This window comes from Eschrichtius robustus, chromosome X (assembly GCF_028021215.1).
Source record: "Eschrichtius robustus isolate mEscRob2 chromosome X, mEscRob2.pri, whole genome shotgun sequence".
Classification (NCBI taxonomy): Eukaryota; Metazoa; Chordata; class Mammalia; order Artiodactyla; family Eschrichtiidae; genus Eschrichtius; species Eschrichtius robustus.
The window spans coordinates 28826754-28970932 of NC_090845.1; the positions used below are offsets into that span (position 1 = coordinate 28826754).

At 39.1% G+C, this 144179-nt stretch overlaps 1 protein-coding gene and 2 pseudogenes across 1 annotated transcript; 1 reads left to right on the plus strand and 2 right to left on the minus strand.

The window, feature by feature from the left end:
- Positions 1 to 117: 117 nt before the first annotated feature.
- On the minus strand, positions 118 to 2392 carry LOC137757369 (myoneurin pseudogene; annotated as a pseudogene).
- A 5901-nt stretch (positions 2393 to 8293) lies between these two features.
- TAB3 (TGF-beta activated kinase 1 (MAP3K7) binding protein 3) lies at positions 8294 to 113677 on the minus strand. The gene is made up of 10 exons (XM_068533702.1): positions 113388 to 113677; positions 77977 to 78082; positions 74378 to 74500; positions 37682 to 37873; positions 31476 to 32937; positions 30435 to 30595; positions 24609 to 24702; positions 21123 to 21206; positions 11849 to 11950; positions 8294 to 8957 (listed from the first exon to the last, which is right to left on the minus strand). The coding sequence occupies exons 4-10, from the start codon at positions 37781 to 37783 to the stop codon at positions 8809 to 8811; spliced, it is 2154 nt and encodes a 717-aa protein (XP_068389803.1). The 5' UTR covers positions 37784 to 37873; positions 74378 to 74500; positions 77977 to 78082; positions 113388 to 113677; the 3' UTR covers positions 8294 to 8808.
- Positions 113678 to 126907: 13230 nt separating this feature from the next.
- On the plus strand, positions 126908 to 127693 carry LOC137757206 (tRNA 2'-phosphotransferase 1 pseudogene; annotated as a pseudogene).
- The last annotated feature ends 16486 nt before the right edge of the window (positions 127694 to 144179 follow it).

A 144179-nucleotide genomic window follows, 5' to 3' on the forward strand; every position in this document is an offset into this window, starting at 1 on the left:
TTTTACCAGAGATGTTTTTGTTTACTAACAGAGACATATAAGCAACGTTCTGTTCCTCACAGTCAGTTAACTGTTCTCCCCAGCCCCCAGTACCCAGCAAATCAACTCTAGTCCCAGCTAACCACAGCAAGCATCTGATGGGGGACACTGATTATCATCTGGTAAAGTCATTTCAGAAAGCCTCAAATCCATAGCTTCCAATATAGGACGTTTCCACATGGAATCTAGCACTGGAATCTCGAGTTTTGCCTAGACTGGACTTGCATTTTATGATTCTTTACATTTTTAATAGCTTTGTAAGTACTTCTACATAATAAATGACCTTTCTTATCGATGAGATCGGAAGTTTTCGAGCTGAAGTTTTCCCACAGACAACCACCTTTGTATGGTTTCCCCCTGCGTGTGTGAGATAAGAGAACTAGAGACAGCACATGCCTCCTTGTGGGTATGACACCTGTAAGGGTTTCCTTCAGTAAACCTGCGACTGTGAGAGGTCAACGTGCTGGGACGGGCAAATCTTTGTCCACTCCTATCTTAGACATATGACTTCTCTCCACTATCTGTCCATGTTGTGAATCTTGAAATTGTGGAAGTTGTAAGTGGTCAGTTACATACATCACACTTAAAGGGTTTTTTCTCACCACAGTGAATGCGACTGCGGATGAGTACTTGGCGTTTTTGAGCAAAAAGCCTCTATCACATAATTCATTTATGTGGCTTTCTTACGTGAGTTTTCAGCTGGTTATACTGGGTGAACACCTTTCCACACGTGTGGCGGAGGTAGAGTTTGACTCCCTTGTATGTATACTCACGTGCCTTCTCAAGCTGCTGGCTTGTAAAACCACTTTTCCATACATGTTACCCATCAGCTTGCCCTTGGAAGACCTCTGATCCAGCTCTTTCCTGGAGCTTTCCAGCTCGTAAGGATTCTTGACACTGGCTATATTAAATACAGTGTGTTTTCTCTCAGAGTATAGTTGAACTGTGATTTTTCACATTTTCGTTTCACTGTTAAGAGTTTGCACAAAGACATCTAGTACTGGAAATGTATTTCATCAACTCAAGTTCTGAATTATTTCTTTGTGCAACTTGTTCTGTTACAAGTGTGGACAATTTATTTGCATCTAGAAATATTTCAACAGATGCATTCTCTAAAACATCACTGAGATATCATACTCTTTTATTCTGCCCTGTTTTCTGGGAGTTGAAAGCTTTCCTTTGAGTTTGAGATAACATCTTTGCTAAAGCCTCCTGTTGAGGATTTGCCTGAACTAAATCTGACTTTGTTTTTAATTCCAGTTTTTAATCAAGAGCTTTAGAAGTTTTTCTTCTTCCCCTTTTAGGTGGCTTGATTTGATTCAGTAATTTTTAAAGATTTAATGTCTTGCAATTAGAAAAATGTGGCCTGTATAATTGTTTTAAAAATTGAGGTTTTCTGGATATCTTTTTTTTTTTTTTGTTAATGTTTGGTGGACATTTGAAAAAACATTTAGTTCACATGAGATACAAAATTTTATTATATGGAGATTTAACTGCCGATTATATTATTTCCTATTTTGTCTGTTTTGCATGTCAAAATTAGACAGATGTGTTCAAGTTTTACACACAAAATTTAGGAGAATTCTGATGTCACCTTTGTTTATTATCTTGATAGGTGATATTTTTAAACCCTCTCATCCCCATGTTTCTTTTTTCTATATTTCTTGCTTCTTCCCTATCTACTGTGTTCGTTCCTTGTGGTATGCCTTATTGCATCTCCTGGATCTAGAATTCACATTTCTTATGTGTTAGCTCTTCATCTCTATCCCTTTCCTCTGAATTCTAGAATAGTTTCTCTATTGACTCAGTTTTGTGAAATCTCACTACCTATATTTTTAGTTTACAATTCCATAAAAATTTTCATTTGAAAGCAACCATCCCTGATCTGATTAATCCTTTTTGAGAGATATGACATAGCTGTAAATTTTTGTTTGGCATTAAAATTAGAAATCAAAGTTTGCTCTTCTGCTCTGATTCTGTAGAATGAAGTCCTTTTTTCAGGAGGCTTAACGTTTCCATACGGACACTGATTTTTAAGGAATTTTTAAAAAGGTTATGTGGGTCAGGCTGCTTTAATCTTTTAATCCTTAACGAAAAAGCAAGCATAAAGCTTTCTACTTTTTTCTGTAGCTTCTTCTCAGTTAGAAAAATACTTGATTACAGAGTATAGGAAAGACAGGGAGGTTGAATGTTTTGCTAAGCATTTGTTTCTAGCCAGTCAATAAGCAAACAGCAGTGGCTGCTGCTTTTAGGTATTTACAGCAGGGTTGAAAATTGCTCCCTGGAGTCTTGAGCTAGGCTAAGGAAGTGTTTCCTCCATGCTCGTATGGCAGCTTCAAGTTACTGGGTGCATCACGCTCCTTATCAATGTGGCCAAACCAGTTGTATTAAGTACCTTTCTTATTTAGTCATCTGTGGTGCAAGTGAGAGAGAGCGCAGTTGCCGCAGTCTCCCTGCTTTCTGACCGTCACAGATCCTTCTATTTGCCTGCTGCTCAGAATTTGGGGGTCTTCATGGCCTCCGTTGGGGAGCCCAATAGACTTGATTTATAGGTTAACCTTCACTGGCAGCTAGAACTGTGGGTTTGTGATATTGGTTGCTACCGCCCTCAGTACACACCCCCCCCCCCATCTGCATCCTGTCATTTCCTACCCCGAGAGCACCCTTCCCTGTTCTCCAACCCTTAAAAATGTTTTCATTAGTTATTTCAGTAGAATTTGGGAAAACTCAAATTCTAATCTTGAAATAGCAGTACCCCTGCCAGCTGTGACCATTTCATTCGTTGTGAAAGTGTAGGAAAGTGTAGAGGGAATGCAAGCTATTTCAATACACTAATCCAATTTTCTCCTCCCCCAACCCCAAATGCCTTTCAAATAAAGACCTTTTTTTTGAATCACGTACACCCAAAGCAGACTATTTTTAGTGACTGAAAAGAAGTCATAATTGGGGGATGGGATTTAGAAATGGCTATGTTAGTGGTTCTTGATCAAGGGAATAGAACTACCTCAAAACAGATTCAGTCCCCAAGAGAATAAATGCATAAACAAGTCAAAAGGAAGCAGAGTAATATAATATATAGTAAGTAGCATTTTGCTCCCGAATCACAGTGCAAAACCGAAGGAAGCTAGGCTGCATCACCTGATTTTCCTGCATTCTCTTTTTCTTACCACTAGAACATCATGAGAGGCTGGTCAAAAGCACACCCACCACTTTTCCAAAGGCAGGACTAGTGAGATGATTTGACAGCTCTAAGAGTATGGAACTGGTGAACCAGAATCTCACCCACATATTATATACCCTATTAAAACCTTTGAAACCTCCGTCACGAAACACCACCTGGATAGTGTCCTAGAAAAAGGCCAATAGGCCAAAGTCAAGTCAGGAAGTCTTTGGAGGAATTGGGGTAGGAGACAAACCACACCCATCACACTTCCGTGTGGGCAACTGCGCGGTCAGTACCTGAAGAGAAATCATTATATGGGTAGTGGGATTACAGACAGATGATGCAGTTCTCACAGATGCCTAATTAACAAAATGAGCAGCACAACGAATCACCATTGTGGTAACCAGATTTGAAGTAATTTTCTATTTCAAAACAGATTGTTTAAAAGGGACGACACAGGATGTGAGAAGTGATGAGAAGGGAAGGAAGACAATAAAAAAATACTTCACATACTATTTTTAAAGTTATCTTTGATGTTCTTTCTATGTGTTACTTTACACTAAGATGTGGTGGAGGGTAACCAAGTACTTGATGAGGTGAAGTTTCCTTGTAACTTCTGAGAGGGAAAGAGGGAAAGTATATATGCAGGTTAAATATGTAAGAAACATAACAATCAATGTCAAGTATTCTATTTAGACCCTAATTTAGACATGCTTATAAAAAAAACTGTGAGACCAGTTGGGAAACTTAACACTGGATATTTGATATTATCTTGTAAGGTGTGATAGATGGTGCTTTGATATTATCTTGTAAGGTGTGATAGATGGTGCTTTTTAATAAACGTAAAAAAGTTTATTTACAGATGAGTTGCTAGGATGTCTGGGGGTTTGTTTCAAAATAATGGTGGGGGTGGTGGATGAGAATATAGATGAAATAAGTCTGCTTATATCTGGATAATTTTGGAAGCCGGGTAATGAGTGAGTGGGGGATTACAGGATTCTTCTGTACTTCTGTATGTTTGCAAATTTTCTTATATTTAAAAAATGTAGTGGGAGTGATTTTGACTTTAAATATGCCTAATCATTGAAAATACTATCTACCATAATTCATCTGCAGTATTTTCTGTGCACAAGTTGGGAAGGGTGACTACAGACCCTAGCAAGAGGAAGGTGATTATTTCCCTTTGAAAACCTAACTACAGATGACATAAAGATATAAGAAAATCACTCATTCTTTGGTAAGTGACATATATTAAAGTGGGATGAAAAATGTAAATTTTTAACATATCCCACTTTTATATAAAATTTGCTTGCTTATACTTTCACCCAATTTTTAAGTTAGAGTAATGTACTAATACTTAATAACCCAAATCTAACATTACTACATGTTCTAATAGAAGAACAGAAAAGATTAGGTTTCTAAGACAGCATATTTCAGTCCAGAAATATATGAGTATTGGAACTAGGACTGGTTTGATATTGTAAATCATTTCTAATTACACAGAAAGGATGCAGAATGTAGTGTTTGCTTTTAGTTTATTAATTTATTTCTCAGGAATCTTTGACTTTCCGAATATGTTCTGTTTGGAGGTACGATGCATGCATAGCCTTTTAAAACGCCTTTGTACAATTTCGCCTCAAAATAATTAAATTCACAGCACACACACAAATCTAAGAGAGACATGGTATTTACAAGATTTAATAAGTTCTTGCTGTTTTAGGGAAGAAATTGAGCAAATCTTTTACAGTGGGGAAACATGGACAACTGGGTGTCATTATAAACAAAAATTCAGAATTGTTCAGTGTCAAAGCCACTTTTCATGGCTTTAGAAATTAAAATTGAGTCGTCATTCTATTAATCTCTGAATGCTCAAGCCATGCAGAATCTACTTGTATTAAATAATATTTGGGGACGCAAATAACAGAAAAAAATACGCACATCTGGTGAATGAAATCATCATCAGAATTACCTTTTACAATAAGAAAATACTGTTAATAATTCTTTCAGAAAGATACAGTAGTGGTGCAACAGACAGTGCCAAATTTATTTTGATTTTAAAGTAACATTTCAATTGTCATTTTTCTCTACGGATATACAGACACACAACTGTAACAACTCGTTCAAAGTCTGGACAATGACTACAATATTAAAATAAATCAATTTAAACTATAAGGGGACATCTTCACATTCCAGGGTACATCACTGATATTTTCAAAGGACAATTTTTCTATGCCTTATATTCTTGCTTTTTGTTTATACTGTCAAAGACATTACAATTACCTTTTAAAATACTATATAAAATCGAGTTGCCACAGAAAGTTGGAATATGAACCCCCTAGATAACTGGGACAAAGCAATGTCAAAACTGAAGGAAACATTGATCTCTTATAGTAAGTACTGAAACTGAGACCAGCTCCTTAAAAGTTATTAAACTGCTCATCACACTCCCATTTCTTCAGGGAAATAAACAAATTAGCAACACTTTCCCCACCATCATTAATCTGCTCTAAAACTACCTTTTCTACAACACATTTCTTTTGTTTATTTAAATTGCCGTGCCTCTGTACTCTCTCAAACAAGGTCATTATTTGACACATTTTACAATGCTTAGAAAGTTTCTGACTCCTCTTTTACCACTTTAAACTTTTAAGAACTACTTCAAAATGTAAGGGGCAATGTACTTTAACAAAATGACAAAGGTGCTTTCTAAAAACCCAGTTTACAAAACAGTGAAATAATGTAAAATGTACAGTCAGCTCTGTGTGTTCCCAGATACATCAAACTGGTTGTATTTTAAGAAAAAAACTTTTTTTTTTTTTTTTTTTTTTACTAGAAACAAGAAGTGCACCAACTGATCCTAAAAGCATAGGCACCTCAGCAGCCAGATCCTTTTGAAAAGGCATCTTGAAAGTTGACTGAATTCTTGTTCAAACTTGTCATAGGCAAGAAGTAGTCTATATATGGGACACAGTTAAATATATCAAATTTATCAGTGTCAAATAATTTTGCTTATTTTGAAAACTGAATACAGCCTATGTTGGCGTATGAAACTTGAGCACAACCAGAAATGAACATATACAAAACTTCCTTAAAAATCAATCTCTGATGTCTCAGACCCCACCCTCTACACCTATCAAATAGACTGATTTCTCATTTTTCCTGGCAGGTGAAAACAATGATTTACTAGATCTATCAATCACCAAAGGACTGGAACCATGCATCTACTGTGTGATAGCAGTTCAGTAATCTGGATGTATGTTCATGCAATAGTTTTAAAGTCATCTACATGGTTTTAATAAAGCATCAAACTGTTTTCATACATGCTACTTTCATTCTCAACTGACAACTGCCAAATTAGTTGCTGCCACTTCAGCATATCACTAAGAATACTGGGTAAACCTTTAGCTAGAACATCAAGCAATATATGTATTTTTCCCCTAAATTGTTACTTAATACCAAGTGGGGTTGACCATCACTAAAGAGATACGAAACCATACAAAGGCAAAAGCATCGGCATATTACAGAACAGGAGGACTGACAGACTTATTGGAGACTGACAGACACCAGTGCTACTACGAAAGCCTTTAAAGAATGAATGCTGTTTTCGGGTCAATGCTTTTAAGCCCATCTGCTTTCTCACCTTTATTTTCACAGTTTTGCCACAGTTGTTATATGAGAGATGTTTTATCAGTGTAATTACATAGCCACGCTGACTTTGTGAAACAAGTAGATATTCTTCAGGACATTTTCCACATATGAAAAAATGTTTTCAAAGCTGCAGGTACAGTGTGAAATTATGATTTTGATGATAAGCTATGATAAGTTATTATGCCTTTGGTTTCATTATGCTATTAAGTGCAGCTTGTTTTTCCAGGTCTGCCAGAGATTACTGCTAAATTAGCATACAATGACAGCTTGAAGCGTGTGTGTGTGTGTGTGTGTGTGTGTGTGTGTGTGTGGTAGAGAGAGGGAGAGAGGAGGAGAGAAAGGAGAGAAGAGAGAGAAGGGGGACAGCTGGTATGGGAGAGTATATACTCCTCAGGTTATAACCTGAGGTAAAATCCTTCAGGATTAGGAAACCTACCAATTTTATTGCTGTTTCTATTTACCCAAATAGGGGGAAGATTCCAAAATCCAATTCTGAGCTTGGAAGAAAATTCAACGATGGTAAAGACCTTAATTCAGTGTCCTATTAATAATTTTCTAGTGGTGCACTTTAGTAAGCGATTTTATATGTCTTCAGTTATTTACACCCTAAAGTTCTAGTTTCATAAATAAGGAGTGCTTTAGTATCACCTGAACTGTCTGAACAAACTCAATATCATCTCTGAATACAGTATTGTTACATTTTAAAAGTTCTTAGTTTCAAAGTCCGTTGTATTCACCTTTCTCTCAGTCGTATTTCTTGACTAGCCTTCTCTTCCTCCCCAAATAATGCAGTGTGCAACTTTATATTGGCCAACTATAATTTTCCTCACACTATTTTGTTAACATATGTGCAAATATATCTTTATTGAACAACTAATATTAATTTTTTTCAGCTAAGTTAGGGTTATGGCACAAAGTATCATCTGTGCTGTAAACATCGTGGACTCATCGCAAATTGGAAGGAGGGGGCAAAAGGCTCTAGGGACTGCAAACATTTCTTATAGAACCACAGCTGAGCTCAAGATTCCAAGTGGATTTTGGAATGGATTTACATTCAGCATACATTCACTGTGCCATTGGCAAAGCGCAGTTTTACCAGAAGGTCACTCATAAAATCATAATTTGTAAGGACTTGTTCGTTATTTTAAAAACCAGTGGCCTAATAAAAGCATGCAGTAACTTAAAAAATATATCTATTATGCGGCGTAATTAGGTCTTAGTTACCAGTGTTGGTATAGCTTGATGAATCACTGTACAAGCAAAAAGGATCTTATTATCCTCCGATTGTACTTTCGAACAAAGGGCACGATATGCCTAATTCCTGACTGCTACAAATCACATTTTAAAACATTCTGTTTGTGTGTTTGAAATTACCCCTGAAAAAAGCAGCAATTACAAATACCCTTGTTATTTTGCCCCCCCCCCCCCCCCCAGAAAAACATCCTCTGGTTGCTTTTCCCTGTCCTTCTCTTCTTTCGGAAGCAACAGGAAGAAGCCTGGGGAGCCTGGGTTTTCCAGAGAGCTGTGACCAGGTAAGTCTGCTCTGGCAATTCACAGTTTGTCTGCATAAACTGTAACATGTCACATCATGAATCAAAGTTCTAGTTTATAAAATAAGGGTAACTTATTTTATAAGTAACTTTAACAGCAGTAACTTTAACAATTGGGGTTGCACAGAAGAGCTCTTGACTTCTCTGTGTACATTCTTTCAGGAGTGAATCCTTTCCCCATTTCAAGTATCCCTTTCTATCTCTAACTCTGCACTGAGTTAAGAAAGGGGGAAAAAACCCTCCCCATTCTTCCTTTATTGAGCACAAGCGGCTGCCTTGTCACCCCCTCCCCCCCACCATGTTATCTGAAATGAAAAGGCTGGGCAGATGTACAGATTCCCCAGGTCTCCTTTGCTTCTAATGGGTGCTCAAAGTTTCACTCTCAACCTAGTGCAGACTCTTGGGAATTCAAGTGTACCGTGGCATCTCACACTGCTCACAGCGATTTAGTGCGGGGTGGTTCAGAAAGGTGCAGCTATCACAATTCCATGGAGCCCCTTCATAGTCTTCATCTCGGGGTTGTGTCCGAGGACTCTGTTTGGAGCTACTTGGATGCTCTGAGAGCAGTTAGGAATAAAAGAGAGAAAACAGAAAATACAGTGAATTTTTTTCTAAGTATAATCCAAACGGAAATTAAAAATTACCCCCCAAAAGCAAGGAAAGTGGTATTGTGAAATGAGAAAGCCAAGTAGTATACGTAGCTACTAGAAATGTAGAACTAAATAGTAAGTTTATGATATATTTTCTACTTTGTTCTCAACAATTTACTTTTTTCCTACAAGAAGTAGACAGAAGTCCAGCACAGACTACCTTCCAAGTTCGTTATCTCTAGATAGTGGAAAGTTATGCTATATTCCAGCCAAGTGAAAAAAATGAGAAATGTTATATAGCATGTTAAATTAGTTCTACCTCCTAAGTCTTCCCTCACAAGTTCAGCCCGCCCATGACTCCCACCCCCCGTAGTACTAGCCATACTATATCAAACATTGATTAAATGTGTGCCTTCTTCCACGAGCCTTTCAGCTCCACAATATGCATGTTTTTAATCGTAATGACTTATAAGTGGTGTGACAGTTCATAAAAAAACATTCTATCAATCATAGGGTGGATGGGTATGTCGATCCTTTGATATCATTAGGGTGGCCACGCCATTCTTTGAGAAATTAAAAACAGCTGTCCCTGTTTTACAAATCAGGTTTTTCCAGGACCAGAGGTGTAGCTCCAGGAACAATCCAAAGCCCACAAATCCTTTACCATTCCCAAATCCCTCCCCTATTTATCTTAAGAGGCTTGTAGAATAGTGGCGGGGGCGGGGTGGATCTGGCCTTAAGGAACAAAGTCCACCTAGGAGAAGCTTGCATTTCTCCTCCTATGCCTTTGAGATGCCAAAGTTCTAGCTGGTCTACTCCAGGAATGCTTATCTAGGCCATTTTTAAAATGCAAATTTCAAAGGTAACTAACTCTTATCAATAAGAAAAAATAAAGGGGGGGCTAGGTAACTTGGAATTTGGCTTGTCAAGGACAAATACAAATCTTAAGTGTCTTCTCTATAAATATTAGTAAAAAAGGTTTAACCATCTAAATAGGTGACCTTGATTTGTTCAATCTGCCAGAAACCCAGTCTGAATCCAAACTCTTTTGTAAGTGGTGGGTTTCATATTATCGTACCTGGTTCCTGGCTGAAATTTTGGCATGGGAAGTACTGGGTCGCTGTGTCTGTTTGGATGTATGTATATATGTACTGATTTTGGTAACACCACATACCTACAATCTATAAAAGAGCTCTATTTAATTGGCTTCAATGAAATTAAGTGCTTATATAAATACTCAAATATAAAAGAAAACAAACCAAATGAATTTCAGGACCATGATCTAGGATTCATTTCAATGAATGAAAACAAGTTTAAGTTTGTTGGTTTAATGAATACAGACCATACAGTCATCAACATGAACTTTTATTGTACCTAGGTTGACTAGAAGTCAAATAAGATGTTACTATTCCTGTTACAAAATTTGTCAGCAAGAAAATAAGTTGATATGATGAAACTTTAAAGGTAAATGAGATGAGAGTTTTTAGGTGAACTCTTTAGGAATAATGTTTTAGGTTAGGACTGCCTACACGGAACAGTTTCTCCAGATTTTTGGTAACTTGAAACTGCTAAATTAAGCGATGGGAATTCGCTGAATATTCAGATCATTTCCAAATAAGATACTAGAACATTAGCTGCTAAATAAACAAGTCTGTTTGAGTTCACTGGACATGTCTTGGGACCCACTAAAGAAAGAAATTAATTAGGTTATTAAAGAAAGAAAGAGATTAGGATATGTTCATAGTTCATCATACCAGCATTTCCTGATTGGCAAACAAACAGTTCATAATTACTTCTTAGCTTTTGCTAGAAACTAAGGCTTTAAGGTTAAGAATTCTAATTAAAATATGTAAGTACTAAAAACTAGTAAGGAAAAACATCCTTGTATGCAAGGAAAAAGAAGGTGCATAAAGAATGAAAATGTGTTTTCTGAAGGGAATAGAAAGTAATTTTGTCATAAAGCTGGTTATTTCTAAATGGGAAAGAAAATAAGGGAGAAATTAATACGAATATAGAAAGTTGTAGAAGGTTTGTGAGAAAAAAATCTTTAGAAAGGAATTCTATGGGTGGTCAGGACTAAGATTAAATTCAATTGAGTGTGGGAGGGAGACGCAAGAGGGAGGAGACATGGGGATATATGTATATGTATAGCTGATTTGCTTTGTTATAAAGCAGAAACTAACATACCATTGTAAAGCAGTTATGCTCCAATAAAGATGTTAAAAAAAAAAAAAGTACACTAAGAGGAAATCTTAAAAAAAAAAAAAAAAAGAAAAAATTTAATTGAGTACATAAACTTTAATGTATGTTAAAGGGAAAGTGGTGCAAAACCTGAACTTGGTTATCTCTCTGTTAGGAGTACAGACTTCTTTTCTTATAATATTAATCTGCGTTTGATAACATATTGTAAAGTCCAGAACTCTCAAGTTCAAGTTGTTTTTTATTTATTTACTTGGCCTTGTTTTCTAGATACTGTTAGAGGAATCTGTCCCATATGGTGGCCACTAGAAATGCAGCCACTCTGAATTGAGATGTGCTCTAAGTGTAAAATATACACCATATTTGGAAGATTTAGTATGAAATAAATAAAGAATGTAAAATAAAATACCTCACTAATTTTATATTGATTTCATAGTGAAATGTTATTTCACTTTTCTCTTCTACTTTGGCTAATAGAAAATTTAAAATTATGTACGTGGCTTCAACTGTATTTCTGTTGGACAGCACAGCCTTAGAAACTCAGTAGAGAGTAACTTCTTAAGGGAAAAAAAAGGTTGGCCTTTACTTATGAGAACTCTACATGGGTTAACATGTGTGTTTGGACATTTTGCACAAACTCCAGACACACAAGTACAAACCATCTGCAGCTGCTGCCTGGGTGTCATGGATGTCCTCCTGTACTTTGGAGGTCACGCTAATTCTTCGGGCTTTCCTCTCAACTGTGCAGGTGTCTGATGAGTCTGCATGAGAAGAAGCAGAGCCAGGAAGAAGGGATCAAGCTGTTCATTAGAAGAGCGGACAGGCTCACAAGGACCTTTCACAGAACACACACAGTTGAGTATTTACTCTATTACCTCATGCTACCTTTCATTCTCCCATGAAGGCAAGTGCCATATTTAATACTGCTTTTACAACCTATCCAGAGCAGTGGATAAGGTTGTATCCACTTTTTCCATCCTCTCTAATTACTTGGAATAAATGACTTATTTCACCAGTTTCCCACTTTCTAGTGAGTTAGGGGTGCAAACTCAGTATAATTAAATGTCAATATGAACCCAAAATTTGGGAGATTATACTTTAGCAATTCCCTGATTAAGCAGTAGTTACTAGAAAATTATGGGTTTCAAGTACACTACCCATATAAGGCTAACCAAAGAACACATTGCATTAATAAGGTTAACAGTAAACCATAGCATTTTATAAAGAACAAAAATAGCAGTAATTGAAAAATCAGAACCAACTCAAAGTAATACTATATACTGATAATACATACTCCCCAATCTTTTCATAAATTCCAGTTACCTGTGTGTGCAAAAGCCCAGTAGACACTTCACAACATGGACTGCAGGCACACCAATTTCTTGCTAGAATACTGTTTCTCTTAATTTATAGGTAGTTAGTAAGTAGTGTTTTGTATTAAGTAAAAACAAAAAAATGGCAGACTTCATATGATTTACCCTTAAGAACCAAAGAAAGATCTTATATTTCGTAATCAGTTCTGAGCCCATAAGCAGTCCTCTAGTACAACCTACCTCTGGAAATCAGTGCTCCACAATCCTAAGCATGGGGCTTAGGCATTTAAACACTGTTATCAGAGTAAAACAAAAGCAGAGTGAACATCTTAGGCTCCAGAGAATAGAATAAGGTAAAGTTCTACTTCTTAGATCTGTTAACCACTTTTATAGCATCACATACCTCCTCCTCACTGACTCTTACAACAACCCTGTACAGAAGCACCTCTCTGGATCTGAACAAGGTCAGGTGGCCAAGACAACCAGGACCAGTGCTCAAGTTGTACCACACCAAGGTCAGTGCTCTCGCCACTATGAGTTACCAATGTCAAGGTTGGGGGCCGGGGGAACGACGACTTTCCGAATCAGCTGAGGGAGCTTATTACACACACACACTTGCATTGCTTAACTACAAAGTCTAGTCCAAAAAGATTTCTCAGTCTCCCTTTCTGTCTTTCCTTCTTTCTCTCACTCTAATTATCACACTTATTATTCAGATAAACATCTATATTCCACTTGGATATTCTAGGTCTTCTGCATTTCCATATGACTTTCAGAATCAGCTTATTAATTTCTACCAAAAAAAGAAAAAAACAGTTAAATCTGGTATTGCATCAATATGAAAAGAATAGGTACCTTAATAAAATTGATTTATTAACAGACATGGTTTATTACTATTTATTTAGGTCTTCTTTGGGCAGTGTTTTATAATATTCAATGTACATATCTGGTTAAATTTATTAATAAGTGTCATTTTTTGGATGGTATTGTAATTATCCTTTTAGCTCCACTTTCCAATTGTTGGCTAATATGGTTTTTGGATCCTGACCTTATATCCCAAAACCTTGTTAAATTCACTTATTAGTTCTAACAGTTGTTTTTTGGTATCCTTAGATTTTCTTTGCAAATAATCATGTCATCTGAATTTTATCAGATGTTTTTCAGTTATCTAATGAAATGATCATATGCTTTTTCTCCTTTACTTTCTTAATAATTGCATTCCTGAGGCTAAACCCAGTTTGGTCATGATGTATTATCTATCTATCTATCTATCTTTTTTTATATAGTGAGTACTTTATTAAGTTTTTTTATGTTATGAGGGTTATTGATCTGTAACTAACTTTGTTCTCGTTCGGGGAGGTAGGTAATGTCTATTGGGTTTTAGAATCAGGGTCCTGCTGGCTACATAAAGAAAATCGGAAGCTTTCCTTCCTCCTCTATTTTCTCAGAGTTTGTATGATTGATTGGCATTATCTCTTCCTTAAATATTTGATAGACTTCACCCACTGGTGCAACCATCTGGGTCTAAAGTTTTCTTTCTGGGAAAACTTTTGATAATGGATTCAATTCCTTTAATTACATATATAACTAGTTATATTTTCCCTTTTCATCTTGTTCTCAGTAGTGGTAGGATACATTTTTCAAGGAATGTGTCCATTTCATCTACAGTGTTGAGTTTATTGGCATAAAGATGTTCACTGCATTCCCTTAACAGAGAGATAATCTTTCATTGCTGATTTTGGTAATCTGTTCTTCTTCTTCTAGATCAGTCAACCTGAGAGTTTACTGATTTTCTGTTTGTTTGTATTTTCTGTCTCATTGATGTTTCTTATGTTTTCTTTTTCACTTACCTTGTTCTTTCTTTTCTATATTCTTAGGGTAGAATTTTATGTCACTGCCATTAGATCTCCTTGTCTTATATGAGCATTTAAGGCTATAAATTTCCTTCTAAGCACTACTTTAACTGTTGTAAAGAAAAGAATTTGGCCTTGCTCAAAGAAAGCTCTAGCTTTGTCCCCAGCTCCTGGAAGATAACCTCTAAAATCTTGCAATTTCTCAAGAGACAGGAGTGTCCTTGTTAATTACGGTGGGCCCTTCAGACCACAGAGTTTATGCTAATAAGGTGGCTCACAGTGGACATATCCCTTAAACAGGGTGATTCCTCCCACAGCCCTTGAATCAATTAACTGGATTACCACTAGGTAATGCTTCCTTAGTAGATACAAATCTGGTACTTGGTAGTCATCCACTAAGATTCTTCTTTGTACCATTTTTAGACAGCAGTAGGCTATTTTAAATGCAGAGCAGTCAAAACATCCATAGTATTGGCTTGGCCGAACAGTTGGTTCGGGTTTTTCTGTAACATCTTATAGAAAAGCCTGAACGAACTGTTTGGCCAACCCAACAGTATTACACAATAAAAAGAACACGTACTGCATTGCCACCTATAAATGAAATACTTAAAACACTCTGTACCGAGTGTTGAACACAAAGCTGTTCAACCAAACTAAGTAATTTAGGTTAGGTAACATTATTTGTGTAGAATTTTAAATTCTCTGATTAATCAGTTTGATGTGATTTTAAAATGTTACACCCTTAGGTAACTTTTTTTTAAGTAAGGCCTTCTCCAATATTGTATGTCCTCATGATCAACCTACCTTGAGTTCTTTAAACCAAAGAGGATTAAGATATGAAATGCATACTTCATCTCAGTCTTGAGAATTATAAGAATGGAGAACTCCGAAAAAGATTAAATTTTTTAAGATACTGAAATGCCAGTTATACATTTGGTACATAAAACTCAAAAGAAAAGATTTGATATCTTTCATACTACACAGAAATGATTTAATAACAACTATGCAAAAGTGACTCCTCCAAATCTTGGTTATGTAGGATTTACTTTGTCCTTGATGAGAAAACACCTAGTCCCAATCTAATTGTTATGCCTGCCTGTTGAGTACACAAGGATTCTTTTGTGGCCTGTCAGTCAATTAAATAATCGTAGAGCTACTGCAGATCAAACTTCCCATTCTAAAAGAAGACCTTTAAAATTCCCATTACACTGTAAGAATTATCTTTTAGGACTATAGTTTTTATAATGCTGAGTACATTTATAATGTTAACTATATTATATACAGTTTCAACTTATTCTGGGGGAAGGGAGACAACATAGCAGAGTAGAAGGACTTGAGCTCACCTGCTCTCACCAAGACACCAAAATCACAACAAACTGCTGAACAACAATCAACAAAAAACAAACACTGGAACCTACCGAAAAAGATATTCTACATCCAATGGCAAAGAAGAAGCCACAAAGAGATGGTAGGAGGGGCACTTTCACCATATAATCAAATCCCATACCCACCAGGTGGGAGACCCACAAACTGAAAAATAGTTATATGGTAGAGGTTCTCCCAAAGGAATGAGGGAATGTAAATTGGTATAGCCACTGTGGAAAACAGTAAGAAAGAAAGATTTCTCAAAAAAAACTAAAAATAGAGCTACCCTATGATCCAGCAATCCCACTCCTGGGCATATATCTGGAGAAGACCATACTTCAAAAAGATACATGTACCCCAATGTGCATTGCAGCACTATTTACAATAGCCAGGACATGGAAGCAACCTAAACGTCCATCGACAGAGGAATGGATAAAGAAGATGTGGCACATATATACAATGGAATATTGCTCAGCCATTAAAAAGAATGAAGTAATGCCATTTGCAGCAACATGGGATGGACCCAGAGATGATCATACTAAGCAAAGTAAGTCTGAGAAAGACAAATAGCACTTATATGTGGATTCTCAAAAAAGGGTACAAGTTCACTTATCTACAGAATAGAAATAGAGTTATAGATAGATGTAGAAAACAAACTTACGGTTACCAGGGGTAAGGGGGGGGAGGGATAAATTGGGAGGTTGACATAGACACACTACTGTATATAAAATAGATTAAGGACCTACTATATAGCACAGGGAACTCTACTCAATATTCTGCAATGGCCTATATGGGAAAGTGGCAAAGAATCTAAAAACGAGTGGCTATATGTATGTATAACTGATTCACTCCGCTCTACACCTGAAACTAACACAACATTGTAAATCAATCAACCATACTCCAATAAAAATTAAAAAACAAAAACAAAACTCATGGGGATCGGAAACCAAAAATCTACAACAGATACACAAAAGAGGAAGAAAAAAGACGTACAAAAAAAATCCAAAACAATTAGTAAAATGGCAATAAGCACATACATATATCTATAATTACCTTAAACGTAAAAGGACTGAATGCTCCAACAAGGAGACATTGAATGGATACGAAAACAAGTCCCATGTATATGCATAAGAGACCCAATTCAGATCTAGGAACACAAACAGACTGAAAGTGACAGGATGGGAAAAGGTATTCCATGCAAATGGAAATCAATCAAAAGAGAGCTGGAGTGGCAATTCTCATATCAGACAAAATAGCCTTTACAATAAAGACTGTTAACAGAGACAAAGAAAGACACTACATAATGATCAAGGGATCAATCCCAGAAGAAAATCTAACAATTGTAAATATCTATGCACCCAACACAGGAGCACCTCAATAAGGCAAATGCTAACAGCCTTCAAAGGAGAAATTAACAGTAACACAATGATAGTGGCAGACTTCAACACCCCACCTACATCAATGGACAGATCATCCACACAGAAAATCAATAAGAAAACACAGGCCTTAAAATGACATATTAGACCAGATGCACTTAACTGATACTTATAGAGCATTCCATCCAAAAGCAGCAGAATACACATTCTTCTCAAGTGCGCATGGAACATTCTCCAGGATTGATCACATGCTGGGCACAAAGTGAACCTCAGTAAATTTAAGAACGTTGAAATGATATCAGCATCTTTTCCAACCACAACACTATGAGATTAGAAATCAACTACAAGAAAAAAACAGCAAAAACCAGAAACACGTGGAGGCTAAACAACATGGTACTAAACCACCAGTGGATCACTGAAGAAATCCCAAAATGCCTAGGGACAAATGAAAAAAAAAAGCACGACAATCTAAAACACATGGACGCAGCAAAAGCAGTTCTAAGAGGGAAGTTTATAGCAATACAATCTTACCTCAGGAAACAAGAAAAATCTCAAATAAACAACCTAACCTTACACCTAAATTAACTTGGAAGAGAACAAACAAAACCTAAAATTAGTAGAGAAAGAAATAATAAAGATCAGAGCAAAAATAAATGAAATAGAGACAAAGAAAAAAATAGAAAAGATCAATGAAACTGAAAGCTGGTTCTTGGAAAAGATAAGCAAAATTGATAAACCTTTAGCCAGACTCATCAAGATAAAGAGGGAGAGGGCTCAAGTCAATAAAACTAGAAATGAAAAAGGAGAAGTTACAATGGACACCACAGAAATACAAAGGATCATAAGAGACCACTACAAGCAAGTCTATGCCAAAAATATGGACATCCTGGAAGAAAGGGACAAATTCTTAGAAAGGTACAATCTCCTAAGACTGAACCAGGAAGAATTAGAAAATATGAACAGACCAATCACAAACACTGAGATCGAAACTGTGATTTTAAAACTCCCAGCAAACAGTCCAGGAGCACATGACTTCACAGGCAAATTCTACCAAACATTTAGAGAAGAGCTAACACCCATCCTTCTCAAACTGTTCCAAAAAATTGCTGAGGAAGGAACACTCCCAAACTCATTCTATGAGGCCACCATCACCGTGATACCAAAACCAGACAAAGATGTCACAAAGAAAGAAAATTACAGGCCAATATCACTGATGAACATAGATGCAAAAGTTCTCAACAAACTACTAGCAAACAGAATCCCAACAACACATTAAAAGGATCATACACCACGATCCACTGGGATTTATCCCAGGGATGCAAGGATTCTTCAATATACGCAAATCAATCAGTGTGATACACCATATTAACAAATTGAAGAATAAAAACCATATGATCATCTCAATAGATGCAGAAAAAAGCTTTTGACAAAATTCAACACCCATCTATGATAAAAACTCTGCAGCAAGTGGGCATAGAGGGAACCTACCTCAACATAATAAAGGCCATATACGACAAACCCACAGCAACCATCATTCTCAATGGTGAAAAACTGAAAGCATTTCCTCTAAGATCAGGAACAAGACAAGGATGACCACTCTCGCCACTATTATTCAACATAGTTTTGGGAGTCCTAGCCACAGCAACCAATCAGAGAAGAAAAATAAATAAAAGGAATACAAATTGGAAAAGAACAAGTAAAACTGTCACTGTTTAGAGACAACATCATACTATACGTAGAAAATCCTAAAGATGCCACAAAACTATTAAGAGCTCATCAATGAATTTGGTGGAGTTGCAGGGTACAAAATTAATACACAGAAATCTGTTGCATTCCTATACATGAACAATGAAAGATCAGAAAGAGAAATTAAGGAAACAATCTCATTTACCATCGCATCAAAAAGAAGAAAATACCTAGGAATAAACCTACCAAAGGAGGCCAAAGACCTTATACTCTGAAAACCATAGGACACTAGTGAATGAAATCGGAGATGACACAGAAAGATGGAAAGACAGACCGTGTTCTTGGATTTGAAGATTCAATACTGTTATAAATGACCACACTACCCAAGGCAATCTACAGATTCAATGCAATCCCTATCAAATTACCAATGACACTTTTCACAGAATTAGAACAACAAATTTTGAAATTTGTATGGAGACACAAAAGACCCCGAATAACCAAAGCAATCCTGAGAAAGAAAAACGGAGCTGGAGGAATCAGGCTCCCTGACTTCAGACTATACTACAAAGCTACAGTAATCAAGACAGTCTGGTACTGGCACAAAAACAGAAATATAGATCAGTGGAACAGAATAGAAAGCCCAGAGAAACTCACACACCTATGGTCACCTAATCTATGACAAAGGAAGTAAGAATATACAGTGGAGGAAAGACAGTCTCTTCAATAAGTGGTGCTGGGAAAACTGGACAGCTACATGTACAAGAATGAAATTAGAACATTCTCTAACACCATACAGAAAAAGAAACTCAAAACGGATCAAAGACCTAAATGTAAGACCAGATACTATAAAACTCTTAGAAGAAAAACATAGGCAAAATACTCTCTGACATAAATCACAGCAGTATGTTTTTGGATCCACCTCCCAGAGTAATGAAAATAAAAACAAACAAACAAAAAAACTCCCAATGGAATCGAATTCAACTTAAAAGCATTTGCACAGCAAAGGAAACCATAAACAAAACAAAAAGTCAACCCCCAGAATGGGAGAAAATATTTGCAAATGATGCAATCGACAAGGGATTAGTCTTCAAAATATACAAACAGCTCATGCAGCTCAATATCAAAAAACAAACAATCCAATCATAAAATGGGCAGAAGACCTAAATAGACATTTCTCCAAAGAAGACATACAGATGGCCAAGAGGCACATGAAAAGATGCTCAACATCAGTGATTATTAGAGAAATGCAAGTCAAAACTACAATGAGATATCATCTCACACCAGTCAGAATGGCCATCATGAAAAAGCCTACAAACAATAAATGCTGGAGAGGATGTGGAGAAAAGGGAACCCCTCCTACACTGTTGGTGGGAATGTCAATTGGTACAACCACTGTGGAGAATAGTATGAGGTTCCTTTAAAATCTAAAAATAGAACTACCATATGTTCCAGCAATCCCACTCCTGGGCATATATCTGGAGAAAACCATACTTTGAAAAGGTACATGCACCCCAATGTTCATCGCAGCACTATTTACAATAGCCAAGACATGGAAGCAACGTAAGTGCCCATCGACAGAGGAATGGATAAAGAAGGTATGGAAGATGTGGCACATATATATATACAATGGAATATTACTCAGCCATAAAAAAGAATGAAACAACCCCATTTGCAGCAACATGGATGGACCCAGAGATTATCATACTAAGTGAAGTAAGTCAGACAGAAAAAGACAAATATATGGTATCACTTACATGTGGAATCTAAAAAAATAATACAAATGAACTTATTCACAAAATAGAAACAGACTCACAGACTTCAAAAACAAACTTACAGTTAGTTACCAAAGGGGAAAGATGGTGGGGGAGGAATAAATTAGGAGTTTGGGATTAACATATACACGACTATATATAAAACAGATACTCAACAAGGACCTACTTATAGCACAGGGAACTCTACTCAATATTCTGTAATAACCTACATGGGAAAAGAATCTGAAAAAAGAATGGGTATATGTATATCATAACAGAACCAAATTCACTGTACACCTGAAACTAACATAACAGTGTAAATCACCTATACAAAATAACAAGTTTTCCAAGTTATTTTTTAAAAAATAAACTGTATATTGTATTTTAGTTACCTTTGACCTCTAGGAGTTATTAATTTTAGTACTTTTTAGAAATTAATGTTTCGGGCCATTTTATTATTGCCACAGTAACATCAATAGGGTAACTTTTAAAATGCTATCTCTAATGGAAATTTCTCCAGCTTTTTAGGTGAACTGCCAAGGAATTTTCATATTCATTTCTATGACGTCTGTGACATTTCCCTACTTACCTTTTTTAGGTGGCTTGGGTGGTACAACTGGACCAGGCTCTATGTTGTCATAAAAATTATTCATAGCTTTTGGATCAAAGTTACCTATAAAGAAAATAAAATCAGCAGGCATTTAGGACTCTCTCTCCTGTTATTTGAATTTTTTGTTGAAAATATGGAAATAAAACATGTAAAAAGGGGAACTGTTTTTCCAGGGTTTCAAAACTCATTATACTATCCTACCCTTCTCCCACTGAAATTGTTTTACCATTTTGAGAAAATACCCAAGCAAACTACCACTTCAGTTTCTTTCTACAATGTATCACCTAAAGGAACATTTTTCTAACTATAAAGCTCATCTCTTTACACAGGATTAAGTATGTGGCGCACATAGGGAGGTAAATGAAGAAGAGAAATGAAAGGATGACTGAACTGTTTTCTCTGTTTGTTTTGATTTTAATGAACAAAACCATGAGAAAGCTCACGTTTATGTCTTTCATATTAACCTTAAAATTTTATCCATTATAAATTCAAGTATGGAAGAAGCTAAACATAGATTTACAAAGATTAATCAAGTTGTTATGATATCAGCAGCTCAGGGATTCCTATCTTCAAGAAAAGGAGTATCTTAAATGTTGCCTACAGACTTATCAATAATAAAAGATGATATGCTGCCAATTTCAGCATAACAGAACAATCTCACCTCTCTCAAAATGTTCACTCCCTGATACAGTGTCTGTTTCAGCCCCTTCTCCTGAGATGACTCCTGCAAGGTCAGTTTTGATCCAATGCCAACTTTGGGTCCTACCTTCACATCTGTGAACCCATCATTGCAATCTGCCAGTTCTGCATAATTCCAGTTAAGCTTTTAAACTGTATACATGTTTATTTACAGAGGATGATATGTGGTACTGATAGTGCAAATATATTGGATCTCTTGATTTCTAGAACTAATTTTCTCCCCCAACAAAAGTTTTCCTCACCAAAACCAACAACGAAGCTGCTTTTCATCAACTCACGCACTGATCTGTATCTAATCTAAATGCCCTGCCCCCCAAAATGTCTAGATTCCTTCTCTGGCTTAAAAATTTAGGCTGAAAACTCAGTATAAAATTCTTCCAGAGGATGGAGGAGTAGAATTTAGTATAAAATGGATGTATTTGGACCCCTTATGAAGGGAGATTTAGAACTGCTTAAGCACCAAACAGAGCTCTTTATTGCCCAACAGAGACCAAAAACACAGGTCTTCGTTTATAAAACCTCAATAACGAACAGTTTTCCTTGCAGGTACTATACACAAATGTTTTAATCCATTTAGATGTGCTATTTTTAAATAATTTTCTGAAAATAATTCCTATGATGGCTCATGAAAGCCACAATGCTATTTAATTTATTAATTAGATCTTTTTATGCTTTAAGATGCTGCATATGTATTTCTTCAGTTACTTAAGTTACAGCTGATGATGATCTAATTTCTAGATCCCATAAGGCTTACTAAAAATATCCTAACTAAATGTTTTAGTGTTTCTTGTTTAGCTTCAAAGAACACATTAAGCAAAAAAACTGATGCAACCTTCTAATATCCTAGCAATAGTTTGTCTAACCCCCACACAGTAGTTCTTTCATTGCTTAAAGCTACTAGGCTGTAGAGTCCCCTAGGCTTCTGAAAATAAAACTTCAAGGGTACCCAACCAGATTGCTCAACTTTCACATGGAAATGTGCTTCTGTCTATTGTTCACAGAGTTCCGTATCTTTTTGGTTCCCCCACTTCTACTGTATAATCTTGCCTTAAAATGGCAACGGGGTACTTTACAGTAGAAGCTCTCTTAGCTGCCATAATTAAGAACAGTAAGTGGCGGTGGGGGAGGGGTGGCTGACTAAAACGGAATTCTTAAGAAAAATTACACGCCAACTTTATTATTTATTTATTTAATTTATTTTTGGCTGCGTTGGGTCAGTTGCTGTGCGCGGGCTTTTTTCTACGTGCGGCGAGCGGGGGCTACCCTTCCTTGCAGTGCGCGGGCTTCTCATTGCGGGGGCTTCTCTTGTTGTGGAGCATGGGCTCTAGAGTGCAGGCTCAGTAGTTGTGGCGCACGGGCTTAGTTGCTCCGTGGCATGTCGGATCTTCCCGGACCAGGGCTCGAACCCGTGTCCCCTGCATTGGCAGGCGGATTCTTAACCACTGTGCCACCAGGGAAGCCCAGGCCAACTTTAATGTAACGAAACATATAAACATAGCAATATTTTAATGTTGGACCAAGACCTTTTCTTTATGTATCTGTTGACCAGACTTCTATATTGTCTTTCTTAAATTAACTACACCCATCATGATGATCTAAAGTGGGGATGGGCAAACTTTTTCTGTAAAGGGCCAGATAATAAAAGTTTTAGGCTTTGTGGACCTGTAATACGGTTGTAAGCCCTCAACTGCTGTTGAAACACAAAAGCAGCCCCAGACAATATGCAGACAAATAGGTCTGGCTATGTTCCACTAAAACTATTTACAGAAACAGAGAGCAGGCTAGTTTGCTGCACCCTGATCTATAATTCCCTGTTTTGATTTTAGAATGGAGCAAAAAAGACACTTTAAGAACATTTAACTTGAGAATACAATCCTCTTAGATTTTTGATTTACCTCTGCAACCCTTTTCAGTTGTTTTCACCCATATCTAATTCACAGTCCCTATATATATTTTTTAAGTGTTTGCCTTTGAGTCTTTAAAAAGCAGTTGCCTATGGCTTTTATAGAAAGAGCAGCTTCTCCTGCATTCATGTCAGTTTTGAAAACATTATGCCAGTTACAATACTTCTGTAATTTAAACGGGTTTAAAAACAGGCACAACTGACTCTTGGTAAGCAGACAATTCAGCTGATGCGAGCAATAGTACAGAGACATGCCAGAATGCAGCCTCCTGGCTGTGTATTTTACAGAGGGAAATGAAGAATATCTCTAACCTGGTGAGTTGGGTAAATCAAAGTCAATTAAGAGAGCTTCTACTGTAGTACACTTCTATAAGAGAGCCAAAAAAAACCCAAAAACAAAATATCTAAGATAGAGTTGAATGTTTTCATGTAACAGATAACACAAAAAACCGCATATGAAATTTATTTTTAAAATGAGAAATCTGATGTTCTGATTTGGGATCCCTATTTTTACAGATATCTTAGATGACTATCACATAATATAAATCTACTAAGTGTTAGAATTAAACCCCAGCAATTTATAAGATATTCACAGTAAATGACTAAAAGAGGATAAATACAGAGTAACAGCATAAAACAGTCTAAATGGTAAGAACTTAATGATGAAGTTGCCAAAGTAACACTATTTTTTGATCACCCAAATCTGATCTATGACCGTGGAGTAAGGGATCTCTTTACCAGGACTGTGATCTTTTAAGAGAGAGTTTTTATCCATTATTTCTGTAAAACCAAAATGATTGCTGTTTAAGCAGCTTAAAACACCACACTATTACTTATGGTTTACCAAATAATCAAGTCTATACCTCTAGATTGAAGGAGGTCAACTTCTTTCAGTGTACAGTCAACATTTATCTGGAGTTGTCTGTTCATGCTTCTCAATCTTGTCATTTCCTCAGGCTAGTAAGAAAGGACCCAAAATAGCAATTGTGGGAAAGTCATTATCAAGCCCAACATTTAAGAACTGCTATTCACGTTAATCGTTCTGACTGGTTATTACCAAGAAAATGGCCCTAATCCATTAGAGGGCATGTTTAAGAAGTCCTGTATGTTTTTCAAGGAATAGTCAGGTAAAGTGGTGACATCAGTATGGCCACATATAAACAAAATCTGCATATAATGTGGGGGGGCCATAATACTACACTATGTTCTCTCATACAAATACTACCATATTTTAATCACAAAGCATTGAGAATATTTTATTTCTACGTTTTCATGGTAAGGGAAACTAAGAACCTTTTAAACAAGCAATGTCCACGATTTTAGTCTCGTCAAGGCTGGTAAAAATTACAACAGTACTAATTTTAATTAATGCTTATTAATTGTCGGCACTATGTTCACCAGAATTCTCTCATTCTTTCCTCAAAACAATCTTCCCAGGTAAGTACTGATATCACCCCCAATTTATACATGAGAAAGCTGAGGCACAAAGAAGTTATATAATTTTCCCAAGGTTATAAGAAACATAATTGATAAAGCCAGGATTTATATAGAGGTCTTCTATATAAACTTATATAGAAATCTTTTTGTCTTTTTTTCTAGATCAAAGGAAGCTATTAACCTAGTACATGAAAATTTCAGAAACAAATGGATTCCATTCTTCCTCCAACTCTGTTTCCTTCTGCCTCGACCTTTCCAGCCCAGCCTACTCCCTAGGTCTTTCAGGGGCATACATGAGACTCTGAAATGTGAAGAGAGCCCTATTTTTCAGTTAAATAAAGCTTTTTGGAAGCCGCTACTTCCCTTGAGATTCTGAATTTCCTTACTATTTACATATATGTACAGTAAAAAATAGAGTTTAGACTCCAGAGGCATGGGTACTGAATCTTTCAGCACAGCACAGCTATTAACCCAGTTACTCAGGTGATTTCAACTACATGAAGTAAAAGATAAATATCTGCTATGATAGGAAGACAATAAAATCCTATTCTGATAAAAACATGTTGTTTTGCTGAAAACTAAATACAAAAGTGATGAAAAATAAGCAAAATGGGTTATTTTAATTACCAATAATGCAAGATATTATGCTGTTAGGACATGTTATCAGAATAACTGGGAATGCCCATTAAATTAGCAGGTGTCAAAAGTTTTTAAAATGATATTAACAGGCAGAATATAATAAGAGCTACAATCCCTTAGAATGCTAGGGGAACAAAAAAGTCATTGAGAAATATTTATATTAGGGATTGCTTTTCTTTTCTCCTTCCTAGGGGCAAACCATGTGATGTCAACATGCAAAATGTTTACACCTTGTAATTAAATATTAAAAGTTTAAAACACATCTGAGCATTTATATTAAAGATAAAGCACTTGGTCAAGGGTTTCAAAGAGTGATGCTGTCCTCCTAGGAATATGTGAAAGAACCTATTCTTTTCTTTGTAGAATCACTGGGAAAGTCAAGTACCTAAAGGAGCAAATCCTTCCTATGTATTTGTGGGGGGAAGGGAATGTTTCAGCCATAGCGGTCCTGAATAGTGAAGCTCTGTAACTAAGTATGGAAATATTATAATACACTTTATACTCAAGAGGCTATTATACATGTGCTTATAACAACAAAAAAACTCCCGCCAACACGCTCATTTCCAAAGACAGTAGAACCACTGGAACTCACTAAAACTAAGAGTTTATCTGTAAGATTCCTATGTCCATCTTCATAGCTTCTGATTGAGGGGAAAAAAGCTGTTTCTGAAACATTACTACCATTTGTCCAAAAGTATACTGTATTTTCATGGGGGAGGGGGTTTCAAGATTGGTTGTGTATAATTTAGACTTGTTTGTAAAGTACCAAGATGTTTTATATCTGACATTTCCAAGTAAAAAATTCTAAGCTTTTTTCCAAAAGGTGGCAGAAATACCTTGAGTCACCTGTTCCATCAGTTTAAGAAGTTGTCTCAGAGAGACCAAGGTTGAACACCACTAATGTTCTTTCATAGTTTGGCCCCAATTACGCATCTGGGATTGTGGGTTGGTCCAAAAACCCAATTAATCAGGACAAGATGAATGAAGGGGAAAAACTTGTGGGAGGGAGTAATTGGAAGCTCTCCGATTATTAAAATCTTATTTTTCCTTCAAGGTATAACTTAAATTTCCCCCTTCTCCGTGAAAGTGTCCCATCTTTGAACACTACTAGCAAAAACTAACATTTCTATCTCAGAACTCTGAAAGTACTTAATATCACTACCATTTAGTTGGCCAGCACTTCTGATTTACTGTCTTACATTATCTTTTCTCTCTCTCTCTCTCTCTCTCTCTCACACACACACACACACACACACACACACACGTACAGGTTCACAGACAGATATATGTATGTCTTTTCACATACAGATGTTGTTAAGAGATGACATCTCCCACAGCATTTAATACAATGCTTTGCAAATAGGAGACTGAGAAAAATGACGGCCGTTAGGCAATCCTTCACTTCTGCCCTCCTTGGAAAGGTTATTTCACTGCTCCTCTAAGCATCTGCAACTGCACATATAGCTGGTCACAAACCTGCATTTCAGTTTCATGAGGCACACAGGTTTCTAACCAATTTTTTAATACACTACTTGGTAAGAAATTAGTTTGAAACGTAAAGGAGGCAATATGTGCTTAGCAGCAAAAAAGTTAATTCTCTTGTATAATCCTACACGAGGGGGACAATGATAGTGATACCCATTTATTGAGCACCCACTTCACACCAGGCACTTTACATATACTGCCTCTTTATCGTGACAGTAATATTAAAATATACCTCTTATGATTCCCTTTTATAGATAGGGAAAATCAGATACAGAGAAGTTAGAACCAGTGAGTAAGGAGTTACTCTGGCTCCAGAGCCTGTGTAGGCACCCTTTCAACTACATCATGGTGCCACGAATGAGCCTCGATGAACAAAAAGGGAATTATGACTAAACGCTTTATTTCTTAATTAATTTTCTACATAATATATACCCTTGTTATACATGTTCCTAAAGTTAAAAGGAAATCAAATTTTCTCAGAATATTTCAGATTTGTGTTATGTATATACATACCTAAAGCAGATCTCTCCAGTATCTTGTAAACAACATTTACTGTTGGGCATTGTATAAATTGTTTAATACATTGTTTAATGTATATTATCTTACTTAATTCTAACAAAAATCCCATGAGATGGGTACTCCCCAGAAAACAAGCATAAAGGAAGTTGCTTATCCAAGGATATATGAGTGACACAGAAGGAGCAGAAAGAAGTAGGATTCAAATTCACACCTGCATTGAGAGCCCAGATCCTAACCACCACGTATAACTGTTCTTCAGCCACGCATTCCTATTAGTCTTCTATTTTACTCTAGGTCTGGCAGTGGAAACACATGGGAATCACACACTCAAATTTCTCACCTCTCAGATATTATCACCCACATGAGCCACTAATCTCTGAAGCTGGGTGATGGCTACACAGGAGTTCACTATACTATTCTGCTTATTTTATGTATGTTTGAAATTCTCTATAACAAAAAGTTAAAAATAAATTATAGCGTAGGGCAGCAGTTTGACTAACTTCCCTCTTTTTCTAAAGAAGTCTCATCAATAAAAGCTCTCGTGTAAAATCTGTTTGTTTTTTTTTAAGCACTGATCTATGCTACATTAGACAATTCTCTACTTCCAACAACAACAAAGAAATCAATAGGGCTTTAGCAGGGATTATTATACAGCAAGAAGTTGCTAAACAAAGTTTATATGGTTATTTTAGAGAAATGACTTCTATGCTAAGAAAATTTGTTTATACTCTACAAGTACCTAAAGGACTCCGAAGTGCCCACCCACCACTGGTGGATTCCCATTTGGGTTATGTTCTTCAATATCTCCCCCAGTCAGAGGATATAATTAAGATTTCGAGTGGGGAAAAAAATGAGGCACAGATGTGATTTACATTAGTATCATCTTTCAGTTAAAGATAGCTTTGTAATTTTCCATGTGTCTTAAGTAATTAAAACCCTTCCTTCTCACTTCTGATATTGACTATACTTAGGTATTTAGTCAATATTAGAAAAAATTTCATTACATTATTAAATAGGCCTTTTTCTCAACAGTTAACTTCTCAAAAACTTCCACTGGTTCCCCATTACCAGCAGAATACAGTTCAAACACCTCCACTATTCTACCTATGCACATTAACCTGTTAAGACATCAGAAATCTCAGCTTAAGTGAGGGAACTGTAAAGACTCCTTAAAGTCTGTCTTGACTTCAAGCCTTCATTACCTCATGCTCTTTTTCCCTTCTAAAATGCCTTCCCCTTTCCTCTATGCCTACATAGCAATACTGTACTGTTTAATATTTTTAGGTTATGCTGTAATACTGATTTTCATACAGTTATTAAGGGAAAAAGGTGAGTTCTAATAACCTTATGAAAATCAGATGAAAGTTATATAGACCTGCTTCCCATATAAACACACATATGAAACTCTGCATATAATTTCAGGGACTCACGGATCTCCTTTGAAGCCACGAACTTCAGTTAAAAACTTCTCTATGAGGGCATAGCTGCAGACATCCTGTCTGCAAGAGGCCTGACATATACACTAACTTCTCTAAACTTGTGCACTCTGAGAAAGAGATTACCCTTAGTTAAGAGATGGTAAGAACATGAGGAATGGCTCCATGAAAAAGTAGAGATTAAGTTGAGCCCTGAAGAACAGACAGCATTTATACACACAGAGCTTCAGAAGACCACTCCAGCAGGAGCATAATGTGAGAGAGCAAAGTGTATTGAGTATACACGGATAAACTAGCTGATGTATGAGTTCTCTCATTACCTGTGAGCAGACACAGCACTTACTATACTGTATTACAGTTATCTATTGATGGGTCTATTTCTCCCACTAGCAGGTATACACTAAGCTCCTAGCATAGGACCACATTCATAAACTGTAAAAAAAAAAAAAAAGCTTGTTGAACGAATGAATGTTGAAAGATGAAATGATAGGTTGGATCACAGAAAGCTTGTGATGTCACAGGATTTTAGGACACTTGTTTCAAATTTTTCGGAATTTTTAAAGAACTTTAGAACTCACAAATATTAACCAACATGTTAAAAATATATTACCGAATCTTTTCATGAGAGCAGTTCCTGTTAGGACCGCTGTTAATACTATTATCTTAGTTTCTACAATTATTTACACTAACAAAATTGCTCTGCTTTAAAATATTCTATAGTCAACACTTTCCCAAAATGCATATTCATCTTGATCTAACTCATGTGCATTAATGTACTTAGAAAAATAACTTTTAAATGTTTGAAAAATATATATACAATATGCTTAAAGGAATAAATGAATACAGGAGAACAATGTATAAGATATTTGGTCAAGGTGTACTTTTCATTTCTATTCGGACAGAAAGCAATTTACAGTGAATGAGGTGCTTTACCTTGATTATAACTGTCAGTGTTTGAAAATAGTGATGAGTCTATGGAATTCACACGAGAAAAAAAAATAAAGCATCAAATTATTTTGATGAGAACAGAAGGCAGAAGTCCTGCATCCACTGTTTAAAAAACAGAAACAAAACCAAAACTGTGCCAGGAACAGAACCTAAAAGAAAAACAAACAGCCTGGACAGCCAACATGTCCACCTTCCTATCCATGCATCCTAATAGATCGTACTTACCCTTGGGATCGCAGTGGTGCAGCTGACCCTTCTGAGCCGTCTCTGCATCAGGTCATGCTCCATACTGTTAACTTCAGCCTTCAATTGCTCTAGCTCCTCTTTCTCAAGTTTCAATTGCTTTGCTAACCTCTCCATCCTTGCTCGCTGATGTAACAGCAAGGCTATAGCATTACAGATAAAGTCATTGCAGAAAGTAACATTGAACAAGTGACTGGGAAATTTCTATATGCATTGCTAATGTATGAAATACCTGTAAAGAACCCTGTCATTCAACTTCAGGTGACATTTACTCTCATGTCTTTCTAATGCTATTCTGCCTTCAAATCTGCTTTAATTTAGCTCTTGTAGCTTCTGCCAAAATGACACCATCTACACATTCCTCTTGTTCTATTGTCCTTCATTTCCCCAAGATTCTCTTTAACTATACCTGTGTGCGTTTTAAACAGGCTCAAAACCAGGCATATTGAATTACAATCATAATTACTTCCCTTCTTATATACTGAAAGAATACTAAATTATCACATATCTTGAAACAAACTTTTAAAATACTCTATTCTCCTTATATTTAGTTAGGTCCACTGTGAACTAATCCAATAATGTTCTTCATTACCAATCCCACTTTTTGTAAATATATTACTTATAAATATTACACCCTTCAGGCCATCCTCTTAGAAAATATTCAAATTTTTCACCTTGGTAAACTTTACTCCACCCTCTATGAATCTTTTTTTCCCACTCTGTAGTTTGTATTTTTGACAGTATTGATTTCACTTGTCTATATTTTTCTCCCAATGAATGTTCTTCCTAAAAAAGAAGTCTTTTAGGTCACTATTATCATGCCTATATTTTTATATTTTAAAGCAAAGTCTGTAGATGATTCTGAAGCACTAACCCTATTCTTAATAGCAATGCTAGTGCCCAATATTTAATAAATACTAAATATTTAATTAAAATTAAACAGCTAATATAAATTATTTTAGTTTGAATAGGAGATTGCCACCTCACCACAAAGATTAAATTTCAAAAAAGGGGTAAAATTACCTTGTGTATAGGCATAGTCATCTGATCCAGAACTAGAACTTCTCTGATATTTATGGCTTCCCTTTTCTCCCCCAGAGCCTGGTATCACTGAAATGGGCTGAATAGGTTCTGGGGCTGCAGAACGTTCTTCTTGATCCACTAAATTTAAAAGATTTTCAGTTGTTGCTCGGCCTACAGTAATTTTAAAAACTGTAGTTGGGTTTGGTATCATCCGAGGAGACGGTGATGGAGCGCAAGAAGGTCCAGTTGGCTGTGTATATGTAATATACACAGGATTGACACTAAATGGAGGTTTTGGTTGACTGGATATCCCTCTTGAAGGAGAACTTGAAGGTGGCGTGCTGGCTGTGTACAATGAGTGCTGATTCCGTGGAGACGGCTGATTACTGATAGGTGAAGGACTCCTATTAATTGCTGTCCCAGATCTCTGAGAGGGTTCGACTGTAATTTCTATCTTCTTCATGGATCCTTTGGGTAAGCTAGATGGTGTATATGGGAGATAGGCTACTGAATGACTTCCCTGTTTCTGATAGCTAGGAGGTCCTTGTTGATATGGATGGGGTGGAGTAGTTGAAGGACTCGGTGGCATGAAGACATGGGAACTAGGGTGGCCCAGCTGGGATGGTTGTACTTGATGCTGTGGAGAGCTGAAGGGTGAAGGACATTGAGAAGGTGGTGGTGAATGGTAAGCAGGTTGAGGGATCTGCTGTTGTTTGGGAGAATACTGAGAAGGTTGATAGTTCTGTTGATGTGGATAAACAGGTAAAGGACGCTGGCTATAATGAGGCACTGGGCCCTGTGGTGAGGACTGCCATGGCGTACTCTGAGGAGTTTGTCTTCCTGATGAACTCTGAGATGTCTGTCTAATATAGATAGAACCAGGAGACCCATAAAGATTGCTTGGAATTTGTGGAAGAATTTGTAAAGCTCTTGGTACAGTCTGTCCAGAAGGGAGGTTCTGGGATACTGTAACAGTAATTGGATTTGTACTATACCGAGGTATGTGCATGTATGAAGGAGGTGGCGGTGGTGGTGGTGAAGGCCCTTGCATAGCAGATGGAGTCATTCCTGTTTGAATGGAAGATGGCTGTTGAGGTGGCTGTGAAGGAGGAGTAGCTGCACTTCTGTTCTGTTCATTCATAAAAAATGGATTGTAGTTGGGAGTAGCAGCGACAACAGCTGGAGCTGAGTGTGGTTCCTGAACTAAACATATCAGCTGTTTGCCTGCTGCATGCTGTGGATCAATATGTCCATCACTTGAGCTATGTACCAGTGTTCGACCACCGTTAAGTTGCACTCCATCTCCTGGGTGGTAGCTACTAGGAGAATGAATACCCAGGTTAATATGCAAAAGGCGATTTCTATTCATCCTGTTGTCATCTGGACTGTGGTATTCCATATATAAGTATTTGCTACTCTCCTGGGAAAGTGCTCGGCAACAGGCTTCAAGATTGTTGTTGTTCTAGGGGGAAGAAATGGTAAAAATAACATTGGCAAAATGGACAAATCCTAATAGTGGGAAGTCAAGCTTTGCCACAGAATTATGTAAATATAATTGCCATAGAATAAGTAGAGAACAGTATTTTAAACACAAAAAGCTTTATGGTCATCGACCCTGAAAAGGAGATCCCAAACAATCCATATTATTTTACAGACATTTAGCTCACATAACTAGTACTACCGCTACTGCTACTGCTACAGAAATGTAAAGTACCTACTAATGAACACTGTGACTCAACCCCAACTTTTCTGACTCCAAATCCAGGACTCATCTTACACTTGTTGCATCTCAACAAATTAAAATGCTGGGCTAATCTTGGATTCACCACACTTGCTGTAATATATAAGTAATATCCATCATTAATATTTAAACTGATAAACATGAAAATAACCATGCGTTAGTTTTCAAAAGGTAATGAAACCCCAAACAGAAAGAAGTTATAATAAAATTCCTAAACACTCAAAACAACAAAAATTCTAAAGCAGCCTTTACTTTTCGTTTAACCAAAGTTAACCCTATCTAACTTCAACTGTCTGTTTCATTATGAAAGATTAAGTTAAAAAAAGATATCAGTATAAAAACAAAACCACTTTTTGAATTATGCTCCCATGACTTTGCCAAGTTATGGTAATTTAACACAAAACCAGGTCTTGACTGCCTTAATGAAATTCATTCACACTCCCACAGTCTCAAAAGTTTTTACCTGCTCAAACGTAGCTTGGTACACTTCCAAAATCTTTTAAAGATTTCAATTTTTTGAATTATATACACACACAAAGATGGTAAACAGCAAACTGACATTTTAGATGTTCCAACTGACAGTAATCAAACTAATAAAAGGTTTCCTCTTTTGAAAATTTTAAGGTACTATAAGATAGTTTTCCATTAAAATACAGAATTCAGAACTATTTTATTGGCCTAAAACACAATTATTCATTGCCTTTGAGATAATCTATTGAAGTTTCTCAATTATCATGACCTTCTCCGTATTTCATAAATATATATACCGATATGCACATATACACATATAACTATATTCTAGGGAAAAGTACATTTTATATAAAAATGAAAGCAAACACTTCACTTCTGCTGAGAACCAAATAAAGCTAAATGTAAAACAGGACATCAAATGTTTTAATTTTAGAGCTGAGAGAACTCTTAGGGTTCCCATCTACTCCAACTCAACTCATTTACAGATGAGCAAAGAGACGCCTGGGAAGTTACATGACTTGACAACAAGCGCTTAACTAGTTAACTGGAGAGCCAGTTCTAGATTCTTGGTCTTCTGACTCCCAGTGCTCTTTCTACTATAACACAGTGATTTCAAGGGACAGGATGTTAGGCCAAAAGTACATTATACTATACTGAAACTTTAGGAAGTAAAAGAAAATTCAGTCAAGCAAACCTTTGTAAAATGAATTCTCAGAAATTCAAAGAATTGGCTTTATCAAAAACTCCACAATAACTTTTATCCTTCTCCTTATATAAAACTTTTTTTTTTTTAAAGGTGTAGGCTTATTTATTTATTTATTTTTGGTTGTGTTGGGTCTTCGTTTCTGTGCGAGGGCCTTCTCCAGTCGCGGGGAGCGGGGGCCACTCTTCATCGCGGTGCGCGGGCCTCTCACTTGTCGCGGCCTCTCTTGTTGCGGAGCACAGGCTCCAGACGCGCAGGCTCAGTAGTTGTGGCTCACGGGCCTAGTTGCTCCGCGGCATGTGGGATCCTCCCAAACCAGGGCTCGAACCCGTGTCCCCTGCATTGGCAGGCAGACTCCCAACCACTGTGCCACCAGGGAAGCCCTCCTTATATAAAACTTTTGATACAAAAATTCAAATACTTTTTAAAATACTTTCTGAGCCAAAGAAAAAAGTAATTGTTGAAATATAAGAAAACAAGTCAAGTTTGGGCTTTTTCTTATCCTGCTTGAAACCATGCTGATGAAGGGAAGGAAGATAGATATTAAGATAGAAGACAGATATTGCTAGATACTAAGCAAATTTGGAGCCAAAGGATTCAAATTGATTGCCAACAAGACAGTGTCACTGACAGATATCTGAAGGGGAAAAAAAAAAAGATTATTAGCTCCTTCAAGTTTTTTAATAAACCTATGGATTAAAAGGAGAACAAAAACTAGAGTTTTATTTGAAACCTAAGCAGTAACACTTTACTATTTGACATTTTTATTAATTATACTAAAATTTCATGTTTTCTACATTGAATTAGGTTGCCTAATTCAGTACTGCCACAAAAAAGATACAAATTTAAATGATGCAAAGTTGGAGTTGTCAGCCTATTCAAATGTATGTCTACAGTGACAAGCTGAGTACATTTTCTTAGGAAGAAAAATCTAAAGACACAAATACAAGATATTTAAGTATTATCTTTATGGAAGTATTTTAAAAATACCACCACAGTAGATTCAAGTGTCATATCTGACCTGCTAAATGTCTTAAAAAGAAAAAAAAAAGGATAAAAAATTTATCAAACAGTAAATATGAAGAATAAAGAAATAAAAATTGTTTAGCTGGATAAAGAGGTCAGAAGTTTTAAGAAGACATATGTGAACACTCATGAAAGGACTGAGCCAATAAAGCATCATATCCCTAAAAACTGGTCCTAAACTGGGGGATGATAACCTAGAGAGAGGCTTTAAAGCTTGTGTATTAAATGCAAACTACTGGAGAGGGAGGGAGGGATAAATAAAGAGTTTGGGATAAATAGATAAACAAGGACCTACTGTATAGCACAGGGAACTATACTGTATTCAAAATCTTGTAATAACCTATAATGGAAAAGAATCTGAAAAAGAATGGATATATGTCTATGTATAACTGAATCACTTTGCTGTACACCTGAAACTAACACAACATTGTAAATCAACTATACTTCAATTAAAAGGAAAAAAAGGGGCTTCCCTGGTGGTGCAGTGGTTGAGAATCTGCCTGCCAATGCAGGGGACACGGGTTCGAGCCCTGGTCTGGGAGGATCCCACATGCCGCAGAGCAACTAGGCCCGTGAGCCACAATTACTGAGCCTGCGCGTCTGGAGCCTGTGCTCTGCAACAAGAGAGGCCGCGATAGTGAGAGCGATAGTGAGCGATAGTGAGACCGCGCACCGCGATGAAGAGTGGCCCCCACTCGCCGCAACTAGAGAAAGCCCTCGCACAGAAACGAAGACCCAACACAGCCATACATACATACATACATACATACAAATAAATAAATAAATAAATAAATAAATTTTTTTTAAAAAAGGGGAAAAAAGGCAAACTACTGAGTCTTATATATTTTAATGCAAAAAGAGAAACTTTCCAGAGCCAGCAGGTGATAAGTGTCCATACTGATAAACAATACTAATCCCAAAGGAACAAAAAAGTAAAAGACTTAGGACAATGTAAGTTATCAACAAATGTTCACTGAGTTGAATTTAAAGTTCCATTCTCTCAATTTAGTAAAACGAAGACAATAAGCCTTGAAAAAATAAAGGGCTAAATAAAATTAAGTTAAAAAAACAAGGTGGGGCCCTAGAATAAGTTAGGAAGGTAACTGCTAGGAAGTTGGTTTAAACTAGAAGGGTTTCACTCCAGTGGGAAGTACCTTTGCTCTACCAGAGACCAAAATGGGGCTAAAGTAAAGAGTGAGATTCAGACTGGAAATGTTATGTTAGAAAAAATAAAGACAAGCTATAACACAAAAACGAGACCTAGTAGAAGGGCTTGCAAACAAAGGAAGCACCTCTGTTACCACCACTGATCTATGAGTCTCTATTTGCAATTAACCTCAACTATATATAGGTTTACATTATATCCTGAGCAGCTCACACTGTAAGGGAGAGCTTGCATATTATGCAGTAACATAGAGTTTGAACTGATCGTGTAAGGAAGTCCAGTGGGCAGGATAGAAATACTGCTCCCAAAAGTCAACCAACTAGGGAAGTGCTGTAACCCAAACCACACTGCGATTCTGTGAAGGATGATGCAAAACTCAACAGGGGGAGTGTTAGGCCTATTTCTCTGTGGCCCCTTAAGTGGGAAGACACGTTCTATCAGAGATGAAAGATTTATTTCAATAGAAGACAACAAGACAAAAGTAATGTGATTAAACTAAAGAAAGTAGCCTTCCACTTAAAATTAGATATTAGTAAGCATTTACTAACTAGAAAAACAGTAAGAAAGGGAGGGAACTTTCTAAAAACTTTAAAAAATAGGCTAAAAAAGTATATAGTTTAAGAAATTATAATGATAAATTTGAAATTCAGAATTCAATTCTAAGGATTTGGGGACTGATGACACAACCCCCAAAATTTAAGAAGTGAAATGCATGAAGAATCTTTCTTTTTGCTACATGCCTTTATTCTTTTCTCTAAATCACTGGTTCTCAATGGGGGAGACTGTGCCTCCCATGGAACATGGAGATTTTGTCTCCCATGGAGACATTTTTGGTTGTCGCAACTGCAGGGATACTAACGGCATTTAGTGGGTGGAAGCCAGGGATGCTACTAAACATCCTACAATGCACAAGGCAGACCCCACAACAAACAATACATCCAGCCCAAAATGTCGACAGTGCCAAGGTTGAGAAATCCTGCTCTAAATGTTCCCCCAACATAAACAAGAAAACTTAACTGAGTTCTAGTCACTACAACACAAAGTCACCTCTAATAAGGAAAACTGGAACTTAATATCACTATCATTGGTGGGTAATCTACCTGTAACATGCACTGAGACACCACACCCTCTGGAATCTCAGGGAAACGTTGTCGGAGGTCATGGAGAACCTGCATATCAAGCTGTGGACTGTTTTGCGCCATGCCAGAGCAAATGGTGGTCAAGCTTCTCTTATGAAATGGATGCTAATCGGTCTTCCAATAGTAATGATCTTCCAATACTGCAGTCATTTTCTATTAAAAGAAATTAAAGTATGGTTAAATTTAATTACATATTTCACTTTATTCAAATAGAAACCATCAATACATTAAAATGAGCAATCTAAAATAAGTATACCAAATTCTAAAGTTGGAAAATGGACAAATTCTACTTAGCCAAAGATTTTTCTGATGTAATATATAGCTTAATCACTGGCTTAAAAACAACAACAACAAAATTCCCAAACCTTCAGTTCCATTTTAATGCTTCAAAAATGAAAAAAGCAGCAGCCAGATTAAAAATACAGAGTATTATTATTTGGCAACCATATTTTTCTAAGTCTTGAGAAATCCTACTTATGTATAATCACTCATGTTTTCCTAAGGGCCATCACATCACTCCTCTAAAGTGGGATAATCATTTTGATGTCTGAAGTAATAAAATCAGGCAACAGGAATTGATAATAACACCACAAACCACACATGTCCTGTTTGCCTTACATTCTCCCTCTACTCTGAAGCCAAAAGGCTTGAATTTGAAGTCTGAGTAAAGCAAACCCAATGTCTAAATGAAACTACTGGGCAAACAAAAATGGAAATGCAGAATCCTTTGTTTTCAAAGATGATGCTGGTGGTCCATCAGTAGCCAGACTTGCCTAGCTAAGGTTTCACCTAGTTCTGGTGCAACTGGCACAGGTGCAAAGATGTCAGGATTTGGGGGCACAGTTTGAGTAGAGGCAAGTGACCCCCAATCTCACTGGTATTAGTCAAGTTAAGCACCCATGTAAATAAAGGCAGCTAGTGAAGTAATAATGAAATCATAAATCAAGTGGCACCATCAAGGATCAATTAACTGACCCATTTTTTAATCTATCGCTCCCATTTTTATAAGGGGAAAAAATGTACAGTGTATATATACCATATAATCTCATAATATTTCTGCTGTGATCACTCATGAGATGGTAAAATATTTTTAAGACTGAGAAGTAAACACCTGCATCTTCATAAGATGCACAGAAATCATGATTTTAAGATGCAAGTCTAAACCACACACAATAAGGGAGGGTCATCCCACACCAAATCCGTTTCTTGCAAACAGGCCCTGAAACTTTAAATAATACCATTACCTGGGGCAATGTACAGAACTACAGAGAATATTTTAAAACCTTAAAATGCTGCAGGAAAATACTGAATTACTTTCGCTGCTTTATAATTAGGTATATAATTAAAAAATAAATACCATGTAATCTCAAATTTGACTTTCATTATAAGCAGGGAATTTCATTTTGCATGCCATCTCTTGACTTTTACTGGGCATCGAGCTCTCTCTTTTCTTCCTTCTAAGCCAAGACTGTCAAGAGTAATTACACTCTTTGTGTCTACAAGGTGGCAACAAAGCCCCTATGGATAAGACTCTGCCTAACCACAGGTAAAAATAGCTATTAGGGACTGCTTTAGTGACTTCCAACATCAACATGGAGGATTATCTAGTGAATCTAAAGAAAAATCAAAATATGGGAAAAGAATAAAGATAACTTGCAATACGCACATACATATATAGGCTTTCTGGCCTCCGTAGACAATTCTGCTCCCTGCAATGCATTCCTTAGTCTGCTCTAATCTGGCTCAAATCACTGTTCCCACTGACATACTCTCTTCATCATCTCTCTGCTGCTAAATTCAGAGGATTTATCTTCTGGTTCCTATGCCCCTTGACCTTTGCAGCATCTGACACTACAGATCATTCCTTCCTTTTTTCAGCCTCTATGACATCACACTAGCCTGGTTTCTTCCCACCTCTCTTGTCACATTAATGTTTGCCTGGTTTGGGCCCTAAGCCGCCTCCTCTTCTCATTCTACATCCTTGTGCCCAGTGATGACGTCCACTACTAAGGTTTCAAAAACATTTAAAGGCTGATGATTCCCAAATTACTATTAAGCACCATGCATGCTCTCTCTTAAGACTCCAGACACATAGAGTCTACTGCCTACACACAGCACCATCTGGATAAACCCAAAGACATTAGTCAATATGTACAAAAGGGAACTCCTTGCCACAATCCTTCCCCAAACACTGTGTTCTCTCTATGAATGTTACTACTATTCACTCAGTTAACAAAACCAGAAACCAGAGTGTGCTCCTTGACTTCCCATTCTTGCACAACCAACTAAACAAGAATATTAAAACAAATGGGTGATGGTGTGCACCCTGGTTCTGCCATTTAGTAGCATCTAGGAAAGATACTCAACGTTTAAGCCTTTGAAGCTTCATATTTAAAATGGAAGTAATTGCAGGGTTGTAGTAAAATTTAAAAGGCAAACAGTAATAAGTCAGGAAGCATTAGTTACTATTATTCAAGGCATGTCTGAATGTTGTTCTCATCAACATTATACCAGCAACTTCCTGCTGCTCTTCCCACCTCAGGTCTTGCCTTCCCCCACATCACAGCCAGAGTATCTGTTTTCTAATCTCAACCAAACAGAGCTATGTGTGATCCTGTGCATGGATGTCCCACACTGCCTCCTCTCAGGGCATTAGCCCATGATCATCCATCTGCCTGAGATACTTTTCTATCTTCCTCCCTCCCACTGCTTCTCCGAGCCATATTGATACCGTACATGTCAGTATTGGTGGCACGTCCTCCTCTAAGGAGGCTTCCACTGGACAGTCACCACCACCCCCCAACTTAGTCCGGCTGCCGTAACTCTCCTCCACCTACTCTGGGCTAAAGGACCCTCCACTATGCTTCCACAGCAGGCTGTGCTTATCCTCACAGGAGCACCAAACACACTATACTGGAGCCACCTGTGTATCTGAAGGTCTCACATGTAGAACTGTAGCTCCACCTAGAATGTGTTATGCCAGAGAGTGGGGACGTACTCAAAGAATGATGGGAGCTTGTTACAAGGACCTGAAAGTCAGCTTGAAGAGGCTCCCACTGACCAAATCTGTGACAATTTGAGCACCAAAACAATTAAAGACAGTAATGAATTATAGGCCTGTAGAAAAGCGGAACCCATGAGTCCTTAGCCCAATAATAAATAGTTAAATACACACATACACAAATAAAGGCGAAGGGAGGGCTTTTGCTTAGTGGAATCCAACTGGTAAATGTGTGCAGGAAGTGCTGCAGCTGGAAAAATCATCATTTTGCAGCCATCACAGTACAGACTACTTCAGTAAAGAATCATCAATGGATGCTAAATCTAGGGGGAAATTTGGATGAAGTTAGGCTATATTAATGGTCTTAAAGTGTCTCCCCAGAGAACTGCTCATTAGCTGCAAGGGAAAATTTAACTATGTAGTGGATAAATCAAACAACATCTTGGATAATCAAAATTAACATCACCAATGAGGGACAGATGGACAGCGCACACCTCCAGATGTGATACCATGAGAAGAATATATCACTTTATAATATTCCAGTTAGGAATACGTAATCTGAAACTATTCATGAAAAAAGACAAAACCAAAATGAGAAATGTTCTATTAAAAATAAAAAGCAGGGAGTGGGAAGGTGAAAATGTCATCTTAAAAAAATGCCAATGTCATAAAAGACAAAGCCTAGAAAAATCAAAGATTAAAGGAGATACTAGAACCATGACAACTAAATCTAATGACTGATCTCAGACTGGATTCTATACTAAATGCAGAAAATGTTATAAAGAAATGAATGGATCAATTGACAAAACTGAAATGTGGACGGTACATTAGGAAAAGTATTCTACCAATGTTAAATTTATTGAATTTAATAAATTTACTGACTTGGTAATTGTGCTGTGGTTATATACGAGAATATTCCTATTTTTAGGAATTAGGCAATGAAGCATTTAGGAGTAAAGGGCAACTTTACTTTCAAATGGTTCAGGAAAAAAAATCAAATGTATGTATATATGTGCATATATACAAACATGCACACACACACATGCGCACAGAGAGAGGGAGCAAGTTACAAAAGCACAAAGGGAAAGGACTTACAACAAGATGGCAGAGTAGGAAGGCCCTGAGCTCACCTCCTCTCATGGGCACACCAAAATTACAACTATTTACAGAGCAACTATTGATAAGAAAGTCACGAATCTACCAGAAAAGATCTACAACTAAAGATATAAAGAAAGAACCACAACAAGATGAGTGGAAGAAGTAGAGTTGCAGTATACTCAAGACCCAGACCCCCAGGTGGGCAACCCACATATAGGAGGAGAATTACAACTGCAGAGATTCTCCCCAAGGAGCAAGGGGTCTGAACTCCACATGGGGCTCCCCAGCCCTGGCATCCTGCACTGGGAAGACGAGCCACCAGAACACTTGGCTTTGAAGGCCAGCAGGGCTTTCCTTCCGGAGAACCAAGGGCAGTGGGAAACAGAGACTCCACTCTTAAGGGCACACACAAAATCTCACACGCTCCAGAAACCAGGGCAGAAACAGTAATTTGAAAGGAGCCTGGGTCAGACCCACCTGCTGACCTTGAAGAGTCTCCCAGAGAGGCAGGAGGCAATTGGCACTCACCCTGGGGACACAGACACTGGTGGCAGTCATTTTGGGGAGCTTGTTCTATCTTATAGACACTGTTGTTGGCAAGCATCACTTTGGAATTCTCCATCTAGCTTATGAGCCACAGGATCCCACACAATCCCTGCACCAGTACTGGGATGCCTCAGGCCAAGCAACTAACCAGGTGGGGATGCAGCCCCACCTACCAACAGAGCAGCAGTAGCCACAGGACCCACTAGGCCCCTTCCCCACCCACCAGCAGGTCAACAACAGCTCTGAGACAACTTGAGCCCCTCAGCCAGCCCCACTGGGATCCAGCCCCACTCACCAGTGGGCCAGCACCAGCTTTGGACACCACAGAACCCGCAGCCAGTCGAGTCAAGAACCGGCCCTACTTACCAGCAGGCTGACACTAGATCTGGGAACCCCGGCCCCACAACTACCCACCCCTGAACATGGGTCTGCCCACCAGTAAGCCAGCACTAGCCCTAGGACACCTGGGATTCTGTAGCCAGTTGCCTCATGACCCGGCCCACCCAACCAGCAGCTGGCAACCACTGCACAAAGCAGGACCTGGTGCCCAACCAGACCAGGAGCCAGCCACACCTAGCAAAATGACATAGTCAGCCTGTCACAACAGAAGGACCCACACAGCCCACACCCCTAGAGAATAATAACTCTGGTAACCAGAGGGGAGTGCACTGCTGGAACACTTAGGATGTCTCCTACAAAAGGCCACTTCTCCAAGGTTGGGAAACATAACCAACCTACCAGATACATAGAAATAAAAATGGCAGTCAACAGAGCAACATGTTCCAATCAAAGGAACAAGATAAAACCCCAGAAGAAAAACTAAATGAAGTGGAAATAAACCATCTACCTGATAAAGAGTTCAAGGTACTGACCATAAAGTTAATCAAAGAATCGGGAGAAGAATGGATGAACACAGTGAGAAGTTTAACAAAGAGTTAGAATACATAAAGAACCACCAACAGAAATGAAGACTACAGTAACTGAAATGAAAAATACACTAGAAGAAATCAATAGTAGACTAAATGATACAGAGGAATGGATCAGCGAGCCAGAAGACAGAGCAGTGGAAATCACTGAGCTGAACAGATTAAAAAAAAAAAAAAGAATAAAACGAAATGACAACAGTTTAAGGGACTTCTAAGATATCATGAAGCATACTAACCATTCGTATTATAAAGGTCCCAGAAGGATAAGACAGAGGGAAAGGGGCAGAGAACATGTTTGAAGACACAACAGCTGAAAACTTCCCTAACCTGGGAAAGGAAATAGATATCCAGATCCAGGAAGCAAAGAGTCCCAAACTGGATGAACCCACAGAGGTCACACCAAGACACAATGTAATTAAACTGGCAAAAATCAAAGACAAGGATAGAATATTAAAAGCAGCATGGAAAAAGCAAGAAGTTACATTCAAGGGAACTCCAATAAAGCTATTAGCTGTTTTTTCAGCAGAAACTCTGCAGGCCAAAAGCAAGTGGCATGATGTATTTAAAGTGACGAAAGGGAAAAACCTACAACCAAGAATACTCTACTCGGCAAGCCTCTCATTCACGTTTGATGGAGAGATCAAAAGTTTTACAGACAAGCAAAAGCTAAAAAAGAGTTCAGTACTACCAAACCAGCTTTACAAGAAACATTAAAGGGCCTTCTCTAAGAGAAAAAGAAAAGGCCACATCTAGAAACGTGAAAATTATGAAAAGATGGGATCAGATCAAGATGGGCGGAGGAGTAGGACGTGGATCTCACCTTCTCCCAAAAATACATCAAAAATACATCTACGTGCAGAACGATTATCACAGAACACCTACTGAACTCTGGCAGAAGACCTCAGACTTCCAAAAGGACAAGAAAATCTCCATGTAACTGAGTAGGACAAAACTAAAAAAGAAAAAAAACAAAAGAGAGAGAGAAAGGAATCAGGAGGGATCCTGAGCCCCTGGGAGGGAGCTGTGAAAGAGGAAATGTTTCCAAACATTGGGAAGTCCCCTCACTGGCGGGAAGATCATCTGGGACAGAGGCGGAGCTTTGGAGCCTCAGAAGAGAGCGGAGAAACCAGTTTGCAGAAGGCAAAGCGGAGTGAGACCTGCAAAGACGGTCAGTGCCAACACCCAGCACTCCCCAGCCTGAGATGCTCGTACACTGGGGCAGGCGGGGGCTGGGTGCTGAGGCTCGCACTTCAGAGGTCAGACCTGGGGAGAGCACTCAGGTCGGCTGTGTGGAGACAGCCTGAGAGGGCTAGGGTGTGATATGCCACAACCAAGGGAGTATGGGAAGAAGACTGGGCCTGCCACAGAGGCAAGGTGCTATTGTTGGGGGGCACGCAAGGAAAGGGGCAGGACCACCATAGGAGCTTCTTTCTCCGTGTGTACTCTCAGGCAATAGGGCACTGCCTGCACAAGCTTTGGGGTGGGCACGAGCCACCGCTGCCACATCAGACTCCAGAGGTGGGTGCTGATTGCTGCCACTACCGAAACTTCCGTGAGCAGACACCAACCACTGTCCCCGCATTCCTGGGAGCATGCGCAGGCCACTCACCTTCACACCCCCATCAAGGGAATAACAGCTAGCACATACTGAGGAAAGAGACAGCAAGCATCCAAAGCAAAAGCAGCCCTCAGGCCAAAAAGATACTAAACCCACACAAGCTTCACGGGGATACTGCCACATATAAGACCCTCCAAAACTACAGGAGCTAATTGTCCTCCTAAACTCATAGAGTAAGAGAAATATAAGCAAAAGGAAGAAGCAGAGGAACTACTCCCAGTTAAAAGACCAAGAGAATTCCCCTGAAAGAACAAACAATGAAACAGTCCTCTTCAGTCTAATAGACACTGAGTCCAAAAAAACAGGTAAGAAAAATACCAAAGGAATTAAGAAAGGCTATCAACAGAAATGCAGATTACTGTAAAAAGGACCTGGAAACTATAAGAAGGAGCCAAGAAAAATGAGAAAACTCATCTGCCAAGACAAAAGCTGAACTAAAAGCAACGAATAGCAGAATGAATAATGCAGGAGAAAGAATAAGCGATCTAGAAGATAGAAGAATGGAAATTAATCAAAACAGCACACAGAAAGCCAAATGAAAAAAAAGAAAACAACAGAAGAGACCTATGGGATAACATAAACATGCCAATCTAAGCATAATAGGGATTCCAAAAGGAGAAGAAAGAGAAAAGGGGATTGAAAATGTATGTGAAGAAATTATGGCTGAAAACTTCCCAAACCTAAAGAAGGAACCAGATATCCAGCTATAGGAAGCACAGAGGTTCTCAAACAAGATGAACCCAAACCAACCTACACCAAGACATATCGTAATAAAGATGGCCAAGGTTCAAGAGAGGATTCGAAAGGCAGCAAGAGAAAAACAAAGAGTCAATTACAAGGGAACCCCCATAAGGCTATCAGCTGATTTCTCTACAGAAACAATGCAGGCCAGAAGGGAGTGGCAAAATATATTCAAAGTCTTGAAAGAGAAAAATCTGCAACCTAGAATACTCTACCCACCAAGATTATCATTTAGAATAGGAGGTGAGATAAAGAATTTCTCAGACAAGCAAAAACCAAAAGAATACAGCAATACTAAACCTATCCTAAAAGAAATAATGAAAGGTCTTCTCTGAATAGAAAAGAAGCAAGAAGATATTAGGAAGGAGTAAATCACAATTGGAAACTAAATTACTTAAATAAGCCAGTATACAGATCAAAAAGGGGGAAAAAAACCTATTTGTGAAAGTGTTGATAAACAGAAGGAACGGCAAAAGGGTAAACATGAAGATGTAAAAAAGGACATCAGAATCATAAAATGTGGGGAAAGAGAGTTAAAAAATGTAGATTCTTTTTTTTTTCTTAGAATGTGTTTGAGCTTATATGACTATCAGTTGAAAAGAAGCAGATATAGGAAGGGATTAACATACCTGAAAAACAGGGCAACCACAAATCAAAAACATACCGTAGATTCACAAAAACCAAAAAGAAGAGAACACAAGCAAAAAATCAAACCACAAAAAGAAAAACAGAAAGAAAAAGAAAGGAACAAAGAAGAAACGTAGAATCCACTGGAAAACAAGGGTTAAAATGGCAATAAACACATATGTATCAATAATTACCTTAAATGTCAAAGGACTGAATGCTCCAATCAAAAGACATAGGGTGGCAGACTGGATAAAAAAAACAGCAGCCTACAATATGTTGCCTATAAGAGATCCACCTTAGGGCAAACGACACAGAGATTGAAAGTGAGCGGATGAAGAAAAATATTTCATGCAAACGGAAATGACAAGAAAGCAGGAGTCGCAATACTCATATCAGACAAAATAAACTTGAAAACAAAGGCCATAAAGAAAGATAAAGAAGGATACTACATAATGATAAAAGGATCAACAAAAGAAGAGGATCTTACACTCGTGAACATATATGCACCTAATATAGGAGCACCCAAACACATAAAACAAATACTAACAAACATAAATGGAGAAATTGAAGGGAATACAATAATAGTAGGAGACTTTAACACCCCACTCATTATCAATGGACACGTCTTCTAGACAGAAAAATCAATAAGGCGACAGAGGTCCTAAATGATACAACGGTTAGACTTAATTGATATTTTCAGGACATTACATCCAAAAAAACAGAATACACATTCTTTTCAAGTGCACATGGAACATTCTCTAGGACTGGGCACATACCAGGGCACAAAACTAACCTCAACAAAGTTAAGAGTATAGAAATTACTTCAAGCATCTTCTCTGACCGCAATGGCATGAAACTAGAAAAAAACCGCAAGAGAAGAAATGACCAAACAAAGACCACATGGAGACTAAACAACATGCTACTAAAAAAACCAATGAGTCGGGACTTCCCTGATGGTGCAGTGGTTAAGAATCTGCCTGCCAATGCAGGGGACACGGATTTGATCCCTGGTCTGGGAAGATTCCACATGCTGCAGAGCAACTAAGCCCGTGCACCACAACTACTGAGCCTGCGCTCTAAAGCCCGCGAGCCACAACTACTGAGCCCACACACCGCAACTACTGAAGCCACACGCCTAGAGCCCGTGCTCTGCAACAAAGAGAAGCCACCGCAATGAGAAGCCTGCACACCGCAACAAAGAGTAGCCCCCACTTGCTGCAACTAGAGAAAGCCTGCGCACAGCAACGAAGACCCAACACAGCCAAAAATAAATTAATTAATTAATTAAAAAATACCAAAAACAAAAACCAGTGAGTCAATGACGAAATGAAAAACAAAATTAAAAAATACCTTGAGACAAATGACAATAAAAACACAATCATACAAAATCTTTGGGATACAGCAAAAGCAGTTCCTAAGGGAAGTTCATAGGGATACAGGCCTTCCTCAAAAAACAAGAAAAATCTCAAATAAACAACCTAACCTACCACCTAAAAGAATTAGAAATAGAAGAACAAACAAAACCTGGGGGGATTGGTTCAAGATGGCGGAGTAGAAGGACGTGCTCTCACTCCCTCTTGCGAGAGCACCGGAATCACAACTAACTGCTGAACAATCATTGACAGGAAGACACTGGCACTCACCAGAAAAGATACCCCACATCCAAAGACAAAGGAGAAGCCACAGTGAGATGGTAGGAGGTGTGCAATCACAATAAAATCAAATCCCATAACTGCTGGGTGGGTGACTCACAAACTAGAGAACACTTATACCACAGAACTCTACCCACTGGAGTGAAGGTTCTGAGCTCCACATCAGGCTTCCCAACCTGGAGGTCCGGCAACAGGAGGAGGAATTCCTACAGAATCAGCCTTTGAAGGCTAGTGGGATTTGACTGCAGGACTTCAACAAGACTGGGGGAAACAGAGACTCCACTCTTGGATGGCACACATAAAGCAGTGTGTGCATCGGGACCCAGGGGAAGGAGCAGTGACCCCGGGGGAGACTGAACCAGACATACCTGCTAGTGTCAGAGGGTCTCCCGCAGAGGCGGGGGGTGGCTGTGTCTCACCGTGAGGACAAGGATACTGGCAGAAGTTCTGGGAAGTACTCCTTGGCATGAACCCTCCCAGAGTCTGTTATTAGCCCCACCAAAGAGCCCAGTAGGCTCCAGTGTTGGGTCGCCTCAGGCCAAACAACCAACAGGGAGGGAACCCAGCCCCACCCATCAGCAGACAAGTGAATTAAAGATTTACTGAGCTCTACCTACCACCAGTCCCTCCCATCAGGAAACTTGCACAAGCCTTTTAGATAGCCTCACCCACCAGAGGGCAGACAGCAGAAGCAAGAAGAACTACAATCCTGCAGCCTGTGGAACAAAAACCACATTCACAGCAAGATAGACAAGATGAAAAGGCAGAGGGCTATGTACCAGATGAAGGAACAAGATAAAACCCCAGAAAAACAACTAAATGAGGTGGAGATAGGCAACCTTCCAGAAAAAGAATTCACAATAAAGATAGTAAAGATGATCCAGGACCTCGGAAAAAGAATGGAGGCAAGAAACGTTGCAAGATGCAAGAAATGTTTAACAAAGACCGAGAAGAATTAAAGAACAAACAAACAGAGATGAACCATACAATACCTGAAATAAAAAATACACTAGAAGGAATCAATAGCAGAATAACTGAGGCAGAAGAACGGGTAAGTGACCTGGAAAACAGAATGGTGGAATTCACTGCCAAGGAACAGAATAAAGAAAAAAGAATGAAAAGAAATGAAGACAGCCTAAGAGACCTCTGGGACAACATTAAACGCAACAACACTCACATTATAGGGGTCCCAGAAGGAGAAGTGAGAGAAAAAGGACCCGAGAAAATATCTGAAGAGATTATAGTCGAATACTTCCCTAACATGGGAAAGGAAATAGCCACCCAAGTCCAGGAAGTGCAGAGAGTCCCATACAGGATAAACCCGAGGAGAAACATGCCGAGACACATAGTAATCAAATGGGCAAAAATTAAAGACAAAGAAAATTTACTGAAAGCAAAAAGGGAAAACCGACAAATAACATACAGGGGAATTCCCATAAGGGTAACAGCTGATTTCTCAGCAGAAACTCTGCAAGCCAGAAGAGAGTGGCATGACATATTTAAAGTGATGAAAGGGAAGAACCTACAACCAAGATTACTATACCCGGCAAGGATCTCATACACATTCGATGGAGAAATCAAAAGTTTAAAGACAAGCAAAAGCTAAGAGAATTCAGCACCACAGCAAATGCTAAAGGAACTTCTCTAAGTGGGAGACACAAGAGAAGAAAAGGACCTAAAGCACAAACCCATAACAATTAAGAAAATGGTCATAGGAACATACATATCGATAATTACCTTAAACGTGAATGGATTAAATGCTCCAACCAAAAGACACAGACTGGCTGAATGGATACAAAAACAAGACCCATATATATGCTGTCTACAAGAGACCCACTTCAGACCTAGAGACACATACAGACTGAAGGTGAGGGGATGGAAAAAGATATTCCATGCAAATGGAAATCAAAAGAGAGCTGGAGTAGCAATACTCATATCAGATAAAATAAACCTTAAAATAAAGAATGTTACAAGGACAAGGAAGGACACTACATAATGATCAAGGGCTCAATCCAAGAAGAAGATATAACAATTATAAATATATATGCACCCAACATAGGAGCACCTCAATACATAAGGCAACTGCTAACAGCTATAAAAGAGGAAATCGACAGTAACACAATAATAGTGGGGGACTTTAACACCTCACTTACACCAACGGACAGATCATCCAAACAGAAAATTAATAAGGGAACACAAGCTTTAAATGACACAACAGACCAGATAGATCTAATTGATATTTATAGGACATTCCACTCCAAAACAGCAGATTATGCTTTCTTTTCAAGTGTGCACGGAACATTCTCCAGGATAGATCACGTCTTGGGTCACAAATCAAGCCTCAGTAAATTTAAGAAAACTGAAATCATATCAAAAATATTTTCTGACCACACGCAGTGAGATTAGAAATCAATTACACGGAATAAAATGTAAGAAACACAAACATATGGAGGCTAAACAATACGTTACTAAAAAACCAAGAGATCACTGAACAAATCAAAGAGGAAATCAAAAATTACCTGGAGAAAAATGACAATGAAAACACGACGATCCAAAACCTATGGGATGCAGCAAAAACAGTTCTAAGAGGGAAGTTTATAGCAATACAATCCTACCTCAAGAAACAAGGAACATCTCAAATAAACAATCTAACCTTACACCAAAAGGAACTAGAGAAAGAAGAACAAAACCCAAAGTTAGTAGAAGGAAAGAAATCATAAAGATCAGAGCAGAAATAAATGAAACAGAAACAAAGAAAACAACAGCAAAGATCAATAAAACTAAAAGCTGGTTCTTTGAGAAGATAAACAAAATTGATAAACCATTAGCCAGACTCATCAAGAAAAAGAGGGAGAGGACTCAAATCAATAAAATCAGAAATGAAAAAGGAGAAGTTACAACAGACACCGCAGAAATACAAAGCATCCTAAGAGACTACTACAAGTAACTCTATGCCAATAAAATGGACAACCTGGAAGAAATGGACAAATTCTTAGAAAGGTATAACCTTCCAAGACTGAACCAGGAAGAAATAGAAAATATGAACAGACCAATCAAGTAATGAAATTGAAAGTGTGATTAAAAAACTTCCAACAAACAAAAGTCCAGGACAAGATGGCTTCACAGGTGAATTCTATCAAACATTTAGAGAAGAGCTAACATCCATCCTTCTCAAACTCTTCCAAAAAACTGCAGAGGAAGGAACACTCCCAAACTCATTCTATGAGGCCACCATCACCCTGATACCAAAACCAGACAAAGATACTACAAAAAAAGAAAATTACAGCCCAATATCACTGATGAATATAGACACAAAAATCCACAACAAAATACTAGCAAACAGAATCCAACAACACATTAAAAGGATCACACACCATGATTAAGTGGGATTTATCCCAGGGATGCAAGGATTCTTCAATATACACAAATCAATCAATGTGATATACCATATTAACAAAATGAAGAATAAAACCATATGATCATCTCAATAGATGCAGTAAAAGCTTTTGACAAAATTCAACACCCATCTATGATAAAAACTCTGCAGAAAGTGGGCATAGAGGGAACCTACCTCAACATAATAAAGGCCATATACGACAAACCCACAGCAAACATCATTCTCAATGGTGAAAAACTGAAAGCATTTCCTCTAAGATCAGGAACAAGACAAGGATGTCCACTCTCACCAGTATTATTCAACACAGTTTTGGAAGTCCTAGCCACGGCAATCAGAGAAGAAGAAGAAATAAAAGGAATCCAAATCGGAAAAGAAGTAAAACTGTCACTGTTTGCAGATGACATGATACTATACATAGAGAATCCCAAAGATGCTACCAGAAAGCTACTAGAGCTAATCAATGAATTTGGTAAAGTAGCAGGATACAAAATTAATGCACAGAAATCTCTTGCATTCCTATACACTAATGATGAAAATTCTGAAAAAGAAATTAAGGAAACACTCCCATTTACCATTGCAACAAAAAGAATAAAATACCTAGGAATAAACCTACCTAGGGAGACAAAAGACCTGTATGCAGAAAACTATAAGACACTGATGAAAGAAATTAAAGATGATACCAACAGATGGAGAGATATGCCATGTTCTCAGATTGGAAGAATCAATATTGTGAAAATGAGTACACTACCCAAAGCAATCTACAGGTTCGATGTAATCCCCATCAAATTACCAATGGCATTTTTTACAGAACTAGAACAAAAAATCTTAAAATTTGTATGGAGACACAAAAGACCCCAAATAGCCAAAGCAGTCTTGAGGGAAAAAAAATGGAGCTGGAGGAATCAGACTCCCTGACTTCAGACTATACTACAAAGCTACAGTAATCAAAACAATATGGTACTGGCACAAAAACAGAAACACAGATCAATGGAACAGGATAGAAAGCCCAGAGATAAACCCACGCACCTATGGTCAACTAATCTATGACAAAGGAGGCAAGGATATACCATGGAGAAATGACAGACTCTTCAATAAGTGGTGCTGGGAAAACTGGACAGCTACATGTAAAGAAATGAAATTAGAACACTCCCCAACACCATACAGAAAAATAAACTCAAAAAGGATTAGAGACCTAAATGTAGGACCAGACACTATAAAACTCTTAGAGGAAAACATAGGAAGAACACTCTTTGACATAAATCGCAGCAAGATCTTTTTGATCCACCTCCTAGAGTAATGGAAATAAAAGCAAAAATAAACAAATGGGGCCTAATGAAACTTCAAAGCTTTTGCAAAGCAAAGGAAACTACAAACAAGCCAAAAGGCAACCCTCAGAATGGGAGAAAATATTTGCAAACGAAGCAACTGACAAAGAATTAATCTCCAAAATATACAGGCAGCTCATGCAGCTCAATGTCAAAAAAACAAACAACCCAATCCAAAAATGGGCAGAAGACCTAAATAGACGTTTCTCCAAAGAAGACATACAGATGGCCAAGAAGCACATGAAAAGCTGCTCAATATCACTAATTATTAGAGAAATGCAAATCAAAACTACAATGAGGTATCACCTCACACCAGTGAGAATGGGCATCATCGGTAAATCTAGAAACATAAATGCTGGAGAGGGTGTGGAGAAAGGGGAACCCTTTTGCACTGTTGGTAGGAATGTAAATTGATATAGCCACTGTGGAGAACAGTATGGAGATTCCTTAAAAAACTAAAAATAGAATTACCATATGACCCAGCAATCTCACTACTGGACATATACCCAGAGAAAACCATAATTCAAAAAGAGACATGCACCCCAATGTTCACTGCAGCACTATTTACAATAGCCAGGTCATGGAAGCAACGTAAATGCCCACTGACAGACGAATGGATAAACAAGATGTGGTACATATATACAATGGAATATTACTTAGCCACAAAAAGGAACGAAATTGGGTCATTTGTACAGACGTGGATGGATCTAGAGACTGTCCTACAGAGTGAAGTAAGTCAGAAAGATGAAAACAAATATCGTATATTAACACATATATGTGAAACCTAGAAAAATGGTACAGATGAACTGGTTTACAGGGCAGAAATTGAGACACAGATGTAGAGAACAAACGTATGGACACCAAGGGGGGAAAGTGGCAGGTGGTGGTGGTGGTGTGATGAATTGTGAGATTGGGATTGACATATATACACTAATATGTATAAAATGGATAACTGATAAGAACCTGCTGTATAAAAAAATAAATAAAATTCAAAAATTCAAGAAAAACCAAAAAACAGAACCTTAAGTCAGCGGAAGGAAGGAAATAATAAAGATCAAAGAGGAAATAAATAAAATAGAGATTAAAAAAACAATAGAAAAAAAAAAATCAAGAAAACCAAGAGCTGGTTCTTTGAAAGGGTAAACAAAATTGAGAAACCTCTGGCCACGCTCACCAAAAAGAAAAGAGAGAGAATGCAAATAAAATAAGAAATGAAAAAGAAGGAATCTCATCTGATACCACAGAAATACAAAAAACCATAAGAGAATACCAAGAACAATTATATGTCAACAAATTTGACAACCTAGAAGAAATGGACAACTTTCTTCAAACATACAGCACACCAAAATTGAATCAAGGAGAAACAGATAATTTGAACAGACCAATCACTAGAAGTGAAATAGAATCTGTAATTTTAAAAAACTCCCTACAAACTAAAGTCCTGGACCAGTTGGCTGGACTGGGGAATTCTTCCAAACATACCAAGAAGAACTTATACCAATCCTCAAACTCTTCCATAAGACTGAAGAGGAGGGAACACTCCCAAAGACATTCTATGAAGCCACCATCACGCTGATAACAAAACCAGACAAAGATATCACCAAAAAACAAAATTACAGGCCAATAACTTTGATGAATATAGATGCAAAAAATCTCAACAAAATATTAGCAAACCGAATCCAAAAATACATTAAAAAGATCATACACCACCACCAAGTGGGATTCACCCCAAGTTCACAAGGATGGTTCAACATATGCAAATCAATGTAATACACCACATTAACAAAAGAAAAGTCAACAACCACATCATCTCAATAGATGCAGAAAAAGCATTTGACAAAATTCAACATCCATTCATGACAAAAACTCTTAACAAAGTGGGTACAGAGGGAACATATCTCAACATAATAAAAACCATTTATGAAAAACCCACAGCCAATATAATACTCAACAGTGAAAAGCTGAAAGCCTTCCCGCTAAAATCTGGAACAAGATAAGGATGCCCACTCTCATCTCTTCTATTCAACATAGTATTGGAAGTCCTAGCCACAGGAATCAGACAAGAAAAAGAAATAAAAGGTATCCAAATTGGAAAGAAAGAGGTAAAACTGTAACTATATGCAGATGATATGATACTATATATAGAAAACCCTAAGGACACCACAGAAAAACTACTAGATCTGATAAATGAATTCAGCAAAGTAGCAGGATACAAGATTAACATTCAGAAATCAGTTGCATTTCTTTACACTAACAATGAAATATCAGAAAAGGAATGTAAAAAACAGTATCTTTCAAAAATCACACTAAAAACAAAAACAAAAAAGAAACCTAGGAATAAACCTGACCAAGGAGGTGAAAGACTTATACACTGAGAACTATAAAACATTAATAAAGGAAGTTAAAGAGGATTCAAAGAAATGGAAAGATATCCCATGCCCTTGGACTGGAAGAATTAATATTGTTAAAATGGCAATACTACCCAAAGCAATCTACAGACTAAACACAATCCCTATCAAATTACCCATGACATTTTTCACACAACTAGAACAAATAATCCAAAAATTCATATGGAAACATAAAGACCCAGAATTGAAAAAGCAATCCTGACAGAAAAAAACGAAGCAGGAGGCATAACCCTCCCAGACTTCAGACAATACTACAAAGCTACAGTAATCAAAACAGTATGGTATTGGTACCAAAAAAACACATACGTATCAATGGGACTGAACAGAGAGCCCAGAAATAAAGCCACACACCTATGGTCAATTAATCTTTGACAAAGGAGGCAAGACTATACAGTGGAGAAAAGAGTTTGTTCAGCAAGTGGTGTTGGGAGAGTTGGACAGCTGCATGTAAATCAATCACGTTAGAACACACCCTCACACCATGCACAAAAATAAACTCAAAATGGCTTGAAGACTTAGATATAAGACATGACACCATAAAACTCCTGGAAGAGAGCATAGGCAAAACATTCTCTGACATAAATCGAATCAGTGTTTTCTTAGGTCAGTCTCCCAAGGCAATAGAAATAAAAACAAAAATAAACAAATGGGGCCGAATCAAATTTACAAGCTTTTGCACAGCAAAGGAAACCATATAAAAATGAAAAGACAACCTACGGAACAGTAGAAAATATTTGCAAATGATGCAACTGACAAGGGCTTAACTTCCAAAATATACAAACAGCTCATATAACTCAACAACAACAAAAACAAACAACCCAATTGAAAAATGGGCAGAAGACCTTAATAGACATTTCTCCAAAGAAGACATACAAGGACTTCCCTTGTGGTCCAGTGGCTAAGACTCCACACTCCCAATGCAGGGGGCCCACGTTTGATCCCTGGTCAGGGAACTAGACCCACATGCTGCAACTAAGAGTTCGCATGCCGCCACTAAAAAGATCCCGCACACTACAACGAAGATCCCGCAGGCGGTAACAAAGATCTCGCATGCCGCAACTAAGACCTGATGCAGCCAAATAAATTAGTTAATTAAATAAAATAAAATAAAAAAGAAGACGTAGAGATGACCAGTAGGCACATGAAAAAATGCTCAATGTCATTATCAGAGAAATGAAAATCAAAATTACAATGTGGTACCACCTCACACTGGTCAGAATGGCCATCATTAAAAATGTTACAAATAACAAATGCTGGAAAGGGTGTGAAGAAAAAGGAACCCTCCTACAATGTTGGTAGGCATGTAAGTTGGTGTAGCCACTATGGAAAACAGTATGGAGGTTCCTTAGAAAACTAAAAATAGAATTACCATATGATCCAGCAATCCCACTCCTAGGCATATACCCAGACAAAACTATAATTCAAAAAGATACATGCACCCCTATGTTCACAGCAGCACTATTCACAATAGCCAAGACATGGCAACAACCTTAATGTCCACTGACAGATGAATGGATAAAGAAGATGTGGTACATATATACAATGGAATACTACTCAGCCATAAAAAAGAATGAAACAATGCCATTTGCAGTGACATGGATGCAACTAGATATTATCATACTAAGTGAAATATGTCAGAAAGAGAAAGACAAATACCATATGATATCACTTATATGAGGAATCTAAAATATGGCACAGATGAACCTATCTACAAAACAGAAACAGACTCAGACATAGAGAATAGACCAGTGGTTGCCAAGGGGGAATGGGGGAGGGAGAGGGATGGACAGGGAGTTTGGGGTTAGTAGATGCAAACTATTACATTTAGAATGGATAAACAACAAGGTCCTACTGTATAGCACAGGGAACTATATCCAATCTCCAGGGATAAAGCATAATGGAAAAGAATATAAAAAAGAATGTATATATGTTTATAACTGAGTCACTTTGCTGTACAGCAGATATTAGCACATTGTAAATTAACTATACTTCAATAAAAAAAAGAAAATTATGAAAATAAAAAGCTCATTGGTAAAGGCAAATATACAGTAAAGGTAGTAAATCAACCAAGTACAAAACTAGTAGGAAGTTCAAAAGGCAAAAGTAGTAAAATCATCTATATCCTCAATAAGGGATACAAAAACAAAAAGATGTAAAATAATATGTCAAAAACAGTAATTATGGGGGGAGATGAGTAAAAATAAAGGGTTGTTAAAATGCATTTGAAATTAAGAGATCAGCAACTTGAAACAATCATGTATATATATAGATAGCTATATATAAACTTCATGGTAACCGCAAACCAAAAAATCTATAACAGATAGAACACAAAAAGGAGAAAGGAATCCAAACATAACACTAAAGGTAGTCATCAAATCAAAGGGTAGGAGAAAACAAGAAGGAACAAAAAATAACCACAAAAATAACCCCAAAACAACTTACAAAATGGCAGTAAGTATATACCTATCAATAATTACTTTATTTCATTTTATTTATTTATTTATATTTTTGGCTGCATTGGGTCTTCATTGCTGCGTGCCGGCTTTCTCTAGTTGTGGCAAGCGGGGGCTACTCTTCGTTGTGGTGCATGGGTTTCTCATTGTGGTGGCTTCTCTTGTGGCGTGTGGATCACGGGCTCTAGGCATGCGGGCTTCAGTAATCATGGTGCATGGCCTCTAGAGCACAGGTTCAGTAGTTGTGGCATACAGGCTTAGCTGCTCCGCAGCATGAGGGATCTTCCTGGATCAGGGCTCGAACCCGTGTCCCCTGCATTGGCAGGCGGATTCTTAACCACTGCACCACCAGGGAAGCCCCTCAATAATTACTTTAAATGTAAATGGACTAAATTCTCCAATCAAAAGACACAGAATGGCCGAACAGATACAAAAACAAGAACCATATATATGCTGCCTATAAGAGACTCACTTCAGATTTCAAGACACACAGACTGAAAGAGAGAGAATGGAAAAAAGTGTTCCATGCAAATGGAAATCAAGAGAAAGCCAGGGAAGCAACAGACACATAGATCAACAGAACCGAAGAGAGAGCCCAGAAATAAACCCACACACACATGGTCAATTAATCTATGACAAAGGAGAAAACACAGTTTCTTCAATAAGTGGTATTGGGAAAATGGGACAGCTACATATAAAGGAATGAAATTAGAACATTTTCTCACACCATATATAAAAACAAACTCAAAATAGATTAAAGACCTAAATATAAGACCGGAAACCATAAAACTCCTGGAGGAAAACATAAGCGGAACACTCCTTGACATAAATCATAGCAACATTTTTCTGGATCTGTCTCCTAAAGCAAAAAAACAAAAACAAAAATAAATAAATGGGACATAATTAAACTTAAAAGCTTTTACACAGCAAAGAAAACCATCGACAAAAGAAAAAGACAACCTACTGAATGGGAGAAAATATTTGCAAATGATACGACCGATAAGGAGTTAATATCCAACATATACAAAGAGCTCATACAACCCGATATCCAAAGAAACAAATAACCCAATTAAAAAATGGGCAGAAGACCTGAATAGACAATTTTCCAAAGAAGACATGCAGATGGTCAACAGGCACATGAAAAGATGCTCAACACTGCTAATCGTCAAAGAAATGCAAATCAAAACCACAATGAGATATCACCTCACACCTGTCAGAATGTCCATCATCAAAAAGACAACAAATAACGAGTGCCAGCAAGGATGTAGAGAAAAGGGAACCCTTGTACACTGTTAGTGGGAATGTATATTGGCACAGCCACTGGAGAAAACAGTATGGAGGTTCCTTAGAAAGCTGAAAATAGAGTTACCATGTGATCCAGTAACTGCACTCCTGGATATATATCCAAAGAAAACAAAAACACTAATTTGAAAAGATACGTGCACCCCAATGTTCACAGCAGCATTACTTACAATAGCCTAAGTGTCCATCAAAAGATGAATGGATAAAAATGATGTGAGATATAAATTATATTTATATCTATATATAGATAGATACATAATGGAATACTACTCAACCATAAAAAAAGAAAGAAAATTTGCAATTTGCAACAACATAGATGGACCTGAAGGGTATTATGCTTAGTGAAATGAGTCAGACAGAGAAAGAGAAATATGTATGTTATCACTTATATGCGGAATCTAAAAAATAAAACAAACTAGTGAATATAACAAAACAGAAACAGACTCACAGATATAGAGAACGAAGCAGTAGTTACCAATGGGGAGAGGAAAGGGGAGAGGGGCAAAATAGGGGTAGGGGATAAGAAGTACAACAAACTACTATGTATAAAATAAATAAGCTACAAGAATATATTGTACAGCACAGGGAATATAGCCAATATTTTATAATAACTATAAATGGAGTATAATCTATAAAAATTTGAATCACTATGTCATACACCTGAAACTAATATAATATTGTGAATCAACTATAACTCAATTTTTTAAAAAAGCACACAGGAAAAAATGTTAACAGTACATGAATCTGGATAAAGGGTATACAGTGTTCTTTGTACTATACTTATTATTACAACTTCTTTAAGTTTAGAATTATTTTCCAAATACAAAGCCAAAACAAGACAAAAACCAAACAGAAAGCCTGTAGTTCTATTCAGGGATTATCCCTTGTTCACCACTGCATTTCCAGAACCTGACCTAGTACCTGCTCAAATGTTTGTTAAATAATGAAGAATCGATTTAATGATACTGAACCAGTCTAGCTAGTAAGACAGAAAAATATATAGATGGACCTTGCCCCCTACCTTCTGCACACCCCACCCCCCAATAAAATATTGGGGGATCAGAGATCAACTATATAATGACCTGTGAATGCTTAGAGAAATGAGAAATAGGTTTGGGTTACTGAATCAGTGGGTATATTCTTCTAGTTTGCCCCTTTTATTTTTTATTTTTATTTTTTATTATTATTTATTTTATTTATTTATTTTTCGCTGCGTTGGGTCTGTGTTGCTGTGCGCGGGCTTCTCATTGCGGTGGCTTCTCTTGTTGCAGAGCACGGACTCCAGGCGCCCAGGCTTTAGGAGTTGTGGCTCACGGACTCTGGAGCGCAGGCTCAGTAGTTGTGGCGCACGGGCTTAGTGGCTCCGCAGCATGTGGGATCTTCCTGGACCAGGGCTCGAGCCTGTGTCCCCTGTATTGGCAGGCAGATTCTTAACCACTGCGCCACTAGGGAAGCCCCTAGTTTGCCCCTTTTAAAGCACCCCAAATCTGAAATGCGAAGCGATTCTACCAGTTTAACAATCTAGGCTTTAATTTAAAATGTAAACTGTTTAAAGTCCTTAGTGTTTAACTTTTTTTCTGAAACAAGGTTTGAATTTTCCACCTTTTTGATCAAAACAAACACTACCTGCCATTTTCACAGTAAGGCGATCTATAGTTTGCACTAGCCACAGGAGTCCTAACTGGACGAGTAACCTTGCCAAGTCACTGAAGCACTGCCTTACAGTGCAGTCCAATAAAAACATAATGTGATTCATTTTAAATGTTCCAGTAGCTACACTAAGAAAGTAAAAAGAAACAGGTGAAATTAATTCTAATATATTTTACTTAATCCAAGATAGCAAAAATACTTTTGTTTTTAACATGAATTCAATATAAACATCGATATGATATTTTACATATTTTTTTTTCAAACTAAGTCCTTGGAGTGCAGTGTGTGTTTTATATTTACAGCACATCTCAATTCAGACTGGCCACGTTTCAAGTGCTCAGCAGCCACCTGTAGTTAGTCATGACTACCTTACTGGTCAGGGCAGCTCTAAGGCTTAGGATTTTCATTTAAATTAGAGGCTAAGAGCTACAACTTTTAGATTCCCTAATTCAGTACCTCCTTTGACGGTATACAATTGACTGGGTATAGGGCCTAGCACAGACTAGGTGTTCAATGAGTATTTGCTAGGTGACATGAACAAAATGCAATTCATTGAATTTAATGATAGGAATGACCTTAGGTGATCAAATCTGCTTGTATTTATTTATAGAAACAATAACACCTTTCCTACCAGGAAACAATTCCTCAATATTTGAGGGACTAACCACATTCAGAACACTTGATGGCTATTTAATCATTGTCAATAAAGAGCTTCTGAAGCATTCAAAGTCTTAACTCAAGCTTTCCTAGTGGCTTCAAAGAACAGTTTTTATTCATTTCTCAACCCTAATTTCAAGTCTTTAAAATATAAGGGCAATACAGTTGCCTTCTTATGAGAAAGAAGAAAAAGCGACAAGGGTCAATAAGAACAAAGATGTTTCAGATGTCAAGAGCCTAGGATCCACAGGTTACTGCAGAGCTTTTGGGAGTTCCTAGCTCTCGGCTAGCTTTATTAGCCTTCAGAACCTCGGGCGCTACTAAGACCAAAGTTACTATTAATTTTATCACTATTGTTATCAGCTACCATTTACTGAACAACTATGCCCTGAAAGGTAGCTATAATTACCTCCATTTTACAAAGAAGAAATTAAACTCAGAGAATGGGCATATGGCAGAATCGTGACTCAAATCCAAGCCTGCCTTCTCCGAAGTCTTTTCTTTCCACTATGTCACTGGTAGGTATCAAGGACATTCCCAGCAGAGTGATGATAAGCACCCTGCTTTCACTAGCTGGGGGGAAAAAAGACAGGAAACCCTCATCAGTTTATCATCCAAACAGAGGGTTACAGGTGTGTGAGATTTGGAGGGCTGAGAGGGGAGGAAAGAATCCTTTTACAAATAAGCTGTTTTTGGACATACAAGAAACAGAGCTGAAGGGGAAAAGTTGCCATTTTCTTTTTTAGTGGTTACAAATACTTGCCTTTGGAAAAACATTAAAAAGCATCTTTAAAATTGAAGCCAACAACTTACACACCCACAAAGATGGCTACCATCTGAAAAGATGATTAATAGTAGACCTACTTTTCACAACAAGTAGGAATCTAAACTGATAAAAACTTATTCTCCTCAAGGGATTATGACAGCGATCTTAAAAGTGATTAGCACTCTGCTCTGTACAAACATTCACTCACATAAGCACTAAGTGATGTGGATAATCATTAAGTATTGTAAGTATTTCACAATATACAATACACTCAAGTAAATTTAACTTTTTGAGGATTATAAAATACTAAAATACTTTTTAAAAAAGTTATTTCCTAGGGGGTCTGGGCAAGATGGCAGAAGAGTAAGACGCGGAGATCACCTTCCTTCCCACAGATACAGTAGAAATACATCTACACGTGGAACTGCTCCTACAGAACACTCACTGAACGCTGGCAGAAGACGTCAGACCTCCCAAAAGGCAAGAAACTCCCCACGTACTTGGGTAGGGCAAAAGAAAAAAGAAATAACAGAGACAAAAGAATAGGGACGGGACCTGCACCAGTGGGAGGGAGCTGTGAAGGAGGAAAGGTTTCCACACACTAGGAAGCCCCTTCGCGGGCGGAGACTGCGGGTGGCACAGCGGGGAAGCTTCGGAGCCACGGAGGAGAGCACAGCCACAGGGGTGCGGAGGGCAAAGCAGAGTGATTCCCGCACAGAGGAGCGGTGCCGACCAGCACTCACCAGAGAGGCTTGTCTGCTCCCCAGCCGGGGCGGGCGGGGGCTGGGAGGTGAGGCTCGGGCTTCGGAGGTCGGATCCCAGGGAGAGGACTGGGGTTGGCTGCGTGAACACAGCCTGAAGGGGTTAGCGCACCACAGCTAGCTGGGAGGAAGTCCGGGAAAAAGTCTGCAGCTGCCGAAGAGGCAAGAGACTTTTTCTTGCCTCTTTGTTTCACGGCGCGCAAGGAGAGGGGATTCAGAGCGCCACCTAAACGAGCTCCAGAGACGGGCGTGAGCTGCGGCTATCAGCGCGGACCCCAGAGACGGGCATGAGACGCTAAGGCTGCTGCTGCCGCCACCAAGAAGCCTGTGTGCGAGCACAGGTCACTATCCACACCGCCCCTCCCGGGAGCCTGTGCAGCCCGCCACTGCCAGGGTCCCGTGATCCAGGGACAACTTCCCCGGGAGAACACACGGCGCGCCTCAGGCTGCTGCAACGTCACGCCAGCCTCTGCCGCCACAGGCTCGCCCCGCCTCCTCTGTACCCCTCCCTCCCCGCGGCCTGGGTGAGCCAGAGCCCCCGAAGCAGCTGCTCCTTTAACCCCGTCCTGTCTGGGTGAAGAACAGATGCCCTCAGGCGACCTACATGCAGAGGCGGGTCCAAATCCAAAGCTGAATCCCAGGAGCTGTGCGAACAAAGAAGAGAAGGGGAAATCTCTCCCAGCAGCCTCAGAAGCAGCGGATTAAAACTCCACAAACAACTTGATGTGCCTGCATCTGTTGAATACCTGAATAGACAACGAATCATCCCAAATTCAGGAGGTGGACTTTGGGAGCAGGATGTATTAATTTTTCCCCTTTTCCTTTTTTTGTGAGTGTATATGTGTATGCTTCTGGGTGAGATTTTGTCTGTATAGCTTTGCTTTCACCATTTGTCCTAGGATTCGGTCTGTCCGTTTTTTTTTTTTACCTTAAAAAATTTTTTTTCTTAATAAATTTTTTCTTAATAATTTTTCCCTTATTTTCTATTTTAAAAAATTAAAAAAATTTTTTTCTTTTTTTTTTTAATCATTTGTATTTTTTTTTAACAAGGAGACATTATGAACAACTTTTTGCTTTTTTTTTTTATAGCTACTTTATTTATTATTTTTTTATTTTTGGCTGTGTTGGGTCTTCAGTTCGTGCGAGGGCTTTCTCTAGTTGCGGCAAGCGGGGGCCACTCTTCATCGCGGTGCGGGGACCACTCTTCATCGCGGTGCGCTGGCCTTTCACTATCGCGGCCCCTCCCGTTGCGGGGCACAGGCTCCAGACGCACAGGCTCAGTAGTTGTGGCTCACGGGCCCAGCTGCTCCGTGGCATGTGGGATCTTCCCAGACCAGGGCTCGAACCCATGTCCCCTGAATTAGCAGGGGGATTCTCAACCACTGCGCCACCAGGGAAGCCCTTTTTTCTTATTTTTTATTTAAAAAAATTTTTCCTTAATAATTTTTTTCTTATTTTGTATTATAAAAAATTAATAAATTTATTTTTAAAAATTAAAAAAAATTTTTATTAATAAATTTTTTCTTAATAATATTTTTTCTTATTTTTCAATATAATAGCTTTATTTTATTTTATTTTATTTTATTTTATCCTCTTTCTTTCTCTCTTTCTATTTTTTCTCCCTTTTATTCTGAGCTGTGTGGATGAAAGGCTCTTGGTGCTCCAGCCAGGCATCAGGGCTGTGCCTCTGAGGTGGGAGAGCCAACTTCAGGACACTGGTCCACAAGAGACCTCCCAGCTCCACATAATACCAAACAGCGAAAATCTCTCAGAGATCTCCATCTCAACATCAAGACGCAGCTTCACTCAATGACCAGCAAGCTACAGTGCTGGACACCCTATGCCAAACAACTAGCAAGACAGGAACACAGCCCCATACATTAGCAGAGAGGCTGCCTAAAATCATAATAAGGCCACAGACACCCCAAAACACACCACCAGACGTGGACCTGCCCACCAGAAAGACAAGATCCAGCCTCATCCACCAGAACACAGGCACTAGTCCCCTCCACCAGGAAGCCTACACAACCCACTGAACCAACCTTAGCCACTGGGGACAGATACCAAAAACAACAGGAACTACGAACCTGCAGCCTGTGAAAAGGAGACCCCAAACACAGTAAGATAAGCAAAATGAGAAGACAGAAAAACACACAGCAGATGAAGGAGCAGGGTCAAAACACACCAGACCTAACAAATGAAGAGGAAATAGGCAGTCTACCTGAAAAAGAATTCAGAATAATGATAGTAAAGATGATCCAAAATCTTGGAAATAGAATAGACAAAATGCAAGAAACATTTAACAAGGACGTAGAAGAAGTAAAGAGGAACCAAGCAACGATGAAAAACACAATAAATGAAATTCAAAATTCTCTAGAAGGGATCAATAGCAGAATAACTGAGGCAGAAGAACGGGTAAGTGACCTGGAAGATAAAATGGTGGAAATAACTACTGCAGAGCAGAATAAAGAAAAAAGAATGAAAAGAACTGAGGACAGTCTCAGAGACCTCTGGGACAACATTAAACGCACCAACATTCGAATTATAGGGGTCCCAGAAGAAGAAGAGAAAAAGAAAGGGACTGAGAAAATATTTGAAGAGATTATAGTTGAAAACTTCCCTAATATGGGAAAGGAAATAGTTAATCAAGTCCTGGAAGCACAGAGAGTCCCATACAGGATAAATCCAAGGAAAAACACGCTAAGACACATATTAATCAAACTATCAAAAATTAAATATAAAGAAAATATATTAAAAGCAGCAAGGGAAAAACAACAAATAACACACAAGGGAATCCCATAAGGTTAACAGCTGATCTTTCAGCAGAAACTCTGCAAGCCAGAAGGGACTGGCAGGATATACTTAAAGTGATGAAGGAGAAAAAACTACAACCAAGATTACTCTACCCAGCAAGGATCTCATTCAGATTTGATGGAGAAATTAAAACCTTTACACACAACAAAAGCTGAGAGAGTTCAGCACCACCAAGCCAGCTTTACAACAAATGCTAAAGGAACTTCTCTAGGCAAGAAACACAAGAGAAGGAAAACACCTACAATAACAAACCCAAAACATTTAAGAAAACGGGAATAGGAACATACATATCAATAATTACCTTAAATGTAAATGGATTAAATGCTCCCACCAAAAGACACAGACTGGCTGAATGGATACAGAAACAAGACCCATATATATGCTGTCTACAAGAGACCCACTTCAGACCTAGGGACACATACAGACTGAAAGTGAGGGGATGGAAAAAGATATTCCATGCAAATGAAAATCAAAAGAAAGCTGGAGTAGCAATTCTCATATCAGACAAAAGAGACTTTAAAATAAAGACTGTTACAAGAGACAAAGAAGGACACTATATAATGATCAAGGGATCGATCCAAGAGGAAGGTATAACAATTGTAAATATTTATGCACCCAACATAGGAGCACCTCAATACATAAGGCAAATACTAACAGCCATAAAAGGGGAAATCGACAGTAACACAATCATAGTAGGGGACTTCAACACCCCACTTTCACCAATGGACAGATCGTCCAAAATGAAAATAAATAAGGAAACACAAGCTTTAAATGATACATTAAACAAGATGGACTTAATTGATATTTATAGGACATTCCACCCAAAAGCAACGGAATACACATTTTTCTCAAGTGCTCATGGAACGTTCTCCAGGATAGATCATATCTTGGGTCACAAATCAAGCCTGGGTAAATTTAAGAAAATTGAAATCGTATCAAGTATCTTTTCTGACCACAATGCTATGAGACTAGATATCAATTACAGGAAAAGATCTGTAAAAAATACAAACACATGGAGGCTACACAATACACTACTTAATAACGAAGTGATCACTGAAGAAATCAAAGGGGAAATCAAAAAATACCTAGAAACAAATGACAATGGAGACACGACGACCCAAAACCTATGGGATGCAGCAAAAGCAGTTCTAAGAGGGAAGTTTATAGCAATACAAGCCTACCTCAAGAAACAGGAAACATCTCGAATAAACAACCTAACCTTGCACCTAAAGCAATTACAGAAAGAACAAAAAACCCCCAAAGTTAGCAGAAGGAAAGAAATCATAAAGATCAGATCAGAAATAAATGAAAAAGAAATGAAGGAGACAATAGCAAAGATCAACAAAACTAAAAGCTGGTTCTTTGAGAAGATAAACAAAATTGATAAACCATTAGCCAGACTCATCAAGAGAAAAAGGGAGAAGAATTAAATCAATAGAATTAGAAATGAAAAAGGAGAAGTAACCACTGACACTGCAGAAATACAAAGGATCATGAGAGATTACTACAAGCAACTCTATGCCAATAAAATGGACAACCTGGAAGAAATGGACAAATTCTTAGAAATGCTCAACCTGCCGAGACTGAACCAGGAAGAAATAGAAAATATGAACAGACCAATCACAAGCACTGAAATTGAAACTGTGATTAAAAATCTTCCAACAAACAAAAGCCCAGGACCAGATGGCTTCACAGGCGAATTCTATCAAACATTTAGAGAAGAGCTAACACCCATCCTTCTCAAAATCTTCCAAAATATTGCAGAGGGAGGAACGCTCCCAAACTCATTCTACGAGGCCACCATCACCCTGATACCAAAACCAGACAAAGATGTCACAAAGAAAGAAAACTACAGGCCAATATCACTGATGAACATAGATGCAAAAATCCTCAACAAAATACTAGCAAACAGAATCCAACAGCACATTAAAAGGATCATACACCATGATCAAGTGGGGCTTATCCCAGGAATGCATGGATTCTTCAATATATGCAAATCAATCAATTTGATACACCATATTAACAAATTGAGGAATAAAAACCACATGATCATCTCAGTAGATGCAGAGAAAGCTTTCGACAAAATTCAACACCCATTTATGATAAAAGCCCTGCAGAAGGCAGGCACAGAGGGAACTTTCCTCAACATAATAAAGGCCATATATGACAAACCCACAGCCAACCTTGTCCTCAATGGTGAAAAACTGAAACCATTTCCACTAAGATCAGGAACAAGACAAAGTTGCCCACTCTCACCACTATTATCCAACACAGTTTTGGAAGTGCTAGCCACAGCAATCAGAGAAGAAAAAGAAATAAAAGGAATCCAAATCGGAAAAGAAGAAGTAAAGCTGTCACTGTTTGCAGATAACATGATACTATACATAGAGAATCCTAAAGATGCTACCAGAAAACTACTAGAACTAATCAATGAATTTGGTAAAGTAGCAGGATACAAAATTAATGCACAGAAATCTCTTGCATTCCTATACACTAATGATGAAAAATCTGAAAGAGAAATTAAGAAAACACTCCCGTTTACCATTGCAACAAAAAGAATAAAATATCTAGGAATAAACCTACCTAAGGAGACACAAGACCTGTATGCAGAAAATTGTAAGACACTGATGAAAGAAATTAAAGATGATACAAATACATGGAGAGATATACCATGTTCTTGGATTGGAAGAATCAACATTGTGAAAATGACTCTACTACCCAAAGCAATCTATAGATTCAATGCAATCCCTATCAAACTACCAATGGCATTTTTCACAGAACTAGAACAAAAAATTTCACAATTTGTATGGAAACACAAAAGACCCCGAATTGCCAAAGCAATCTTGAGAACGAAAAATGGAGCTGGAGGAATCAGGCTCCCTGACTTCAGACTATATTACAAAGCTACAGTAATCAAGGCAGTTTGGTACTGGCACAAAAACAGAAACATAGATCAATGGAACAGGATAGAAAGCCCAGAGATAAACCCACACACATATGGTCACCTTATCTTTGATAAAGGAGGGAAGCATATACAGTGGAGAAAAGACAGCCTCTTCAGTAAGTGGTGCTGGGAAAACTGGACAGCTACATGTAAAAGTATGAAATTAGAACACTCCCTAACACCATACACAAAAATAAACTCAAAATGGATTAAAGACCTAAATGTAAGGCCAGACACTATCAAACTCTTAGAGGAAAACATAGGCAGCACACTCTATGACATAAATCACAGCAAGATCCTTTTTGACCCAACTCCTAGAGAAATGGAAATAAAAACACAAATAAACAAATGGGACCTAATGAAACTTAAAAGCTTTTGCACAGCAAAGGAAACCATAAACAAGACCAAAAGACAACCCTCAGAATGGGAGAAAGTATTTACAAATGAAGCAACTGACGAAGGATTAATCTCCAAGATTTACAAGCAGCTCATGCAGCTCAATAACAAAAAAACAAACAACCCAATCCAAAAATGGGCAGAAGACCTAAATAAACATTTCTCCAAGGAAGATATACAGATTGCCAACAGACACATGAAAGAATGCTCAACATCATTAATCATTAGAGAAATGCAAATCAAAACTAGAATGAGATATCATCTCACACCAGTCAGAATGGCCATCATCAAAAAATCTAGAAACAATAAATGCTGGAGAGGGTGTGGAGAAATGGGAACACTCTTGCACTGTTGGTGGGAATGTAAATTAATACAGCCACTATGGAGAACAGTATGGAGGTTCCTTAAAAAACTAAAAATAGAACTACCGTACGACCCAGCAATCCCACTACTGGGCATATACCCTGAGAAAACCATAATTCAAAAAGAGTCATGTACCACAATGTTCATTGCAGCTCTGTTTACAATAGCCAGGACATGGAAGCAACCTAAGTGTCCATCAACGGATGAATGGATAAAGAAGATGTGGCACATATATACAATGGAATATTACTCAGCCATAAAGAGAAACGAAATGGAGGTATTTGTAGTGAGGTGGATGCAGTTAGAGTCTGTCATACAGAGTGAAGTAAGTCAGAAAGAGAAAAACAAATACAGTATGCTAACACATATATATGGAATCTAAGGAAAAAAAAAAGTCATGAAGAACCTAGTGGCAAGACGGGAATAAAGACACAGACCTACTAGAGAATGGACTTGAGGATATGGGGAGGGGGGAGGAGTAAGATGTGACAGGGTGAGAGAGTGGCATGGACATATATACACTACCAAATGTAAAATAGATAGCTAGTGGGAAGCAGCCGCATAGCACAGGGAGATCAGCTGGGTGCTTTGTGACTACCTAGAGGGGTGGGATAGGGAGGGTGGGAGGGAGGGAGACGCAAGAGGGAAGAGATATGGGAATGTATGTATATGTATAACTGATTCACTTTGTTATAAAGCAGAAACTAACACACCATTGTAAAGCAATTATACTCCAATAAAGATGTTAAAAAAAAAAGTTATATCCTTTTTGCTCACTGGGAGGTTAAGCCAACAGGTAGTTTACAAACAGAAAATATTCCGACCAATAAGATCAGCCTGTTTCTTAAAAAAAAAAAGTTTTACAGTAAAATACTACACTGTACTTTTGTATTTAATCCCATAGAATACAACTAAAATGAAACATTGCCATATATGATCTCATATTATAGATTTGAAAGTGATGCATATTAAAACATACAATCTATTCTTGCCCATATATATTAATGTATTCAACAACTATGCAAAATACATACAGACTTTGTTACTTAACAATATTATAATGGGCTGCTACTTTTTATATAATATTAAAGTGATGAGTGATGACTTGACACCTTAAAACCAGCGAGAGCAAGTAGTACCTGAACTGTACTGGCTAGACTAGCATGTGACCAAACTCCTGGGACACCCTTGAAACACCCCCACTAAACCACAGATGGCCACAGCTGTGGACTGTGGAGCTGAGTAGGCAGTAACCCTAGATCAAGAAGGAAGAAATATTGAAGGTATAAACCCTACGAATGTCACACTGTTCGAAAGCCACATAAACCAGGAGATTTTGTAGCGTTGAGCCTTTGTTGCCTGTTAGCTTTGCGGGAACTCCTAATTTCTGAAGGCAGTACTGAGACTGGGGGCTGGGGTGGTATGCTTAGCAGTGGAATCACTCTAAGGCTTCCTCCAGTGGTGCAGCTACCCTCCTAATTCAGGAGTGTCAGCATAAGGCACAGTGGGATCTCTTCCTCAAAATGCAGGTGCTGGGATTTCTCTCAACAGAATTCCTCCTTCCAACCAGAGGAAGCTCCCCTAGAGCTCTGCTCTGATGCCACGATTCTCTACGCTCTAGAAAATGACCTCAACACCTAGTGCTTTGTTTCCACAGCCTTCTCTGAGCTCAGCAAATATTCAGGGCTGTTATGGCCCTGACTGTTTACCTCTGCCAAAACTTTAGCTCACTTTCTAAAATAATTACATCACAGGTTATAAACCAGTGGTCTCTGGGCCAAAACCAGCCCACCAATCTGTTTGGTTTGGCCTTGGCATATTAAAAAAACAAAAGGTTGAGCCACACTTTAAAATAGGAAAATTTGACATAAAAATTTGGATATCTAGCTTTTCTCTGAAAAATCAGATCCAGCAATAGTAGTCAATAACTAGCTGAAGCTGAAGCATGGCTCACCTGTTTAGGAAGGACACATGCTCTCCAGCTTGCCTAGTCCCTACACTCCCTTGCGTGTCCCAGACACGGAGGCCTGGCCTTGCTCTTATTCACTGACATACTTGCTGGGTCTGTGACACCTGAAATGTGTTCAACAGAGAGGTTTAAAGATAGTACTGTACATATTAGTCTAGTCTAGTGTGTCTCAACAGTATGCTATTGCTGTGGTAATTTTCTTGTTGAGTGGAGGTTTTGATTTTAGAGCATACTTATTGAGCCATATCTATGTATCAGGCACTGTGCTAAGTGCTTTATCTCATTTAATCCCCATTATCATCCCATGGGAGAGGTAATATCATCATTCACATTTTACAAATGAGGAAATGCAAGGCTCAGAAAGGGTAAATAATTTGCCTGTGGTGACAAAGTTAACAAGCAGAAAGCTAAAACACAAACTTGAAGTCTATGCTTTAGCCATTATTCTCCTGTACTACAGGCTACATGGTAAGATTCTGATGATGTCATAACTCCTAAAGACATCGTAAAGTTTAAACCAAAACTTGCTTTTAAAAAAGAAGAGTTTCTGCACCAGATTGTGAATTCTTCAAGGTAAACAGCCACAAGAAGTGACTGATATTGGAGCATAACAAATGATCTTTTACTGGAGGGGTAAGAGTTCCAATTTCTGGATTTTTCACACATATATGTAAAGATGCTACCAAACAATAAGTGAGAAATAGGAATATGATAGTTATTATTTCCCTTAGAGCCTTCCAAATAATTTCTAAAACTATCATCCTACAGGATTTTCATTACAGTAGAAACCATTTTGAAATAGTCACACATTCACTTCATCTATCTCATATTCTGTTATATTCTCAAAAGAGACTATGGACCAAAATAATATTCATATTAAAAGACTCATCAAAGGCATTTTCAAGTTAAGTATAACCCCCCACCGGAAATAAACAGAAGCATATTCAGATAAAATTTAAGCGTAATACCCCTCCCCACAAGTGAGTATCTATTTGCCAGCTGCTACCTATACAGGACGTACCATACCATACAGGGCCACTCCCCCTGCCTTCCCCCACCAACCGCCCCAACAAAAATAAAGGTATTTGGGATCTCCTCCCAATTCCGAGGTTGGTAACAAAGAGGTAGGATATTAAAAGATAAAGAAAGCTGAATGACCTTATATAGTGGTAACTGAGAAAAGAAATGGGAACGCCTTGATTCTTACTTACTAGAAATATTTTGTTCAATTAAGAATGAATTGGGACTTCCCTGGTGGCACAGTGGTTAAGAATCCACCTGCCAATGCAGGGGACACGGGTTCGAGCCCCGGTCCGGGAAGATCCCACATGCCGCGGAGCAACTAAGCCCGTGTGCAACAACTACTGAGCCTGTGCTCTAGAGCCCGCAAGCCACAACTACTGAGCCTGCATGCCACAACTACTGAAGCCCACGCACCTAGAGCCCGTGCTCCGCAACAAGAGAAGCCACCGCAATGAGAAGCCCACGCACCACAACGAAGAGTAGCCCCCGCTCGCCTCAACTAGAAAAAGCCTGCGCGCAGCAACCAAGACCCAACGCAGCCAAAAATAAATAAATAAATAATTTTTTAAAAAAAAGAATGAATTGGTGGTGGGAGAAAAAATGGTATCTAGGTTAGAGAAATCAAAGGTTTCCTTTAGAAAGTGACTTTAAAAATATCTCAAGAACATTCTAGAAAAGGCAAAATTATAGAGACAGTAAAAAGATCAACGGTTGCCAGAGGTTTGTGGGGAGGAAGGGAGGGTTCATAGGTGAAGCATAGGAGATTTTTAGGGCAGTGAAATTATTCTGTATGATACTGTAATGGTAGATACATGACATTATGCACTTGTCAAAACCCACAGAACTTTATAACACAAAGAATGAACCTTAAAGTATGCAACTTTTAAAAAATCCTTTAGAAAGTCAGGGGGTTCCAGGAAGGAATGGAGACCATATAACAGAATCTAACTGTATTACAAATGTATGAAATAGTATCACTGCAGGGGATGGGGGGAAAGGTGCTGATTGAAGTAACTCTGGAAATGAGTGGAGTCTGTAAGACTAAAGGTAAAAGGAACTGTACATAAGCATTGTATTCTAGCTGATAAAGCTGTTTCCCATGGGGGTACAGGTTAACAATTCTGATATTGTTACCCATCAGGGTATCAGGTTAACAAAACTGATATACAACTATACATGTACACTGGGACTGAACAATTAAGTAAATGGATGGTGAATGGTGGGAGCCAGATTTCTCACTGTTGGAGTGGGAGGTTACAGAAAAGCAAGGGGAGGAGGCTAGAATGACCTATGTAGTAATGGATTAGAACTAGAGACATCAATATGAACCCATGTTTACCTTAATACTGACAGATATATATGCAGAAATGAATGCATAGAGATACTTATAAATATGCATAAATATACAGGTAATATATACACGGGATTTCAGCTAAGAAGGCCTAGAAACAGCAAAACTCTAGTAGCAACAAGCACACCTAGCACCCAGATCTTGATTTCCAATAGCATTCTCTAATAAAAGAGATCTGGACTTTGTGGAGAAACTGCTGATTCTAGAACTGGGATAGGGGATACACAGGATGAGCCTGGAGAATCCTGTATTACCAGAAAGTAAGGAAGTGTCCGAAAAAAACCAAAAAAACCAAAAAACACCCCATGACGATGGGGGCATGTCAGAGTGACACAGGAGCCAACCAAAAGAGCTCCCAATGGCCAAAACAGCAAAAATTTGAGCAACAAAATAAATAAGGTAGTATTGGATTATGACCCAAAATATAAAGCAAATATCTGTAAGCCCATACTGACATAAAGAAATGACTGAATAAATAAATAAATAAATGGGAGAGAAGAGACAATCTCCCATGGAGAATTCCCAGTAACTTATGTAGAATAGCCTCAAGGAGATGGAGCAGAACTTCCCACTCCTTAAGTGTGGACTACACTTAGTGACTTATTTCCAAACAACACAGCATGGAACAGAGTTTTTACCAAAAATAAAAAAGTAACTTTAGAGTGGAGAAACCTGACAAACATATTCTCAGCCAGGTGACCAGAGTCAACATTAACAGTGATAAATCATGATGATAGTATGTACCCTTGATATAATGTAATGAGAATGGCACTTTACCTCCGTGGTCTTCCTCCTAAAAACCCATAACCCCAGTCTAACCATGAGAAAAACATCAAATAAATCCAACTGAGGGACACTCTACAAAATACCTGATCAAATTCTCCTCAAAACTGACAAGGTCATCAAAACAAGGGAAGTCTGAGAAACTGTCACAGTCAAGAGGAGCCTAAGGAGACGTGACGATAACTGTAATACAGGGCCCTGGTGGGATCCTGAAAGAGAAAAAATACATTAGGTAAAAACTAAGGAAATCTGCATAAAGTATAGATTTTAGTTAATAACACTTTTAATATTGGCTAACTAACTGTAACAAATATACCATGCTAATGTCAGCTGTTAATAATAAAGGAAACTGGGTGCAGGGTATAAAGGAACTGTCTGTATTATCTCCTCAATTTTTCTGAAAAATTAAAACTGTTCCAAAAAAGTAAAGTCTATTTTTTAAAAAATTTAAAAATTACCCTGGCACTGGACTCTTATTCACATCTCCAGCTCTCAAAGCATCTTCTTTTCAGTAGACTGGAAATCTGACAAAATGAGGAGCTAAGTTATCCTTTAATTAACTTCCTAACTCAATACGGAAAAATGACAAAAACTCATAGACTTCTGGTGACTTAAAGTAACAGCAGACAGGATGCTAGACCACACTTTTAGGGCAAGCAGTTCCTTCCCAAGTATCATCACAAACGGAACCTTCTTTTCCTTTAGGTCACAAATATCTTCTACAGTAATTAAATTCTACATTTGTCTTTCTGAGAGCACTTCAGAAAGACAAAAAGATAGTCCACTGCCTGTTTTCTTAAGGCTTTTGTAGCACACCTGGTTGTGACTTACCATCATGAGCCCTCCATTCTATCTAGAGAAGAAAGGATGAAGCCCAGGACTACCCAGCATGTACAAAATTTTCAATTGCATAGCCAAAATAGTATACAACTTTTTAAAAACTGCTACTTAAAAAAAAAAAAGCCCTTATTGGCTTATTTTGACAGATGAGCACTCTCTCTCTCCACCATTTAGAAACTATCTTTGTTCTCGGTAAACCTAATAATTCAATGTTAACCTTATCATTTTAGGGCAAATATTGGCTTGTATCAGAGCCATCATGCATACAAGTTTCTAATTAATCTATTGACTCAACCTCATTTTATAACCACAGTAGAGCTAAAATAACATAGCTTGTTTATAATGTATTTTTTTAGCACTTTACTATACTTTTTCTTACTTTTTAGCTTCTCAGTTACTTTATCTTAAACAGTACCTGAAAAATGAACTTCAAGTATGAGCAAGAAGTACTTGCACCTACATGAAGGCTGTTTTGACCACGTGAAACAGCCTTTTCTGATCTCTGATATGACAATGCAAAATCCACCCCACATTCATGTTAACCTTCTCCCCATCAACTTGAATCAGAACAGTTTTCTCTCCTTCCTAAATGCCTACAAAAGTTATTGTCTGTTTGTTACTACCAGCACTTGAAATAATGTTTATCAACTTTTTATTTTCCTCTAGGTTTTATAACTGTAAACCTTGAGAATGAAAACCAAACATGTTCTTTGACCTATAGTGCCTTGTGCACACAAAATACTTTGTATAAATGAAAAAATATAGGACTTTCAAATGACTGCAAATCTAATTTGTTCTGGTTGAGGTATTCCAAGGTCTTTATTAGGTCAATTATTAAATGACATTTTCTAAGAAGACACAGTACAGCCTATTGGTAACATATGCCAGAGGCAAATCATCTTGGCATTTTATTACTTAAAGAGATTTCTTAGAACAGTGTTTTACAAATGGTGGGTTGTAACCTATTAGTAAATTGTATGATAAACTTACTAGGTGATGACAAGTATTTAAGAAAAAAAAAAAAAAGAAACATAACAGAAAATATCAGAGTACTTCACACATAGTACAGTAAATATTGACTCAAAAAACTTGTACGTATGTACTAGATCATGATTAAAATGTATTTCTTACTATGCGTTGCTTTGAGAAATACTGACTTAGAATATGGTGAGATATTCTGGGTTATGTAAGAAAAATATTTACTACCTTTCATTTTTACTATTACCTGAATAAATGGCACCTTTCTAATTAACAAAGTGGAGTTATTTGAGAAACATCTGAATATGAAAGCTGAAACAACTCTCTGTTATGAATTTTTGTGTGACTTTATTTTTCTCAAAAGCAACCTCGATCTGTTTTGTGTAGCTCCCTCACATACTTTAGGAGGCTCCTGCCTTCTCAAAGATAAAAAAAAAAGAGTCATCAGTCTCACTAACCCAGAAATTCAAGATCACAAACTGTGGGAATTTCCAACTGGAAGGGTTTGAAATATTAACAAAAATGCCATTTATAATCATTTATTTTAAAATGTCTAACCTTCAATACTCCTGAACCCACTGTTCATTCATTTAATAAGATCTGAGTACTCGGCTTGGAGATACAGAAGGCCCATGCCCTCAAAGTGAGAGAAATGCACTGAGAGATATAATAGAGTAGGATTAAGTCCTGTAAGTTCTCAGAAAAAGAAATAATTAATTAAGGTAGGACCATAAAAAGGAGTGCGGGGGAAAGCTTCATGGAAGCTGGGTTGCAAAGAGCAGGATTTTTAAAAATAAAAACAATAGGATTATAAACCTGGAAGGAAATCTACACATCATCTAATGTAGTGTTTCTCAACTGGGGATGATTTTGTCCCACAAGGCACATTTGGCAATGTCTGGAGACATTTTTGGTTGCCATACTGGGGAGGGGTGCTATTGGGATTTGGTGGGCAGAGGCCAGGGATACTGCTAATCATCCTACAGTACACAGGACAGCCCCTGACAACAAAGAATTATCCAGCTCAGTATGTCAATAGTGCCGAGGCTGAGAAACCCTGAACCCAACCTCAGTACGATCCTCTTGTTTTACACAAGACGATAACTGAAGGTTAGATGGATTTAAAAACTTGCTAGAAAGCCAGGACTACAAAAACAGGCCTCATAACATCTTGTCCAGTGTTTAATTCACAACATACACCCACATATGTTATTATAATAGAAAACAGATGTTAAAAAGAATGGGAACATTATTATAAGGTGGAAAAATAAACTATCTAGAAATCAAAGCTGATACTGCTATATAGCCTTTCTTGACATAGATCTACTAATGGAATTATACCACAATACAATTTTAAAAATTATACCCTTATTTTTTCATAATACTAAACCTTTCATCTATACTACTCATTTACTGATCATGTATCTGAGACTAAGAAATATTACAATAAAAACCAGGAAGTTGGAAGATCAGCATATGCATGCACACCCCGTTACTCTTTGGGGCAGGTCTTTCAAACTCCACCAGCTCCAACCACTGGGGGTCTGGGACCTGGGTGGGATTAGCCCCTTATATTCAAAATCAACTGCTAAGTTACTCTTTCATTTGCTGATAAAGTTTCTAATAGTAAATAAACCGTACAAAGAACTTGCTTTGGGTCCTGATTTAGGGCCTAAATTTAAACATATGAAACTACCTGGACATCTATCTTTTATTTTTTCATCCTTGCTCTTATATGTACAAGAGATGGGGGCGAGGGGGTGGAGTAAACAAACATGTTAACAGCAATACAGATTAGTTTTCAAAAAACTAATCTGCTCTAATATAACTACAAAAATAGACAAACACACAGATAAACATTCCTTACCTCCAATGTTTCAACTGGTGAAACTTCAACTAAAATACCTTGTCCAGTTTGACACGCAGCAACAATTCACGGTAAAAAACTTGAAGAAAAGGCTGAAGACACTGTCCTAGGTAAACGAAAGACCAAAGTGGTAATATTCAAACTGTGAAAGGCTTAAGGAAGGCCGTATGAGCAAGTGATACAGTATACAAATAAAATGTCACGAAAAAGGAAAGCAGCCATTTGTATACCTTTACCACCTGAAATTTCAGTGAATGAAGTTTATGTTCAGTCAGTAACAAAAAGTTCCCCTGACTGCCTGAGCCACCCTGCTCCCCTTCCTAGTCAGTCACCTCTAATCCCTAAGGCAGAGCTGACAACAGCAGAGGGGATGGCCAAAGCTTTTCTGAGGTTTTGGCTTCAGAGAAAGCTGGCAAGAACTTTAGCTGCATCCCTGGCAAACCATCAGGGGTCCTTGCAGCTCCGCATGAAATACTAGTCATTAAATTTGAATGGGTTTGATTACAAAACTGTGCTAAGACCCTTTAAGGGCCATACGTCCTTAAATTTAAATGACTCTATACTGCATCTATACGGAATCTATATTGAGTCTAATTTATTCTCTGGGAAAGTAGAAGAATGTTTGAAATTTCCACACCCCAAGTGAGCACCACACCCTCAGTACAAAGCCCAACAGTGAAGGGGGTATATTTTTTTTCCTTTGTATTCCTTTCCTTTCCCCACCATCCACCCTCTACTATAGCTTCTCAAGAGAATTTGAACTGCTCACTCAGGACTGGGAGGCCCTCCCCATAACCCAACCCACAAAATCACTAATCTACCACTCAAGAATAACTTTAACTTCCTCAAGAAGGAAAAAAAATACTTTACTATAGGCCTTAGTGAAATAATATAAAGAGTCTTACTAGCTAAAAAAGAAAGCAGAGTCTTCTTTCCCCAGTAGAGGGTATTAACAACTCAAGAACTAACTAGATATTTTAGGTTAACCAACTAGCCTTAGTGAATGAGGCAAAAGTTCTTCCAGAGAGAAAAGTTTCAGCTAATAATGGCAGAAGTAACCAAATTAGAACGCTCACAATTTGGCAATTTTTAATTTAATAACTAATCCATGCAATTGTAATCGATGAATGGTAAAAGCATTAGGGTGAAAGGTGGGGCTTCATGAAGGGATCAGGCTGTCAACACCTGAACTCTTGCATAAATCAAACAAACCAACTACAAAACAAATTTTTTTAGACAACTGGGAAAACTTGAACGTGGACTAATAAGTATTATATACGCAATTAAGGAATCATTACCAGGTGTGTTGTATATGACAATGCATTGTGGTTATGTAAGAAAATGTGTTGTTTTAGATACATGTCATTTAGGGATGAAATAATGTCTTGGATACGCCATAAATTCTCAGCAAAATAAAAAGCAATAGGGAGAAGATGAAACAAGTATGGAGAAATGTTGATGTCTGCAGCACAGAGGTTCACTGAACTTTTTGTGTACATTTGGAAATGTTCACAAATAAAAATTTAAAAATAAAACCAATCAACTAGGAGTCACTACAGAGTCCTTTAAGGAGAAAAAAAACCAATGTATTCAAAATAATACTTAAAAGCTGATGATTTTCATTCTTTTGTACAGAGATCACAGAAAAAGAAGCTAAAGATATAAAACTACTGAGAAGGTTCTTAAGGCAGTCCAGAGATAAAATCCTTAAAGAGCCAAAACCATTATATTTAAACGTCAATTAACATTAACTAATATTATGATTAATAATTATATTAATTAGTAATTATAATTATCAGCATAACTTATAATTAATTATAATGTTAAGTATAAACTTAAATATTTACTGAATCTTATTATATGCAAGGTCCTGCAATAAGTGATAAAGCAGGGATTCCCTGGTGGCGCAGCGGTTAAGAATCCGCCTGCCAATGCAGGGGACATGGGTTCGAGCCCTGGTCAGGGAAGATCCCACATGCCACAGAGCAACTAAGCCCGTGCGCCACAACTACTGAGCCTATGCTCTAGAGCCCATGAGCCTCAACTACTGAGGCCCGCATACCTAGAGCCCGTGCTCCACAATGAGAAGCCACCGCAATGAGAAGCCCGCGTGCCACAATGAAGAGTAGCCCCCGCTCACCGCAACTAGAGAAAGCCCGCGTGCAGCAAAAAAGACCCAACTCAGCCAAAAATAAATAATAAATAAATTTTAAAATTTATTAAAAAAAATAAGTGATAAAGCACAAGGGTGAAGCCCATGCCCTGACTTTTTTTTTTTTAATTGCCCATGCCCTGTCATAAAGCTTACTCTTGAGCTGGTGAAAAAGAACACATGTACTCTGCACCCTGATAACAAAAAGAGTTCAAAGAAGGGAGAGATGAATTCATGTAAATCAAGTTTACTGAAGAAAAATAAAGTGGACAACAGAAAAGATGCAGGATTAAAAGAGAAGGAAAAGGGAAAAGTGCAAAGGTTTGAAATAGGACATTCAAAAGATACTGGTACCACTCACAATTCTACCAACATTTTAAAGCATGACAGTTTTGTGAGTGAGATGGGGAGAAAACTAATGAATAAACTTCCAAGAAAAGAGTCCTTGGATAGGGACAAAATAAAAAAACAAACCACACACTGACACAATAGTTCTCAAGAGAAAATGGAGTATTACTAAATTTGAGGAGGTGGCATCCTCATACCCTTCAACAAGTAGTAACTGAACACTATGTAATTGAACATGCTCCAAGCAAACAAGGGCATTTGACATCCACAGTCCTAATGTAAGATAACTGTTCAAGGTTTTCATTACAAGGATGTTGACAATGAGATGTGAGTACCATTCAGAAGCAGAAGCACCACCAGATATATGGCAGCACTGACTCTACTGCTAGGAAAAGGGTCTGAGGCAGAAAAGCTTTTTGCTCTCCTTAAGATTCAGAGGATCAGACCAAACAAGACTTTGGCTAGGATCTTATAAAGAGCGATTAGAAAAGAAAGGAAGGCTTACAGAAAATATCCAGTAAGGAAGTTAGAGAGTTTGAGTCTAACCATAAGAGTGACAAGAAAGATGGCAAGTGCATTGGAAAGAAAAGAGGCATCTTTCTTAGAATCAGAAAAATTGAGGCATTCATAAAGAGAGGGAAAGGGACTGAGTATACATGTGGGGTGAGAAAGGACTAGTGACAAAGCAAGCTTTCCAACAGGGCAGAGGAGGTGGCAAATTCCAGGGCTGGTGTGACCATATTCTAGAAATGGGGTGGGCTGAGAGGCAGTGAGGATGGGATATGAAGGAGTAATATCCCAATTGTCTCAATCTTCAGGACATGAGTCATGAGGTCATTATATTACATGGTGTACAGAAAGAAGAAAGCATAACGTGACAAAACTGGGAAGTCAGTGAGCATCTACAGGCAAGCGTTAACAGGCCACAACAGCTGAAATAAAACACTGTAATAATCATAGACGACATAAGCCACTCACCAGATGTGGAGCCACAGACAAGTTACTTAACCTCTCTTAGGCCCTGTTTCCAAATCCTTTGCTTAATACCACACCTCACAAAATGTTGTAGGAATTAATTTACATAGAAGGAAAATGTCTGTAACTTGTAAAGCATCATATTCATTCAAGAGGATGCTCGAGAGCTTTCATAATACAGCAAACAAGAATCTCAGCAGAACTGCCTCCTTTTTTTCTATTTCACAAGGACAGATATATATTATGTCTACAAATATGTACACTAAAACAGAAGTCATGACAGTTATAGTATAACTACAAAAGCATTCTTTTCTATGAGAGGAAAATAAAACTTAGTTGATATTGTACATCCCAACTTCAATAGTAATTAAGAGGGATTTCATGTTCTAAAAGTCATTCCAGAGACTTATTTTTAACTGAAACTTAAATACAATAAACCTGTCCACTGTCAAGGACTAGAAACTGCCCTAGGTGGAAGAGACTAAAATCCTGAATCCTGAATAATCAGGTAACAACTTATTTATAATTTCACACACACACACAATGTAACCTTTTAATTAAAATGTGCAAAGTTATCCAAGTGAGTACAGCTACATAAAACAAAATAAAACATAATTTAAAGCGAACTAGGGGCTGAGTCTGACCTAGAAAACAAGACAAAATCATGTTCTGCCATAAAGAGCCAATGGGAAGACTCCTTCTCTTGGTTATGGCATATTAGGTAATTTGAACCAATCTTTCCACTTTAGACAAATAATAAAAGTTGGACAAAATGTAAGAAATGACTTGCTTAAAGGATCAAAGAGCCAACAGGATAGTGCCTTCAGATCCATTAAAGGACTGGAATTCAGAGAGGTGAGCACAACAATCCAGAAGAAACCAGAAGTTAAACCGTACCTGACAGCTGGGTAGGCCCAGAGGGACAAAAGGAAAATCCTCTTCACTACCCTCATGTTAGGAACCTAAAGGGCTGCACCTTAGAAATATGGGTGAACCGGAAATTAAACAGTCCATAAATTGAAAGCAATTTAGCCTTGAGTCATCCAGTTGGCCCAGAAAAATCTCAAAAGCTGAGATTTGACTAAGTAATCCTAGATTCTCTCAAGCAGATGCCACCCCCCCCCCCCAAAAAATCCTTCCTGGAAGATATCATCCTGGTCTCAAATGATTTCTCAAGTAATTTTTCAAATCCAATGCCCAGCAAACAATTAAAGACAACTGGGCACATGGGAAAACAATAAACATAAGATCAAAAGCCACAGAAACATAAAACAATAAACACTCACAGAGACTCCAAATATTGGAATTATGAAACAAACACTTTGGTTCAAGGAAATGGAAACCAAACTTAAAAGTCTCAGCAATGAACTAGAAACTATAAAAAGTGATATACCAGGTTTTTATAAGAAACAAACAAATTTTGTTACTGAAAAATACAAAAACTGAAATTAATCATCCAATGAACAGGTTTAACAGCCAATGGACACAGACACTGAATCAGAGACAAGTCAGTGGAAAAAAAGCTCAGAATAAATACAGGATAAGCAACATGGGGATATGGTATGAAGGTATAACATCTGACACAGTTAACTGGAATTCCAGAAGGAAAGGAGAGACAGTATGGGGTAGAAGCAAAATTTGAATGGCTGAAAATTTCCAAAAAAGATTAAAAAATGTCAAACCACAAATTTAAGGATGTCAATGAATTCCTAGCTGAAAATCAGCAGACAAAGAAAAAGTTAAAAGCATCCCGAGGGGGAAAAAGATTACTTCCAAAGAAGCAACAGTTTACATGGATAGCTTAATTCTCAACAACAAAAATGGAAGCTAAAAGACACATGTAATGGAATCCCTAAGTAGCAGAAAGAAAAACAACTGCCAACCAAGTATTCCACGGCAGAGAAAACACCCATCAAGAATGAAAATTAAGGGGGCGGAGACACAATGGTGCAGTAGAAGAAAGTGAACTGACCTTTTCTTACGAAAACACCAAAATCACAACTAACTGCTGAATGACCATCGACAAAAAAATGCTGGAACCTCCCAAAAAAGATATCCTACATCCAAAGACAAAGAAGAAGTCACAGTGAGATGGTAGGAGGGGCACAATCGCAATAAAATCAAATCCCATACCCGCTGGGTGGGTGACCCACAAATTGGAGAATAATTATACCACAGAAGTTCTGCCACAGGAGTGAAAGTTTTGAGCCCCACGTCAGGCTCCCCAGGCTGAGAGTCTGGCAACGGGAGGAGGAGCCCTGAGAGAATCTAGCTGTGAAGGCCAGTGGGGTTTGATTGCAGGAACTCCACAGGACTGGGGGAAACAGAAACTCCACTCTCAGAGGGGGAACACAAGGTCTCGTGTGCACCACCCAGGGAAAAAAACCAGTGACCTCATAAGAGCCTGGGCCAGACCTTCCTGCTGGTATTGCAGGGTCTCCTGCAGAGGTGGGGGGCTGCTGTGGCTCAATGCAGGGACAAAGACACTGGTGGCAGTAGTTCTGGGGAGTACTCATTGGCATGTGCCCTCCTGGAAGCTGCCATCTTCTAACCAAGACCTGGCCCCACCCAACAGCCTATACGCTCCAGTGCTGGGATGCCTCAGACCAAACAACCAACAGAGCAGGAACACAGTCCCACCCATCAGCAGACAGGCTGCTTAAAGTCTTCCTGTGCCCACAGCTGCCCCATAAGCACAACCCCTGACATGGCCCTGCCCACTAGAGGGACAAGACCCAGCTGCACCTACCAATGGGCAGGAACCAGTTGCTCCCACCAGGAAGCCTGCACAAGCCTCTGAGACAGGCTCATCCACCAGGGGGCAAACAGCAGAAGCAAGAACTACAACTGTGCAGCCTGCGGAATGGAAACAGTAATCACAGAAAGTAAGACAAAATGAGACAGTAGATGAATCTGTCCCAGGTGTTGGAACAAGATAAAACCCCAGAAGAACAACTAAGTGAAGTGGAGACAGGCAATCGACCCAAAAAAGAATTCAGAGTAATGATAGTAAAGATGATCCAAGATCTCAGAAAAAGAATGGAGGAACAGATCGAGAAGATACAAGAAATGTTTGACAAAGACCTAGAAGAGCTAAAGAACAAACAAACAGATTAATAATACAACAACTGAAATAAAAAATACACTAGAGGAAACCAATATCACAATAAGTTAGGCAGAAAAAAGGATAAATGAGCTGGAAGACAGAATGGTGGAAATCACTACTACAGAATACGATAAAGAAAAAAGAATGAAAAGAAATGAAGACAGTCTAAGAGACCTCTGCGGAAACATTAAACGCAACAACAATCACATTAGAGGGGTCCCAGAAGGAGAAAAGAGAGATAAAGGACCTGAGAAAATACCTGAAGAGATGATAGCTGAAAACTTCCCTATCTTGGGAAAGGAAACAGTCACCCAAGTCCAGGAAGCACAGAGAGTCCCAGGCAGGATAAACCCAAGGAGGAACATGTAGAGACACATAACAATCAAATTGAGAAAAATTAAAAACAAAGAAAAAATATTAAAAGCAAAAGGGAAAAGCAACAAATAATATACAAGGGAACTCCCGTAAGGTTATCAGCTGATTTCTCAGCAGAAACTCTGCAGGCCAGAAGGGAGTGTCATGATATATTTAAAGTGATGAAAGAGAAGGACCTACAACCAAGAACACCCAACAATGCTCTCATTCAGATTCAACAGAAAAATCAAAAGCTTTACAGACAAGGAAAAGCTAAGAGAATTCAACATCACCAGACCAACTTTGCAACAAATACTAAAGGAACTTCTCTAGGCGGAAAAGAAAAGGCCACAACTACAAACAAGTATATACAAATGAGAAAGCTCACTAGTAAAGGCGAACATACAGTAAAGGTAGGAAATCATCTACACACAAATATATTATCAAAACCGGCAATGGTGAGGAGAGCACAAATGCAGGAAACGGGAAATACGTTTCAAATTAAGAGACCAGCAGCTTAAAACGATCTTGTTTATATATACAGACTGCTATAGCAAAACTTCATGGGAACCGCAAACCAAAAATCTACAACAGATACATACACAAAACAGAAAAAGCAGGGAATTCCCTGGCGGTCCAGCGGTTAAGGCTCCGTGTTCCCACTGCAGGGAGCACAGGTTCGATCCCACATACCATGTGGCAAAACCAAAAAACAGGAGAGAGAGACAGAGAGAGAAAGCTATCCAAACACAACACTAAACAAAGATCAGAGCAGAAATAAATGAAATAGAAATGAAGAAAAAAACAGAAAAGATCAATAAAACTAAAAGCTGGTTCTTGGAAAAGATAAACAAAATTGATAGACCTTTAGCCAGACTCATGAAGAAAAACAGGGAAAAGGCTCAAGTCAATAAAATTAGAAATGAAAAAGGAGAAGGTACAACAGACACCACAGAAATACAAAGAATCGTAAGAGACTACTACAAACAACTATATGCTAATAAAATGGACAACCTAGAAGAAATGGACAAATTCTTAGAAAATACAATCACCCAAGACTGAACCAGGAAGAAATAGTAAATATGAGCAGTCCAATCACAAGTACTGAAATTGAAACTGTGATTTAAAAACTCCCAACAAACAAAAGCCCAGGACCACATGGCTTCACAGGCAAAATCTATCAAACATTTAGAGAAGAGTTAACGCCTATCCTTCTGAAACTTCTCCAAAAATTGCAGAGGAAGGAACACTCCAAAACTCATTCTATGAGGCCATCATCACCCTGATACCAAAACTAGACAAAAATAATACAAAAAAAAGAAAATTACAGGCCAATATCACTAATGAACATAGACATAAAAATCCTTAACAAATTACTAGCAAACTGAATACAACAACACAATAAAAGGATCCTACAGCGCGATCAAGTGGGATTTATCACAGGGATGCAACGATTTTTAAATATCCATAAGTCAATCCGTGTGATACACCACATCAACAAACTGAAGAACAAAAACCACATGATCATCTCAATAGATGCTGGAAAAGCTTTTGAAAAAATTCAACACCCATTTATGATAAAACTCTCCAGAAAGTGGGCACAGAGGGAACTTACGTCAACCTAATAGAGGCCATATACGACAAACATATATACAGCTAACAACATACTCAACAGTGAAAAGCTGAAAGCATTTCCTCCAAGATCATGAACAAGACAAAGATGTCCACTCTCACCACTTTTATTCAACATAGTTTTGGAAGTCCTAACCACGGCAATCAGAGAAGAGAAAAAATAAAAAGAATACAAATCGGAAAAGAAGTAAAACTGTCACTGTTTGCAGATGACATGACACTACATATAGAAATCCTAAAGATGCTACCTAAATCCTAAAGAAAACTACTAGAGCTCATCAGTGAATTCGGTGAAGTAGCAGGATACAAAATTAACGCACAGAAATCTCTTGCATTCCTATACACTACTGATGAAAACTCTGAAAAAGAAATTAAGGAAACACTCCCATTTACGACTGCAACAAAAAGAAGAAAATACCTAGGAATAAACCTAACTAAGGAGACAAAAGACCTGTATGCAGAAAACTGTAAGACACTGATGAAAGAAATTAAAGATGATACAAACAGATAGAGAGATATACCATGTCCTTGGATTGGAAGAATCAACATTGTGAAAATGACTATGCTACCCAAAGCAATCTACAGATTCAATGCAATCCTTATCAAACTACCAATAGCATTTTTCACAGAACTAGAACAAAAAATTTCACAATTTGTATGGAAACACAAAAGACCCCGAATAGCCAAAGCAATCTTGAGAAAGAAAAACGGAGCTGGAGGAATCAGGCTCCCCAACTTCAGACTATACTACAAAGCTACAGTAATCAAGACAGTATGGTACTGGCACAAAAACAGAAATATAGATCAATGGAACAAGATAGAAAACCCAGAAATGAACCCAAGCACCTATGGTCAATTAAACTAAAACAAAGGAGGCAAGACTATACAACAGAGAAAAGACAGCCTCTTCAATAAGTGGTGCTGGGAAAACTGGACAGCTACATGTAAAAGAATGAAATTAGAATATTCTTTGATACCATACACAAAAATAAACTCAAAATGAATTAAAGAGCTAAATGTTAAGACCTGATACTATAAAACTCTTAGACAAAGACATAGAAAGAACACCCTTTGACATAAATCACAGCAATATCTTTTTCGATCCATCTACTAGAGTAATGGAAATAAAAACAAAAATATACAAATGGGACCTAATGAAACTCAAAAGCTTTGGGAAAGCAAAGGAAACCATAAACAAAACATAAAGACAACCCACAGAATGGCAGACAATATTTGCAAACGATGCAACTGACAAGGGATTGATCTCCAAAATCTACAAACAGCTCATGCAGCTCAATATCAAAACAAACCCAAACAACCCAATCAAAAAATGGGCAGAAGACCTAAATAGACATTTCTCCAAAGAAGACATACATACAGCCAAGAGACACAGGAAAAGATGCTCAACATTGCTAATTATTAGAGGAACGTGAATCAAAACTACAATGATATATCACCTCATACCATTCAGAACGGCCATCATCAAAAATTCTACAAACAATAAATGGTGGAAAGGGTGTGGAGAAAAGGGAACCCTCCTACACTTTGTGTGGGAATGTCAATTGGTACAGCCACTATGGAGAACAGTATGGAGGTTCCTTAAAAAACTAAAAACAGAGCTACCATATGATCCAACATTCCCACTCCTAGGCATATATCTGGAGAAAATTATGGTTCAAAAGGATACAGGCACCCCAATGTTCACTGCAGTGCTGTTTACAACAGCCAAGTCTTGGAAGCAACCTAAATGTCCATCGACATATGAATGGATAAAGAAGACGTGGTACATATATACAATGGAATATTAATCAGCTATTAAAAAGAATGAAATAATGTCATTTGCAGCAACATGGATGGACCTGGAGATTATGATACTGAGTGAAGTAAGTCAGACAGAGAAAGACAAATATATGATATCGCTTACATGCAGACTCTAAAACAAATGATACAAATGAAATTATTTACAAAACAAACAGACTCACAGACTTAGAGAACGAACTTATGGTTACCAGGAGGGTGAGGGTGAGGGTGAGGGTGAGGGTGAGGGTGAGGGTGAGGGTGAGGGGAAGGGATAGTTAGAGAGTTTGGGATTGACATGTACACACTGCTATATTTAAAATGGATAACCAGTACTTCCCTGGTGGTCCAGTGGTTACAACTCTGTGCTTCCACTGCAAGGGCTGAAGGTTCAATCCCTGGTCAGGGAACTAAGATCCCACATGCCGCCCAGTGCAGCCAAAATAAAAGGGTAACCAACAAGGACCTACTGTATAGCACAGCAAACTCTGCTCAATATTATGTAACAACCCAAATGGGAAAGGAACTTGAAAAAGAATAGATACGTGTATATGTATAACTGAACCACTGTGCTGTACAAGTGAAACTATCACAACACTGTTAGTCAACTGTACTCCAATATAAAAGAAAAAGTTTAAAAAAATTCAAAGTTTGAGATTGGCATATACACACTACTGTATTTAAAATAGATAACCAACAGGGACACACTGTATAGCACACGGAACTCTGCTCAATATTCTGTAATAACCTAAATGGGAAAAGAATTTGAAAAACAATACATACATTTAAGAAAAAAAGAATGAAAATGAAATATATTTTCTGACAAATAAAAACAGAGTTCACATCCAGCAGAACTCCACTAAAAAATCATAAAGCAAAAAAAACTGACCCAAAATGGAAGGTCACAGATGCAGAAATGAAGAACCATGAAAGTTTACGTAAGCATGTGAAAAATCTAATGGGGCATTGATTGTATAAAATAATAATGTTCTGTGGGGTTTAAAATACGTACAGAAACTTATCTCCCAACCCATTAAATTATATACATGGAATATGTACAGCTTTTTGTAAAAAAATATACATACAGAATATTAAGTTACAGGACAAGAGCATGAATGTCAGGAGATCGGTAAATGGAACAGAGGTATTTTAACGTTCTTGCTTCAACCAGGAGGAAGATAAAATTATCAGTTAACACTAGACTTTGATAAGTGACCTATGCATGCTGTAAGTGCGAGTGCAATCATGAAAATAATTAAAATGAATATGTGATATCTGAACCAATAAAGGAAAATTGATATAAAAATAATCAAATCAAAGGAAGAGAAAAATAAAGAACAGGTGGGACAAAAATGTGCTGGTGTATTTAATCTCAAAATGTCAGTACTTACATTAAATACAAATGGACTAAATGTTCCCAAAAAAGAAAAAGATTATCAGACTTAAAAAAACAATCTACAAACATATGCTGCTTTCAAGAGACCCATTTAAACATAAGAATACAGAAAGGCTGAAAGTAAAAGGATAAAAAAATATATCATGGGCTTCCCTGGTGGCGCAGTGGTTGAGAGTCTGCCTGCTAATGCAGGGGACACGGGTTCGGGCCCTGGTCTGGGAAGATCCCACGTGTCGCGGAGCAACAAGGCCCGTGAGCCACAATTACTGAGCCTGCGCGTCTGGAGCCTGTTCTCCGCAACAAGAGAGGCCGCGATAGTGAAGAGGCCCGCGTACCGCGATGAAGAGTGGCCCCCGCTTGCCGCAACTGGAGAAGGCCCTTGCACAGAAACGAAGACCCAACACAGCCAAGAATAAAAATTAAAAAAAATATATATATATATATCATGCAAACACTAGCCAAAATAAAGACGGTATAGCTAAATTAGTTTCAGAAAAAACAGACATCAAAGAAAAAGTATTACTAGAGTTAAAAGAGTCACTTCAAGGATGATAAAATGTTTAACTCACCAGAACATAATTAACTAAATTTATATGCACTTGGAACTTCCCTGGTGGACCAGTGGTTAAGAATCCGCCTTCCAATGCAGGGGATGCGGGTTCGATCCCTGGTCAGGGAACGAAGATCTCACATGCCACGGGGCAACTAAGCCCACGCACCGTAACTACTGAGCCTGTGCGCTCTGGAGCCCACATGCCAGAACTATAGAGTCCACACACCACAACTAGATAGAAGCCCATGTGCCACAAAGAAGAGACTGCATGCCACAACGAAAGATCCCACGTACCCCAACTAAGAACCAACACAGCCAAATAAATAAATAAATAAATAGTTTCTAAAAATTTAGATGCACTTGATATCATGACCTCAAATTATATATACAGGAAAAGTTGACAGAACTAGTAGGAGAAATACACATACATTAGTATCATAGTGGTGGATTTTAAGGTATCTCTCAGTAGTTGAAATAAGCAGACAAAAAAATCAGTAAGGATAACACAACACAATTAACAAATTTGATCAATAGGCATATATATAGAACTCTGCATCCAGCAGCTGCAGAATATATTCTTTTCAAGATCTTACATATTTACAAAAACTGATCACATGTTGAGCCATAAAGTAAATCTCAAGAAATTTTAAAAGACTGAAATCACTCAGAGAAAGTACTCTAAACCAGAAAGCAATTATAAAATATGCAGTTAGAAAATTCTTATATTACTGGAAATTTAAAAATCCACTTTAAAATAACCCATTACAGAAATTTGTGGAAATTTCAATGGAAATTACAATGGAAATTAAGATATGTTGTGAAGTTATAATGGAAATACTACATATCAAAAATAATGGGATGCAAGTAAAGACATACTTGAAAGTGAAATGTGTAGTTTCAACTGCATATGTTAGGAAGGAAATAAGGGTGCAAATTAATACCTAACCACCCTTGTTAAGAAGTTAGAAAAATAAAAGCAAAAGGAGTCCTAAAAAAATAATAAATATAAAAGCAGATATTAACAAAATAAAAAAACACCAACACATCTGGTTCTTTGGAAGAATTACTGTAATTGCTAATCCTCTAGTAAAATTATTTTTAAAAAGAGGAGGAAAAAAAGATACATATACCCAGTATCAAGAATGACAAAGGCCCAAGAGAAATGAAAACATGTCTGCACAAAAACTTGTACATGAATGTTCACGGTAGCATTACTCATAATAGCCAAAAACTGAAAACAACTCAAACGTCCATCAACTGATGAATAAATTAAATAAGGTATATCCATACAGTAGCATATTATCTGGCAGTAAAAAGAAATGAAGTACAGTTGACCCTTGAACAACACAGGGATTAAGGTTGCTAACCCTCCACACAGTTGAAAATCCGAGTATAACTTATAGTTGGCCCTCCATATACATGATTCCTCTGTGTACACAGTTCCTCTGTATTCACAGTTCCACATCTGCAGATTAAACCAAATGCAGACTGTGTCGTACTATAGTGTTTACTACTGAAAAAAGTCCCCATGTAAGTGGATCCACACAACTCAAACCCCTGTTTTTCAAAAGTCAACTGTACTGATATATGCTACAACATAAGTGAACTTTGAAAACATTATGCTAAGTGAAAGAAGCCAGTGACAAAAGACCACAAACTGCATGATTCCATTTATGTGAAAATTTCAGAAGAAGAAAATCTACAGAGGCAAAAAGATTTGTGATTGCCTAGGGCTGATGGGGCGAGAAGGAGCTCAGGGAAAATGGGGAGTGATTGCTAATGGGTGCAGCATTCCTTTTTGTTCTGAAATTGATTATGCTGATGGTTGTACAACACTGTGAATGTTATAAAAACCACAAAGTTGTACACTTCAAATGGGTGAATTGTATGGTTATACCTCAAAGCTATTAAGAAAAGAAAGGAGGAACATTCAGTAAGGAATCTGTAGACAATAAATGATAAAAGAGCATAACTGTAATGCCAATAATTTGAAAATTCGGATAAAATGGACAAATTTTTAAAAAAGATAACTTACCAAACAGTTGTAAGAAGAAATAAATTCATACCAAGCATCTTTTCCAACAATGGTATAAAATTAGAAATCAATTACAAGAAGAAAACTGGAAAATTCACAAATATGTGGAAATTAAACAACATGCTACTGAAAGACTAAAAGATCAACAGAGAAATCGAAAAATACCTTGAGACAAATGAAAATGAAAATACAACACACCAAAAATTATGAGATGCAGCAAAGCAGTTCTAAGAGGGAAGTTCATAATAACTGAGGCCTACCTCAAGAAACAATATCACAAATAAATAACAAAACATTACACTTCAAGGAACTAGAAAAAGAACAAAGTTCAAAGTTAGTAGAATGAAGGAAATAACAAAGATCAGAGTGGAAACAAATAAAATAGAGGCCAAAAAGACAATAGAAGAGATCAATGAAACTAAGAGCTGGTTCTTTAAAAAGTAGACAAAATTAACAAACAGATACCACAGAACTACAAAGGATCATAAAAGACTACAATGAACAATTATACACCAACAAATTGGACAACCTAGAAAAAATGGATAAATTCCTACAAACACATAACCTTCCAAGAATGAATCATGAAGAAATAGAAAATGTGAATAGATCAATTACTATTACGGAGACTGAATCAGTAACCAAAAATCTCTCAACAAACAAAGGGTCCAGGACCTGAGAGCTTCACTGGTTAATTCTACATTCAAAGAAGAATTAATACAAATCCTTCCCAAACTCTTCTAAAAATAGAAGAGGAGAGAACACTTTCAAACTCATTTTACAAGGCTAGCATTAGGCTGATACCAAAACTAGACAAGGAAACCACAAGAAAATTACAGGCCAATATCCTTAATGAACACAGATGCAAAAATCGTCAACAAAATATTAGCAAACCAAAGTCAACAATACATTAAAAGGATCATACACCATAATCAAAGGGGTTTATCCCAGGGAGGCAAGGATGGTGCAACACCTGCAAATCGGTCAATGTGATACATTACATTAACAAAATGAGAAGTAAAATCATATGATCATCTTAACAGATGCAGAAAAAACATTTGACAAAATTCAACATTCATTCATGATAAAAATTCTCAACGAAGCAGTACAGAGGGAATGGACCTAAACATAATAAAAGGATGTATGTAACAAGCCCACAGCTAACACTGTATTCAACAGTAAAAAGCTAAAAGTTTTCCTCTAAGATCAGGAACAAGACAATGTCCACTCTCATCACTTTAATTCAACATAGCACTGGAAGACCTAGCCACAGAAATTAGGCAAGAAAAAGAAATAAAAAGCATCCAAGCTGGAAAGAAAGAGGTAAAACTATCAATTTTTGCAGACAACATGAGATTATATATAGAAAACCCGTAGGATTCCATCAAAAAACTGTTAGAACTAATAAACAAATTCAGTAAACTTGCAGGATACAAAATCAATACACAAAAACCCTGTTTCTTTACACAAATAATTAACTATCAAAAAGAGATATTAAGAAAATAATACCATTTACAACTGCATCAAAAAGCATAAACTACCTAGGAATAAATCTAACCAAGGAGGTTAAAGACCTATATACTGAAACCTACAAGACACTGACAAAAAAAACTGAAGACAGAAATAGAAAGATAGTCTATGCTCATGGATTGGGAGAATTAATACTGTTAAAATGTCTATACTACCCAAAGCAATCTAAAGATTCAATGAAATCCCTATCAACATTCCAATGGTATTTTTCACAAAAAGATAAACAATCCTAAAATTTGTATGGAATCACAAAAGACCTCCAATAGCCAATCTTGAGAAATAAGAACAAAGCTGGAGGCATCATGCTTTCTGGTTTCAAACTATATTACAAAGTTATACTAATCAAAACAGTATGGAGGGAGACCTTCAAGATGGCAGAGGAGTAAGACGTGGAAATCACCTTCCTCCCCACTAATATATCAAAAATACATCTACATGTGGGACAATTCCTACAGAACACCTACTGAATGCTAGCAGAAAACCTCAGACTTCCCCAAAGGCAAGAAACTCCCCACGTACCTCAGTAGGGCAAAAGAAAAAAGAGACAAAAGAATAGGGACAGGACTTGCACCTCTGGGAGGGAGCTGTGAAGGAGGAAAAGTTTCCACACACTAGGAAGCCCCTTCACTGGCAGAGACGGGGGTGGGGGTGGCGGGGGGGGGGGGAAGCTTCAGAGCCATGGAGGAGAGCGCAGCAACAAGGGTGGAGAGGGCAAAGCAGAGATTCCCACACAGAGGATCGGTGCCGACCAGCACGCTCCAGCCCGAGAGGCTTGTCTGTTCACCCACCGGGGAGGGTGGGGGCTGGGAGCTGACGGTCGGGCTTCTGAGGTCAGATCCCAGGGAGAAGACTGGGGTTGGCTGCGTGAATATAGCCTGAAAGGGGCTAGTGCGCCACAGCTAGCCAGGAAAAAGTCTGGAACTGCCTAAGAGGCAAGAAACCATTGCTTTGGGGTGTGCGAGGAGAGGGGATTCAGAGCACCACCTAAACGAGCTCCAGAGATGGGCGCGAGCCGCAGCTATCATTGCGGACACCAGAAATGGGCATGAAATGCTAAGGCTGCTGCTGCAGCCACCAAGAAACCTGTGTGCAAGCACAGGTCACTACCCACACCTCCCCTCCCGGGAGCTTGTGCAGCCCACCACTGCCAGGGTCCCGAGATCCAGGGACAACCTCCCTGGGAGAACACACGGCGTGCCTCAGGATGTTGCTATGTCATGCCGGCCTCTGCCGCCGCAGGCTTGCCCCGCATTCCACTCCTCCCTACCGCCGGCCTGAGTGAGCCAGAGCCCCCTAATCGGCTGCTCCTTTAACCCCGTCCTGTCTGGGAGAGAACAGATGCCCTCAGGAGACCTACACGCACAGCCGGGGCCAAATCCAAAGCTGAATCCCAGGAGCTGTGAGAACAAAGAAGAGAAAGGGCAATTTCTCCCAGCAGCCTCAGGAGCAGCAGATTAAATCTCCACAATCAACTTGATGTATCTTGCATCTGTGGAATACCTGAATAGACGAGTCATTCCAAAATTGAGGTGGTGGACTTTGGGAGCAACTGTAGACCTGGGGTTTGCTTTCTGCATCTGATTTGTTTCGAGATTTATGCTTATCTTAAGTCAGTATTTAGAGATTATTATCATTGGTAGATTTGTTTATTGATTTGGTCGCTCTCTTCCTTTGTTTTATATATATATAGAGACATTTCTTTTTCCTTTTTCTCTTTCTGTGAGTGTGTATGTGTACATTTCTTTGTGTGATTTTGTCTGTATAGCTTTGCTTTTACCATTTGTCCTAGAGTTCTGTCTGTCCGTTTTTTGTGTGTGTGTGTTTTGTTTTGTTTTTTAGTATACTTTTTAGCACTTGTTATCATTGGTGGATTTGTTTCTTAGTTTAGCTTCTCTCTCTTTTTTTCTCTTTTTTTTATTACTTTTTAAGTTTCTTTTATTATTAATAATTATTTTTCAATTTTTACCTTAATAACTATTTTATTTTATCCTTTTCTTTTTTTAATTTTTTTCTCCTTTTTCTTCTGAGCCGTGTGGATGACAGGGTCTTGCTGTTCCGACCGGGTGTCAGGCCTGTGCCTCTTGAGGTGGGAAGGCCGAGTTCAGGACACTGGTCCACTAGAGACCTCCCGGCTCCACATAACATCAAATGGCGAAAGCTCTCCCAGAGATCTCCATCTCAACGCTAAGACCCAGCTCCACTCAATGACCAGAAAGCTACAGTGCTGGACACCCTATGCCAAACAACTAGCAAGACAGGAACACAATCCCACCCATTAGCAGAGAGGTTCCTAAAATCATAATAAGGACACAGACACCCCAAAACACACCACCGGACACAGTCCTGCCCACCAGAAAGACAAGATCCAGCTTCATCCACCAAAACACAGGCACCAGTCCCCTCCACCAGGAAGCCTACACAACCCACTGAACCAACCTCACCCACTGGGGGCAGACACCAAAAACAACGGGAACTACGAACCTGCAGCCTGCAAAAAGGAGACCCCAAACACAGTAAGTTAAGCAAAATGAGAAGACAGAGAAACACACAGCAGATGAAGGAGCAAGGTAAAAACCCACCAGACCAAACAAATGACAAGGAAATAGGCAGTCTACCTGAAAAAGAATTCAGAGTAATAACAGTAAAGATCCAAAATCTTGGAAATAGAATGGAGAAAATACAAGAAACGTTTAACAAGGACCTAGAAGAACTAAAGAGCAAACAAACAATGATGAACAAGACAATAATGAAATTTAAAATTCTCTAGAAGGAATCAATAGCAGAATAACTGAGGCAGCAGAACGGATAAATGACCTGGAAGATAAAATAGCGGAAATAACTACCACAGAGCAGAGTAAAGAAAAAAGAATGAAAAGAATTGAGGACATTCTTACAGACCTCTGGAAGAACATTAAACGCACCAACATTCGAATTATAGGGGTCCCAGAAAAAGAAGAGAAAAAGAAAGGGACTGAGAAAATATTTGAAAAGATTACCATTGAAAATTTCCCTACTATGGGAAAGGAAATAGTTAATCAAGTGCAGGAAGCACAGAGTCCCATAAAGGATAAATCCAAGGAGAAACGCCAAGATACATATTAATCAAACTATCAAAAATTAAATAAAAAGAAAAATATTAAAAGCAGCAAGGGAAAAACAACAAACAACATACAAAGGAATCCCCATAAGGTTAACAGCTGATCTTTCAGCAGAAACTCTGCAAGCCAGAAGGGAGTGGCAGGACATATTTAAAGGGATGAGAGGGAAAAACCTACAACCAAGATCACTCTACCCAGCAAGGATCTCATTCAGAGTTGACGGAGAAATTAAAACCTTTACAGACAAGCAAAAGCTAGAAGAATTCAGCACCACCAAACCAGCTTTACAACAAACGCTAAAGGAACTTCTCTAGGCAGGAAACACAAAAGAAGAAAAAGACCTACAATAACAAACTTAAACAACTAAGAAAATGGTAATAAGAACATACATACCGATAATTACCTTAAATGTAAATGGATTAAATGCTCCCACCAAAAGACACAGACTGGCGGAATGGACACAAAAACAAGACCCATATATATGCTGTCTACAAGAGACCCACTTCAGATCTAGGGACACATACAGACTGAAAGTGAGGGGATGGAAAAAGATATTCCATGCAAATGGAAATCAAAAGAAAGCTGGAGCACCAATTCTCATATCAGACAAAATAGACTTTAAAATAAAGACTATTACAAGAGACAAAGAAGGACACTACATAACGATCAAGGGATCAATCCAGGAAGAAGATATAAAAATTGTATATATTTATGCACCCAACACAGGAGCACCTCAATACATAAGGCAAACGCTAACAGCCATAAAAGGGGAAACCGAGAGTAACACAATCATAGTAGGCGACTTTAACACCCCACTTTCACCAATGGACAGATCGTCCAAAATGAAAATAAATAAGGAAACACAAGCTTTAAATGATACATTAAAAAAAAGAACTAAATTGATATTTATAGGACATTCCACCCAAAAACAACAGAATACACTTTCTTCTCAAGTGCTCATGGAACATTCTTCAGGATAGGTCGTATCTTGGGTCACAAATCAAGCCTCGGTAAACTTAAGAAAACTGAAATCATATCAAGTATCTTTTCCAACCACAACGCTATGAGACTAGATATCAATTACAGGAAAAAAATCTGTAAAAAATACAAACACATGGAGGCTAAACAATACACTACTTAATAATCAAGAGATCACTGAAGAAATCAAAGAGGAAATCAAAAAATACCTAGAAACAGATGACAATGAAAACACGGCGACCCAAAACCTATGGGATGCAGTAAAAGCAGTTCTAAGACGGAAGTTTATAGCAATACAATCCTACCTCAAGAAAAGAGAAATATCTCAAATAAACAACCTAACCTTACACCTAAAGCAATTCAAGAAAGAAGAACAAAAAACCCCCAAAGTGAGCAGAAGGAAAGAAACCATAAAGATCAGATCAGAAATAAATAAAGAAGAAATGAAGGAAAGGATAGCAAAGATCAATAAAACTAAAAGCTGATTCTTTGAGAAGATAAACAAAATTGATAAACCATTAGCCAGACTCATCAAGAAAAAAAGGGAGAAGACTCAAATCAATAGAACTAGAAATGAAAAAGGAGAAGTAACAACTGACACTGCAGAAATACAAAGGATCATGAAAGATTACTACAGGCAACTATATGCCAATAAAATAGACAACCTGGAAGAAATGGACAAATTCTTAAAAAAGCACAACCTTCCGAGACGGAACCAGGAAGAAATAGAAAATATAACCAGACCAATCACAAGCACTGAAATTGAAACTGTGATTAAAAATCTTCCAACAAACAAAAGCCCAGGACCAGATGGCTTCACAGGCGAATTCTATCAAACATTTAGAGAAAAGCTAACACCTACCCTTCTCAAACACTTCCAAAATATAGCAGAGGGAGGAACACTCCCAAACTCATTCTACGAGGCCACCATCACCCTGATACCCAAACCAGACAAAGATGTCACAAAGAAAGAAAACTACAGGCCAATATCACTGATGAGCATAGATGCAAAAATCCTCAACAAAATACTAGCAAACAGAATCCAACAGCACATTAAAAGGATCAGACACCATGATCAAGTGGGGTTCATCCCAGGAATGCAAGGATTCTTCAATATACACAAGTCAATCAATGTGATACACCATATTAACAAATTGACAGAGAAAAACCATACGATCATCTCAACAGATGCAGAAAAAGCTGTTGACAAAATTCAACACCCATTTATGATAAAAACCCTCCAGAAAGTAGGCATAGAGGGAACTTTCCTCAACATAATAAAGGCCATATATGACAAACTCACAGCCAACATCGTTCTCAATGGTGAAAAACTGAAACCATTTCCACTAAGATCAAAACAAGACAAGGTTGCTCACTCTCACCACTATTATTCAACAGTTTTGGAAGTTTTAGCCACAGCAATCAGAGAAGAAAAAGTAATAAAAGGAATCCAAATCAGAAAAGAAGAAGTAAAGCTGTCACTGTTTGCAGATAACATGATACTATACATAGAGAATCCTAAAGATGCCACCAGAAAACTACTAGAGCTCATCAATGAATTTGGTAAAGTAGCAGGATACAAAATTAATGCACAGAAATTTCTTGCATTCCTATACACTAATGATGAAAAATCTGAAACAGAAATTAAGGAAACACTCCCATTTATGACTGCAACAAAAAGAAGAAAACACCGAGGAATAAACTCATCTAAGGAGACGAAAGAACTGTATGCAGGAAACTATAAGACACTGACGAAAGAAATTAAAGATGATACAAACAGATGGAGAAATATACCATGCCCTTGGATTGGAAGAATCAACATCATGTGAAAATGACTATACTACCCAAAGCAATCTACAGATTCAATGCAATCCCTATCAAACTACCAATGGCATTTTTCATAGAACTAGAACAAAAAATTTCACAATTTGTGTGAAAACACAAAAGACCCTGAACAGCCAAAGCAACATTCAGAAAGAAAAACGGAGCTGGAGGAATCAGGCTCCCTGACTTCAGGCTATACTACAAAGCTACAGTAATGAAGACAACATGGTACTGGCACAAAAGCAGAAATATCGATCAATGGAACAGGACAGAAAGCCCAGAGATAAACCCACGCACATATGATCACCTTATTTTTGATAAAGGAGGCAAGAATATACAACGGAGAAAAGACAGCCTCTTCAGTAAGTGGTGCTGGGAAAACTGGACAGCTACGTGTAAAAGAATGAAGTTAGAACACTCCCTAACACCATACACAAAAATAAACTCAAAATGGATCAAAGACCTAAATGCAAGGCCAGACACTATACAACTCTTAGAGGAAAATATAGGCAGAACACTCTATGACATAAATCACAGCAAGATCCTTTTTGACCCACCTCCTAGAGAAATGGAAATAAAAACAAAAATAAACAAATGGGACCTAATGAAACTGAAAAGCTTTTGCACAGCAAAGGAAACCATCAACAAGACAAAAAGACAACCCTCAGAATGGGAGAAAATATTTGCAAATGAAGCAACTGACAAAGGAGTAATCTCCAAAATTTACATGCAGCTCAATATCAAAAAAACAAACAACCCAATCCAAAAATAGGCAGAAGACCTAAATAGACATTTCTCCAAAGAAGATATACAGACTGCCAACAAACACATGAAAGAATGCTCAACATCACTAATCATTAGAGAAATGCAAATCAAAACTACAATGAGGTGTCACCTCACACCACTCAGAATGGCCATGATGAAAAAATCTACAAACAATAAATGCTGGAGAGGGGGTGCAGAAAAGTGTACCCTCCTGCACTGTTGGTGGGAATGTAAATTGATACAGCCACTATGGAGAACAGTATGGAGGCTCCTTAAAAAACTAAAACTAGAACTACCATACGACCCAGCAATCCCACTACTGGGCATAGACCCTGAGAAAACCATAATTCAAAAAGAGTCATGTACCGCAATGTTCACTGCAGCTCTATTTACAATAGCCAGGACATGGAAGCAACCTAAGTGTCCATCCACAGACGAATGGATAAAGAAGATGTGGCACATGTATACAATGGAATATTACTCAGCCATAAAAAGAAACTAAAGTGGGTTATTTGTAGTGAGGTGGATGGACCTAGAGTCTGTCATACAGAGTGAAGTCAGAAAGAGAAAAACAAATACCGTATGCTAACACATATATATGGAATCTAAAAAAAAAAAAGGTTCTGAAGAACCTAGGGGCAGGACAGGAATAAAGATGCAGACATAGAGAATGGACTTGAGGACATGGGGAGAGGGAAGGATAATCTGGGATGAAATGAGAGAGTGGCATGGACTTACATATACCCCCAAATGTAAAACATAACTAGTGGGAAGCAGCCACATAGCACAGGGAGATCAGCTCGGTGCTTTGTGACCACCTAGAGAGGTGGGATAGGAAGGGTGGGAGGGAGGGAGATGCAAGAGGGAGGAGATATGGGGATATATGTATATGTATAGTTGATTCACTTTATTATAAAGCAGAAACTAACACACCACTGTAAAACAATTATACTCCAATAAAGATGTTAAAAAAAAAAAACGTAATACACGTCCTGAAAAATGGCTTAGGCGCTCCTCCACTCCCACCCTGTGACCTCTGTTTCGGACTTGGGTCTTTGTGCTGTTTTTCAGGGACTGTTTGAGCTTAGCTGTCCTGATATACATACTGGTGGTACCGTTGAAAAGGACCTCAGAGTTGAGGATAGGATGAATATCAAAGTCATAATTTAATTTAAAAAAAAAAACAGTATGGAATTGGCATAAAAACAGACACATAGATCAATGGTACAGAACAGAGTCCAGAAATAAACCCACACATATAGGGTCAACTAATTTATGACAAAGGAGCCAAGAATATACAATGGGAAAATGAGTCTCTTCAATAAATGGTGTTGGGAAAATTGGACAGCCACATGCAAAACAATAAACGGACCACTATGTTACACTATACCCAAAAATTAATTCGAAATGGATTAAAGACATGACTGTGAGACCCAAAACCATAAAACTCCTAGAAGAAAACATAGGCAGTAAGCTCCTTGGCATAGGTCTTGGTGATCATTGTTTGGATCTGACACCAAAAGCAAAGGCAACAAAAGCAAAACTAAACAAGTGGGATTACATCAAACCAAAAACGCTTCTGCACAGTGAAGGAAACATCAAGAAATGAAAAGGCAACCTACAGAGTGGGAGAAAATATTTTCAAATCATACATCTGATAACAGACTAATATTCAAAACATACAAAAAAACTCACACAACTCAACGTGAAAAAAAACTCACACAACTCAACATGAAAAAAAACAATCTGATTAAAAAATGGGTAGATGTGAATAGACATTTTTCCAAAGAAGACATATAGATGGCCAAAAGGTACATGAAAAGGTGCTTAACATCACTAATCATCAGGGAAATGCAAATCAAAACCGCAATGAGATACCACCTCACACCTCTCAGAATGACTATTATCAAGAAGACAAGAAATAACAAGTGCTGGCAAGGATGTGAGAAAAGGGAACCCTTGTGCACTGTTGGTGGTAATGTAAATTAGTGCAGCCACTATGGAAAACAGTACGAAGGTTCCTCAAAAATATCAAAAATAGAACTACCATACAAATCCAGCAATTCCATGTTTGGGTATTTATCTAAAGAAAACAAGAACACTAATTTGGAAAGCTATATGCACCCCCATGTTCACTGCAGCATTATATAAATTATAAAATAGCCAAAATATGGAAACAACCTAAGGGTCCATCAAGGAATGAATGGATAAAGGAAACTGTGGTGTATTATTCAGCCTTAGAAAAGAATGAAACCTTGCCATTTGTGACAACATGGATGGACCTCAAGGGCATTATGCTAAGTGAAAAAAGTCAGAGGAAGAAAACATCATATGGTCTCTATTATATGCAACGTCATATGGGCTCAATTATATGCAGAATCTTAAAAAGAAAAAAAAAAGCTCATAGATACAGAAAACAGATTTGTGATTGCAAGAGGTGGGAGTGGAAGAAATGGGTGAACTTGTTTTGTTTTAGTTTAAATAAATAGAAAAAACAATTTTTTTTTAAAGAAAGAGCAGGTACATTCCTTAACTCATTTTACAAGTCTGCCAAAACTGGACAATAAAACAAAATTAGAGGCCAATCTCACTCAAGAACAAATATACAAAGTTCCTATGTTAAGTAAGAGGAAAATGTGATAATGACCAAATTCGGTTTATTCCTGGAATGCAAAGTTGATTTGGCATTAGGAAATCTATCGATATAATTTGATTCAAGAAGCAAAATAATATATTAACAATAGGAAAAGCATTTGATAAAATCGAGTATCACTCATGATATGAGCTCTTACCAAACCAAGAACAGAATGAAACTTCAATAGAGTAACACGGAAAAAATTACACCAAGTATCATATTTAGAGAAGAAATGTTGAAAGTTTTCCCTTTGAGAAAGGGAACTAGACAATAGTGCCCTCTACTACCACTTCTATTCACTTAGTTTATGTTATAATCTAAGTACTAGTCAGAACACTAAGAAACAAAGGTGTAACAGTTTGAAAGGAAAAAACAAGATTCTAAAAGATAAATTCCTAAAAGTAATAAACGTTTAGCCCAACTGATAGATACAAGCTTGATATACAAAAGTCAATCGTATTTTTACAAACAAATGAAATCTATAAAAACTTACAATATCAAAAAATATCAAGATCTAGGAATAAAACTCTCAAAAGCTGTGAATGACTTTTGGAGAAAATTATAAACATTATTGAGAAAAATTAAAGAGGACCTAAATAAATGGAGTGGTATATCATGTTCATGAATTAGAAAGCAACATGATAAAGTTGTCAATTCTTCCTAAATTGCTCTATAGATTCCATGCAAATTCAGTCAAAATCCCTTGGTATGTTGTGTCAGTGTGTGTATGTGTGATGTGTGGGACGTTCCAAGATGATACTAAAATTCACATAAATGTGCAAAGGGCCAAGAATAGCCAAGATGCTCTCAAAGGACAATTGGGTGGAAGAACTTGTTCTACTGAACATCAAGACTTACGATAAAGCTACAGTAAAGAAGACAGTGTGGTATCAGTGCAAGGACCAATGGAACAGAACAGACAGCCGAGAAACACAACCAGAGACACAGGAATATCTGATTCCTGACAATAGTAGGGAAAAGACAGTGTGCTGGGCCAATTAGCTATCCATGTGGAAAAAAGTAATATTGTCCTCTTCCTCACACAATGCACAAAAATTACTTTCAGGTAGATGTTAGACCTATATAAGAAAACTAAAACAATAAAGTTTCTGGAAGATGACAGAGAATATCTTCAAGACCTTGGGATAGGAAAGGATATTTTAAACTGAACCTGATGTCTAGTTTAAACATAAAAGAAAACATTGATAAATCAGACTACATTAAAATTAAAACCTTTGGTTTATCAGAAGACACATTAAAAATGAAAAAGCATGCCCTTGCAGTGAGTGAGGGCTCATTTCTAGCATACAGTAAAGAACTTCTACAAGTCAGCAAGTCAAAATAGGCAGGGGAGTACATGACACATTTCTGAAGGAATACCACCCAAAACAGTTATAAAAGCACAAACCTCAGTCACCTAGATCTAGTTTTAAATCTGACACTTTCCCTAAGATTTACAGACTAAAAGATTTTTACTATAAATTAATATTTTCAAAATTGTTTAGATGCCCATATTAAAGTAAGCCAGTTTTCTCATTCTTTCTCTAGTCACAACTCTAAAACAAATATGTATCATTGAAAAAGTCCTGTTTAAGAAATCTTTGCCCACTCCAAGGTCAACAAAGACATTCTCCAAAAACTGAGACCCACCTACATACCCGTCAACAACAGAATGATATATAATGATATATTCACATAATGAAATACACAGTAATGAGAAGGAACAGTTAACAACTATACACAATATAGATAAATCTCACATTCATAATGCTGCAAAAGAGAGTACAGTAGGATTCCACTTATATAAAATACAAAAGTAGGCAAACCTAATCTTTGATGTTAAAAGTCAGGGAAGGGCTTCCCTGGTAGCGAGCGCAGTGGTTAAGAATCCACCTGCCAATGCAGGGGACACGGGTTCAATCCCTGGTCCGGGAAGATCCTACATGCCACGGAGCAACTAAGTCCGCGTGCCACAACTACTGAGCCTGCGCTCTAGAGCCCGCATGCCACAACTACTGAAGCCCACGCACCTAGAGCCCGTGCTCTGCAACAAGAGAAGCCACCGCAATGAGAAGCCCGCGCACCGCAACAAAGAGTAGCCCCTGCTCACCGCAACTAGAGAAAGCCCTCGCGCAGCAACGAAGACCCAATGCAGCCAAAAATAAAATAATAAATAAAATTAAATTAAAAAAAAAAGTCATGGAAATGGTGGGGGGATGATAGGGCGGCAAGTGACCAAAAGGGCAAACAAAAGGGGCTTCTGAAAGTGGCTGGTCATGTTCACTTTCTTGATCTGGCTGCTGGTACACAAGTGTGCTCAGTTTGTGAAAATTCACTAAACTGTTCACTACTGATGTGTACTTTCTGTACGTATATTAAATTTTAATAATTTTTTGATGTGTGCTTTCTGTACATATATTAAATTTTAATAATTTTTTAAATGTGAAAGAGTACCTATTTTTCAAAATTGGTTAGGGGATATGAGAGCAAAAAGGTTTGAAGTCCACTACCTCAGGTCAAAGCACAGAAATTAAATAACTAACAAAAACTAAAAAAGCAGGTATTAGACAACATGCTAATTACCAAAAAATATTGATAGAGCTGTCAAACCAACTAGAGACTCTCAAACTTACAGTAACAATGGTTTGAAACTATTTGAACCCTGAAAGATAAACTGATTTATATCTAGATTAGTGACTAATGCTGATTCATAAAGATCCAAGACAAGCAACTTGACCTTACAGGTTTTTTTTTTAATTTTATTCAAGTACAGTTGATTTACAATGTTTTGTTAATTTCTGCAGCACAGCAAAGTGATTCAGTGAGATATATATATATATATATATATATATATATATATATATATATATATATATATATACATACACACACACACATACATTCTTCTTCACATTCTTTTTTTTCTTTTTTTCCCACATTCTTTTCCATTATGGTTTATCACAGGATATTGAATATAGTTCCCTGTGCTATACAGTAGGTTTTTATTAAATAAAAGGGTCTTTCAAATCTTAGAAATGAATAAATTCACACATCTAGTCAAATCTCCTAATTTTATATACAAACGAAGAAACCAACGTCCTTTGAAATTGGGTGATTTGTCCAAGGTCATAAGCAGCTCTTGATAAGTAGAAACAACTGAAACTATTTAATTAAGTTCTGCCCTCGGCCAATTTTCTCTAAGTTCTAGGGGATTTCCACCCACCAAGAGTACTTGTTTACTGACAGTGTCCCTCAATACATACCATATTCAATTGAAACATTTTCATCCAAATTTTACCAACTCAAAATTAATTTCTTTGCCATCCATGACTAATAGCCAAAAGCTATTTCTGGGGCAGAAAAGATAAGACTTTCTAAAGCTCATGATGTGCAACCTAACAGATAACCTTCTGTTTACACTAAGTGATGACTGTGACATCAATCTTAAGGCATATGTCACAATTTAGAATGACAATGGCACCTATAGCATACTATACCCTGAAAAAGACAAAATAAAATCAATCATGACCACAAACTGAAGCCAACACATACAAATGTGCTAAATTAGTAACAAATTATTGTACTAACTTAATATTAATTTCTCAATCAAAATTATAAGTACTTTCTGCAATTCATTCCAGTTAGCTTCTACAGCCAATATGAAGTATGCTTTTTATGTATCTTTAACATTTTAAAAAGAATGTCTTGTCATTCTGAAGCTAAATCCACCAAAAGTGAACAGTACATAAAACCCATTTAGTCCAACATATTTTTAAATTATAAAAATGCTTTAGTCTCCACCCTAACACCATAGCATTCTTTCCTCTATCATAGGACTCCTCTTATTTCAAACTATAAAGTTCAGTGCCAAGATGAATCCCTGAACTTGCCAACCCCAGGGGAAACACCTGGCCTTTTGAGGACCTGCAGAAAGCTTACATCAGAAAATGGTTTTATGGCCACAGAAACTTATTCACTAAAGATTAAAAATGACCTAACAACTAAATGCAACATGGCACCCTCGAATGGATCCTAAAACAGAAAAGGACATTAGTGGGAAAACTAGTGAAATCAAATAAAATCAGTTTATTAGCTAATAATAATATACCAATGTTAGTGTCTTAGTTTTGACAAATGTACCATCACTACGTATACCTGGATGAAAGGTATATGGAATTCTGTACTATTTTTGCCTATTTTTAAAAAAATAACTCAGCGAGAATTACCAAAAGTCAAAAGTTTGCACCTCAATTCTGACCCAATCACATGTCCACAGTCAGTATCTTCAAGCAATGTTGTCTCCACATCCCTACAAAGCCTAAAAAGGGGATGAGGAGAGGTTCCCAGAAGGAACCCAGAAAAGCCACAAACACACATACAAAAAAAGATGCTTACTTTAGGCAGGGATGAAAATGAAAAGCTATGAAACTATTTCTCAGTGGAAAGGGAAGAGAATAATCCTTTTTAAGTACAAAAGAGGGACTTCCCTCTATTGGTCCAGTGGCTAAGACCCTGCGCTCCCAATTCAGGGGGCCCGGGTTCGATCCCCGGTCGGGGAACTAGATCCCACATGCCGCAACTAAAGATCCCGCATGCTGCAACTAAGACCCGGCGCAGCCAAATAAATAAACAAACAAATAAATAAATAAATAAATATTAAGTACAACAGATATGGGCAGTGGACAGCCAAGTAGAGAGGGGTATTCTAGCAGTCCTAAAACAGTAAAGCTTAATAATATATATATAACATTTCTCATGCACTCACCAATGGGCCAGGTACCGTTTTAACTGCTTTATATATATTAACACATTTAATCCTCCCAAGAACCTTGTAAAATAGGCAGTACTTATATCTACATTTTACATATGAGAAGTTCTGTAAGTGATGGAACAGAGACTGAGGGCAACCACTACACTACACAGCTTTCTGAGGAGCCAAGCCAGGAAAAAGCTCCTGCCTTCTAGAGACCAGGTCCCACTACTTACCCTGTCCTTAGCCTCCACCAGAAGAAAGCCCTCTGCCCAAGGCTTGGGAGTTCTTGCTGGAATCGTGAAGGAATGTGACCCCACCACGCCATCTTCAAGATTGTGTTCATAATCTTTCAGTACCTGATGCACTCAGTGCATATTCTTGTTGAGACACTGTTATACGTAGAAGTTAGTTTTTATAGTACTATCAGTCTTCAAATTCAGATATGCTGGGCTGGCCTGGGAATCTAAATGCCATATGTGACATTATTTCTGTGGGAAAATGGTGCTGACTTCCTAAAAGAAAGTCTTATAAATGAACCATTTAGAAATTAAGGCTCTGTCTACACAGACTCTGGCCTTATAGTTAAACAAATTTTAATAAAGATTACGATTACTAAAATAATCCAGTTTTGCTCATAACGTCAAGGTGGCACAGTTCCTTATACCTAACATAATAGAAATGGTGTTACTGAAAAAAATTAGTTTAATATTTTATGAATTTCCTGCACTATGGCCAATTTTGGTTGTATCCAGCAATGAATATACTGCTCTCCCTGGCCCCCCCTAAGCTTTGCATTTAAAAATTATTAACAAATAAATAAATATATCTTACACACACACAAACACACACCCAGAACAGAAGGGGTGTTATATCAGAAGGTAGCTAAAGTAGTAATAGCAGCAGTAATAATGATGATGACAAAGTAATAATAATAGCAAGAAGAACTAACTCTTTTTGAGCATTTACCATTGCTAGGCATGTTCTAAATACTGTACATCCTCTGGCTCATTTAATCCTCATGAAAATCCTGTGAGGTAGATATTACACTATCCCAATTTCAAAAATGAGGAAACAGGTCAGAGATTAAGCAACTTGCCCAAGATCACAGAGCTAGTTAGTGTCAAAAGTAAGATCTGAACATTTGAGCATTTTACCCCTAGAGATTTTATTTTTAACCACTGCAATCTGTGTGTAATTAAATAATCTAGTAAACTCTTAAAATAAACAGTACTTAACTCAAATTCATTTTGAAAACAAGATTGGTTTGGGGACAAAGAAAAAAAGGTCCCATCTCGCCTTTTATTAGAAATATGTCCTTCAACCAAGCTAAGACTGAACACATTTATGGATAACAAATTCTAAATGTATTTTGCTTTGCTTTTATCACTTTGAAATCCCTCAATTGTTTGAACCATACAAACGGTGGTAACAGCATGCAACTTCAGCAACAAACTAATAAAACTTTACTTTAAAATCTTTTGATTAAAAAAAGAACACTGTCCATGTTTACCACTAAGTAAACTTGGGTAAAATAACTGCAAGAGTTCCAATACCCTTGAAAAGTTTTAGAACAGCAGCAAGAAATAGCGGGAACAACATATCCCTTTTATGACAAAGAAAAATTCTGTTTTTTCCACAACACTGTAACATCTGCTCTAAGGACAAACTTTCACCACAAACATTAACCTGGGATAGACTGAACTTCAATTGTATTTCAAAACACGTGCCTAAATTCAGAAATTCTCCACTGACCATCTAAAAAGACTAACAGTTTATCTCCCAGAAGAGCCACCTGATCCACATAACAGATCACTTTGGAGAGCTTAACCTGTGCTCCCTACCATCCCATGAGTAATTAACAAAAAGCATGCAACCCCTAACAACTTCTGGAGCACAAGCTGTTTTTTTCAATCACCTACTTGAACCTCAGAACTTGCCTTCCCAGGAAACAAAGATCTAAGGTGCCAGGTTTCCAAGCTAGTCCACTAAAGCTTAAACACCCATAAGGTTACAGGTATAATAAAATACCGAACCTGCATGGGCAATGTTTCTATGGGAAAACCCATTTAACAGCCAACTTAGAATAAAAGAATATCCCTGCCCCACTAAGCCTTGGAAGTAAAAAAGAATTCTTCCCTCCTCTAACTGGGAGTCAGCTCCCCTAGGACCACAGGCCTAGGCTTCCATGATCAAGGCCAAGGAGGAGGAAAGGCATGAAAGAGGGCAGTCGACAGTGTATCAGGCTTCAGAGTTAGAAGGACAAAAAGGCAGAGCTGTAGTGGAAGGAGATCCTGGGATGAGGAAGGCACGACCTACTTGGGAACAAAGGATGAAGGGTGGGATGGCAGCTAAAAGGAGCAAGGAAAAAGTGTGTGAGGGTCGGGGTGGGCTGCAGAAGACAATGAGGGAAGTGGCTACTCCTGCAGCAGATGTGCTTTTACAAACTTTCCTCCTTAATGCTTCGCTTCAGAGAGAGAAGGAAAAGAAACCGTGGCAAGGGTCTTGACACTGTCTCCCTCTCTCGGCTACTCTCATTCTCCTTTGCAAGAAAGAATGGAGTGGGTAAAGGGCTCTTGTCCGGGTCCCTCTTGACCTCCTAGAGCACACGGGTTTGGAGAAGGGGAGTGGACTCAGAGTCGTTTCCTTGCCCTCCTTGTCATCATTCATTCTGCCGAAGACTTCAGTGTCAATTGAGAACTAATGGAAAGCTCCAGATACCAGCAGGAACAGCATCAGAAAGAGAGGAAGGAAAGGAAGGAGAGAAATTTGAAGCAGGAGAGAAGTGGGATGTTAGAGGGTCAGACAAATAAATTAATAGAACTGCCAATAAATTAAACTATAATAAATGTTCTTAAATGTTTAGGATTAATTCATTTTGACAGTCTCAAAAATTTCATAGGACCATTTCACTTTTAGACAAATGAATATTTGTGGTCATGGTAATAAACTGAGGCTTATTATAAGGAAGGTATGAAAATAAACTTCTAAATACATGAGACAATCTCCTGGTGTCTTTTCTTTATATAGTGGCAATATAAATCATTTCAAAAAGGCTTTTTTATTTACTTGGTGAGCACTCAGTTACATTATCATTTGTTGATTTTTTCGCCTCAGTAGCCCAAATACGGTAATTACCTTCACAAGTAAGGAATATATTTAACCCTTTCTTGGGAGTATAACTATTATGAAAAACTTGCTCTTTCATTACCAAACATCGCCCATGAGGACTTCAAGATATTATATTTCAAGCAAAGCTCCAAACTCCATAAAACATAAGCAGATGCGTCCTGAGGAGCACAGGACTTTTTTTTCTTCCGGCCTCTTATGCCCATGTTTCCAGAACTTCCAGCCAGGGATAATTAATTCGACAGGTAAACCTAACCAAATGACCTGGTAGAGGATGAGTGCCAGCACTTAGCATTCTGTTTTTTTTTTTAATTTCAGCTTTCAGCGGCTACTCTTCCAGTTGAACTCTCTCTTGAGCAGAGATAATGGCCAGGTAGGCAAGTTCAGCATCAAGTCAAAGATGCAAGAGCAGAGACCAGTGGGGGACAAAAGTGACCAATGACCATGCACTGGGAAGATGTTTCTACTGTTTCACCAGCGTCTCAGGTCTTTCACTCCCTAGCCCCATAAAAGATTATGCTGGATCCCAGAACAGCTGCTGTATTTTCTGCAAACCACAAACTGGGTCCAAAACCTCTGTACTAAATTAAAGAGAAGAAAAACATCTGCTATCAAGTACTTCACTTGCTGGAGAAGGTGGGTGGGTGGGTATGTGTGCGTAAACCTCCAACTTATGATAAAGCAAATTCAAATCCTTATAAACAGTTCATATTTTATTTTAGTAATATAATTTGAAAAGCTACTCAGGACCAGAATAAACAAGATATCCGATCTTTGAAGTATCTTGGGCATGCTGAAACTGAAGGCAAAGATACTGAAAACATTTGAATTTCAGATAGGTCACTACCGACTACTAGGAATCCTCACTAATCAGCAGACTTCTGCTAAAATGTTAACCTCTGGCTAGAAAATGGAAAAATCTGCAAAGAAAAAAAAATGAGATTATCTTCAGCCACGGACACAGAAAGCTTTTAAGATTACCAACAGAATTGAAAGGTTTCTTTGTAACAAAAATTTCCATTTTCATAAAATGTATATTAATCAGCACATACACTTATGCAGAGTATAGTAGAAAAATCACATATTCTAGAAGCAGACACACCTGAGTTTGAGTTCTAGCTCCACAATTTACCAGCTATATGACCTACTCAGAAAAGTTACTGAAAAATACTGGAGGTTAGTGTTTATCTGTACAACAAAGATAACATCTTTAGCACAGGGTAGCTATGAGGATTAAATGCAAACATACATAACCCACCAAGCCCAGTGCCTGAATACTCAATGTTAGCTCCCTTTGCTCCAACACAAACTGTACAGAGTGTGTTGACAGTGTGTCAAAGAAACATGTGGAAGAAAATTCAGAGTGACAGAACACAGATTATCACGTTCGGTCAAATACATATGTAATATTTACCTTCACTAAAGTGTGGAAAAGAAGCTAAGTTTGTCAAATTGCTTTTCTTTCCCATTCACTCTTGTTCTTTTACAAAGCAGAAATAAATACCTCACATGCCAAAATTGTTGTCTGGCTGACAAACATTGCTGATGAACATGGAATTGATAAGCCCCGTCTGGACCAAAGGTGACAAGTTTTCTTAAGCAATTTAAATAAATTACGTTTCAATAAGGACATAAATGCTTTGCATCAACGGTATGAACTTCTGACTTTATATGCAGCTTACTTTATAACCCACCTTGTCCCTCATCCCATCCCCCCAAATCCTGCTTTTAGGCACCTTAATAAGCCGGCACACAGCACTAAATTATAGAATTCCAACTGGGAATAACTCTAATCTGTTGTTGGACCTCAGAGGACTGCTTGTGTGATCTTCTTTAAATGAACGTCGACAGTATTTTCTCCTTACTCCACACCTGCCAACAATCATTTGTAAACCTCTTTCAGAACAATTACTACTATCACTACTGACCGTCCCCAGATCTCTCAACACCCTCGACAACCCCAACCTTGGTGCTGCTAGTCTTCATTCCCAAACGCTTTGCTGGGGCTTGAAACCAGTCCACAGAGGTTCACTGCTTGCAATGCCCAGGGTCCGGCGAGGAAGGACATCATCCCTCTCGGCTCGGGGGGCGAAGGCCAACCCAGGCCCCCGGCCACTCCCTCTCTCCTCGGCCTCCAGGGGCGTCCCGGGAGGGCGCGGGCGCGCCAGGCCCTGCGCAAACCTCCGGCAACCCCGCAGTTCCCGGAGTCCGCCGCAACCCCAGGCCGAGACGAGCCCTCGGGACACCCGCAGACCAGCACACGCCCAGCGCCCGGGAGAGGGGTCACCGGGGCGACCCCAGGGCCACCCCCGACGTCCCGGCTCGGGCAGGTGCCGGGCCTCCTCGCGGACACTCACCCGCAGCCGCTGCTCCCCGTCCGCCGCTGCCGCCGCCTTGCCCTCACGCCAGTCGCCAGCTCCCACGGGGGGTCCGGCCCCGGCGCCGCTTCTCCGCCCGACGCCCCCCTTGGGTGCGCGCTGCGCGGGGCCCGGGTCCGGTGAGAGGAGGAGCAGCCGCCGCCGCCGCCGCCCCCTTTCCTCCCTCCTCCTTCAATGCGTCCCTCCCACCGAGACCCGCCTCGTGTTTCCTGGATCCGGTCTCGGCGAGAGCTTGGCAAGCGAACCTCCGGCTTCAGGGTTCGCGTCGAGCGCCGTCGCTCGCCAGGCACAAAGATGGCGCCGCCGGGGGACTGCCGATGGCGATCTCGCGAAGCTTTCCCCACAGCCACGAGGGGGCGGGGACCCACAGGAAAGGCGGTCAATGAGGGTAACCTAAGCTGACTTCACAGCAAACGCTACCCCATATCGGAAACGTGCAGCACCAGGCGAAAGTTATTGCGCCTGCGCGCGGAAGGACGAGGACGCATGCCCAGAACAGCCCCTGAAATAGGACCCAGTTCTCCGTGTTTTACCTGTTTCCTCTGGAAGCGCGGGGCGGAGAAGGAGGGGGCGGAGCAACCAGGACCGAAACCAGGGAAAGGATTGGGCGGGACCCGGAGGCGAAGTGAGAGACGTCCCGTAAGGCTTGGTCATCCTTCCAGAGCACGGACAGCCTACACACTTTGGCGTCTCCGGGAGTCCTCCAACCCCTTCCTCTCCCTACTCTCCGTCACCGAGTATTCTTTGCAAAGCCTCAGCTGCCCCTTCATCCTGTTGTCGGTTCGCTTGCTGTATGCAACCACAGCCCTTCTGTTTCTCACATCACCAGCTAACTTTCTCTTTCATTTTGGCACTACATGAGCCTTCCAAATCTCATACTAAAATAGCTGCTTCTGCTGCTGATTTATTTTTCCTCGCTCATTCATTTATTCATTCATTCAAACTCTCTGTTTTTCAGAGTTTCCTATGTGCCAGGTACTGAGGAAACAGATGTGCTCTGACCTCAGGGATCTGTTGGCCTAGGATGGAGATGGGTGAGAAAAAAACAATGATGACAGTTCAGTACAGTGAATTCTGTGATAGAAGTGAGTACAGAGAGGAGTGACAGATATTGGAGGCGGGGTGTCATGAAATACTCTATCAAAGAGAAAATTCTTGAGGGGAGTCTCACAGTCATGGGATTTAGTCCAGTGAATCAGTCGGGGTGATGTCAGGAAACAAACCACCCCCAGTATTTTCACGGAGAGAATTTAATATAAAGAATTGATAATTATATAACCAAAAAGGCAAGAAGAGAACCCTTAACATACTGTTGAGGTAGCAACTGCAGGAAGCAGCTACTATGCCTAGAACTAGTGGAACCAAGGAAAGCAGTTGGGATTATTACAGTCATTACAATTTAGATATTTAGACCAGGGGCCTTGTGGAGCTGAAACTCAGACCTCTGCGGAGGAAGCAGCATCTGCCGATGCTGGTGTCTCCGAGGGAGGCTCCAGATGCTGTGTCTGCAAGTGTGGGGAAAACTGCAAACTGCATCCAACTGCTGCTATGGGAAGGAACTGCCACTGTCCTGAGAGCTTCCAGTCTCCCTGCAGCCTGGGAATGAGAATGAGACACATAAAGCAGAGCTGAACCTGGCCCACATTCTGAAGCAGAGCAGCTCCAGTGTTGAGAACCACTCATTTTAGAAGCTGGATGTGGTCAGAAAGGGAGCCATTCGCTCCTGTCACACACCCACGCATAGTGGGAACCAGTGTGTCAAAACATTTGTGGAAAACCTGCTTCAAGTTCAGGGTTTCGTACCAAACAGAGCTGCCCCAGCCAACTCACAAAACCATGAGTGAGCAATAAATGTGTATTGTAGTGTGGCACTGAGACTTTTGCTTATTACATGGCAAAAGTGGAACAACAGCTCTAGCCACAAAGTGAGCAGGAGTTAGTCTCCTTCTGTCTTCTTGCTCCGCCATCCCTAGATTGCCATCCTAGTACATTTGGTCCAGAATGGCTCAGCACCACATGACATTGCAGTCATTAGGAAAAGGCAGGCCTACCCATTTTCTTTAAGGGCACTATCCATGGTTGTTAACATCACTTAATCATATTACTGTATCTACCTGCAGGGTAGACTGGGAAATGGGGTCTCATTCTAAGCAGTCTTGTCCCTAGCTAAACATTCTATGACTTTGGAAAAAAGGTTGGGAGGACAACCAGCAACCCCATAAAATAATCAAAACTCAGATCTTGACTTAAAATTATTTCTTCCCTCGCCCAATTGGGTCCTGCCCCCAGTGAGGAGCTTGAAGTCAAGGAAGCAGGTATAACCCTTATCTTTCTGTTTCTTGGGCTTCTATTTCTCCTCCCCTGTTTTGCTAACCACAGTTTCTTCTCCTCTAGGGACTAAGAGGGTGGGAATGGAGGTGGGCAAATTATTGCTTTACAGGTACAATCATAAGATAGCTTTGTCCTCTCTGGATATGACAGGTGTCTAAAGTCAGCTCTCTCTCTCTCTCTCTCTCTCCCGGTTTCATTTGGGGGTTCTTCTTAGGCTCCCACTGGGAAGATTTGATAGCACATCCTAGGACACAAATGATGCTCTTTCTTCTATCTGGCCTCTCTCTCCTCAGCCCCTTGTCTCTTTTACTTTTTGATGCTGCTGTAAGTCCTCTCTAGGCTGTCAGTGCTTTCTATGTGATAGGCATCCAAATGCTGGCTCTCTCACGGGGTGAGTGTGATTCTTCAGCACGTTCCTCATGGCACAGTTGTTTGATATGAATCAAGCTTTTCTAACTTCTTCTCAGTTCCTGCCGTTTGTAGAATACCCAGAACTTCTTTTTTTTTTTTTTTATTAATTAATTTATTTATTTTTAGCTGTGTTGGGTCTTTCGTTTCTGTGCGAGGGCTTTCTCTAGTTGTGGCAAGTGGGGGCCACTCTTCATTGCGGTGCGCGGGCCTCTAACTATCGCGGCCTCTCTTGTTGCGGAGCACAGGCTCCAGATGCGCAGGCTCAGTAGTTGTGGCTCACGGGCCCAGTTGCTCCGCGGCATGTGGGATCTTCCCAGACCAGGGCTCGAACCCGTGTCCCCTGCATTGGCAGGCAGATTCTCAACCACTGCGCCACCAGGGAAGCCCCAGAACTTCTTACTTCTGGTATCTCCTCATCCATTGGCAGGGCACAAGCAAGAGGCTCAAGCTTTTTTGCTTTGTGCGAAAGTCACTTGATCTGTGGGAAACTCACAGATCGTGGCCATGTTGAACAACAGACATGCTACCCTGTCATTGCTGCTCAGCAAGCTTCCTGCCTTCAGAATTCTTCTGGCAAGAAGCAGGCAGCAGTGTCTATATCAACACAGCTCTCCAAACTCCAGAGATACGTGGTTGGCTCTCCCTAATATTCTCTCTCTAGATTGGACCTATAGGTAGCTGCAGTTCAGTAACCAAGCAGCTGGAGAGTGATACATCTTGAAGACACTCCTCACTCAGCTCAGAAGCCCCCTCACTTGGCTTTGCCTTCCCCAATGGGAGAGAAAATCTACAACAACACTCTCTCAAAGATGATAACTAATAAAAATCTCCCTTCTAGTCTTCTCTTTTTTAAGCTGGAGGAAGCGTTTGAGTGATACAAAGTCGCACAGCCAGTTTTGCCACCTCCTGATGAGCCTTTAGGGAAGGCCCTAGACGCTCTCTCCCAGAAGTTCGTTGCAGCACTATTTACAATAGCCAGGACATGGAACCTAAATGTCCACTGACAGATGAATGGATAAAGAAGATGTGACACATATATACAATGGAATATTACTCAGCCATGAAAAGGAACAAAATAGTGCCATTTGCAGAGATGTGGATGGACCTAGAGATTGTCATACACAGTGAAGTAAGTCAGAAAGAGAAAAACAAATATTGTATAATATCTCTTATATATATGTGGAATCTAGAAAAGTGGTACAGATGAACTTATCTGCAAAGCAGAAATAGAGTCATAGATGTAGAGAACAAACTTATGGTTACCAAGAGGGGAAGCAGGGGATGGGATGAATTGGGAGATTGGAATTGACATATATACACTACTATGTATAAAATAGATAACTAATGAGAACCTACTGCATAGCTCAGGGAACTCTATTCAGTGCTCTGTGGTGACCTAGATGGGAAAGAAATCTAAAAAAGGTGGATATATGTATACGTATAACTGATTCACTTTGCTGTACAGCAGAAACTAACACAACATTGTAAAGCAACTATACTCCAATAAAAATTAATTTAACAAAAAGAATGTGGTAGAATTTGAAATGTATCCTCTTCAGCTGTATCAGACACATGTACCATTTCAGATATTTTTGGCTTCACTTGTTGAATTAATAAACTATCGCCATGTAACCAAACCACTTTAAAACATAATAGTCTAATATAATAAACATTTTATTTGCTCATTATGCAATAGATTCTCAATTTGTGTTGGGCTCAGCTGGGCAGCACTTCTTCTGGTCTCACCCAAGGTTACTTATGGTGATAAGAATAGAGGCGATTTGGGGACTTTCCTGGTGGTCCAGTGGCTAAGACTCCACGCTCCCAATGCAGGGGTCCTGGGCTCGATCCCTGGTCAGGGAACTAGATTCCACAAGCTGCAACTAAGAGTTCACATGTCACAACTAAAGATCCTGCACACAGCAACGAAGACCCCCACGTGCCGCAACTAAGACCCGGCGCAGCCAACTAAATAAATACAATAAATATATATTTTTTAAATGTTAAAAAAAAAGAATAGAGGCAATTCATGGCACCAACAAGGACTCCCTCTCACCAAGTCACCTCAGCTCTACAGAGTATGGTCTAAAATCTAAAATGTTAGCTGGGCTTTTAATGGGCCATTCATTAGACTGTCTGCTTCTGAACGATGAGGTATATGATGAGACCAGTGATTCTCATGGTCATGTACAACTCCTTTGCAGTAACACAAGTCCATTGGTTTTAGGCAGTACTCTGTGGGATACCACATCAATAGGTGACCGTTTTGTAAACTCTTGAATGATGGCGCTGCTGGAGGAACTGTGAATAGGAAAGGCAAACTCATGATGAGAGTCGGAATCAGTTCTGGAAAGAATGAATTTCTGCCCCACTGTCACACACACCCCCCCTGTGGAAGGGATCCAAAGTAATCAATTTGCCCAAGTGGCTGGCTGGTCTCCTTGAGAAACAGTGCCATAATATGGCTCAGTGTTGGTTTCTGCAGGTGGTGGATTGGGCCAGTAGTAGCTAATTGTGCCTTAATGAGAGGGAACCCTTGTTGGACCTGCAGGGCCAGCCTGGGTTCTGTTGGCAGGATCACTTGCTCTGCCTTCTTGTAGAATAAGCCTACGAGGAAACTTATTGGTGACAGGCTGCTTGGTGCTAGGAAATCTGGATTTGGGGTGCCAGCTGTTTATAGGCATTATCTGGGACTCTGAGGCTGATAAGATGTTACAGGCCTTCTGTGAGGGAAGGAAGTCCCACGGGAAGCTGAGCTTGGGTGCAACCCACCCCTCTGGGAGAAGGGCAGATCTCTGGTTCCAGTTAGCTTTTTGCCTGCAACCCAGCATGAATTTTCAGGATCAACTTCAGACAAATTTGTACTAAAAATACTATATTTAAATTATGTTAATTTTCACTTCTGTGTAGACCCCTTGATTTATTTTTATCTTGTGATTTGGTGATTCTCAATGGGAAAGGGGCTCCTTATAATCTAAAATTTCCCCTATAATCTACTTTGCTTCCCACCTAAGCTTCATTTAGTACTTGCCCCTGTACTGGCCAGTACCCTAAATAATGAGTGTGTCAGAATGCCTTCTGAGCTTGCTGGAAGAACTAAAGGTAGCCTCCCCTCACTTTCCCTATCATAACGAACAACAGAATTGAGCCCCTTTATACAAAGACACCTAAAGAGGGGAAACATTTTTAATTAAGTGCAAAAGACAAAGAAGGAAGAGACACCAGTTGCCCATCACCCCCACCGTTTTACCCTTGGTCCCAGGACAGGACATGCCCATTTTTTCAAAATCCTCCTACTTGGGAGTTGTATATCTAGTGATGGATAATGGGTTAGTGCTCCTCCTGGAACGTGATTCACCTATACTCACCAGGACACTTTTTGGAACAAGCCAGAGGAATAGGGTTGGGTCTCAGGCTGTCACCCGAACTGGATGCATATAGTACACCAATCTCAGCAACACCAGCTGGTGGCCAGGATCAATCCTTTCACATTCCTCCCTTTCTCTGCTAGACCCCACTACTAAACACCAGTGCCTCCATCCAGTGGGTCAACTCCCGACTGGATCAACTCTACCAAGGCAGTCATCTCAGGAGAGCTAACTTTCTCTCAGAAGAAGGAGTTTCATTAAAATTGGCCCAACATCTTTTTCCTGTTTGGAGTCAAAAGTCAGTTAATAATAGGGATAGAAACATTTAGGGAGCCAGTTCTCTAAACCAGTACAAAGTAACCTTTAAATTTTTTTCCCCAAAAGTCCATTTCAAATAGACAATATGTTCAATATTTACTGCTAAATAAATGTATTGTGACTTTCCTTAATGCTAGATCAGCTCAATGATGCTGTAAGAGAATCCTCATACACAGGCTGACAGAGCCCACCTTCCTCAACTGTTAAGTTGAAAGAATCACAAATAGATTTCTTTTTTAAAAAAATCTCTTCTCTAGGAAGCCAGCAAAGTAGGTTTGCTACAGATCCAGTGGGTGGATAATGGTGGATGGGACCCCTCCGAGAAGGGAAAGGAAAACACTGTTTTTGGCTAGGCAGGTAGAAGAGAATGAGCGGGTAAGTGAATTAGGAAGAATTCATATGGAGTGATCTCACTAAGATTACAGCAACGGTATAGAACATTTGTAGTGAATACTGTGATGCTCCGCCAAGATCCCCTCTTCAGGGTAATATATCTATTCCTGAATTGCTGGGGCTACTGGCTCTCAACAGCTTACATGTGTCCCTCGCTGGGAATTGCCTTTGCCTTCAGGCGTATGCTTCACAAAGGTGGATGGCCCACAACCACCAGTGGATGGCCCACAACCAATGACTGGCTGATGTGGAACTATAAAGGCTTGGCATCTTTGCGTTAATTTGGGACAACACTGAAGGACCATTCCAGCTCCAGAGCTCCATGTGAGACAGGCTGAAGCCTTGGTTGCAACTTCATTATGGATCAGGGTCTCCCTCTCTCCAATCTTGTTTTCCTCACATCCTTACAGGTGTATTTTCCAAGAGGATTTCTCAATCACCTTCTGCACTCAGTTACTCATCTCAAAATCTGTTTCCAGAGAACTTAATCTTAGACCTCTGTATAGTAAACCTATGTATAATTGCACTGAGTTGTTTTATTTGTCTAGTATCTACCAACCCTTCTTCTAGTAATTCTCTCAGATTTCCCTTGCTGGGGGATGGAGGAAACTACTCTCCTCTTTAAATGTACTTGCCTTTAGTGAAGTTGCCTCCACCTCCAGCTCCAAGGATGATCATATTACTCTGGCCATTCAGAGCCTCAAATTCCTCAGATCACAATAATTGGTTCAGAGGTGGGTACGTGATTTAGGCAGAGCCAATCAGATGTAATGAGGCTCTTGCGGGGACATCCAGGGAAGACACTCTCACTTTTTTCTGAGTGTTTAGAAGATCTGGAGTTTCTATAGCCATTTCGTGACTGCAGTGGGAACTCCTGCCTAAAGAATGGTACCAACCAAAAGGAAGTGAACTGAGACATGAAGAAAGAGAAAGAGACAGAGAAGAACTAGGTTTGGGGAACATCATTTGAACTCCTGCATCACACAGTACCTAAAACCAGCCCTATGCTCTATACTATTCAGTTACACGAACTAATACATTTTCCTTTTGCATAAGCCTATTTGGGATAAATTTTCTGTTGCTTGCAAACAAAAGAATCTAAACTGATAAACTAGGAATGAATAAGAAATTAATGGTTTGAATATTCAAGGCAATGATTGAGTATAGGGAAGGCAAAGTGACCAAAAATATTTATATTCTGTATTACTAAAATATCCTTCTCTAGTGCTTAGTGCCCAACACATAATAAGTTCTCAAGACTTAAGTGTTCAATAAGCATCTGTTAAATTAACTGTGATTCTACAAAAGGAACCTGGAGAACCTAAGTGACACAGTGAGTTTGGAAAAAGGGAAATTTTAAATGCCTTCTCACCAAAAGTGATTTATTGATTGATACTGCTTACAAAATATTGTAACTGAAAATCTTCTTTGCTCTTGGGAAGATCATAGCCAACCCCTCAATACACATAAAAAATGCTTTTGTTTCAGCCATTTTCTCTCCCAGGTGGTCTTGAGGTCTTTCTGAACCACACAGTTTCCTTTTCATAGTAAACATGGGTTGGTAAAAAAAGACCTTTGACAGATGAAAATTGAGATTAAGTGAATTGCCCAAGGTAATAGGTAACCGGTCCAGCTAAGATGGGAGTTTGGGTCTTCCCTTCGCAAATGCAATAAGCTCTCTGCCAGGAACATCAGAAACAGCCAGTGTCCTTTATTCATGGCCATAGGAATTCATTCATTGTTCCACATACATTTACGGAGCCAGGTTCTGAGAAAACAGAGGTGAGTAAAACAAAGTCCCTGGCTTCAAGGTATTTCCCAGTTTTTGGAAAAAATGTCACATAAATAAGCGTAATGGAGTGTAGCAAATGAAGCCATGGTTCATGCCTTTGGTGTTCTAGAAACTATGGGTCTGGAGAAAGTGTTTGGGAGAGCGAAAGTTGGCAAAAGTTATAGGAAGTAGACGGTTGTCTGGGGAGATTGTCCCGAAGGAGGTCATGTGTAAACTCATAATGAAAACAAGTAAATACATGTTCAGTTTTGTTTTTTTTAAATTTAATTTTATTTATTTTTGGCCGTGTTGGGTCTTCGTTGCAGTGTGCAGGCTTCTCCTTGCAGTGGCTTCTCTTGTTACAGAGCACGGGCTCTAGGTGTGCGGGCTTCAGTAGTTGTGTCATGTGGGCTCAGTAGCCGTGGCTCATGGTCTCTAGAGCGCAGGCTCAGTAGTTGTGGCACACGAGCTTAGTTGCTCTGTGGCATGTGGGATCTTCCCGGACCAGGGCTTGAACCCGTGTCCCCTGCATTGGCGGGTGGATTCTTACCCACTGTGCCACCAGGGAAGTCCCATGTTCAGTTCTTATAAATGAAACAATAAATATTCAAAGTTAAAGTTTATTATTATTTCGATTTTACCAAGGAGAAATTACGTGGAGAATTTTTTAGAATTTCTCTTTTTCACACCTGAAAAGATCATTGTTTGACTCTCGAATCCTGTGCTCCTGATCAGAGGGTGCTCTTCCTTAACTTCTCACTCTATAATTTTCTGACCTGTGGTCATCCACATACAAAGTTGAGAGGGAATAGCTGGGAGATGGTAAATCAGGGTACATGAGAGTGAGTCCTTTTGATATTGTGATTGTTAAAAAGGGGACAACAGGCCCCAAATGGAGTCACTTGTGCTAAGCTCACGATACCAAACTGAGACTTATAATATCTAAATTGCAGTTTCAACCTCTTTCAGAAGTGGAACTTTAAACCAGTCAATCTGGAATTACCTGGTCAGTACTAGTGAGGTAATCTGCCTGATAGACCCCTGCCATCCCCCAAAGAAAGGTGACCTGGTCTGAAACAATCAGCTCTTTGCTAGAATAACTTCCTTGTCCTGCCTCCTTCTGCCTATAAAAGTCTTCCATTTCGTATAGCTCTTCGGAGCTCCTTTCTATCTGTTAGATGGAATCTGCCCAATCCATGAATTGTTGAATAAAGCCAATAAGATCTTTAAATTTTACTCAGTTGAATTTTGTTTTTTAACATGATTTATAATAAGGGATATATTTGGTCTTTGTCTCCATTCTTAGCACAGAGTTCTAAAACCCTTGGAATTTCTTAAGTGATAAGAGCTCTAAAAGTGACTTTAGTTATTCATAATAAGCCCCTTTCAACTACACCTGAGTTTATGCTAATAAAGTGACTTTTGGAAAGCCCCTAAGAATGGGGGCTGGTTGCCAAGGGAACCAACAACCAAGATTAGAGGGTTGGAACTTTCAGTCCCATCCCCCAACCTGTGGGGAGGGGAGAAGGACTGGAGGTTGAATTACTCACCAATGGCCAATGATTTAATCAACCATGCCAACTTAATGAAGTCTCCATAAAACCCCAAAAGGACAGGGTTGGGAGAGCTTCCAGGTTGGTAAACACATGGAGGTTCTGGAAGGATGGCATGTCCTGAAAGTGTAAAGAAGCTCTGTGCTCTTTCCCCATCCCTTGCGCTAGGTGTCTCTCCCATCTGGCTGTTCCTGAGTTATATCATTTTATAGTACCCAGGTAGTCTAGTAAATAAACTGTTTTCCTAAATTCTGTGAGCTATTCTAGCAAAATTAATCAAACCTGAGGAGTGGGTCATGGGAACATCCAATTTATAGCCAGTTGTTCAGAAGCACAGGTGACAACCTGGACTTGCGATTGGCATCTGAAATGGAGAGGGATGGAACAGTCCTGTGGGATCTTGTGGGATCTAAAGCTGTCTCCAGGTAGATAGTGTCATTGACTAGAACTTAGTCATATGACTACATCTAACTTCATATGCCCAGGAAGCAGGTTAGAATGGATTTTAGTATATGTAAAATCTTTCTGTAGATTCTTATTTTACCTATCATTATATCAAACATTTTCCATGTTATTTTCACAGTCTTCATTACTGTGGAAGATTTTATTATTGTTGAAAATATTTGCTATCCCTTTCCTCTGGTGCCATCTCTGCGGAACCAATTCCTGGTGGGCCTCCCCATAGGAGTGGCGTCTGCCCCATTGAAATCAGGCTTGGTCATGTGGAATTTGAGCAGAAATGATACATCCCGCATTTGAGCATAAGCTGTAGGAGTTATTGTACTAGTCAATCCTTGCTCTTTATTCACTGCTTTGAGACCAATATGGAGCTAGTCCTTCCAACTGGGTCCTGGGATGAAGCAGAGCTACAGCTGAACTGCAAAGGGTAGGTAACTGAGTGAGAAATAAACCTGTGATAAACCACTGAGATTTGGGGATTATCTGCTACTGCAGCAAAATCTAGCAAAAGCTGACTGGTACAGTAATTATAACAGCTGCACATTACTCCATCATGTTATGTACCCTCATTTTTTTAGTCCATTCTTCCAATATTGGCCATTTAGGTGGTTTCCAATTTTCCGATATTAAATATAATGCTGAAATGGACACATGTGCAGTTTTTGTTGTTGTTGTTTCTGTTAAATTATTTCCTTAGGATACATTTTTCAGCATAGAAAACTGGGTCAACATGTATGATCATCAATACCGCTCTTATTCCCAAAAGGGGTATATTGTCTGTGTATTGAGTCAGGTTCCAGCAAAAACCATGAAAACCACTCTAGTACTTTTAACAGAGGGAAAAGAAAACAGGAAGTTGACTTCACAAGTAATGGAGAAGCTAAGAAGTCAGGAGTGAAATAACCCAGAGATTGACAACAGCAGAAAAATTCTGCCACCTTTGGGGATGGAGGGACACTTGGATGAGGTGGTATTACCAGAGGGCAGAAACTAGGGCCATCTGAAGGCAACTAGAACCATGACTGGGTCTGCCTGGTCAGAACTCTCCAGTAGTAACTGGGATCATCAAGGAAGGTTTGCTTTGGGAAAAGCTGGATCCATGGAAGAGATGCTGTAAGAAACAGAAAAAGAGACAGAGAAAAATACTTTGGACTCTTCCATCTTCTTGCTCTCCAATCTTCTGCAAGTACTGTCCATTGGGAAAACCTACCCAGAGGCCAGAGAACAAAGGAACTTGGAAAATATAGTTTTCTATGACACAGAGGGCAAGAGAAGGGCAGCAAGGTATCTGAAAGCAAATTGGACAGTAATGGATGAGTAAACCACTTTACCAGTCTTTCCAGCATTGTACATTATCATCATTATAGATGTTGCTATTTTGGCATGAGAGGCAATACAGTTTAGTAGTTGAGAGTACTGACTCTGAAGTCAGACACCCTTGGATTTGAAACCCGCTCAAAGCTCTTCCTGGTTATGTGACCCGGGGTGACTTGCTTAGCTTCTTCAAGTCTCAGTTTCCCTTATATAAAATGTTGTGAAGAGACTTCCCTGGTGGTCCAGTGGTTAAGACTCTGTGCTTCCACTGCAAGGGGCATGGGTTCGATCCCTGGTTGGGGAACTAAGATCCCACATGCCTCGCAGCGCGGCCGAAAAAAAAAAAATGTTGTGAAGACCAAATACATGAATATAAATACAAAACACTTAGCATAGTGTGTAGCATGAAATAGGTTGTATGGTCAGGCCACACAAGATGGCTGTTCTCTTGCTTGCTTCACCTCTACCATACACACATGACTGACCTTCCTACTATTGATACTTGCCCCAGGCCCCAGGTAGTGATTATTCTTATCCTATCTTACCTTCTTCGGCGTGCCCCTCTACTGGTTTCCCTGGTAACTAATGATGAACTCACCTGATGTCAATTCCCCTATAACTGGTAATCCCCCTCCCTCTCACACACCACTGGCCAGAACTTAGTTCCATGACCACATCTAAGTACAAGGGAGACTAGGAAGTGAAGTTTTTATTTTAGGTGGTCATGTACTCAGCTCAAAATTCTATTATGATAATAGAAGAGGCAAACAGATATTGGGGGAAAACTATTGGCCTCTGCCATTCTGCTATTCTGGCCACGTAAACATCTATGTGTGCTCTTCTTCCTGTACATAGGACATCCCCATCACCAAGGGAAACTTCCAAGTACAATTCCATTACTACTGAAGGGGAGCAAAATTTGCCACCCCAAAATATGATTATCTTGAGCTGGTTAAGTTCAAGAAGCAAAAGACAAGAGAAGCTCTGAAAACCAAGTAGAAGTCACCCTTTTGTAAGGGACATTTACATTTATAGGGGAAAACTCCGTTTGTAGGGGTGTCTCCCTCTCTGTACCAGGAAGAGGAGAATGACTCTAAATGTCTGGAAATCTTCATCAAGGGAGAAGGCAATGACGTAAATCTGTATACCAACCATACCCTTGTTTACCGTGCTTTGCCTGGTAACCTCCCCAAACTGACTGCCCCTGCTTTCCGCCCACCCCACTTTCCCCAGCCCCATCTTCCTTTGTCTTTAGCTGAAGGTGGTATTTAAGTGATGGTTCAGGTCATTTGGGGGGAGTTACTCAGTTTTCCTAGGTATCTCCCATGTATAAAGAGAAGTACACATGTTATTAAACTTCTGTTTTTCTCCTGTTAACCTGTCTTTTATTACAGGGGTGTCTCAGCCAAGAATCCAGAAGGTTAGAGGGAAAATAATTTTTCCTCCCCTACACTGACTCTAATAATCATGGGCATTTGCCAGGCTTTTGGCCTCTTTGGCTTTCAGATTCCTGTAACACTTAATAATAGGCTTCTGTTGTATTTGCTGTTTGTCAATTACATATAGAAGTAACGCGCTGCCAGACAGCAGGAGTCTATCTTGAGTATGAACTTCTCTGGAGGAAAGAGGCAGGAAGCAGCAGGGCCCAGGGATAGACGGGCTCACAGATCCCAGGAACCAGACCAAGATGTGCAAGTACCAAAAACTTGGTCCTATGACCTGTCATGGAGCCCTGGAGCTGGGGCTTCCCATGGGGGTCAAAGCCTTCCTGCCCCTGGGCACCCTCCTACAGCTGCCCCAGTCCCTCAGCTTCTCAGCTGAAGATGTGCAGCAAGTGGTAGACACCATGGGGAAGCAGTGGTTCACACTGCAGCCAGGGGACCCCGGCATTGGCTCTCATCCAGGCCAACCTTGGTCACTTCCTGCAAGTACCTGAGCTGGATCTGATGCCCTTGGCAACGCCGCAGGCCCTGCCCCTGATGCTTGTTTATGGCACATTCTGGCAGCACTGGCCATGCATCCTGCTCAAAGGCGTGTCCTGCTGGGGAAGGATGCACATCCACCTGGCCTCAGGACTGCCTGGGGACTGTGCACGGTGTCATCAGTGGCATGTGGCCAAATTGTGAAGCGGCCTTGTTCATCAATGGGCCCCTGGCCCTGGCAGATGAAATACCCTTCTTCCTCTCCTTCAATGGGGTGATCCTGATTCCAGGGAATGCTGATGGCTTCCTGCTTCCCAAGTATTTCAAGAAGGCCCTGCAACTATGCCCCACCCAAAAGCCCCTCTCCTTGGCCTGTAATGAGTAGACAGAGTGTCAGAGAGGCCCCAAGCACCACTCCAGAGGATAAAGGATGATCCAACAATAAAATATTCATTAAAATAAAGAAATGTAAATAGACAATCAAAAAAAGAAACTCATGTTTGAAAAACAAAAGAAAAAAAAAGAAGTAACCACAGCCCAAGGTCTCTTCCAGGCAAATTCTCTTACTGTTTCACTGTTCTCTGTGCTGACTCATCTTCCTCTCATTCAACTTGATGACTGCTTCCTTAAGCTCTTCTTAGTAGGTTCGGGTGGGAAACTGTCATCCTTAATACAGTTGTCCCTCAGTATCCAAGGGGGAATGGTTCCAGGAACCCCACAGTACAAAAATCTGTGGGTGATCAAGTCCCTTATGTAAAATGGCGTAGTCTTTGCATGTAACCTACACACATTCTCCCGTATACTTTAAATCATCTCTACATTACTTATGATACCTAATACAATGTAAATGCTATGTAAATAGTTATAAATACTATGTAAATGCTACATAAATATTTGCCAGCAGGGTAAATTCAAATTTTGCTTTTTGGAACTTTCTGGATTTTTTATTTTCCTGAATATTTTCTATCCTAGGTTGGTTGAATCCACGGATGCAGAACCTGCAGGTACGGAGAGTAGAGGTATGCTCTTTACCTCTGCTCCAGCTCTCATTTGCCTGTCAAGAAGGAAGGTCCTTGGGGAGCCGCAGTATTATCTCTTGCCAAGTCTTCCTTTTTGGCAGCCCCTTTAAACTGCTTCACTGTGGAGTTGCAGAAAGCAGTTGGCTTTTTCAATTGTGTGGAGCTCTGAAATCACAGGCCACAGGCAAAGAATGACTCTTTTTTTTTTTTTCTCAACATTTGTTATTTTATTTATTTATTTTTAAAATTTATTTATATGTATTTTTGGCTGTGTTGGGTCTTCGTTTCTGTGTGAGGGCTTTCTCTAGTTGCGGCAAGCGGGGGCCACTCTTCATCACGGTGCGCGGGCCTGTCACTATCGCGGCCTCTCTTGTTGCGGAGCACAGGCTCCAGACGCACAGGCTCAGCAGTTGTGGCTTGCGGGCCCAGTTGCTCCGCTGGCATGTGGGATCTTCCCAGACCAGGGCTCGAGCCCGTGTCCCCTGCATTGGCAGGCAGATTCTCAACCACTGCGCCACCAGGGAAGCCCAAAGAATGACTCTTGACAGAGCTATGTTCTCTTCCATTTTTGGTTGCTGTCTGGCTAGCTCTGACTGGGGTCCATCCCTCTGTAGGATATTGCTAAAAGTAGGAAGAAGCAGCAGACACTGCTAAACTTGTAAATCTTTCTTATTTACCCCCCTGCTATTGCTTCTGATGCCTGTGAGCTGCTTTCCAGGATCTTGCTGACCTTTGTGAATGCTGTGCCTAGCTAAGATTCTATTTCCTCAGAAGAAAGGGAAAATGGATGCTGGGGGAGAACTAGCACTTTCTGCCACAAATGCCTATTGATTCAGACAGATTCTTAATTTCACTCCAGAAAGTGAGTCAGCAATTGTAGAAGGCACGGGGGCAGTGAAATAGAAAACTGGCACCCTCAGATTGCCATATCATACAGTAGCAAAGGACTCACTTTCAAAAAGGAAACAGCAAGCTCCTCCCACAAGAAAAAAAATTGCAGCTAAACTTCTGCTAGCTTTGATATGATTGGTATAAATGCTCAAAGAATGTCTCATAACTGGCAGTGAAGCTGACTTTCTGGGCCCTGTCAAAACTTGATTTTGAAAGTCGAGTAAACCAGCTACACAGTGACTTTAATAACTGTAAACATGAGAAAACTCATGCACTCTTACAATTTTTTTAATATGCTTGTAAGACTGCTGACATTACTTCCCAAATTCTTTTATTCTCTTTCAGATATATTTAATGTGAATTTGGAGCTTGTTATATATTCCAAATACCTGATGTTTCCTCCCTTCTTATATTATAAAATAAATCTTTAAAGAGAATGAAAAATTAATGATTGTCACCAAGAGATTTTTCTTTCTTTTCTCAGCATGTTCATTTTATTATATGTTATTTTCTTGATGTTCATTTCGTGTGATAAATCTACCCTATATTCCTTTATCTCTAGCACTAAAGATACCTTCATTAATTTGCACTGTCTAAATACAAATTGAATACCAATTTTATTTGAGAATGGCGACAATGACCATTCTCAATGGAAGTTTTGGAACAAAGTCAACAGATTTTAAGAAATTTGTATTATTATAGTTATTTATACTGGTATGTAATATAAGGGTGTATTTGGTCTATTTTGTTCACTGCTCTATACCTGGTACCTAGCACAGTATTTGGTGGACACTCAATAAATATTTATTTGGTTAATGAATTAATGTATTTTTCTTTTTAATAATCATAAGATATACTGGAAAATATTTAACCAAAGTAGTTGGAAGAGAGTTGAATCTTTTCTAGTCTAACAAGGAGAAGGCATGGTGGGATTATATAATTCAGATTATTAAAATTCATGAAAGCAATCACACTGGGTAAGAAGACGTTTAACCTCAGTTTAATGTCTCTGAATATTCAACCAAGAGAGAGGAGTAAGGGCACAAACTGTGGGAACACAGTTATGTGATACAGTGTCTCAGATATGTATCTCTGGTGGGAGATAATGGCTGAGAAGACACCGGTCCAAATGATTGGCAACATTAATATGGAAATAAACATTTTCACCCTTTCTTCATATAGTCTCCTGGTCTCACAACAAATTTGAGAAGTGGTTTCTATTACTATTCTATTACAAATGTGGAAAATGAGCTTCACAGAGGTGAATAACTTGTCCAAAGTCTCACAGGTGATGATTGGTAGAGCTAAGGTCTGAAGGTCTTTGACAATCAAGTTCACATTGGGTAAAAAGTCACGCTTTTGTTCCACTGGCATTCGGCTACTCTGTGGTTCTCTCTCTGCCCCTCACACCCTTCTGCAGCATATCTCCCTTTCTTCTTGTTAAGGATATTGTCCTAATGTTGTAATGTCATTATGTGCTCTGAGTTAATAAATGGCTTCTTTTCTCTTTTAGTGTCCAAAGTGATACATTTTTACTGAGTCTTCAAGAAGGAAATAATGATGACTGGAGCCAAAGTCCCAGAATTCTCCACAAGCAACCTGCCATGCTACAGATTTCTAGGAAAGCTATTTAGTAGGAACACTCTATTAGAGACTGAAGGTTTGTCTCCCTCCTCACCTCTGTTATTATTTTCGCTCTGAAATTTACTCTGATATTAATATAACCACTGCAGCTTTATTTCGATTAGTGTTAGTATGGTATGTATTTCCCCATGCTTATACTTTTAACCTATTTGCATCCTTAAATTCAAAGTGGGTTTTTGGCAGCAGCATATTTGGATCTTGCTTTTTCATCCAACCTGATGATCTCAAAAATTGTTAGAAGTTCTATACATATTTATTTTGTATTTCAAGCTTTTAAAAATTCTTTATTGTGTTCGTGTGCACGAGTCTATATTTTATAAATAAAGGTGTGTATATATATATTGGAGAGTGTGATCAAAAATCTTTTTACTGATAGGGTAAACAATCAAAAATTCATGGAGACCATGGCTTTAAGGGCAATGTGAACAATTGACCAATCCTCATTTCAGGTGAACAGAAATAGAACTGGAGGGTGAGACAGGGTCTAGACCCCACACAACTCTAATTGAATGGCACCCTTTGGATCATGTCTGTGCATGATGCTTCCCGGAATTGTGTTGAGTTATGGCCTTTGCTAGAGGATCTATTTGGAGGGAAGAATTAGAGTCACACATGAAAAAGGCTGTGGGGGGTCTGTTCCCAAGTGGACACAGGCCAAGCAAACTGTCCCAGTTCACGTCACTGTCCAAGCAGAGGAGGAAAACTAATTTCCCCTCTACCCTTCCAGGTTCTTGGCTGAGAACCCCCCTGTAATAAAAGACAGATTAACAGGAGAAACACAAACAGAAGTTTAATAACACGGATACCTCCCGTATGCATTGGAGAGACCCAGGAAAACTAAATGACTCCCTGAAATGGCCCAAGTCCCCACCTTAAATACCATCTCCAGCTAAAGACAAGGGAGGATGTTGGAGGGATGGGAGGGCAGCCAGTTCTGAGAGACTATCAAGAGAAGCACGGTGAACAAGGGTAAGGTTGTTATGCAAATTTAAACCTCTGCCTTCTCCATGGATGACAGGTTCTAGAGACTTAAAGTCACCCTCCTCTTCCTGACCCAGACAGAAAGACACCCTTACAAATGGAGATTTCCCTTATAAATGTAAATGTTTCTTACAAAAGGGCAGCTTCTAGTCTATTTTCAGAGGTTCTCCTCTGGCTGAAGTCTCTCCAAAATAATCAGCTCAACAATTTGCAGACCCCTTCACTAAGGATGAGGATTCCATTCACCTGCGCTCACAAAGGGCGTCACTATCCTTAAGGGCTCCCAGGCTAGTCCTGGGCTGCAGCTGCAGGTAATAAAGAAGAGGTGGGGCCTGGGACCTCGCTAAGGATCAGGTTTCTTGCGAGGGGATGGGGACTTCCCAAGGTTCTGAGCTGGGGAAAGACACATTCGGACTTGCCTTTAAAACCACCTGCTGGAGAAGAGGCAGGCAAGAAGGAGATGTCTGCGACCACCCAGGCATGGGCCAGTTTGGACTGGTTGGTGGAGCTGTGGTGGTGAGAACTGGTCGGATCCAGGTATGTTCTCACTAGGGATTCTTGCTCACCAGCCACTGTTTAAGTCAGGTGGTGAGAGATAAAGGACTCGAACCTAGACTTTGCCTGAGCAGCTACAAGCCTGTTTTTCCCTTTGAGATAAAGGGCACAGGACAGGGAGGTGGGCAGGTGGCAGCAGTAATCTAGTTTTGGATGTCTTCAGTTTGAAATCTAAGTCAGAATAGCCAGGTGACAATGCGAACTGAGACCATTAATCTAGAAAGTTAATCTTTACACGATTCCTTAGAAGAAATGAGGCTCATACTGACTCTTACCTCTGCTGATAGTCGTGTTTTCACCCCTGAATAAAGGAAGTTTATGAAATGAGAAAAAAATAATAATAATCAGCCCCAAATAATCAATATGCCAAAGAGGCATATTTTGAGGTGGCAAATTCTGTTCCCCTTCACCCATGAATCCAGAAAGATTGTCCAGGAAATTCCCTGGTACTCCAGTGGTTAGGACTCTGAGCTTCCACTGCAGGGGGCACGGGTTCGATCCCTGCTCGGGGAACTAAGATCCCACATGCCCTGTGGCCAAAAAAACCCCAGAAAGATTGTCCAGTGGAGGGAGATGTTTATGCCGGGCAAAATACTAGAAGGGACTAAACAGAAAAGATCCATAAACCCACATGGGGTCCCTTCGAGGTCTGTGGCTGAATGCTAAGTTGTGTACAAGCAGGATTTAAATACATAGTCTGGCAAAAGTTTAAAGTATAACCTCTGAAAAGGAGATAGTCTAGAAAAGCTAAAGCTTACAAAACATGCTCTCCAAATAGTTTACTTGGTTAAAACGGTACATTCTGCTGAAGAATATCGGTAATCTCCTATTCTAAAATGATAGTTTTAAAGACTAAATGTGTATGTAGACTCGCTAAAGATTACCTCACTCAATATCAGCCTTCTTGAATTTATTTTCTGAACTTCCAAAAGCAATCTAAAGCCTGGTATTTTGCAAGTTGTGGATTAAAGGTACGAATTTTTTCAGCCCTTGTAGGGAAGCACTTTTGAATTCATTTCCCTGACATGAGATTGCTCTCCCCAAAGCAATTTTGGAGGGAACATTAAGTGCTATAGAACTGGAATTGGAGAAATGTGCCCCAGAAAATGTTTTTAATCAGGGCTGTGTGGGAGCCTATTTAATCACTGGGCAATGGAAGACGTTAAAGGAACAACACTTTGTTTAAGGGACTTATTGACTGAGAAGTTCATTTAAACTGGGTCCTCTCTTTTCTGGCTTCTCATTTTGGAAATATTTGGCCAAGATGGAAGTCAATATTTCTGGTAGCTATTCTGCAGCCTACCCTTACCACCCACCGCCCGGCATCTTTATCCTTTGAACTATAAATGGAAATTCACGTGTTTTGGTTTTTGTCTATGCAAGTTATAGTTGTCTCTGACAATTCCCTTTGCATTTGAGAAAAGCCAGAGTGGTGCTGTGTATTTTCAGTCATATTCTCTCTGGTATCAAATGTCACAGCTGCATTGCATGAAGGTTTATTTGTATTATGATAGCATTTCCTGTAGATCTCAAGGGACCTCTATCTCTAAAATCACTTGTCTACAGGAACTTCAGAGAGAATAACTTGACCTTTCTAAAAGTAAACTTTCCAACTGAATATCTCCCTCTGGATCTAGGTTCAGATGGTTCTTTGTGTGTGTGTGCGCGTGTGTGACCTGAGCTTTTAGGTTAATGTAGATTCTGGCTTTTATTTATTTATTTATTATTTTTGGCTGTGTTGGGTCTTTGCTGCTGCGTGTGGGCTTTCTCTGGTTGCAGCGAGTGGGGGCTACTCTGTTGTGGTGCGTGGGCTTCTCACTGCAGTGGCTTCTTTTGTTGCGGAGCACGGGCTCTAGGTGCGCGGGCTTCAGTAGTTGTGGCTCGTGGGCTCTAGGGCGCAGGCTCAGTAGTTGTGGCACACGGGCTTAGTTTCTCCGTGGCATGTGGGATCTTCCCGGACCAGGGCTCGAACCCGTGTCCCCTGCATTGGCAGGTGGATTCTTAACCACTGCGCCACAAGGGAAGTCCTAGATTCTGACTTTTAAAGTGATATTGTGTGCCTTTAATTGCCCAAACAGAGAGGAGAACTTTTGTTAATTATGGGGATGAGTAAGCTCTAAGTATTGTGCTGGGATAATTTATTGAGAGCATAATGTATGTTCTTCTTTCCCCCATTCCAGAAAGTTAGTCAATTCTTTTTATGCCCCTTCTCAAATTTATATTTGTAGACTGAAACAGGGTGACCAACTCTCCCAGTTTGTCCAGGACTTGGGGAGGGGGAGTTCCTGGCACGTGGAACTTTCAGTACAAAAACTGGGAAAGTCCCAGGCAAGCTGGGACAAGTTGGTCACCCTAGGCAGAAGTCAGTACAAGATACCTCCCATCCTGGAATTTTTTCTAAACCCTGAGTTCACTGAAGAGAAGTGGGCCCTAAGGGCAAAGGGAGAGCAGGATATCATATTAATGTAAACTTTTAATTGAAATATAACATATATAATGCACAAATCATAAGTGTGTAGCTGTACAAAATTTCACCAAGTGAACACATATATGTAACTAGTATCCAGATCAAGAAAGAGAATATTTCTAGGGTCCCAGAAGCCCTCTTGTGCATTCTTTCAGTCACTACCTCTTGAATAACCACCAAAAGTAAATTTCCCTCTGTCCTTCTGAGCTCTTGCCTGAGACTCCCGTAATAAAAGACAGATTCACAGGAGAAAAAAAAACAGTTTAATATATATTCCTTCTGTGTACATGGGAGATACCCAGGGAAACTGAGTAAAGCTCTGTAAAATGGCGCAAGACACCACCTTAAATACCATCTTCAAGAGGGGTAAGGAGACCAGTTATGGAAGGTTACCAGAAAAACAGATTATTAGCAAGTTTAAGTCCATGCCTTTCTCCACGATGAGAGTTCCTTGTGATTTGGAGTCATCCTCTTCTTCCTGGTACAGGGAGAAAGACACCCTTAAAAATGGAGATTAACCTTAGAAATGTAAATTTCCCTCACAAAAGAGTAAATTCTACTCTGATTTTAGAGCTTCTCCTGTGTCTACTTTTTCTCAAAAATATGCCACCTCAAAATAATCCTTATGCCAAAGAGGCATATTTGGAGGTGGCATATTCTGCTATCCTTCAACTAGTATCCTTACTTAAGTACTTTAGATTAGTTTTACCTGTTTTTAAAATTTATATAAATGAAACCATACAGTTTGTACTTGTTGGGGAGGAAGAAACTTTCCTTTATCCTTCCAAGTCCTTCTGGCCGGTCTAAGAGTTAAATTGACAGGAGACAGATTAACAGGGGACAATCAAACAAACATTTAACATGTGTACAGGGGAGAGACCCAGAAAAACTGAGTAACTCACCAAAATGGCCAAAGCCTTCCCCTTAAATACCATCCACAGCTAAACAAAAAAGAGGATGGCTGAGGGTGGGGAGAGTCAGTTATGGGAGGTTCCCAGGAAAAGCACAGTAACCAAGGGTGATTGTGATGCAGATTTAAGTCATTGCCTTCTCCATTGATAGGTTTCTAGATATTTGGTTATCTTCCTCTTCCAGGTACAGAGAGTGAGGCCCTCTTACAAATGGAGATTTCCCTTACAAATGTAAATGTTTCTTACGAAAGGGCAACGCCTACTTGGTTTTCAGAGCCCTTTCTATGTCTGCTGTTTCTCGGAAAATAAGAGCTTAAAACAATTAATATGGCAAAGAGACATATTTTAGGGTGGCAAATTCTACTCTCCTAAATGTTGTTGTTTCTAGTTCCTTTCATTTAACATTAAGATCGTGAGATTCATCCATGTTGTTGTGTGTCATGTTGTTTGTTCATTCTTGGTGCTGTGTAATATCCCATTGTATGACTATACCACAATTTATCCTCTCTACCTTTGATGGACATTTGGACTGTTTCCTCACCTCTGCAAATTCCGTGACCAACATAGGGCACAAAGCAAAGGACTGCTCTTTCTCAAGGGAAACTCAGTCTTTGACAACAAAATAATCAGCTATGATGAAATGAAGATGAGGGGCCTGCTTGGAGTTGGCCAAACTGCAGGTTAAAGACATAGTCTAACAGATTGCCAACTCTGCCCAAGAATTCTGACACTAACTAGAAGTGCAAGGCTTCCTTTCTTTTTTTTTTCAGTTTTATTGAGATATAATTAGCACACAATACTGTATAATTATAAGGTGTACAGCATACTGACTTGACACACATATTCTGCAAAATGATTACCACAAGGTTTAGTTAACAACCATCGCCTCATATAGTTACCAAAAAAAACAAAATTTTTTTTTTTGAGATGAGAACTTTTAGGATCTACTATTCTCTCAGCAACTTTCAAATGTACCATACACTAGTGTTAACTATCATGTTGTACATTACATCCCCAATGTAGATCCACCTCAACTTACAATGAGGTTACGTCCAGATAAACCAATTGTAAGTTGAAAACACTGTAAGTCAAAAATGCACTTAATACACCTGACCTACTGAACATCATAGCTTGGTCTAACCTACCTTAAATGTGCTCAGAACATTTACATTACCTTACACTTGGGCAAAATCATGTAACACAAAACCTATTTTATAATGAAGTGTTAAATATCTCATGTAATTTATTGAATTCTCTACTGACTGTGAGAAACAGAATGGCTGTACGGGTACAGAATGGTTGTAAGGGTATTGGTTGTTCACTCTCTTGATCATGTGGCTGACTGGGAGCCGTGGATCACTTTTGCTGCCCAGTGTCATGAGAGAATATTGTCGCACGTATCCCTAGCCTGGGAAAAGATCAAAATTCAAAGTATAGTTTCTGTGGAATGTGTATCACTTTCACACCATTGTAAAGTCAAAAAATGGTAAGTTGAACCATCATATGTCAGGGACTACCTGTATTTATTTATCTTGTAACCGGAAGTTTGTGACTTTTGGCTGCCTTCATCTAATTCCCCCTCCCCCACCCCCACCTCTGATAACAAGGAATCTGATCTCTTTTCCAAGATGTTGGTTTTTTGTTTTGTTTTAGATTCCACAGATAAGATCATACAATATTAATCGTCTCTGTCTGACTTATTTCACTTAGCATAATCTCATCGCAGTCCATCCATCTTATTGCAAATGGCAGGATTTCCTTCTTTTTTATGGCTGCATAATATTTCATTATATATATATATAAATACATACTATATATATATAACTTTTTCTTTATTGATTCATCCATTGATGGACACTTAGGTTGTTTCCATGTTTTGGCTATTGTAAATAGTGCTGTAGTGAACATGAGGGTGCAGATATCTCTTCAATATAATGATTTCATTTCCTTTAGATATAGACCCAGAAGTGGATTTGCTGCATTATATAGTAATTCTATTCTTAACTTTTTGAGGAACCTCCAAAGTATTTTCTATAGTGGCTGCACCAATTTACATTCCCACCAACAGTGCTAAGCAGAGGTATCTCAAACCACCTTCAGGTTAGGTATTTCCCTAGAAAGACTCACATAACTCAACGAAACCTATTATATTCACAGTTACATTTATTATAGGAAAAAGACACATTAAAATCAGCCAAAAAAGTATACATAGGGCATAGTCTGGGAGTGTTCCAAAGTCTCCAAACTCGGAGATTCCATTGTCCTCAGGATACATTACCCTTCTGACATGGATATGTAACAATATTCCATGTGTCTTCTCAACCTGGGAAGTTCATCCAAGCTTTATTTGTTCAGAGTTTTTATTGGGGCTTCATTATGTAGGTATGATTGATTGAAATGTGGTTGAATGGAATCTCCACCCCCCACCTCCCTATCACCTCTCTATGGTTAGTCTTCCTAACCTAACTTCCCACCCTGAGTCACTAACATAAAATATCAGGTGTGGTCCAAGGAGCTCACTATGCATAACAAAGACACTCCTATCACAAGGGAATTTCCAAGTGTTTAGAAGTTACCTCCAAGACCGAGGACAAAGACCAGACCATTCTTTTGGCAAGATCAAATTCCTTAATGCATAGGGCTTTTTCCCCTTTTCTCTACAAGGCTCTTGGATTCTGATGTAACAGCGGGAGGGGAGTTGTTCCAATAATGATTGAGATCACCTGCCCAGTGGGAATGGCGACAAAACAGAATTTGAGGTGATTTATAGAAAACAAAGCAGCACCATATTTCCTGTAGCAGAAGAGGATTTTGAAATTTAAAGCAATGTAATTTTCATTATTAGTAATTCCTTTATAACCCCACATCGTTTCCCTTATTAAAAGGAGCAGAAAGAGAGAAAAGAATCATTTACTTTTGTGTTACAGAATATGCTTTTGAAGCTCTTTGCAGAACTGATATTTATGAGAGAAAAGATTTTGGATCACAAGAGCCTAAGTGGTTTGGGTATCAAAAGCCAAGCCCCTGAAGACTTCAGGCTAGACACAGAAAGATTTGGAAGAACACCAGATCAATCAGAACCACCTAAAGCTATATAAAGTCTTCCCAGGACTAGAAGAGAGTCAGAGGGGAAAAAGAAACTTACAAATGCCCTCCAGAGAAGGGGCTCTATATTCTACTTGTGCTCTCTCCACCCCCAGGTAGGTAAAGGGAATGAAAAGGCAGAGACACAGTCCGAAGTTGCTTGCAGCTGACACTCTCAGTGCCCCATCCATCGCCCTCCCATCTTAATCATTTCACTGTGTTTTTTCTGACTTCCACTGGCTAGCAGCGGCATCTCTGTGTGTAAAGTGTTTTTTGTTTTGTTGTGTTGTGTTTCTTTTCCTGGCACTACTCTGCTTGGGGCAGCAGGGCAGCAGTGCCAGGGAATGAACTCTCTGCGAACAGCCCTCAGCCAAAACTCTCACTGTAATTATTATCCCTCATTATAAATTATATCTCATTATTAATACCCCAGCTCTGGCTTCTCTTGGGTGGGATAATTCAGAGCTGTGTATTTTATACCATTTCCCCAGAGTTGCCCCATAAAGTTAAGCTCCAGGTGCCCACCATAGTAGTTGGCTTAAAAATGCACCTTATCTGCCTTGCCTTCTCTGTATCTCTCCCCACCCCCAGGTGATTTCTGTACAGCCCGAATGACCTGCTCGCACTAAATTGCTTGTCTCAGAATCAGCTTCCAGTGGTGCCAAAACCAAGGTACAACCCTTTCCATTGCTTAAAGAAGCAAATGTTCCTTTTTAATAGGCTCATTAATAAAAAGGAAAAAGGAGAGGATGGTTCCCCTACATCTGTTACATTTCTCTGTAGTTCCTTGCAATGGATTCTTTGATTATCAGCATCACTCAGAGCAGACCCTCTGGGCAGAGAATGTCCTCATGTACTTTGTAATTGTTTTTGCTGTGAGCTCATTTTCAGTGGGAATTCTCTTCCATGAGAGTCCTCTGTGTGCCCTGGTTGAGGAGGTATCTCAGTTGGGTGGTTTAACATTTGCCTCTGCTCTGGCCTTGCAAAATGCATAGATTCAGATCAGTTTCAAGTAAGTTTCTCAGCAGAGAAACTCATACTCTAAGGTAGTACAAACTTGTACCCACCCCCAGGCAGAGATCACGCTCAGGGTTCCAGTTTCTTGCAGTAGCTCTGTTTCCTCCAGTGAACCACGGTGGGCACCCTTCTTATGTACATTCTACTTCTACTCTCTGACTAAGGACAAGGAAACCCCTTTCTAGTGCCCACCTTTATTCAGAGAGCCTAGGTCTGGTTTCCTGATTTGACTGGCTGCTTCAGCCTGGGTTCCAGTCCGGTTCTCATGTCGATAGTGCAGCCCCTGAGTTACATCTTCAGGTTCAGTACTCCAAAAGCTGCCTGGCTTCGATTCTTCCTCACTGCTTTGATTCTAACATTCCTTGTTCTTCTGACACCCAGAGATTTGCTTTTGGGCTCAACTATGTTTAAAACATTTTTTTTCTCCTATCTTATCTAGCATTTCTATGTATTAGAGTAGAAGAAGGGGCTCCAGCATCTAGCCAGGCATCAATAGTTACCATGACACAAAGCAGCATAAATTCTCAGCATGTCACCCTCCCCACAAGGAACACAATGTTTTGCAGTATACAGAGTAGATTAATACTTCGTAGTCCATTCCGGAATAAGATCTTGGCTTTACTTTTGTGTCTCCCAACGACTTCCCAAAGCAAGAGAGCCCTCAAAGAGGAATTCAAGCCTCTGCTTCAAACGTTTAGGCTTTGTTTCAAGGTTTCAAAAATCTCAGGAACAATTTTTGGGGGCCCATCTCATGGTCAATGTACCTGAGCTATTCTTTCCTTCAGAAATCACTATAAGAGGAAAGCTCCTCTCAAACACATGACCCAAGATGGGGGCCTATCCTTGACATGAGCAGAGGTAAGCAGCATAAGATCTCTCTCTCAATTCTAGAGAAAATTAACCTCAGAGGGTCACAGCTGTTTTCCTGTTCCAGTATATATCGGCATGCCCATCTTGAAAGGTCATCTAATAGAAGGAAAGACCAAGGACTTTGAAGTCAAACATCATGGTGTCAAAGATTGATTTTCCAAAGTTAAAAACATGGCTCTCATACAAATACAGAACGGACATAGATCAATGATTTTATTCAATTCATTAATGAGGGGATCAGTAAGATGGTAACGCTGGTTCAAAGAACATTTTGAGGACTGGCATGTTTGTTTTCCACCAGGAAAGGCGGTTTGAAATAAATTTACTAAGTTAGAGAAAAAAACTGGGTAATGTCCAAAGGGCAATGAAACTGTAACTTTGGGGTTATAATTTCTATTGGACAGAATAATTACCATATAACTTCAGAGTCTGAACCCTTAGTTAATAGTAAATGGCAAATGCATACAGATACATCCCCTAGATAATTAATCCTCAAGTGATCCTGTCAACATCCCAAGATGGCATTGAAAGACAGGCAACCCAATTCTCCCCTTATTTCCCAAGTTTTAAATAATGTCTCTTAACAATACCTGGTATACCTAGCTACACAATGTAGCAGCTTTTGAGCAATTACCTAAATTCCCTGGGACTCAGTTTCTTCGTCTGTAAATTGGGGTAACAACATCTATCTTGCCTGATTAGTTATTTTTTCTTGTTCCTCAACTAAAGGAGACCAAGCAGGGATAACCCCTGTGTAGGAGGAAGATGGAGTTGGGTGCCTTTTACCCTCATAACTGGGAGCAGAGACCTGAGGGTACCAGTGTGTGGGTCAGGAAATGGACCAAGGTCTGTATCACTGTATCTGAGGAGCCGAGAAGGAAAACCAGGTGTAGCCAAAAGGAGAAGAAACCCAGAGATGAAGCCAGGAACATGTGTCAGCCAAAGTCGCACACAAATTTAGAGTTCAAAAAATAAAACGGTGGGAGAAAGGGGACCAGAGTGAACCTGAACCTGAGTCAGGGAAGGTGGCAGCTTTTGTTCTGTTCACTTTTCTTTTTTTTTTTTTTGGCCATGCCACACGGCATGTGGGGTCCTAGTTCCCCGACCAGGGATCAAACCTGCGCTCCCTGCATTGGAAGGAAGCACAGACTCTTAACCACTTGACCGCCAGGGAAGTCCCTGTTCTGTTCACTTTTGCCAATAGTGTGAAATGGTCCATCCTTGGAGATGAGGGTTACCCATGGGCAATGAGTAGTGTAAAGGTTAAAGAGAATTTCTACGTGGCACCTTGTTTAGTATCTAAAAATAGCAGTGCTTAATAAATGGTATTAATACTATAGTATTGATTATATACTTTTTGTCTACTTTTCTCCCTATGGAGGTTGTAGGTGAGCCAATTTTCTTTAAAAAGGAACCATGAGAATGAAATTCTCTATAACTTACTTGTTTAGCATAGAAGGTATTCATATTACTGATGAAAATGAGGTAGACATCTGTTGTTTTCCCCTGCGATGGCAAACACGATGTGCCACTTGTAGCTTCATTCAAGAAAGAACTCGTTCATCAGCTGCAAAGCGTGCAGTTAGCTGACAGCCTCCAAATTCAGTGTCTTTAGCATGTACCTTAGCACATCATCGTGAAGCCCTGCTCTTCCAGGCGAGCCCTAGCCAGTGACTGAGCATCATGTGGCTACAAAGGCCTGGCCATTTCTGCCAAACATAGGTCTTCACTAATGGGCAATCTTTGTTCAGAGCTCCCCACTGGGTTGGCTGAGACTTTGTCAGATCTGCATTGCAGCCTGAGGTTCTCGCTCTCTGATTCTACTTTCTACTCCATTTTTTTCCCATAGGTGTCTAATCTGCATCACAGTTTAAAGGCTTTCTCTCTTACTTCTGCTTCCTCTCTCTTCATTTTCCCCAATTATCAAACAGCCCCAATAAAGTTTTAGCACTCTTCACTCTGTCTCACCATTTGCTTCTCAGGGGACCTGACACAGTTGGTACTGGAAGTGGTCTGAGAAAGGAGGAGAAAAGATGGGAATTGGTCAGGACTTCCCTGGTGGTCCAGTGGTTAAGACTCTGCACTTCCACTGCAGGGGGTACAGTTTCCATCCCTGGGTGGGGAACTAAGATCCCACCTGCCACGCGGCCAAAAAAAAAAAAAAAAGACGGGAATTGGTGACTGGTCACTGACTACCTGTCTGGCAATGAGGACCCCCATCCTGGGTCGTATGTAGGACATAGACAGTTCCTGGCCTAATTCACACTCACACTAGTGGTGATTTGGGAGAAGGTTCTGTTGGAAGGGGAATGCTCAGGCTGGCGCCAGGATTTGAAAAGTCCAGAGATGTTGAGTGGGAGTGAGATGAGGGGGAGGTGGCAGTGCATATAAGAACAATGGAATTGTGGAATTCTCTGGTTGCTGTTAAGGTTCATCTACACCCTACAGAGAGATAATGAACAACTCAGGGCAGTTAGTAAACAACTGAAAAACAGGTGTGAAGGTCAGAAGGCCTCTTTGGTAGTTTACGAAGAGACCCTTATCTCCTGCAGTGGAGAAGCCAAAAAAGCTGAAGACAAAACTCAAGATTCAATAGTTATATTCACTGACCTTCAAAGATGATTGAATGCTCAACTGAGGCAGTCTATTATGCCAAGGTCAGAGCCTCGTTTTGGGCAACCTGGGAATCTGATATATGGGTTGAGGATGTGTGGGGCATGCCCCTAAATATTTTGGCTTCCCAGTGTTAAAAAAAAACAAACAGATTAGGCCCAAGGTGGAGTCTCTCATGCTAAGCCCCATATCAGAAAACCAAAACTTTACTAAGTTTCTACGCTATCTTTCCCAGAAAAGGAAGGTCTGGGTCAATCAATCAGCACTTGCCTGCTCAGCACAAGTTACCTGACTCAGCTCCAAGACTTCCCTTTGCTCCATATAAGGGAAGTAACCATGCTTTACCCACACAGCAAATGCCCAGTATAACTTCCTTGTTCTTGCTCACTTTGGTCTTGAAGGGGAGCAGAATCTGCCATCCCAAAATATGCCTCTTTAGCATAAGGATTATCTTGAGCTGATGATTTTTAAGAAATGTCAGGCACAGGAGAGTCTCTCAAAACAGAGTAGAAGTTATCCTTTTTTGTAAGAGACATTTACATTTATAAGGGAAATCTCCGTTTGTAAGGGTATCTCCCTCTCTGTTCCAGGAAGAGAAGGATGACTAAATCTCTAGGAACTCTTATCAATGGAGAAGGCAATGACTTATACCTGCATAACAACCTTACCCGTATTTACTGTGCTTTTTCTGATAACCTCCCATAACTGGCTTTCCCACCGCCTGCCCCGCCCCCCACGCAGGCAACATCTTTTGTCTTTAGCTGAAGATGGTATTTAAGGTGGTGGTTTGGCCCATCTTGGGGAGTTTTTCCTCATTTTTCCTGGGTATCTCCCAGGAAAACATCTCCCATGTACACAGGACTTATACATGTTATTAAA

What these genes read in the sequence shown, in the direction of transcription:
- TAB3 (XM_068533702.1), bottom strand. Translation starts at nt 37,783, where the DNA reads ATGGCGCAAAACAGTCCACAGCTTGATATGCAGGTTCTCCATGACCTC. An exon ending in TGTCTCAGTGCATGTTACAG is followed by an intron (nt 32,938 to 37,681) that starts GTAGATTACCCA and finishes TCTTCCCCCTAG; the next exon opens with AACAACAACAATCTTGAAGC. An exon ending in GCACCACTGCGATCCCAAGG is followed by an intron (nt 24,703 to 30,434) that starts GTAAGTACGATC and finishes CTTTCTTACTAG; the next exon opens with CCTGAGGAAATGACAAGATT.